Source organism: Oncorhynchus masou, chromosome 6 (assembly GCF_036934945.1).
Source record: "Oncorhynchus masou masou isolate Uvic2021 chromosome 6, UVic_Omas_1.1, whole genome shotgun sequence".
In the NCBI taxonomy this organism is placed as follows: Eukaryota; Metazoa; Chordata; class Actinopteri; order Salmoniformes; family Salmonidae; genus Oncorhynchus; species Oncorhynchus masou.
This window is the reverse complement of record NC_088217.1, coordinates 27,416,767-27,554,277: the sequence shown is the minus strand read 5'-3', so window position 1 is coordinate 27,554,277 and position 137,511 is coordinate 27,416,767. Positions and strand designations below refer to the sequence as shown.

At 43.2% G+C, this 137,511-nt stretch overlaps 3 protein-coding genes and 1 pseudogene across 6 annotated transcripts; 2 read left to right on the top strand and 2 right to left on the bottom strand.

Annotated features, from left to right (window-relative positions):
* Positions 1 to 27,775: 27,775 nt before the first annotated feature.
* Positions 27,776 to 34,820, top strand: LOC135541790 (TBC1 domain family member 20-like). 2 transcript variants are annotated; one of them, XM_064968168.1, is made up of 8 exons: positions 27,776 to 28,013; positions 28,781 to 28,966; positions 29,094 to 29,174; positions 31,456 to 31,642; positions 31,800 to 31,901; positions 32,011 to 32,152; positions 32,622 to 32,806; positions 33,314 to 34,820. In XM_064968168.1, the coding sequence occupies exons 1-8, from the start codon at positions 27,956 to 27,958 to the stop codon at positions 33,579 to 33,581; spliced, it is 1,209 nt and encodes a 402-aa protein (XP_064824240.1). In that variant the 5' UTR covers positions 27,776 to 27,955; the 3' UTR covers positions 33,582 to 34,820. The 2 variants fall into 2 exon arrangements, with proteins under 2 accessions (XP_064824240.1, XP_064824241.1); XM_064968169.1 differs by having other exon boundaries at positions 28,734 to 28,966.
* A 5,747-nt stretch (positions 34,821 to 40,567) lies between these two features.
* LOC135541538 (ranBP-type and C3HC4-type zinc finger-containing protein 1-like) lies at positions 40,568 to 53,288 on the bottom strand (annotated as a pseudogene).
* On the top strand, positions 48,323 to 61,162 carry LOC135541789 (repressor of RNA polymerase III transcription MAF1 homolog). Of its 3 annotated transcripts, none has more exons than XM_064968166.1 (7): positions 48,323 to 48,411; positions 56,477 to 56,605; positions 57,113 to 57,275; positions 57,679 to 57,800; positions 58,089 to 58,208; positions 58,976 to 59,065; positions 59,246 to 61,162. In XM_064968166.1, exons 2-7 carry the CDS (start codon positions 56,499 to 56,501, stop codon positions 59,271 to 59,273), a joined length of 630 nt encoding a protein of 209 aa, XP_064824238.1. In that variant the 5' UTR covers positions 48,323 to 48,411; positions 56,477 to 56,498; the 3' UTR covers positions 59,274 to 61,162. The 3 variants fall into 3 exon arrangements, with proteins under 3 accessions (XP_064824238.1, XP_064824237.1, XP_064824236.1); XM_064968165.1 differs by lacking the exon at positions 48,323 to 48,411 and adding an exon at positions 55,377 to 56,268 and having other exon boundaries at positions 59,249 to 61,162; XM_064968164.1 differs by lacking the exon at positions 48,323 to 48,411 and adding an exon at positions 55,378 to 56,268.
* A 404-nt stretch (positions 61,163 to 61,566) lies between these two features.
* On the bottom strand, positions 61,567 to 71,514 carry LOC135541788 (tribbles homolog 2-like). Its single transcript, XM_064968163.1, has 5 exons — positions 71,287 to 71,514; positions 70,703 to 71,175; positions 69,302 to 69,598; positions 64,878 to 65,170; positions 61,567 to 64,165 (listed from the first exon to the last, which is right to left on the bottom strand). The coding sequence occupies exons 3-5, from the start codon at positions 69,596 to 69,598 to the stop codon at positions 63,694 to 63,696; spliced, it is 1,062 nt and encodes a 353-aa protein (XP_064824235.1). The 5' UTR covers positions 70,703 to 71,175; positions 71,287 to 71,514; the 3' UTR covers positions 61,567 to 63,693.
* Positions 71,515 to 137,511: the final 65,997 nt, after the last annotated feature.

Genomic DNA, 137,511 nt, shown 5'->3' with positions numbered 1-137,511 from the left:
AGACCATATGCTGGTGCGGATGGCCCTGGGTTCCTCCTAATGCAAGATAATGCTAGACCTCATATGGCTGAAGTGTGTCAGCAGTTCCTGTAAGAGGAAGGCATTGATGCTATGGACTGGCCCGCCCGTTCCCCAGACCTGAATCCAATTGAGCACATCTGGGACATCATGTCTCGCTCCATCCACCAACGCCACGTTGCACCACAGACTGTCCAGGAGTTGGCGGATGCTTTAGTCCAGATCTGGGAGGAGATCCCTCAGGAGACCATCCGCCACCTCATCAGGAGCATGCCCAGGCGTTGTAGGGAGGTCATACAGGCACGTGGAGGCCACCCACACTACTGAGCCTCATTTTAAGGACATTACGTCAAAGTTGGATCAGCCTGTAGTGTGGTTTTCCACTTTAATTTTGAGTGACTCCAAATCCAGACCTTCATGGGTTGATAAATTTGATTTCCATTGATAATTTTTGTGTGATTTTGTTGTCAGCACATTCAACTATGTAAAGAAGAAAGTATTTAATAAAAGTATTTCATTCATTCAGATCGAGGATGTGTTATTTTAGTGTTCCCTTTATTTTTTCGAGCAGTGTATGTTAGTACAGACGTTTTAGGCTTGGTACACGGGTAACAAACGTTTCCAGAACTTTAGAGAACGTTCCGTTAAGAGTCTCATTAGGTCGTTAATGTTTTCATAGGTATGTTTCCTGATGTGCATGGAATGTTTCCTCGAGACTATTCCCTTAATGTCAAATATCAAAATATACCCAGAACGTGGTTACCATGTTCTTATAATTTAAGATATGAATGTTCTAGACACGTTTCATGGGAATGTTGCAAGAACATTGTGTCCGGTTTTCGGTGGGTTCTGAGAATATTCCATCAACGTCCTCATAACCACTGTCCTAATAAGGGATAGCTCTCGGGCATGGGCTTACTGGGCCAGTAGTTATGCTCTGTCCCGTCTAGAAGAAACCCTAACCTCTACTCCGTAGGCACATGTGTAGATCTGAAACAAAACTAATCTAATTTTATTTGTCACATGCGCCGAATACCTTAACGTGAAATGCTTACTTACAAGGCCTTAACCAGCAATGCAGTTTTAAGAAAAATATTTACTAAATAAACTAAAGTAAAAAATAAAAGAGCATCAATAAAATAACGAGGCTATATACATGGGGTACCGGTACAGCGTCAGTGTGTGGGGGTACAGGTTAGTCGAGGTAAATGAGGTAATATGTACATGTATATTGATAATAGATAATAAACAGTGAGTAGCAGCAGCCTGAAAAAAAAGGGGGGGGGTCAATGCAAAGGGGGGGGGGGGGTCAGCAGTCTTATGGCTTGGGGTAGAAGCTGTTAAGAAACATTTTGGACCTACACTTAGAGCTCCGGTACCTCTTGCCGTGTGTTAGCAGAGAGAACAGCCTATGACTAGGGTGGCTGGAGTCTTTGGCAATTTTAGGGCCTCCTCTGACACCGAGTGGTATATAGGTCCTGGATGGCAGGAAGCTTGGCACCAGTGATGTACTGGGCCATACGCACTACCCTCTGTAGCGCCTTGCCGTCGGAACCCGAGCAGTTGCCATACCAAGCGGTGATGCAACCAGTCAGGATGCTCTCGATGGTGCAGCTGTATAACTTTTTGAGGATCTGCGGACCCATGTCAAATCTTTTTGGTCTCCTGAGGGGGAATAGACGTTGTCGTGCCATCTTCACGACTGTATTGGTGTGTTTGGAACATGTTAGTTTGTTGATGATATGGACACCAAGAATCTTGAAGCTCTCAACCTGCTCCGGTACAGCCCCATCGATGTGAATGGAGGCATGCTCAGCCCTCCTTTTCATGTAGTCCACGATTATCTCCTTTGTCTTGATCACGTTGAGGGAAAGGTTTGTGTCCTGGCACCACACTTCCAGGTCTCTGACCTCATCCCAATAGTCTGTCAAATCGTTGTCGGTGATCAGACCTACCACCGTTGTGTCGTAGGCTAACTGAATGATTTTGTTGAAGTCGTGCTTGGCCACACAGTTATGGGTGAACAGGGAGTACAGGGGGGACTTAGCATGCACCCCCACGGGGCCTGTGTTGAGGATCAGCGTGGCAGATGTGTTGTTGTGTAAGGCTGTAAGCAAAGACTGTAAGCAAAAAGGCTGTAAGCAAATGCACTTCTAAGTAAATCTTTATTAAAAGTACACTCAATGTTTGTTTTTATTGATAATAGTGATTCAGGAGTATCATCAAAACATGTTCCACCAACATTAGACAACCCGTAGTTGGGGTAAGGGGTGAAGGACTCCAGGGTTTTTGAGGTCAACTCTGACTCCTGTGGTTGAAATCGAAGGAGCTAGCTCTTGCTCGACTCTGCGCACATGTACACACCACCTCATTATTGCGGAGTCCTGCTAGGAAAACTAATATTGCGTTCTAGAGAGGACTGGCATGTTTATTTTTTTTATTTTTTTTATTTCACCTTTATTTAACCAGGTAGGCTAGTTGAGAACAAGTTCTCATTTGCAACTGCGACCTGGCCAAGATAAAGCATAGCAGTGTGAACAGACAACACAGAGTTACACATGGAGTAAACAATAAACATGTCAATAACATAGTAGAAAAAAAGGGGAGTCTATATACACTGTGTGCAAAAGGCATGAGGAGGTAGGCGAATAATTACAATATTGCAGATTAACACTGGAGTGATAAATGATCAGATGATCATGTACAGGTAGAGATATTGGTGTGCAAAAGAGCAGAAAAGTAAATAAATAAAAACTGTGGGGATGAGGTAGGTGAAAATGGGTGGGCTATTTACCAATAGATTATGTACAGCTGCAGCGATCGGTTAGCTGCTCAGATAGCTGATGTTTGAAGTTGGTGAGGGAGATAAAAGTCTCCAACTTCAGCGATTTTTGCAATTCGTTCCAGTCACAGGCAGCAGAGTACTGGAACGAAAGGCAGCCGAATGAGGTGTTGGCTTTAGGGATGATCAGTGAGATACACCTGCTGGAGCGCGTGCTACGGATGGGTGTTGCCATCGTGACCAGTGAACTGAGATAAGGCGGAGCTTTAACTAGCATGGCCTTGTAGATGACCTGGAGCCAGTGGGTCTGGCGACGAATATGTAGCGAGGGCCAGCCGACTAGAGCATACAAGTTGCAGTGGTGGGTAGTATAAGGTGCTTTAGTGACAAAACGGATGGCACTGTGATAAACTGCATCCAGTTTGCTGAGTAGAGCGTTTGAAGCAATTTTGTAGATGACATCGCCGAAGTCGAGGATCGGTAGGATAGTCAGTTTTACTAGGGTAAGCTTGGCAGCGTGAGTGAAGGAGGCTTTGTTGCGGAATAGAAAGCCGACTCTTGATTTGATTGGATTCGATTGGAGATGTTTGATATGGGTCTGGAAGGAGAGTTTGCAGTCTAGCCAGACACCTAGGTACTTATAAGTGTCCACATATTCAAGGTCGGAACCATCCAGTGTGGTGATGCTAGTCAGGCATGCGGGTGCAGGCAGCGATCGGTTGAAAAGCATGCATTTGGTTTTACTAGCGTTTAAGAGCAGTTGGAGGCCACGGAAGGAGTGTTGTATGGCATTGAAGCTCGTTTGGAGGTTAGATAGCACAGTGTCCAATGACGGGCCGAAAGTATATAGAATGGTGTCGTCTGCGTAGAGGTGGATCAGGGAATCGCCCGCAGCAAGAGCAACATCATTGATATATACAGAGAAAAGAGTCGGCCCGAGAATTGAACCCTGTGGCACCCCCATAGAGACTGCCAGAGGACCGGACAGCATGCCCTCCGATTTGACACACTGAACTCTGTCTGCAAAGTAATTGGTGAACCAGGCAAGGCAGTCATCAGTAAAACCGAGGCTACTGAGTCTGCCGATAAGAATATGGTGATTGACAGAGTCGAAAGCCTTGGCAAGGTCGATGAAGACGGCTGCACAGTACTGTCTTTTATCGATGGCGGTTATGATGTCGTTTAGTACCTTGAGTGTGGCTGAGGTGCACCCGTGACCGGCTCGGAAACCAGATTGCATAGCGGAGAAGGTACGGTGGGATTTGAGATGGTCAGTGACCTGTTTGTTGACTTGGCTTTCGAAGACCTTAGATAGGCAGGGCAGAATGGATATAGGTCTGTAACAGTTTGGGTCCAGGGTGTCTCCCCCTTTGAAAGAGGGGGATGACTGCGGCAGCTTTCCAATCCTTGGGGATCTCAGACGATATGAAAGAGAGGTTGAACAGGCTGGTAATAGGGGTTGCGACAATGGCGGCGGATAGTTTCAGAAATAGAGGGTCCAGACTGTCAAGCCCAGCTGATTTATACAGGTCCAGGTTTTGCAGCTCTTTCAGAACATCTGCTATCTGGATTTGGGTAAAGGAGAACCTGGAGAGGCTTGGGCGAGGAGCTGCGGGGGGGGCGGAGCTGTTGGCCGAGGTAGGGGTAGCCAGGCGGAAGGCATGGCCAGCCGTTGAGAAATGCTTGTTGAAGTTTTCGATAATCATGGATTTGTCGGTGGTGACCGTGTTCCCTAGCCTCAGTGCAGTGGGCAGCTGGGAGGAGGTGCTCTTGTTCTCCATGGACTTCACAGTGTCCCAGAACTTTTGGAGTTGGAGCTACAGGATGCAAACTTCTGCCTGAAGAAGCTGGCCTTAGCTTTCCTGACTGACTGCGTGTATTGGTTCCTGACTTCCCTGAACAGTTGCATATCGCGGGGACTGTTCGATGCTATTGCAGTCCGCCACAGGATGTTTTTGTGCTGGTCGAGGGCAGTCAGGTCTGGAGTGAACCAAGGGCTGTATCTGTTCTTAGTTCTGCATTTTTTGAACGGAGCATGCTTATCTAAAATGGTGAGGAAGTTACTTTTAAAGAATGACCAGGCATCCTCAACTGATGGGATGAGGTCAATGTCCTTCCAGGATACCCGGGCCAGGTCGATTAGAAAGGCCTGCTCACAGAAGTGTGTTAGGGAGCGTTTGACAGTGATGAGGGGTGGTCGTTTGACTGCGGCACCGTAGCGGATACAGGCAATGAGGCAGTGGTCGCTGAGATCCTGGTTGAAGACAGCGGAGGTGTATTTGGAGGGCCAGTTGGTCAGGATGACGTCTATGAGGGTGCCCTTGCTTACAGAGTTAGGGTTGTACCTGGTGGGTTCCTTGATGATTTGTGTGAGATTGAGGGCATCTAGCTTAGATTGTAGGACTGCCGGGGTGTTAAGCATATCCCAGTTTAGGTCACCTAACAGAACAAACTCTGAAGCTAGATGGGGGCAATCAATTCACAAATGGTGTCCAGGGCACAGCTGGGAGCTGAGGGGGTCGGTAGAAGGCGGCAACAGTGAGAGACTTATTTCTGGAGAGAGTAATTTTCAGAATTAGTAGTTCGAACTGTTTGGGTATGGACCTGGAAAGTATGACATTACTTTGCAGGCTATCTCTGCAGTAGACTGCAACTCCTCCCCCTTTGGTAGTTCTATCTTGACGGAAGATGTTATAGTTGGGTATGGAAATCTCTGAATTTTTGGTGGCCTTCCTGAGCTAGGATTCAGACACGGCAAGGACATCAGGGTTAGCAGAGTGTGCTAAAGCAGTGAGTAAAACAAACTTAGGGAGGAGGCTTCTGATGTTGACATGCATGAAACCAAGGCTTTTTCGATCACAGAAGTCAACAAATGAGGGTGCCTGGGGACATGCAGGGCCTGGGTTTGCCTCCACATCACCCGCGGAACAGAGAAGGAGTAGTATGAGGGTGCGGCTAAAGGCTATCAAAACTGGTCGCCTAGAGCGTTGGGGACAGAGAATAAGAGGAGCAGGTTTCTGGGCATGGTAGAAAATATTCAGGGCATAATGCGCAGACAGGGGTATGGTGGGGTGCGGGTACGGCGGAGGTAAGCCCAGGCACTGGGTGATGATGAGAGAGGTTTTATCTCTGGACATGCTGGTTGTAATGGGTGAGGTCACCGCATATGTGGGAGGTGGAACAAAGGAGGTATCAGGGGTATGAGGAGTGAGACTAGGGGCTCCATTGTGAACTAAAACAATGATAACTAACCTGAGCAACAGTATACAAGGCATATTGACATTTGAGAGAGACATACAGCGAGGCATACAGTAATCACAGGTGTTGAATTGGGAAAGCTAGCTAAAACAGTGGGTGAGACAACAGCTGATCAACTAGCATAACAACAGCAGGTAAAATGGCATTGACTAGGCAACGGGGCCGACAGATAAAACAAACAAGCAGAATGGAGTACCGTGATTAATGGACAGTCCAGCGTGCATCAGCTATGTAGCCAAGTGATCAGAGTCCAGGGGCAGCGGTGGATGGGGCAGGGGGGCTGGACTGGCGAGTGTTATCCAGGTTAAAAAACAAACAATGACTAAATAGCTTGTAGCTAGTTAGCTGGTTAGCTTCTGGAGGTTCTTGAGTGTGTTCTGGGCTAAACAAGCTAGCAGTTAGCATGCCGATTTAGCAAGCAAGGAGATAGCGAGGGCTAGAGAGTTAGCCTTTGGGGGACGTCGCGATGGGGTGAGTCTGTTTATTCCTCTTCATGCGGTGACATCGATAGACCGGTCGTGGGTCCGGGTATTGTAGCCCTGGAGTATGCTACGGTGGCAGCACAGGAGCTCTGGCCGGGCTAGCTACAAGCTACGTGGGTGGAAACGCTAGCCAGGAGTAATCAACCAGAGTTGCAGTTTAGCTCGATAGCTAGTTGTGAAGATCCAGCAGAAAAATGTAAGCGAGAGCTTTCCGAGCTAAAGGTTAGCTGATGACCGGTTAGCTGAAAACCGCTAGCATAGCTGGTGGTTAGCTGGCTAGCTTCAGTTGAGGAGTTCCGGTTCCGAAGTAAATATAAATACTTTAGGAAAAGTAGCTACATTGGGTGAGGCGGGTTGCAGGAGAGTATTTGGAAGCTTAGGTTTAGCAAAATGTTTTTAATAAAGATATGCGAAGAAAAAGATCTAAAACGAAAAAGAGACGATAATAAAGATATGCGAAGAAAAAGATCTAAAACGAAAAAGAGACGATATATACAGAGAGACGATACGACAGGACGACTTACTGCTACGCCATCTTGGATTCAGATGCAAGATGTACATGAAGCTTTGCATTTGCTCATTAACTTAAGACAATAAAAGGAAGGTGATGTGTAGGAACTAGAATATTTCAGTGATATTCCTGCTGTGCACTGCCTTGACACTTCCCATGGGATGACATGCTGCATTCTATGCTGATAAGCCTTTTCTTTGCCGTGTTATATAATTATTTTCTAAGTATGTGTGTTATTCCAGAGGACGATTCACACAGGATTAGTTTTTCCCCCCAAAATGTATTTATTTAATTGACTCTTTTAATGGAAACCTGGAGTTTTTTAAAGTGTAACCAATGTGAAATGGTTAGCTAGTTAGTGGGGTGCGCGCTAATAGCGTTTCAATCGGTGACGTCACTCGCTTTGAGGCCTTGAGGTAGTTGTTCCCCTTGCTCGGCAAGGGCTGCGGCTTTTGTGGGGCGATGGATAACGATGCTTCGAGGGTGGCTGTTGTTGACGTGTGCAGAGGGTTCCTGGTTCGAGCCCAGTTAGGGGCGAAGCGAGGTAAGGAAGCTATACTGTATGTTAGGGAGCCACTAAACCTACTGGAGCCATTCATGTTTGAGCCGATCGCTGTCCCCCAGATCAAAGAGTTCGTTCTCGTAGCAGTAACAATACAGATATGCCGCCTGAAACACCTCAGATTGAGGGTCGGTGTGGGCAAACACAAACTGGTGTGAGTGGGGATGCTGCCAGGTATTGACTAGTGTGTGTTGTAGAGAGATGGTAGCGATACAGCACAAAATCCCAGCGGATGATTTGCTGTTTACATCCAGTCAGAGGTTCCAGTCAGTCTGTGGATGGTGATGTATTTATTGAACGTGTCACTAATCCTATGAGGTTACTCGACCAGTCAGCAGCCGATATACCATCATTTGTGAAATTTTGTTTGATTATAAATTATATAAGGTTAATATCAGTAGTACGTAGGTGCTCAATATATATAATCAGTATCCTATAACAATGTTTATCATCAGCTCTGTTTGGCACGTTGGTAACACAATTACATTTAGATTAGACGTCCGGAGTTCGAATCGCAGAGGGCATCATGATTCATGAAATCTCATTCTAACCAATAATGGTGCTTGGGGAAGCTCATGGGAGACGGTGTGGCCACATTACCATAACGCTGTTTATATAATAGCCTCAGATATGAGGTTTACATCTAATTGTTGTATAAAATGAATGAGTAAGTATGATACTGTTTGTAAAATTGTGTAATATTATTTTGGACTGTTTAATGAAGGAAAATACAATTCCCTTTTGATTTGAACTAAATCAGAGGACCACCCCTGAGCCCAGTTAGGGTCAGGCATCCTGGGACAGCCCATTTTCTGCAATTGCGAATAAAACCCAACTTTGAGAAATTATCACCAGACCATGTTTTTCTCCATTAGGAGAGGACTAAGGTTGTAAGACCATTGCTGAATCTTTTAACCATACCACGTGGTAAAACTCTTAGACTATCGATACCGACAGAATAAGAACAAATCTTTGATATGAATTACTTGTCTGCAGCTAGGAATTCGGTATCATTGAACGCGAAGAACGACAACCGCCGAAGCATCCATTCTATAACAAATGAATGAATGTCACTCTGAACTATCTCCTCTAACGAAGACAGAGAGAGAGAGAGAGAGAGAGAGAGAGAGAGAGAGAGAGAGAGAGAGAGAGAGAGAGGACGAAACTCTCCAATAGAAACAAACTTTTCACCAGCGATCAAGACTACACACTGAGCATAAAAATATGTATTGATTGGAATTGTTCCCGAATGACTGAGCGTTCATGTGCAAAGGATTAGCATTTCAATTGTTATAATTAATAATTATCACTCTGTAGTGACTTCTTAGTCGACCCCCACTTCCACTTTTGTCTAACAAGCCGCCATGCCTGTTTAGCCCACTAGGGCACATTCTCCTATAATTTCTTGTAACCATATTTACTGTTTGTTTATGTATTTCTGTGAATTACTTAGTAATAAATAAATTATTTAAGACAATTGATGTATGGATGACTCATAGTGAATACTGGGTTCATGCAGATAACCAAAATTTACGATGTTTGGAATGAGATTAACGTGAGGGAAAGTAAATAATTCATTAATTCGAAGACTAATTGATCAGATAAAATATCTGAAAAGTTATTTTGTAATCTAAATATTTTTCCTTGGTGCCCTGACTTCCTAGTTAATTACAGTTACATGATTAATCAGTTGATCGCGTAATACTAATTACAGAGAATCTTTGATAAAAACTATAAGTCTTCAATTTAACGATAGTAAAGACACGACAATGATCAGTCCCTGCATCTATAGCTCTGTTATGAATTTGTGTGGTTACATTTCTCCAGGCCCATCCCTCAGCTTTTTACCGAAAGAGGAACAGGGAAACACTTTGTTATTGTTTCTACTGCTGATTGCCACATTAAGAAGTTAAGATGCAGAATAAATACACACCAAAATATGTTACAGATACTATAAAAAGGACCCATCACTCAGACAGTTAGTACACAGCATCCAGCACAGCGAACAATCAATCAAATCAAAGTTTATTTGTCACGTGCGCAGAATACAACAGGTGTAGACCTTACAGTGAAATGCTTACTTACAGGCTCTAACCACCAGTGCAAAAAAGGTATTAAGTGAACAATAGGTAAGTAAAAAAATAAAAACAACAGTAAAAAGACAGTGAAAAATAACAGTAGCGTAAAATCAAAAGTAAAATCAAATGTATTTTACAAAAGCCCTTTTTACATTAAAATAATAACCACAGTGGTTATAGACTAGAGGGTGCAACAGTTCCACACCTCAGGAGCAAATGTCAGTTGGCTTTACATAGCTGAGCATTCATAGGTTGAGAGAGAGTCGAAACAGCAGAACCGAGACAAGGTAGCACATCCATTGAAACAGGTAAAAATTCCACTCCGATTCCCTTTATGGATGGGTGTATCTTTGAATTCGCTGTTGAATGGCCTGCTCCTTCTCCACTTTCGGAACACCATCCCACTCCCCCAAAGTGGTCGATAGTACATCTTGGCTCGCACTGTGATGATTGTGATTCTGAGCTCTCAGGTTCATACAGCGAGTTTGGGTCTTCACTGATCTCACTCTCCGTCAGCTCCATCTGGGGCGTATAGGGGCAGGCCTCGGTTGCATGATGATGGTCGTGAGGGCAACCTAACTGGGCCCCATCTCTTTAGTGATGGTCCCAGTGGACCTCTTTTCCACCGCAGGACAGGAACACTCTGGCACCCAGGGGTCCGTTTAGCATGCTGTACTAACCGTTCTTTCCTGTAGGTTGAAAACAATTAAGGCATCTATTAGGCTATAGTTATATTCAAGAATCACTGCATATACTTAAAATAAACAATAGTCTTAGAAATAACATGGATTTGAATGTTATTGCCTCCTGCACAGTCTCCTCAAGGATGAAAACATTTTCAGGGATGAAGATGTCACCCTGAAAACAAACAAAGGTTTTGTTAAGACAACTGAACCCAAATATATCTGTTGGCATTAACAAGTTACCTGTTTTGTATGCTTTGTCAACACACACAAACACACCCACACAGCAAGTACAGGGACATTTATTTTTCAGCAAACATTAGCTATGTCAACTTCAGTCTAGCTAAATGAGGTGGAGCTAACAGAACATTACAAAAACGAATATGTCAACAAAATGTATTACAATACTTGTCTATCTGAGCTGGAAGCTAGCTACAATAACTAATGGTACCTAATAACAGGGGTACACGAATAAACTGTGTTGCAAATTTAGTTGCGGTTGAGTAGCTTGCTAACATTATTTGCTGGGAAGGTGTTACACAAACCGTAAGGCTCTCCAGAGGGTAGTGAGGTCTGCACAACGCATCACCGGGGGCAAACTACCTCCCCTCCAGGACACCTACACCACCCGATGTTACAGGAAGGCCATAAAGATCATCAAGGACAACACCCACCTGAGCCACTGCCTGTTCACCCCGCTATCATCCAGAAGGCGAGGTCAGTACAGGTGCATCAAAGCTGGGACCGAGAGACTGAAAAACAGCTTCTATCTCAAGTCCATCAGACTGTTAAACAGCAACCACTAACATTGAGTGGCTGCTGCCAACACACTGACTCAACTCCAGCCACTTTAATAATGGGAATTGATGGGAAATGATGTAAAATATATCACTAGCCACTTTAAACAATGCTACCTGATATAATGTTTACATACCCTACATTATTCATCTCATATGTATACGTATATACTGTACTCTATATCATCTACTGCATCTTTATGTAATACATGTATCACTAGCCACTTTAACTATGCCACTTTGTTTACATACTCATCTCATATGTATATACTGTACTCGATACCATCTACTGTATCTTGCCTATGCTGCTCTGTACCATCACTCATTCATATATCTTTATGTACATATTCTTTATCCCCTTACACTGTATATAAGAAATTAGTTTTGGAATTGTTAGTTAGATTACTTGTTGGTTATTACTGTATTGTCGGAACTAGAAGCACAAGCATTTCGCTACACTCGCATTAACATCTGCTAACCATGTGTATGTGACAAATACATTTGATTTGATTTGATTTCAGACGACCTACACAATTTATGTCTGGATCCAAAAATAATTGCTTCCGTTTTCCCTAAGTGCAGAGATAGCTTATTATCTCCAAGCCATTTGCTAATGTTAGTAAGCTCTGTGCTACGTATGCTCTCCAACATAGTTTTGATTTTGTGAGACACCAGAAGTGTAGAGTCATAAAGAAAAAGACGGCAAAAACAAGCATCTTTCATATCGTTAATATACAATATAAACAACAGAGGCCCAAGCACGCTCCCATGCGGAATGCCACAACTCATTGGTTTTGCCTGAGACAGTGAACCATTAACTTCTACTACTTGCTCCCTTCCTGATAAATAGGACTTCACCCAGCCTAGAGGGACACTGCTTAACTTCTTGATGCTACCCATCCCTGTCGCAGTCAAATAATATTTCAAAAAATATTCATATTCATGAAATCACAAGTGCAATATTGCAAAATACAGCTTAGCCTTTTGTTAATCCACCTATCGTCTCAGATTTTGAAATTATGCTTTACAGCGAAAACAATCCAAGCATTTGTGTAAGTTTATCGATAGCCTAGCATAGCATTATGAACACTTAGCATCAGGAAGCTTGGTAACGAAAATCAGAAAAGCAATCAAATTAATTGTTTACCTTTGATGATCTTCGGATGTTTTCACTCACGAGACTCCCAGTTACACAACAAATGTTCCTTTTGTTCCATAAAGATGATTTTTATACCCAAAATACTGACGTTTGTTTGTCGCATTATGTTCAGAAATCCACAGGAAAGAGCGGTCACAACAACACAGACGGAAATTCCAAACAGTCTTCATAATGTCCACAGAAACATGTCAAACGTTTTTTATAATCATTCCTCAGGTAGTTTTTAAAATATATATTCGATAATATATCAACCGAGTGTGTAGGTTTTTCAATAACAGTGGGAGGAACAATGGCGGCTTTACTCTGTAGAGCAAAAACTCACTCTGAGAGCCCTCACCTATCCACTTACTGTTGAATTTATTATGAATAAATGAATAAACAATATCCCCATTTTAAATAGAATTGTAACTAGGTAAACATATACTTTGTTTTATAAGTGATTGACAATATGAGTTCATAAGAAGGGATTGTGTGACACGGACAAGGAGTAATAAAAAGTTAATGAACACCATTCCAACTAGGCAGAAACAAATGGGTTGTGGACTGTGTAAACACAGAAGGTCGTTAGCCTATGGTTGACCCTACTGAAACTTAGCTCTGGGGTTTTTAGATAAGGCAGTGAGTGCATTCCTAGGTTTTCTGTTAATTAAAACTGTCAGTTCAGTGGTGATCGATAATGTTGAGGGGTCAAAAGTTATCTGGGAGTGTGTTAGTAAGTCAGAATGAACTTTTCACCTTACTTTGTCCCGGTCGAGAGGAGGGGATTCTGTTAAAGCAGTGAAATGACGTCATGATCTGTATATAAACTGCTGCACATGATTAAGTGGGAGCGCGCTCCGAGAATAAATTCTATTACCTATTATTGAAAGACTGGTCTGTGTCTATTTTATGCAAACAAGAAATCTTACAAATTCTCATAAAATAGATTAAAGGGCTTTCAATTGATGAAAGACAATTGGCATAATTAAATTAGAGTAAAACTTACGCAATGTGATCTTTCACACTCATTTTTCTGAATAAAAGCCTGAAACTACGTCTAAAGACTGTTGACACCTTAGGGAAGCCAGAGAAAAAGGAATATGGTTGATATCCCTTTAAATGGAGGATAGGCATGCATAGGAACAGAAGGGTTTCAAAATAAGAGGCACTTCCTGATTAGATTTTCCTCAGGGTTTCGCCTGCAATATCAGTTTTGTTATACTCACAGACAATATTTTGACCGTTTTGGAAACTTTAGAGTGTTTTCTATCCTAATCTGTCAATTATATGCATATTCTAGCATCTGGTCCTGAGAAATAGGCCGTTTACTTTGTGAACGTTATTTTTCCAAACATAAAAATAGTGCCCCCTAGCTTCAAGAGGTTATTAACCCCAGTGCCTCCAGTTTGGAGATTAGGAGACCGTGGTTAACTGTATGAAAGGCCTTCTGTAGGTCAAGCAGTACCATTCCACAGAGATTTCCCTCATCAATCTCTTTCCTGATGAAGTCAGTCAAGTAAAGTAGACAAGAATCAGTGGAGTATGTTTTTCTAAAACCCGACTGAAAATCATACATTAGACCCTGTTTGTTAACATATTCATACATTTGCTCATGTACAATTCTCTCCAGGATCTTTGATGTTACACAGAGGATAGATACAGGCCTATAATTCTGTTACTGTAATTTAATTATACCAATGCGTTTTCATTAATTGAATTCCCTTAATCTATTTTATGAGAATTTGTAAGATTCTTGTTTGCATAAAATAGACGGAGACCAGTCTTATCAATAATAGATAACAGACTTTTTTCTCGGAGCGCGCTGCCATGTTACCACGAGCAACAGTTTATATACAATAACATGACGTAATTTCATTGCTTCTAGAATGAATCCCCTCCTCCCGACCTAGAATCAAGTGAGTTCAAAAGTTCATTCCAACTCACTAACACACTCACAGGTCACACAACCTAACTGAATTAACTTTAGACCCCTCACCATTATCAATCACCACTTAGCTGACAGTTCTAATTTACAGAAAACCTAGGAATGCACTCACTGCCTTATCACCCCAGAGCTCAGTTTCGTCGGTTCAACCATAGGTTAACTACCTTATCTGCTTACTTAATCCACAAACCATTCCTTTCTTCCTAGTTGGAATGGTGTTCATTAACTTTAATTACTCCTTGTCCGTGTCACACAATCCCTTCTTATGAACTCATATTGTTAATCAGATATAATAAAACAGAGTATAAGTTTACTTAGTTACAGTTTCATTTAAAATAAGACTATTGTTCAGTCATTATATCATAATTTTCCTAACAAATTCCCAGGGTCATACTTTATCTCTTTCTTTATCTTGTTTCATGTCCCTGGGAAAGGTGCATTGTTCAAGAAAAAGATTAACGATATGCGCAAACAAGGGCCAATTTGCTCAGCAGAATCTATTAGAAACCTTGCATGAATATTATCCAGGCCTGTGGCTTTGGAGCATTTAAGCTCTGCCAGCATACTGACTATTTTGGCTGTTGCTACCTTTGCAAAAGAAAAATAGTTTGGCTGAACCCCTAACTCTACATAATACTTCTTGACTTTGTTGCTTCCATACAAACCAGAACTGGTGGGCAGCTTGCTAACCACCTTGCTGGCAACAGAAGTAAAAAAAAAGAAAGTTGAATTAATTGGCAACCTCTGCTTTTTCATATACCATCTCCCCTTTGATGTTCAGTCCAATACTGTTTAGTTTGTTTTTGGTAGTACTACTACAGCCTAGGTAAGGAACCTTAAATGATTTCCAAAGCTTTTTAGGGCACTTTTTGTTTTCAATGATTTTCTCAGCAAAGTAATCCCTCTTAGCTTCATCCATCCTCCTCTGTGCTCCATTTCTGTGATGTTTATATTGGACAAAATCATGCTGCTCTTGAGAGTTCTTAAACATTTTAAAGGCCTTATTCCTTGCTTGGATAGATTCTAGAATCTCATGATTAAACCAAGGGCTAGATCTCTGCTTTACCCTGACCCGTCTAATGGGAACCATCACATTCACCACATCAATGAATCTACATTTAAAGGCTTCGCAGGCATTGTCTACCCCTACACTATCTAGCACAGGTGACCAGTCAATTTTACCTTCTTCCTCCCCAAACCTTTCAACACAGTATTTTTTGAGTCCTCTGATTCTAATGGTTTTGTGATACTTAAATATATCTTTAAAAATCCTCCTTGTGCAAATTGTAATAAAATGATCACTGATTCCATAGACTATTACTCCACTCTGCAATATTTTAGATTTATCAGACACCAATATTAAGTTAATTGTACTTTGCATTGTTTCACATATCCTGGTGGGATGTTTTATAATTTGGGTCCGAGCAAGTGATCTACAAAAGTGCATAAATACATTGTGGGATGGGCTATTCTTTTTGCAGACATCAGTATTGAAATCCCCTAACAAAATGATTTCCTTCAACAGGGAATCATTACAGTTTAACAACACAATTTCGGGACCTTCATAAAATGCATTCTGCTTGGGCGGCCTATAACACACCCCCAACAAAATCGGTTGGCCGGTAACTCCTACATCATAACCCCCAATTTAAAAAGGAGGCGCAAGCAGAGGGCTTGGGTTTATGACTCATTTCAATTCTGAAACTCCCGTTTGTCGCATCGAAAGGGACCTTCATCGCGAAGTCTGCCTCTGCAAAATACTGTCTGCAGATCCTGCTAGCTCGAGCTGGCACATCCTTCCTCTTCAGGACATGGAGCCACTTCTTCAAAAGTTGTGTGTCCTTGGGCAGCCGATGGTAGTTTACCGAGGGATTTTTTTTAGCCAATTCATAGAGCCTGGCGCTATACACTTCATATTTGAATTACTACTACATCTTCGTTGTCCACCCCTAACCTCACTCTCTTCGATTCACTCTCCGCACGAAAACTCCATACCACAGACAATTTGCTGATTCCTGCCAGTGACGCACTGGCGTCAGTCGTTACTATGGCAATTTAAAATGGCGCTAACCATAGCTCAAATTAACCTTGTCGACAATCGAAATACTGAATATAGAGATGTTTTTATGTTAAATGCACATGTTTAGTGTTAGTGGATTGAATACATCAATTTGCTTACATTTACTTCCTAAAGTGTTTCCATGGCCCTTTAAGACTGCAGAACTGGCAGTGTACAAGCTTAACCTTTATTAACAGAGTACAACATGATACATGAACTGGCATGAAACTTTCACCCACAGCTGTCCAAACATAGTTAACCCAAGGCTGCACCTCCAGATCCTCTAATAGGTTGGCGGAGCTACATTTCCCCCACATAAGGGGTAAGTATTCCCCGACAAACATTATGGGATGACTGACATCATCCTGTGAAAGAACGGCACCAATGCCCACATTTCTGGCATCTGTGTCCACAATGAATAGGTGCTGGAGGTTGGGGTATGCCAGGACTGAAGCCTTGATAAGTGCCTGGTGTCGTTCAGCGAACGCTGCCATGTAGTAATCATCCCAGTCGAACCGCTGGTCCTTGTTTGTAAGGCAGTGTAGAGGGCTGGCTACTGTTTTTTCAAACTTTTTTTTTAATTTCACCTTTATTTAACCAGGTAGGCCAGTTGAGAACAAGTTCTCATTTACAATTGCGACCTGGCCAAGATAAAGCAAAGCAGTGCGACAAAAACAACAACACAGAGTTACACATAAACAAACATAGAGTCAATAACACAATAGAAAAATCAACTAAAATTTATTTTTATAGCCCTTCGTACATCAGCTGATATCTCAAAGTGCTGTACAGAAACCCAGTTTAAAACCCCAAACAGCAAGCAATGCAGGTGTAGAAGCATGGTGGCTAGGAACAACTCCCTAGAAAGGCCAAAACCTAGGAAGAAACCTAGAGAGGAACCAGGCTATGAGGGGTGGCCAATCCTCTTCTGGCTGTGCCGGGTGAAGATTATAACAGAACTGGCCAAGATGTTCAAATGTTCATAAATAACCAGCATGGTCAAATAATAATAATCACAGGCAGAACAGTTGAAACTGGAGCAGCAGCACTGCCAGGTGTACTGGGGACAGCAAGGAGTCATCATGCCAGGTAGTCCTGAGGCATGGTCCTAGGGCTCAGGTCCTCCGAGAGAGAGAAAGAGAGAATTAGAGAGAGCATACTGAAATTCACACAGGACACTGGATAAGACAGGAGAAGTACTCCAGATATAACAAACTGACCCTAGCCCCCCAACACATAAACTACTGCAGCATAAATACTGGAGGCTGAGACAGGAGGAGTCTGGAGACACTGTGGCCCCATCCGATGACACCCCCCCGGACAGGGCCAAACAGGAAGGATATAACCCCACCCACTTTTCCAAAGTACAGCCCCCACACCACTAGAGGGATATCTTCAACCACCAACTTACCATCCTGAGACAAGGCCGAGTATAGCCCACAATGATCTCCGCCACGGCACAACCCAAGGGGGGGCACCAACGCAGACAGGAAGATCACATCAGTGACTCAACCCACTCAAGTGACACACCCCTCCTAGGAACAGCATGATAGAGCACCAGTAAGCCAGTGAATCAGCCCCTGTAATAGGGTTAGAGGCAGAGAATCCCAGTGGAAAGAGAGGAACCGGCCAGGCAGAGACAGCAAGGGCGGTTCGTTGCTCCAGAGCCTTTCCGTTCACCTTCACACTCCTGGGCCAGACTATACTCAATCACATGACCCACTGAAGAGATGAGTCTTCAGTAAAGGTTGAGACCGAGTTTGCGTCTCTCACATGGGTAGGCAGACCATTCCATAAAAATTGAGCTCTATAGGAGAAAGCCCTGCCTCCAGCTGTTTGCTTAGGAATTCTATGGACAATTAGGAGGCCTGCGTCTTGTGACTGTAGCGTACGTGTAGGTATGTACGGCAGGACCAAATCAGAGAGATAGGTAGGAGCAAGCCCATGTAATGCTTTGTAGGTTAGCAGTAAAACCTTGAAATCAACCCTTGTCTTGACAGGAAACCAGTGTAGGGAGGCTAGCACTGGAGTAATATGATCACATTTTTTGGTTCTAGTCAGGATTCTAGCAGCCGTATTTAGCACTAACTGAAGTTTATTTAGTGCTTTATCTGGGTAGCCAGATAGTAGAGCATTGCAGTAGTCTACCCTAGAAGTAACAAAAGCATGGATACATTTTTCTGCATAATTTTTGGACAGAAAGTTTCTGATCTTTGCAATGTTACGTAGATGGAAAAAAGCTGTCCTTGAAACAGTCTTGATATGTTCGTCAAAAGAGAGATCAGGGTCCAGAGTAACGCTGAGGTCCTTCACAGTTGTATTTGAGACGACTGTACAACCATTAAGATTAATTGTCAGATTCAACAGAAGATCTCTTTGTTTCTTGGGACCTAGAACAAGCATCTCTGTTTTGTCCGAGTTTAAAAGTGGAAAGTTTGCAGCCATCCACTTCCTTATGTCTGAAACACAGGCTTCTAGCGAGGGCAATTTTGGGGCTTCACCATGTTTCATTGATATGTTCAGCTGTGTGTCATCCACATAGCAGTGAAAGTTAACATTATGTTTTCAAATGACATCCCCAAGAGGTAAAATATATAGTGAAAACAATAGTGGTCCTAAAACGGAACCTTGAGGAACACCGAAATGTACAGTTGATTTGTCAGAGGACAAACAATTCACAGAGACAAACTGTATGCTCTAGTCGGCTGGCCCTTGCTACATATTCGTCGCCAGACCGACTGGCTCCAGGTCATCTACAAGTCCATGCTAGGTTAAGCTCCGCCTTATCTCAGTTCACTGGTCACAATGGCAACACCCACCCGTAGCACACGCTCCAGGAGGTCTCACTGATCATCCCTAAAGCCAACACCTCATTTGGCTGCCTTTCCTTCCAGTTCGTTGCTGCCTGTGACTGGAACGAATTGCAAAAATCGCTGAAGTTGGAGACTTTTATCTCCCTCACCAACTTCAAACATCTGCTATCTGAGCAGCTAACCGATCGCTGCAGCTGTACATAGTCCATCAGTAAATAGCCCACCCAATTTACCTACCTCATCCCCATACTGTTTTTATTTATTTACTTTTCTGCTCTACCTGCACATGACCATCTGATCATTTATCACTCCTGTGTTAATCTGCTAAAATTGTAATTATTCGCCTACCTTCTCATGCCTTTTGCACACAATGTATATCGACTCCTTTTTTCTTTTTTTCTACTGTGTTATTGACTTGTTTATTGTTTACTCCATGTGTAACTCTGTGTTGCTGTCTGTTCACACTACTATGCTTTATCTTGGCCAGGTCACAGTTGTAAATGAGAACTTGTTCTCAACTAGCCTACCTGGTTAAATAAATAAAGGTGAAATAAAATAAATAAAATAAAAATATCTTTCCAACAGATAAGATCTAAACCTGGCCAGAACTTGTCCGTGTAGACCAATTTGGGTTTCCAATCTCTCCAAAAAATGTGGTGATCGATGGAATCAAAATCAGCACTAAGGTTTAGGAGCACGAGGACAGATGCAAAGCCTCGGTCTGATGCCATTAAAAGATAATTTACCACCTTCACAAGTACAGTCTCAGTGCTATGATGGGGTCTAAAACCAGACTGAAACATTTCGTATACATTGTTTGTCTTCAGGAAGGCAGTGAGTTGCTGCGCATCAGCCTTTTCTAAAATGTTTGAGAGGAATGGAAGATTCGATATAGGCCGATAGTTTTTTATATCCGCCATCTCCCGGATCTTCTGCTCCTCTACCTCTCTCTTCTCCAGTGGCACGCGATGGGGCCGCAAACGGATAGGTGATGCGTCACCAGTATCGATAGAGTGCTGGTTCTCTGGCAGTATTCGTCTCGTGCTGCAAAGACATCCACAAACTCTGCAAGCAGTGGTTCCAAGTTATCCCACTGCTCAGTCTCCAACGTTTCCAAACATCTCTGCCCTAGTTCCCGCACAGTTAGCCGGGTAGCTTCCGAAGGTACGTCTACTGTGCCTCTGGTCACCTGCTGGGGCACAGTCACCCCTTTGGGGGGCTTTACCTGCTCCTTCTCATCTGAGGGAAGAATCTTTGTGTTGCTGTCTGTCTCCAATTCCATCCAAAACACCTGGGGCTCCCTTCCACTGCTCCAAAGTTCCATCACAGAGTCTTTCATCTGGAGTTTCCGCGTTTCAGCATTTAACCATGCTCCTATTTGACTGAGGAAATCCAACCCTAGTCATCTTGGATATCGGCCAACCAGAATTCGTGCTCCAAAAATACATTGCCGACTCTCACTGATAAGGACCCTTCATGTCTGCAACCTCCCATCACAGTGAGAAGCCATACCGAGGTAGGGGTGCAACCCAGAGGGGAAAGGCCCACTATGTCTTTAAGAATACCAGGCCGAACAAAGAATATCGTGGAACCGGTGTCAATCAACACCTTGCAGGCCTCACTGCTGATGCTGCATGGAAGGTAGAGGCCCTGCATCTGGACCAAACAACCAACTTGAAGTTCCGGCTCAAAGAGGGGGTCAGGAGACTGGGATGATGTTCCCCTCACTTCATCATCCCCCTGGCTTTTCCCATCGACTCAGGGGTGGGCAAGGGGTGAGATTGGGATTCACAGTGACAAGAGTTGTGATCTTTCTGGCCACAGAGGAAACAGATTATCTCAGGCCGGCGTTGACCTCTCGAAGTGGACCGTCGTGGAGTCCACTGCAGGTGTGCCACCTTGGCTTGACAGACCACCTCATCTGAGTCACTCTCAAATCAAATCAAATTTTATTTGTCACATACACATGGTTAGCAGATGTTAATGCGAGTGTAGCGAAATGCTTGTCTCCACTCTTAGTCTCCACCTCCGTTTCTACCCGCCATGTCCTTGGATAACCTGACTCTCTGGGCCCAAGATGTTTTCCAGTCTTTCCGCTTCATCCAGGGCCTTAGACAGGGTGGCAGGGGTGACCAGGGGCACCTGCTATTGGAGCCTCTCAGGTGTCAAGGCCCGGAGGAAGACATGTAGAGACAGTTAATCTTGATCAGCCATAGCAAACTTGGGGTACGCTTGTCTGCAGCCAGGGCACCAAGGCTCTCACCTCCATTTCTCTTGCAACCTGCTAACTTCACCCACATGCTCTTGCTGTCGTCTCTACTGCCAAACCTCTGCCTGAAGCTGGTAGTTAGGGCAGTATAGTACCTCCGCTGATCAGAGCTGAGTTCTAGTGAGCCTGTAATGCACGCCTCTCCAGGACCAGCTGCATAGCCATTTTCTCTTCAGCCCATTTATTTTGCCACACAGCTAGTTGAAACTGGGCTAGGTAGAGTTCCCAGGGCTCCACTTCCCCATAGTGGGTAACCTTCACTGTCTGGTTGGGCACCTCATTCCTTTGACCACCATCACCACCACCGGTCCAGGTTCATCTACATGCCGCTGATGCAATGCCCAGATGTGATGAGAGCTAAATGCTACATAGAATCTGAGCGATCACACCTTTTTATCTTGACTAGCTAGGTGTCAGTGTCAAACCAATGCAATCATATTCCTTTTATTGGCTTGCTATATGAGCTGCTTTTCCTGAAAATGTATATTTGGTATAGCTAATTATATGTTGTTGTTATTCTAGTTTCCGTTAAATGTTACAGCTACAACATCATGATCATTTAGTCATGCATCTGCAGACCAGCGAGGAAGAGAAAAGCCTGCTTTGGGTGAGCTAGCTATCTGAAGATAGATTGCCCCCCATCTATCTTCAGAGCCTGTGCTGCTAGACCCAAACTGCTACAGACCTATATCTATTCTACCCTGCCTTTCTTTTTTTTCTTTTTTGTTGTTGAATTTTACCCCTTTTTCTCCCCAATTTCGTGGTATCCAATTGTTTTAGTCACTACTATCTTGTCTCATCGCTACAACTCCCATATGGGCTCGGGAGAGACAAAGGTTGAAAGTCATGCGTCCTCCGCTACACAACCCAACCAAGCCGCACTGCTTCTTAACACAGCTCGCATCCAACCCGGAAGTCAGCCGCACCAATGTGTCGGAGGAAACACAGTGCACCTGGCAACCTTGGTTAGCGCGCACTGCGCCCGGCCCGCCACAGGAGTCGCTGGTGTGCGATGAGACAAGGACATCACTACCGGCCAAGCCCTCCCTAACCCGGACGACGCTAGGCCAATTGTGCGTCGCCCCACGGACCTCCCGGTCGCGGCCGGTTACGACACAGCCTGGGCGCGAACCCAGAGTCTCTGATGGCACAGCTTGCGCTGCAGTACAGCGCACTTAACCACTGTGCCACCCGGGAGGCCTACCCTGCCTTTCTAAGGTCTTCGAAAGCCAAGTTAACGAACAGATTACCGACAATTTTGAATCCCACCGGACCTTCTCCGTTATGCAATCTGATTTCAGAGCTGGTCATGGGTGCACCTCAGCCACGCTCAAGGTCATAAACGATATCATATCCGCCATCGTTAAGAGGCATTACTGTGCAGCCGTCTTCATCGACATGGCTAAGGCTTTCGACTCTGTCAATCAAAACATTCTTATTGGCAGACTCAACAGCCTTGTTTTCTCAAATGATTGCCTCACCTGGTTCACCAACTACTTCTCTGATAGAGTTCAGTTTGTCAAATCGGAGAGCCTGTTGTCCGGACCTCTGGCATTCTCTATGGGGGTGCCACAGGGTTCAATTCTCGGACCGACTCTCTTCTCTGTATACATCAATGATGTCGCTCTTGCTGCTGGTGATTCTTTGATCCACCTCTCCACAGATGACACCATTCTCCATACCTCTGGCCCTTCTTTGGACACGGTGTTAACTATCCTCCAGATGAGATTCAATGCCATACAACTCTCCTTCCGTGACCTACAACTGCTCTTAAATGCTAGTAAAACTAAATGAATGCTCTTCAACCGATTGCTGCCGGCAACCTGCCCGCCCATCCAGCATCACTACTCTGGACAGTTCTGACTTAGAATATGTGGACAACTACAAATACCTAGGTGTCTGGTTAGACTGTAAACTGTCCTTCCAGACTCACATTAAACATCTCCAATCCAAAATTAAATCTAGAATCTGCTTCCTTTTTCGCAACAAAGCATCCTTCACTGATGCTGCCAAGCATACCCTCGTAAAACTGACCATCCTACCAATCCTCGACTTTGGCGATGTCATTTACAAAATAGCCTCCAACACTCTACTCAACAAATTGGATGCAGTCTACCACAGTGCCATCCGTTTTGTCACCAAAGCCCCATATACTACACACCATTGAGACCTGTACGCTCTCGTTGGCTGGCCCTCGCATCATACTCGTCGCCAAACCCACTGGCTCCAGGTCATCTGCAAGTCTCTGCTAGGTAAAGCCCCGCCTGATCTCAGCTCACTGGTCACCAGAGCAGCACCCACCCGTAGCACGCGCTCCAGCAGGTATATCTCACTGGTCACCCCCAAAGCTAATTCTTCCTTCAGCCGCCTCTCCTTCCAGCTCTCTGCTGCCAATGACTGGAACGAACTGCAAAAATCACTAAAGCTGGAGACTCTTACCTCCCTCACTAGCTTTAAGCACCAGCTGTCAGAGCAGCTCACAGATCACTGCACCTGTACATAGCTCATCTGTAAATAGCCCATCCAATCTACCTCATCCCCATACTGCATTTATTAATTAATTTATTATGCTCCTTTTCACCTCAGTATCTCTTTTTGCACATTCATCTTCTGCACATTCTACCATTCCAGTGTTTAATTGCTATATTGTAATTACTTCACCACCATGGCCTATTTATTGCCTTACCTCTCTTATCCTACATCATTTGCACATGCAGTATATAGATTTTTCTACTGTATTATTGATTGTATGTTTGTTTATTCCATGTGTAACTGTGGTGTTGTATGTGTCGAACTGCTCTGCTTTATCTTGGCCAGGTCGCAGTTGCAAATGAGAACTTGTTCTCAACTAGCCCACCTGGTTAAATAAAGGTGAAATAAAAAATAAAAAAACAACATCTACTAGCTAGCTATAATATCAGATAACATTTTCAGGAAAAGCATGGAAAGAGAAACCACCACATGCACATCATCTGTATCTGTGTTACATTCCATATGATGTTTTAATATATTTGTACTGTAATGCTATCTGTCTCAAGTTGTACAAATCATCAGCATGAAGAATTCTGAATTCTGTTGAATTGTCAAGTGGACTGAATTCTCATTAAAATAATGTTGGGCTTTTCTTTCAGATCTGCTAAGCACACCTCTGGTAGCCACACAATCACTGCCTCAGAGTGGGTAAGCTCCTTCCTGGCTGGCACTGTCCAGGGGTGACATTGGTGACCGTGTCTCCCATCCCCCTGTCTCAGTCCCCAGTAATTATTCTGCAATAGCTTATGTGCCGGGGGGGCTAGGGTCAACTTGTTTTATCTGGACCCATATTCACAAAGCTTCTTAGAGTAGGAGTGCTGATCTAGGATCAGTTTGTACTTTTAGATCATAATGAATCAAATTATATTAACTTGTGGGACCTAACCCTAGATCAGCACTTCTACTCTTCTAGCGCATTTCCATATGCAAATTACCCCAGTGTTTTAACCAAAAGGCTCAGAATTTTCTGTTTCCATCTACGTGGTCCGGCACCCATGTCTCACTGGGCCATGGCTCCTGCGGACCTGCTCTCACTTGGGACCAAAGCCAGGCCACTGGCACTTTTCAGATGGCATTTACATAACAATGGCTAACACCTTCTCACAAAGCAACTGTTTTGATTATGCAGAGGCTGTTGATTCTGCTCTTCACAAGTCCTCACTGTCAGCCCAACTATAACACAAGGGTGTATACACTACACCCTTTTTTAGAAACGAAAACTTCATTATTGAAAGTAAAATGGTCCATGAAAATGTGCATATAAAGATAATCAGAGGCGTTTTTAGAAGTGGGGGGTCATTATTATTATGATTAATTTTTTATCCTGTCGGATAACACTCCAAACAGCCTACCCAACAGCTCAGAGGCGGTCCTCATTCTTAAAATGTATTTTATTTCACCTTTATTTAACCAGGTAGGCAAGTTGAGAACAAGTTCTCATTTACAATTGCGACCTGGCCAGGATAAAGCAAAGCAGTTCGACACATACAACGACACAGAGTTACACATGGAGTAAAACAAACATACAGTCAATAATACAGTATAAACAAGTCTATATATGATGTGAGCAAATGAGGTGAGAGAAGGGAGGTAAAGGCAAAAAGGCCATGGTGGCAAAGTAAATACAATATAGCAAGTAAAACACTGGAATGGTAGATTTGCAATGGAAGAATGTGCAAAAATAATGAGGTGCAAAGGAGCAAAATAAATAAATAAATTAAATACAGTAGGGAAAGAGGTAGTTGTTTGGGCTAAAATATAGGTGGGCTATGTATGTGCAGTAATGTGTGAGCTGCTCTGACAGTTGGTGCTTAAAGTGAAAGAGATAAGTGTTTCCACTTTCAGAGATTTTTGTAGTTCGTTCCAGTCATTGGCAGCAGAGAACTCGAAGGAGAGGCGGCCAAAGAAAGAATTGGTTTTGGGGGTGACCAGAGAGATATACCTGCTGGAGCGTGTGCTACAGGTGGGAGATGCTATGGTGACCAGCGAGCTGAGATAACGGGGGACTTTACCTAGCAGGGTCTTGTAGATGACATGGAGCCAGTGGGTTTGGCGACGAGTATGAAGCGATGGCCATCCAACGAGAGCGTACAGGTCGCAATGGTGGGCAGTATATGGGGCTTTGGTGACAAAACAGATTGCACTGTGATAGACTGCATCCAATTTGTTGAGTAGGGTATTGGAGGCTATTTTGTAAATGACATCGCCAAAGTCGAGGATTGGTAGGATGGTCAGTTTTACAAGGGTATGTTTGGCAGCATGAGTGAAGGATGCTTTGTTGCGAAATAGGAAGCCAATTCTAGATTTAACTTTGGATTGGAGATATTTGATATGGGTCTGGAAGGAGAGTTTACAGTCTAACCAGACACCTAAGTATTTGTAGTTGTCCACGAATTCCAAGTCAGAGCCGTCCAGAGTAGTGATGTTGGACGGGCGGGCAGGTGCGGGCAGCGATCGGTTGAAGAGCATGCATTTAGTTTTACTTGTATTTAAGAGCAATTGGAGGCCACGGAAGGAGAGTTGTATGGCATTAAAGCTTGCCTGGAGGGTTGTTAACACCGTGTCCAAAGAAGGGCCAGAAGTATACAGAATGGTGTCGTCTGCGTAGAGGTGGATCAGAGACTCACCAGCAGCAAGAGCGACCTCATTGATGTGCAGCCGTGTTCAATGTAATGTTTCTTATCGATGGCGGTTAAGATATCGTTTAGGACCTTGAGCGTGGCTGAGGTGCACCCATGACCAGCTCTGAAACCAGATTGCATAGCAGAGAAGGTATGGTGAGATTCGAAATGGTCGGTAATCTGTTTGTTGACTTGGCTTTCGAAGACCTTAGAAAGGCATGGTAGGATAGATATAGGTCTGTAGCAGTTTGGGCCAAGAGTGTCCCCCCCCTTTGAAGAGGGGGATGACCGCAGCTGCTTTCCAATCTTTGGGAATCTCAGATGACACGAAAGAGAGGTTGAACAGGCTAGTAATAGGGGTGGCAACAATTTCGGCAGATAATTTTAGAAAGAAAGGGTCCAGATTGTCTAGCCCGGCTGATTTGTAGGGGTCCAGATTTTGCAGCTCTTTCAGAACATCAGCTGAATGGATTTGGGAGAAGGAGAAATGCGGAAGGCTTGGGCGAGTTGCTGTGGGGGGTGCAGTGCCGTTGACCGGGGTAGGAGTATCCAGGTGGAAAGCATGGCCAGCCGTAGAAAAATGCTTATTCAAATTCTCAATTATGGTGGACTTATCAGTGGTGACAGTGTTTCCTATCTTCAGTGCAGTGGGCAGCTGGGAGGAGGTGTTCTTATTCTCCATGGACTTTACAGTGTCCCAGAACTTTTTTGAGTTAGTGTTGCAGGAAGCAAATTCCTGCTTGAAAAAGCTAGCCTTGGCTTTTCTAACTGCCTGTGTATAATGGTTTCTAGCTTCCCTGAACAGCTGCATATCACGGGGGCTGTTCGATGCTAATGCAGAATGCCATAGGATGTTTTTGTGTTGGTTAAGGGCAGTCAGGTCTGGGGAGAACCAAGGGCTATATCTGTTCCTGGTTCTAAATTTCTTGAATGGGGCATGTTTATTTAAGATGGTGGACCCTCATGGTCCTAATATTTTGTGAACTGTATTACTTAGATAAGGAGAGATTGTGTGAAAAGGTTGGAGAGGCTGGACAGGGTTGCGGTGGTGTAGTGTGGGGGAAAAAAGTGGAGACTAGGGCTCTCGTTAACTTAGAGAAACACATGAAGATAATTTAATGTACTGTTGGAAGGCCTTGACCTTCCACACACTCCAGTACAGTAGGTGGCGGTGTAAACACCTTAAATGTTGCCTGCGATCCGACAACCCAAACCCAAAGAAGAAGGAAGCAGCAGCTCCCTTGTGCAGGCAATAATGATATGGCCTATTTCACTGGACCAGTTTGGCAACTGGCTATCTCTCTAGCTAGTAGGAGTAACCATTTGTAATGTATAATCAATTTGGTGGTGGAAGAAAATTATATCGATCGAGTAATCTACGATGACAATAGGACTATCGTGGAAACCATGAAAAGATCTAGAAGTGTTGGTGCGTCTTCACCTTTGAATGGGATAGGAAAACAAGGTATGTATTGCTAGTTGGCGTAATGGACATTCGTTTAAAAATGTGTGTGTATATATATATATATATATGTATATGTGTTTTTAGTTAACGTTAGCTAGCTAACTAGTTACCTGAATTAGTCGGAAGGTGTCTCTGTCTAACTAGTTAGATATTTGTCATGTTTGCACGTAATTCGTGTTAGATTAACTAGCTAGCGAATGTCACGAGCTGGAAAAATGTAGCTAGCTAATTGCATTAACGTTCGCTAAAGTTAGCTAAAAACATATAATTGACTGGTAAGGTTACCCGTTGATTTGGAGACATGGTCTCCTAAGTCTTTCATCAAACATAAGGACAACAATAAATACTACTAGTACTTACTGGGTTCCTTGAAAGACATTTTAGGTACCTAAATAACTGACATTTCTTCATACTGTAAGCACACAATTATTCCCATTGTGTGGCATAGTGGCATCACTTTCAAGCAAAGTGCAGGGGGACTGTCTTACAAATCCAGGCATAAGGTCATGAAGTGGGCTCACTACTACATTACATGATGGCTGGCAACTCTGAGAATGTGGTTCTTTTACTGGAGTGCTCCCTCACATTAGCGAGCTGGGAGTCTGCAGTTCAGTTTTGTGAGTGATGTACTTGGTTGTCTGTTGGCCGTTTGGCCTCTCCACTTCCGAGTATAGCTATCTCAGGAGGATGTTCTGGCTAATGGCCACTGTGTTACTGTAGCTGCTGTGGGTTGAGGGACCTCAGCTGAACCATTGTCATGTGGACAGATGGCGACTCCCGGAGGAAGAGGAAGGTGGCAGAGATCTCTCAGGCCCTGAATGTGACGCCGGTGGATGTGGCGGCACTAAGGAGGATGGCCATCAGTGAGGGGGGGCTGCTCACAGACGAGATCCGCTGTAAAGTGTGGCCCCGGCTGCTGAACGTGCCTACCGACACCCTGCCTGAGAAACCAGGTAAGCTGCCTGGGCAGTGGGCACTGCTACTGACAGACCATAGATGCCACTGAGGCTACAAAGGATACTAGACCACAATTAAGTGCAGGGGCACATATTCACCCTTTTCTCATTGTCTTTTCTCCAGAGGAAATAGAGAGGGAGAATAATAAGGACTATAACCAGGTGCTGTTGGATGTCCAGCGTTCCCTTAAAAGGTTCCCTCCTGGTGAGTGACACACATTTGTATTTATTAGGGATCCCCATTAGCCAAGGCAGCAGATACTCTTCCTGGGGTCCAAACACATTAAGGCACTCACATTTGTATTTTTAATTTAACCTTTATTTAACTAGGCAAGTCAGTTAAGAACAAATTCTTATATACAATAACGGCCTACCAGGGAACAGTGGGTTAACTGCCTTGTTCAGGGGCAGAATTACTTTTTTTTTTTTTTTTAACCTTGTCAGCTCTGGGATTCAATCCAGCACTCTAACTACTAGGCTTACCTGCCTCCCCACATTACACACAATGTGGGGAGGCAGATAAAACACTACATCATATAACATTGTTACACCACTACATATCTACAACACAAAATGTATAGTACCACCATACAACAATATTACAATGTGCATGTGTGTGTAGAGTGCATTTGCTAGCGCCTGTATGCGTGTGTCTGTACCTGTGTCTTATCAGTCCCTGCTGTTCCTTAAGGTGTATTTTTTTCTTTTTTTTGTTATCAGATTCTACTGCTTGCATCAGTTACCTGATGTGGAATAGAGTTCCATGTAGTCATGGCTCTATGTAGTACTGTCACCTCCCATAGTCTGTTCTGGACTTGGGGATTGTGAAGAGACCTCCTGTGGCATGTCTTGTGGGGTATGCATGCACACCTCAGACTGTTCTTAGAATAGCACTGAATCATGTCAGGTTGTGTTTTGTCATTGTCTGTTTTGGCTGTCCCTCTTGAATTTGACTTGTGTGATGCAGATGTACAGGTACGCAACCCTGTCATTTTGTATTTGTTTCTTTTGGAGGGTGTTCTGTGTCACTACTTTCTTTATTAAAGCAGCAGCAATCCTAGCAGTTGGAGCATTGGCCCAGTAACCTAAAGGTTGGTAGTTTGAATCCCCTAGCCGATAAGGTGCAAATCTGCCGGTGTGCAGTTTGACGGTGTGTGCAACTCTGAAGAAGTGTTGTAGTTTCAGCGTGCTTAGTTTATATATTTTAAAGTTTGATCGTCTTTATCGCGCTACCGCTGATGCGTTTGAACCGTTCAAGCCTCTGATCACATGGATTACTAGCAACATTGTTGCAAGCTTTTGTCAAACAACCAACGATTGTGTCAGATGGACGAATGCACGTTCAAGCCTGGATGCAACAGCTAAGCTCATCTCTTTCTATCTCCTTCAGTTCTTTACACTGAAATAATTTATCTCTTTGTGCTGCATTCTCTTTTATTTTCAGTACCTTTGGTGAACTACTAATTAACTTTTTGACTTTTTAGTTAAAGGGAGGTTGTGTGAGTTTGTTTTATTGAACTGTTGATTTTGTGTGGTACTATTGACATTTGGCCAAGAAGCTTTTTGGACATTAAGGCCTTCTGTTTTGTCTATGGACACATTCATACACACATTCATACCCCCTCACTCCTCCACTGGGAGGTAATACAGTATATTGCAAATTCTCTAAGGTGTATGACTGAGTTCCTGTTGACATCAGTGCATAAAGGCCAAGTTCTACATTTATTTCACCTTTATTAAACCAGGTAGGCCAGTTGAGAACAAGTTCTCATTTACAACTGCGACCTGGCCAAGATAAAGCAAAGCAGTGCGACACAAACAACACAGTTACACAGACTTGTAGATGACCTGGAGCCAGTGGGCTTGGCGACGAATATTTAGTGAGGACCAGCCAACGAGAGCATACAGGTCGCAGTGGTGGGTAGTATATGGGGCTTTGGTGACAGAACTGATGGCACTGTGATCGACTGCATCCAATTTGCTGAGTAGAGTGTTGGAGGCTATTTTGTAAATGACATCGTCGAGGATCGGTAGGACAGTCAGTTTTACGAGGGTATGTTTGGCAGCATGAGTGAAGGAGGCTTTGTTGCAAAATAGGAAGCCGATTTAATTTTGGATTGGAGATACTTAATGAGTTTGGAAGGAGAGTTTACAATCTAGCCAGACACCTAGGTATTTATAGTTGTCCACATATTCTAAGTCAGAGCCGTCCAGAGTAGTGATGCTGGGCGGGCGGGTGCGGTCAGCGATTGGTTGAAGAGCATGCATTTTGTTTTACTAGCATTTTTAAGAGCAGTTGGAGGCCACGGAAGGAGTGTTGTATCGCGTTGAAGCTCGTCTGGAGGTTTGTTAACAGTGTCCAAAGAAGGACCATATGGATACGGAATGGTGTCGTCTGTGTAGAGTTGGATCAAAGAATCACCCGCAGAAAGAGCGACATCGTTGATATATAGAGAGAAGTGTCTTTGACCCCTCTCCCTGTGTAGGCATGCCAGACAAGCAGCGTGAGGGCCTCCAGGAGGAGCTGATTGACATCATCCTGCGGGTGCTGGGAAGGAACACCCAGCTGCACTACTACCAGGGCTACCACGACATCGTGGTCACCTTCCTACTTGTGCTGGACGAACGTCTGGCCACTGCTCTGGTAGAGAAACTCTCTACGCACCACCTCAGGTGGGTCTTTGTCTGTTTTGGTGTTCCATTCACACAGGAGCTTGGCTTTAAAATGGGGGTTAAGTAGAAGGGGAATCCATTTTGAAAAGAGAACGTAGCCAGCCTAATCCTGGTTCAATTTGTCACATTGTGGTCCTGTGCTGTTCCTTTACTGCAGGGACTTTATGGACCCAACCATGGACAACACTAAACACATCCTTAACTATCTGATGCCAATCATCGAGAGGATCAACCCAGAGGTGCATGACTTCATGCAGCAGTAAGCATCTCTTCTCTTGTTCTGTTAGTACAATCAGTAATTAGTCAAATAATCAATGAGCACAACTCATGAAGATACAATACTAATGTTCCACTGAATGTGTCTCCAGGGCAGAGGTGGGCACCATCTTTGCCCTTAGCTGGCTCATCACCTGGTTTGGCCACGTCCTATCAGATTTCCGCCACGTTGTACGGTTGTATGACTTCTTCCTGGCCTGCCATCCTCTGATGCCAATCTACTTTGCTGCTGTGGTGAGTGTCCTCTAAAGTGGAGCCCAACATAACCCTCTCCTTTTTTCCTTTGGTCAGGGGCTAGATCATTCTTAGAGTTCAAATGTGCCTCAAATCAAGTGTTTGCTTATGAAAAACATATTTTTATTTTTGCAGCAGAGCTTAGCTGACCACTTATGCTGTGGTCTTCCCTTTGGACAATAGCTTCTAAATTGCCCCTGAGGAGTTTGATAAAACTGCATTGAATTCAATAGATTCATAGACCAGTGTTTCCCAAAATTTTTGCCCTAGCACTAAACATCTGATTCAAATAATCAAACCTTGATGAGTTGGTTATTTGAATCTGCTGTGTAGTGGTAGGATAAAAACCAAAACGTACACTGTGGGGTCCCAATACAGAGTTTGGGAAACCTTAGCATAGGCCATAGACCGCATGCTGTTAACGAGTTGTTGTATTGTGTGTGCACTGTTTGGTCGGTGTCTATTCCAGATTGTGCTGTACCGAGAGGACGAGGTGTTGGACTGTGAGTGTGACATGGCGTCGGTGCACCACCTCCTGTCCCAGATCCCCCAGGACCTGCCCTACGAGACACTCATCAGCCGTGCAGGAGACCTCTTTGTCCAGTTCCCCCCCTCCGAGCTGGCCAGGGAGGCTGCCCAACAGTACAGTCAACAGTAAGATTGTCTACCTACTTTCTCGCTTGTCTCTTTTTGCCACAGTCCCCATGGATCCCCCCCTACAGATCCTCTACCTCCTATCTCATGTCTGTCTTTTGCTCTCTTTCGCACCCTCCCTCTGCTACCTGCTGTTTAGTCACAGCCCCTCAACCCGCTCGGGTGAGATGGTGTGAACTGTCGCTTTAATAACCTGATACTAAGAGAATTCTGTTCCGTCCTTCTCATTAGCCTGTATGACTGTTACTATCATGTACTTATTCTCAGCATATTTAAACAATAACACATGAATTTTAACTTATACATACCCCAAGCTAAGGTACTGTATATTTAGGAAAATACATGTCTGTCCTTCTGAGGTTTGCTCTCCTATACCATTAGTAGTATAGTTGAACTATAGAACTAGTTTGTTGTAGAAGTAACAAGTTTTGCCCCAAACAGCTGTGAATTCCCCTGCGTTGTCCCAACAATAGCTGGCTGGCGTTAATGTTTTCCTTGGTCTCTCAGGACAGCAGCTTCCACCTTTAAAGACTTTGACCTGGTCTCAGAGCAGCAGCGGCCTGACTCAGTCCTGCGACGGCGGCTGAGGGAGAAGCAGGCGCTGGAAGGAGCAGCTGCAGGTGCCATGGTGGCGATGGCACAACCCACTGTGGCCCGACGCTTCGTACGACTGGCCGTCATGGGGCTCACTGTGGCCCTGGGGGCAGCTGCCCTCACCCTGGTCAATACAGCCCTGGAGTGGGTGCCCAAACTGGACTTGCATCTCTTTCCCTGAGCGAGGGGGGGACTTGGAGGGAACAAATGGGGGCTGACGTACAGACTTAAACAGGGCAGCTATTACAGCAGAAGACGTACACGAGAGGGAAAGAGAATATGGAGTTCTGTTCCCTATCATGAAGGATGAGAATGGAACAGAGACTTGACTGTTAACTTTGTCTTTAATTTATATTTGTAAATAAAATAACTGGATACTGATAAATGTCGTGCACAGAGGGATTAAGCTATTTATGTGATGGAAAGCGGCAACTATTAAGGCTTTGGGTTACTAGTTGAAGAGCAGTCACTGGGGTCGAAACTGCTGCCAATGAAGAGTGTGTGTGATTGTGTCCGAGATGGCACACTTGTCCCTATGTAGTGTACTGTATAGGGTGCCATTTCAGATGCTGTGTGTGCATGCTATTCGGTTCAAGGGTGAGTTAAATGACCCTCTGAGCCTCACATGGGCCATGTTGGCACAAGGACAGAGTTCTCGCAACCCCCCCCCCGCTGTTCAAGTCAAATTGCCTGCCCTAAAACACAACCTTCTTTTCATTACTGTACCAAGACCAAATACACAACTCCCATCTTTGTATGTTTAGCACTTAATTGTGTCATTTTCTAAAGCATTAAGTTATAGGAAATATCATTTTTGCACAAACACACCACCCATATTTATCATGGATGACAATTTGCATAAGTTATGAGTAATAGGTTAGCTTTGTGATCTCGGACAAAGCACCGATGGCACTGCCAGATATCCCATAAGCCCTGACTGGATCCCATGCTTTTATTGCACAATTATTAAATCCTATTTAGTTAGTTCCACAAGTCTTCACATTTCAGCAGAACTCATTATACTCACCAAATGGCTTGGTTGAAGAAAGGACAAGGTTTTTGCACATTTCATTTTTAGCAATGTCACTTGAGCTTGTTGACAGAGTTAAAAAAAAAATGTGATTCATTGGACCTGCTCATTTGTTCAACAGAAATACATGTGTATAATCATGTGTAGTCGACTTGATTGCGACACAGATACTCAAGTGTGCCTATTTTGGATATCAAACAATACAGCTCCATCAGTCTTATTTGCAATAGGTGGATTTTGTTGCACAGAAATTGCCTCATTCTGTATCATTGCACTAAATGTTTTTTTTTCTGCCTTTTATGTTGATTTCTGTTATATTTGTCATGAGAACAATTAAAACATTTACAAGATCAAAGCAAATAAACTACCTAGGTTGAGTGGACAATTGTATCTGTTTAGTTCCCTGTGTGCTTTATACAGTATTTCTTTAGGGTCAATGCAGTCTATTTATGGTTCATACAGTCTCTGCTTACACTAAGGGCTAAAAATGAATCTTCCAAGCAGTAAAAGTAGAAAATCTATTTTTTGGATCATTCATCAAGAAAAGTTTTTCATTCCCAAAGTAAATAATGCTTTACATTCGTCAAACATTTTATTGTAGACATTGTGCTCTGCAATGGTATTATCCTTTAAAAAAAGTACCTCATGAACACATGACTTGCAGTGTTAAAAATGGTCTACGCTGAACAGATTGGCTGTAGTCATCAATGACAAAAATGTATGGCTTCTGCTTGGAGTGTTCAAACAAACACTTCCAAGATCAGGCTGGAGGAATGGTCAAACCATACTACAGAAGAAATTTGATTGTTCATTACCACCTTTTGATAACAACTTATAAAATCTAACAGAACAAATTAATGTTAAATACTCCATTAGAGTTGTACATGCTCCGTCAAAAGTCAAATTATTCTGCTTGACTTGTTGCTGTGTATAGTTATCCCCGTTATATGTATCTTTTACATTGTCGAGTATTGATGAATTAAGGTCCTGACGAGCACTTTATGGAGACCCATCTCAGTTTACTACTTAAGTTAAACAATTAGCCAACATGACATTTATTTTCTACATCAAAGACAATATTCAATATTCTTCCAGGGTCGGAGACTTGCCATTCAACAAAAACATAAAGAAAACAAGCTTCTTGAATTTATATCACAACCCTGTTTTGTTCAAATGGAGTGTCCCCTGTCAGATAAAGGTGGTGATATGACAATTTACAAATTATTTTGCATTTACAGTGCAAAATAATATCAATCTCCCAAATAGGTAATACAATTAGTGATATAGCAATGTCCTTTGAACTCTCAATTAAACACCAGGATAATGTTATTCCGTTATGTTATTCTCATATCGGGAATCATCAGACAATCAATGGTGTTCAAAGTTCCAACATGAAATGAATATAAAGTTCCTTTGGAAGTAAGACCAGCCAGTGTCTTCACAAAGAACTGAACAGAATCCTAACAAGTTATGTGCCCAACTTTACACAAATCATCCCTTGACATCAGTGCATGAGTTTTTCAAAATCCAGGTTAGGATTGAACCCTTACTGAACAGGGCCAAATGGGCATGCTGGGCACATGCCCTGGATTGACACGGGAACAGCACTCCCGCAGGATTCCTGTAGGAATGAGAGTGAAACTCCAGAGTTAAGTTCTGGACAGGCCGGGACATGATCAACAGTCCACATGAAGTACAGGAATCACATTTTTATTATATAAGCTGTTTTAGAAGGCCATATTGTTTAGAATTTTTTGGCCCCTGTCACTCCCAACAGTAACACGCGTTCTTCAGTCTTCAATCACTACCTTTATCAGCAGGCAGGCATAAAACAGTAGCTAGCTAAAGGTTCTCTCATCTTGTGAGCACTGAGCATGCAATTAAAATGAGCAAGGGACAGGAGTGATTTGTATCGGGACAAGACAAGAAAGTAATAGAACTGTTACACATTATATAATTGTTGCGGCATCAGTACAGTACTGGACAAAATTGACAGGATAAGACGGACAAGAATGAATTCTCACTCCCGTGTCAACCTCTAGTCCCCCCCCCCCCCCAGAAAGCATATGAACACATCAGTTGGGAGCCCTCTGGAGGTTGGCGCCCCCAGATAGCATATGAACAAGTCGGTTATGGGCCCCCAGGTGTTCAAGGCCCCCCAAGAGAGTATATGAACTCGTTGGTTATGGGCCCCCTGGAGGTCACTGAAACCCCAGATAGTATATGAACTCGTTGGTTATGGGCCCCCTGGAGGTCACTGAAACCCCAGATAGTATATGAACACGTTGGTTATGGGCCCCCTGGAGGTCACTGAAACCCCAGATAGTATATGAACTCGTTGGTTATGGGCCCCCTGGAGGTCACTGAAACCCCAGATAGCATATGAACTCGTCGGTTATGGGCCCCCTGGAGGTCACTGAAACCCCAGATAGTATATGAACTAGTTTGTTATGGGCCCCCCGGAGGTCACTGAAACCCCAGATAGCATATGAACTCGTTGGTTATGGGCCCCCTGGAGGTCACTGAAACCCCAGATAGCATATGAACATGTCATAAGCCATGTCAAAATGTGTAGAATTGCAGGAAATTAACTTTAAAGAGCGACAGCCCCTAAAATGCTACTTCTCGTTTTGAAAACTGCCTATGTGGCATCGATATGAGTCATAAACATTTATTCTTGTGTCAAAATTGACTACAGTGTAAAATATAATAATTTTGGTAATAAAGTCAGTCTTGTCCAAAACTGAGATATGTAAGATGTTGGTAAAAATTGGTGTCACGGAATGAAGGGTACGCTAACAGTTTTCCTTGGGTTGGGTTTATTTCAATGCTGCCAACAGCTGGCAGCACCCAAGTAATCATCAATTTGGGGAGCAGTTGCACAGACCCGATCGTAACACCCATAGTCAATTTGTTAGGGACCATCAGTAAATTACAAAATATACATGGGACAATATTTTTTAAATGTCAATAGTTTCACATTTCAACGACTTAACCTCAAACCAACTATAAAGTTCCCACAGCCTGGGGGGTGTGTTACAGCCTGAATTTAAATGGATTACATTTAGATTTTGTGTCAATGGCCTACACATAATACCCAATAATGTCAAAGTGGAATTATGTTTTTGGAAATGTTTACAAATTCATTAAAAAATGACAAGCTGAAATGTATTGAGTCAGTAAGTATTCAAAAAAATATATAAAATAATAACTTTGTTATGACAAGCCTAAATAAGTTCAGGAGTCAGAATTGGCTTAACAAGTCACATAATAAGTTGCATGGACTTTAATTTCTTCTCTATACCCCACACCTACAATTATCTGTATGGTCCCTCAGTCGAGCAGTGAATTTCAAACATATATTCAACCACAAAGACCAGAGAGGTTTTTCCAATGCCTCGCAAAGAAGCGCACCTGTAGTTAGATGGATAATAAAATTAAAAGCAGACATTGAATATCCCTTTCAGCAAGGTGAAGTTATTAATTACACTTTGGATGGTGTATCAATACACCCAGTCACTGTAAAGATACAGGCGTCCTTCCTAACTCAGTTGCCGGAGAGGAAGGAAACCGCTCAGGGATTTCACCATGAGGCCAATGGTGACTTTAAAACATTTGAGTTTAATGGTTGTGATAGGAGAAAACTGAGGATGGATAAACAACATTGTAGTTACCCCACAATACTAACCTAAATGACAGAGTGAGAAGAAGGAAGCATGTACATAATACAAATATTCCAAAACATCCATCCTGTTTGCAATAAAGCACCAAAGTGAAACTGCAAAATGTGGCAAAGAAATTAACTTTTTGTCCTGAATACAAAGCGTTATATTTGGGGCAAATCCAACACAACACATCACTGAGGACCACATTTCATATTTTCGAGCATGGTGGTGGCTGCATTATGTTATGGGTATGCTTGTTTTTTAGGATAAAATAACCTAAAACACAAGTCTAAAACACAATAACCTAAAACACAAGTCTGGCATAAGGCATACACTGGAGTTGCTTACCAAGACGACATGAGTGGCCTAGTTAGAGTTTTGTCTTAAATCGTCTTGAAAATCTATGGCAAGACTTAAAAATGGCTGTCTAGCAATGATCAACAACCAACTTGACTTAAATAATTGTTTTAATAATAATGTGCAATTATTGTACAATTCAACTGTGCAAAGCTCTTAGAGACTTACCCAGAAAAACTCACAGCTGTAATTGCTGCCAAAGGTGATTCTAACATTTATTGACTCAGGGGTGAATACTTATGTAAATGAGATATTTCTGTATTTAATTTTCAATACATTTGCAAACATTTAAAAAAAATATATGTTTTCACTGTCATTATGGGGTATTGTCTGTAGATGGGTGAGAAAAAAATAATATTTAATCCATTTTGAATTCAAGCTGTAACACAACAAATGTGAAACAAGTCAAGGGGTATGAATACTTTCTCAAGGCACTGTAATTGTATAAATTCATATAAAATACTTAAAGCATTTAATGAGACAACTAAAAGATGTGCAACATGAAAATATAGTTCCATTTATATTGTGTAATTTATTGACGGTCCCTAACTGCCAACTGGAGTGTGTTGTCTGAACAGGTATAAAGCCAAGGTTGGCGATTTACTGCCACCTGCAGTTATGGAATGTTTGCGCACAAGCATAATTCATTGGCTGGTTCCTCCTGATGACCTGGATGGAATTATGTAATCCTTCCTTAACCCATAAGAAGTCCCACCAGTTGACTACTTCAAAATGATGAAAGTCCTCAATGGCGCAGCTCATGCTAAAACAGGCTTTTGGGGACTCGGGTCCTCTATGATTCTTAATGCTGTGTCCCCATATGGACTTCCCACACAGCATTACATTGAGATGGAGTGGGGCCCCTCAGTGGTAGTTCTGGCATTTAGGTTGGCAACGCACCCCATTGACTCAACATCCACAGCTTCCTGAGTTGTCCCTGAGTTGTAGCTCGTAAAAAAAATCGAGTTTGCAACACGTCAGCACAATAACGTGATCTTCATGAAATGGGTTTCCATGTAGCAGCAGAACTAAGCCACCGGAAGCAGCTCGCTGTCATTGAACTCTGGAGCAGTGGAAACATGTTCTCTGGAGTGATGAATCACGCTTCCCCATCTGGCAGTGCAACGGACAAATCTGGGTTTGGTGAATGCCAGGAGAACGCAACCTGCCTGAGTGCATAGTGCCAACTGTAAAGTTCAGTGGAGGAGGAATAATGGTCTGGGGCTGTTTTTCATGGTTCAGGCTAGCCCCCTTAGTTCCAGTTATTGGAAATCTTATCTTATCTTAGCCCTACAGCATACATGACATTCTAGACGATTCTAAGCTTCCAACTTTGCAGGAACAGTTTGGGGAAGGACATTTCCTGTTTCAGCATGACAATGCCCCCGTGCACAAAGCAAGGTCCATACAAAAATGGTTTGTCGAGTCCGATGTGAAAGAACTTGACTGGCCTGCACAGAGCCCTGACCTCAACTCCATTGAACATCTTTGGGATGAATTGGAACGCCGACTGCGAACCAGGCCAAATTGCCAGTGCTTGACCTCAACACCAGTGCTCGACCTCACTAATGATTTTGTCTCCGCAGCAATCTAGCGGAAAGACTTCCCAGAAGAGTTGAGGCTGTTAGAGCATCAAAGGGGTGACCAACTCCATATTAATGCCCATGATTTTGGAATGAGATGTTTGACGAGCAGCTGTCCACATACTTTTGGTAATGTTGTGTATTTTAGGTTATCACTGGGAAGTGTTTACCTACTTAGATGTAAAATGAGAAATCAGATGGATTCTATCTGATCTAAGATATCGGAATGCCTTAATAAAGAGTATAGCAGTCAAACTGGGCATGGTAAGTTTATCTTAGCTCAAATTTGGTGACCATAGTGATATGTTTGAAATGGAGCCATAGGGTAGGTCTAAGAAGAATAGTCTAGCATGGTGAGGTATTAGAGTGGGGAGGCAGAGTAGCTGTAACTGTAAGAGTACAGTTTGGAGTAAGTGTATTTATAAGAGTAACTGTAACTGAAGAGTAATTGTCTTATGTTCAGAGTAGCTGTAAATGTCAGAATAACTGTAACTGAAGAGTAATTGTTTTATCTTCAGAGTAGCTGTAAACGTCAGAATAACTGTAACTGTCGGATTAACAGTAACTGTAAGAGAAACTGTCTTATGTTTGGTCCCCAGCGAGTCGGCCTGGTGACCCAGCAGATCTCAGTCTTACACATCAGTCAGAAGATCCAGTCACAGCCATCCTGCTTCTGAATTACTACTTTGGACAGTGCATGGCCTCCCCGTTCTGCAGTAAGGACTATCGAAGACGACAACAGAAGCTCACGGTTAGGTTTACCCATAGATATCATCTCACAGTTCAATAGTGTAGTAAGCCAATTGTAGGTTTAATCAAGGTCAGGTTCACCTTTAGACTTCTCATAATAGTTCAGTAGTGTAATAGGCGGATAGTATGTTTCATCAAAACTCGCTATAGGCTTCATATTGCAGTTCAGTAGTGTAATAGGCCGATAGTATCTCATGTTCAATCAAAAACAGGTTTGGTGGAAATCCACTGGGATTCTATGCCTCAAACCATATTACAGGGGCTGAGTCACTGGCTTACTGGTGCTCTTTTATTACTGACGTGATCTTCCAGTCCGGGTTAGCGCTCCCCTTTGGGTTTGTGCCGTGGGCGACATCTTCGTGAGCTATACTCGGCCTTGTCTCAGGATAGTAAGTTGGTGGTTGAAGATATCCCTCTAGTGGTGCTTTGGCAAAGTGGGTGGGGTTATATCCTGCCTGTTTGGCCCTGTCCGGGGGTATCGTCGGATGGGGCCACACTGTCTCCCAACCACTCCTGTCTCAGCCTCCAGTTTTTATGCTGCAATAGTTTATGTGTCGGGGGGCTAGGGTCAGTCTGTTATATCTAGAGTATTTCTCCTGTCTTATCCGGTGTCCTGTGTGAATTTAAGTATTCTCTCTCTCCCCCTCTCTCTCTCTCTCTCTCTCTACCTCTACCTCTACCTGATCTCTAGGACCATGCCTCAGGACTCCTGGCCTGATGACTCCTTGCTGTCCCCAGTCCACCTGGCCGTGCTGCTGCTCCAGTTTCAACTGTTCTGTCTGCGGCTATGGAACCCTGACCTGTTCACCGGACGTGCTACCTTGTCCCAGACCTGCTGTTTTCAACTCTCTAGAGACAGCAGGAGCGGTAGAGATTAAAAAATACTTTGAATGGTCGGCTATGTAAAGCCAACTGACATTTACTCCTGAGGTGCTGACCTGTTGCACCCTCTACAACTACTGTGATTATTATTATTTGACTCTGCTGGTCATCTATGAACATTTGAACATCTTGGCCATGTTCTGTTATAATCTCCACCCGCACAGCCAGAAGAGGACTGGCCACCCCTCATAGCCTGGTTCTTCTCTAGGCTTCTTCCTAGGTTCCGGCCTTTCTAGGGAGTTTTTCCTAGCCACGTGCTTCTACACCTGCATTGCTTGCTGTTTGGGGTTTTCGGCTGGGTTTCTGTACAGCACTTTGTGACATCAGCTGATTGATTGAAATGGTGAGCAGAAACAGGGCTCTACCACTTAGAGGGAAATAACTATCTGTCTATTACCACATTACCTCCAGCATCTGTGTGGTCTGTTTTGCAGCCATGTCTTTCTCAGCTCTGATCCGGAGATCGTCTTGAAACTCCTTGCAGTTCCTGTCTTTGTGGATGGCCTTAAAAGGAAGTAGACAAAAAGGTTGTTGTCCAGGCACCCATCTTTATCTTCATAATTTATTTTAGCATTCAAGGGGGGACCAGGGAGGAGGAGTGAGAGAGAAAGTTGACATACCTTGCAGAGGAGACAGTTGTTCTCTACAGAGCTCACACATAAACTCTTTCACAAAAACATCTTTGGGTCTATTAAAGCACCCTTCATAAATTATACAAGGTAATGTCATCACTTGATACAGATAACCATTGTGAGATAGCCTGGGTACAGGTTGTTTTTTTCCTTAGCCAACAAAGCATAAACAGACTGGCTGTCAGGCTAAGAGTGAGAGCACCAGCAGGACTCACAGATTTGATCTCCCGGTCATGCAGCTTGCTATCACAGCTGTAGTTTTCGTCCTCATAAGGGGAGGTCACCTCTGCATACATGTTGTTCACTATGGTTCCTTTAAGACACTACCAGCTTAGAAAACACACCCAAATAAGAAGGTCTTTAACCTGTACACATCTCTAATTACTTTATTATTTAGATGGCAGTTTTTTTGTTTTTTATTACAGATGAAACATTCACAGAAACATATTTAATATTGATACAAGGTGAGTAAGACAACAATCCTATTAGATTTCCATTTATTTCAGATTAAACATACATTAGTATTTCATGTCTATATTATTAATAGCAGTAGAGCGACAGTGATCTACTCAAGAGATTACCAGCCAGGGCTTTGTCTCAATAGTTGTAGCTTTATTTCTTTGTGCACAGACAATGGAACCCAGTAGTCAAGATGAGTCATACCTGCAGAAAACACGCAGGCACTACCGCAGTGTGGCTCCCTCCACTGGCGGAAGGGAGCAGTAGCAGATAGAACAGTCCAGCTCGTCCGTGTTGGAGACGAGGACGCGGTGTCCGTTTCCACCACTCAAGACATTCTTCTCCCGCTCTTCCTCCAATGACTTTATCATCTCACTTACTTAAGTATATTTTAGCAATTACATTTACTTTTGAGACTTAAGTACATTGTAAACCAAATACTTTTAGACTTTTACTCAAATAGTATTTTACTGGGTGACTCACTTTTACTTGAGTCATTTTCTATTGAGGTATCTTTACTCTTACTGAAGTATGGGTACTTTCTCCACAACAGCAAATGTGTTTAAATCCCTGTTAATGAGCCTTTCTTCTTTGCCAAGATAATCCATCCACCTGACAGGTATGGCATATGAAGAAGCTGATTAAACAGCATGATCATTACGTAGGTGCACCTTGTGCTGGGGGACAATAAAAGGCCACTTTAAAATGTGCAGTTTTGTCACACAACACAAAGCCACAGATGTCTGAAGATTTGAGGGAGCGTGCAATTGGCATGCTGACTGCAGGAATGTCCACCAGAACTGTTGCCAGATAATTTATTGTTAATTTCTCTACCATAAGCTGCCTCCAACGTAATTTTAGAGAATTTAGCAGTACATCCAACCGGCCTCACAACCGCAGACCGCATGTAACCACACCAGCCCAGGACCTCCACATCCGGCTTCTTCACCTGTGTGATTGTCTGAGGGTGGGTGGGGGTGCTGAGGAGTGTTTATGTCTGTAATAAAGCCCTTTTGTGGGGGTTAAACTCATTCTGATTGGCTGGGCCTGGCTCACCAGTGGGTGGGACAGGCTGCCAAGTGTTTTCTTTTTTTTTTTGTATTTAACCTTTAGTTAACAAGGCAAGTCAGTTAAGAACAAATTCTTATTTACAATGACGGCCTACCAAAAGGCCTCCTGCGGGGACGGGGGCTGGGATTAAATACAAAAAATAAAATACAAACACACATCACGACAAGAGAGACACCACACCAATACATAGAGATATCTATAGTAAGACAACAACATAGCATGACAGCAACACATCAAGACACAACATGACATCAACATGGTTGCAACATGACAACAACATGGTTGCAACACAACATGGCAGCAGCACAACATGGTGGCAGCACAAAACATGTTACAAACATTATAGACAGCAGCAGCACAAAGGGAAAGAAGGTAAAGACAACAATACATCACGCGAAGCAGCTACAACTGTCAGTAAGCTCAAGACTGAGTCTTTGAATGAAGAGATGAAGATAAAATGGTCTAGTTTGAGTGGTTTTTGCAGCTCTATCCAGTCGCTATGCCCTCCCAAGCCCACCCATGGCTGTACCCCTGCCCAGTCATGTGAAATTCATAGATCCGGCCTATTTATTTATTTCAATTGACTGATGTCCTTACATGAACTATAACTTAGTCAAATCTTTGAAATTGTTGCATGTTGCATATTTTTGCTCAGTATAGTGGTGGAATAAGAAAAACCCACACAAGTCTCTATTTAGCTATATTTAACGATGACATGATCTTATATCTTGCATCCAGCTTTTTACAGTAAAAAGCATTCACCTGCTGGTACTGTAAAGGGGCCATCTTCTCTAGCTGGAGTCTCTGGACCTCCTGCTTATCAGGCTGGTAAACCTTGGGTACTTTATAACCTGCTGGTCTCTCAGACCCACACGCCCGGCCGCATTGGCTTGTTAGCATAGGTGTACACAGGGCATGACCAGCCCACCTGGTTGTCACACACACACACACACACACACACACACACACACACACACACACACACACACACACACACACACACACACACACACGCATGCAAGCACCCACCCACACACGCACGCACAAACATTAATGTAGAAACAAATGGTTATTGTATATACAGTGGGGAAATTTTGGGGAAATTATATTATTTTAAACTAATACAATTGCTCAGAGAAATATATTTTGTTTATGGCAATTCCACAGTAACCGAGTGATGCGATTTTTCACTTTAAAATGTATGCCAAACAAAAACGAATGATTGCAAAAAGTTTGATAACAGCATGACAGAATGACGGTTTGTGCTGTTTGTGCCGTCATTCTGTTACCAAACTTTGCAATATACAAGTTGGAAGTTTACATACACTTAGGTTGGAGTCACCAGCTATCAGTAGCTAAGGGAAGAAATCTGTGGGCATGCGCAGAGAGTGAACCATAGGCGTGAACAACAGCGGCAGCAAAAGGTAAAGCCCTGTATGGGATTGTTTTGAGTACATTGCTGGAAAGGACAAAAGAACATGTATTGTAGTGTCAGAAGATGGTAGCGTGTGTGGAACAGAGATAAAAGGGAAACCCAACCTACCTCAAGTTCATCTATACAGCGCCCACAAAGAATCATACAAACAGTTTCAGAATAAAGACAAGGTGAGACAGTCAACAGCTATTCGTAGCTGCACATCAGGACAACCAACTTGAACAGTTTGCATGTAAAGAGCAGAAACATGGCAACCTCATTCAAATGAGTTTACAAAAATGAAAGCAATAGTTAGTTCATTCATCCAGTCTGGCAAGACTGTGCGGTGGGACAGCATTCAGAAAATTCAACCAAACACTTGATCCCAAATGTAAAAGTCCTGGCACGGGTTGATTGCTTTGCAAATGGATACAGCAACCCTTAAAGTTAAGGAGATTCTGAAAGAGGCATGAAAAACAACCCTGTGTGTTTACGGATGGAGCAAGAAAGGACTGACTGCTTCTTTTATGTGCGTATCAGTCTGCTTCTATCACCCCTCCTCCAACAAGGCACTGCATAGACAAGGCACAACAGATCACCGACCATTTCGAATCCCACCGTACCTATACTCCTCTATGCAATCTGGTTTCCGAGCTGGTCATGGGTGCACCCCAGCCACGCTCAAGATCCGAAAGGATATCATAATCGCCATCGACAAAAGACTACACTGTGCAGCCGCATTGATCAACCTGGCCAAGGCTTTCGACTCTGTCAATCACAGCATTCTTATCAGCAGACTCAACTGACTTGGGTTCTCAAATGTCTGCCTCGCCTGGTTCACCAACTACTTCTCAGACAGAGTTCAGTGTGTCAAATCGGAGGGCCTGTTGTCCGGACCTCTGGCAGTCTCTATGGGGGTTCCACAGGGTTCAATTCTTGGGCCGACTCTTTTCTCTGTATACATCAATGATGTCGCTCTTGCGGCTGGTGAATCTCTGATCCACCTCCTCGCAGATGACATCATTCTGTATACTTCTGGCCCTTCTTTGGACACTGTGTTAACTAACCTCCAGATAAGCTTCAATGCCATACAACTCTCCTTCCGTGACCTCCAACTGCTCTTAAATGCAAGTAGAACTAAATGCATGCTCTTCAACTGATCGCTGCCCGCACCTGCCCGCCCGCCTAGCACCACTACTCTGGACGGTTCTCACTTAGAATATGTGGACAACTACAAATGGTTAGACTATAAACATCCATTCCAGAACCATATTAAGCATCTCCAATCCAAAATTAAATCTAGAATTGTGCAACAAAGCATCCTTCACTCATGCTGCCAAACATACCCTCGTAAAGCTGACTATCCTACCGATCCTTGACTTCGGCAATGTCATTTACAAAATAGCCTCCAACACTCTACTCAGAAAATTGGATGCAGTCTATTATTGTGCCATCTGTTTTGCCACCAAAGCCCCATATACTACCCACCACTGTGACCTGTATGCTCTCGTTGGCTGGCCCTCGCTTCATATTCGTTGCCAAACCCACTGGCTCCGGGTCATCTATAAGTACTTGCTAGGTAAAGCCCCACCTTATCTCAGATCACTGGTCACCAAAGCAGCACCCACCCATAGCATGTGCGCCAGCAGGTATATTTCACTGGTCACCCCCAAAGCCAATTCCTCCTTTGGCCCCCTTTCCTTCCAGTTCTCTGCTGCCAATGACTGGAACAAATTGGCTTTGGGGGTAACTGAAAAAATGATTTCCCCAAAAAATACAACTTGTAATATATACGCAGGGAGTTAGGAAGCAGGTGCAGAAGGTGAGTTTAATACTAAGAAACATGAAGATAATCAAAACAGGAGTAATGTACAGAACGTAAACAAAACTAATACTGCCTAAAGATTGAGGCTACTGAAGGCTAAATAAAGGGAGTGTAATCAGGGTGATAATGAAGTCCAGGTGTGCGTAACAAAGGGTAGAAGGTGTGTGCAATAATGGCTGCTAGCTGTGTATAATGTGGGTTGTCTGGACCGGTGGTTAGTAGACCTGGTGTGAGAGAGCGGTAGTAGGTGTGACATAACTATAGGCCTACAGCACATAAATGGCTCCTAGCCTCCCATGCATAAGGCTACACTAAAACTGAAACTTGATAATATAATCACAAAATATAAATAATTGTATGAACTCAAAATCAATAAAAACTAGTCAACCAAGTCTGAAATCTAACTGAAACTAAACTGAATTTCAAATATAAATATAAAAACTATAATAAAACTACAATAACCTTGGTGGAAACTATTTGTTTTAGTTTTATTTGAAGTTATACATTTGAAGGTATTTCTGTTGGAGTTTACACAGATAGAATATGCTGGCTTGCCGGGTCTTCCATATTATGTCACATCCTGCAAAAACAATTCTGACTTCAGCATTCTTCGGAATTGTGATCAGTTTTATTAAATAACTCAAAAGATGTAAAAGGAAGGTGTAACCTTTCATTGGAACTTTTGATGCATATACTAATGCAAATCCATATAATACATGTGGTTACATTTAGGCTACCTATCCTTTAAGTGTGCATGTGTGTGTTACAAGCTGATATACTGACAAGCTGTGGGCCTTGCTCAGTATAATAGGTTATTTTTGGAAGACCAAATGGTGCTGTAGGGTGGAGTGTCCTTACGGTCTAGCCGATGGTGCTCATCCTGGTTCAGTTGATCCCAGCTGAGGTTGACAGCATGGGCAGACTTGATGTACAAGTAGGCCTGGTCTTCATTATTCCTCAACCAATGGCTGAGCGTTAGTCCTCAGCCAGACGCTTCCCGATCACCCAGCTCTGCAGAGATAGATTCAATTCATGGTTAGTATTGATCTGTGGAGAGATTCAAGAATACATGGGAGCTCTGTCTCTACTTGTTTTCATACAAATATGTGTATTAAAGACACTGAATAAATATCAGAGAAAAAATATATGACATTTAAAAAATAAATATGATATTGTTTAATTGCTGTTGGTGAAAATGGAGTTGCATCAATAATTTGTTTTACCTTCTCTTTCAGATCTGAAATGGTCATGTCGAGTGTTACCAACAAGGAAACAGGAACATAGTTATCTGAATGTGCATCCCCGACTCCCAACTTCAAACTGCAGCAAAGTAACCATAAAAGGTAACTGGGTCTGAATTACTATGCACTTAAACACATTTACAAAGGCTTTACTATTCATTCAGTTTTTCAAGAGAAAGGTGGGAGCTAAAGTGTAAAGTAAGTAATCCACAATCCCTTGTACCTCGTGGTTACATGCCGATTATTCCACTTGTGTTTGCTCTCATATACAGTATAGGCCAATCCTATGTAATGTTAAGTATGACCAACAGAACACTACTAAATTATTCCACATACCGAATAGAGTCCTTATCTGGACTTGTCCAGTGACTGCTAAGAAAGATCAGCTGACAACAGGGGAAAGTCCTTGTGGCGGCACGGAGAGATGGCTGACAGGAGGGAATAGACCCCACTGGGACAGTCATGGGGTAGCTTCCCATTTCTGTAGTTTCCCATGCTTCGCAGTATGTTGGAAACACCCGCTTTAGCTACAGAAAGTCAACATACGAGAATACCCCTAGAGTCTGCGAGAGCGGGGGCGGAAGATGACTCATTGGCTGACAACATGATAACGACTGGACTGGAAACGACTACGAGTAATGAGAGCTCAGCACAAGAGAACACCACAGCAACTGTCACAAGTTCTGCTGCAACAGTGGGCCACAAACAGATGCAGGTATGTGTCTGTGGTTGGAGGAAAGTTACATCACACTATGGGCTGAGGATCCACCAGGGGAAGAAGGGGTGTTTGGGTAAAGAGAGACAGAGAACTCGCATTGATTACTTTCTGCGAAAGCGATCAAATCAGTCGAATGAAGCACAGCAACTGGACGCAAACCATAGTTTGCAGTGCATCAGTACCACTGTCATGGAGGACATAAACTCAAGCACCGAAGTAGCAACTGAGGTGGAACCAACAACAGGAGTGGAACTCACCCAGCCTCCCAGACCTGCAGTCGAGAGGAGACTACCAGGGCACAGACCGTATGTGAAGTGGCCTGGCGCCAGTGACAAGAAGTTGTTGGAAACAGTGAATACTGACCTTACCTTGACCCTCGAGAGACTTCGAGGCACAGTGGAGAAGAAGTTGGAGAGGATGGGGAACATCATCTATGAGTACGGGACAGAAAGATTTGGAGTGGAAGAGGCAAAAGGCGGGAGAAAGGTTCCAACTCCACCAGTTTCCAGGAGGCAACAAGAAATCAAGCACCTCGTTCAAGAAAGGCGGCAGCTTAAGAAACAGTGGTAGAAGGCCTCGGAAGTGGAAAAGGAGGGCATAGAGGCACTTCAGGCTGACATCAAAACCCGATTGGCATCCCTCCGTAGAGCAGAGAACCTACAGAAGCGCAGAAGGAAGAAAGAACAAACTAGAACTCGATTCTACAAAGATCCCTTCAAGTTCCTTAAAAGTCTCTTCACAAAGGAAAAAAGTGGAGCTCTAAAAACAACAAAGAAAGACCCAGAGGAGCACCTGAGAACAACAAACTTTGACTCAAAGCGACATGAACATCTGGCCATCCCATCAGATATCCCACCCATTGAACCCCCGGAACATCATATTGAGATCAGCCCTCCGACATGGAAAGAGGTGGAAAACACAGTTTGACGGGCAAGAACAGCATCAGCCCCGGGGCCAAATGGAGTCCCGTACAAAGTGTATAAGAACGCGCCAGACGTCCTGAGGTTCCTCTGGAGGCTTATGAGAACAGCTTGGCAGAAGAAGATAATACCCAAAGTGTGGCGTAGGGCAGGCGGGGTCCTGATCCCTAAGGAGAAGGATGCAGTGAACATCAGCCAATTCCGCCCAAACTCCTTACTGAATGTCGAGGGTAAAATCTTCTTTAGGGTCATTGCCCAGAAGATGGCCGAGTACCTGCAAAGGAATGCGTACGTCGATACATCTGTACAGAAGGCAGGAATATCAGGGTTCTCTGGCTGCTTGGAACATTCCAGCATGATCTGGCACCAGATCCAAATGGCCAAGGTGGAGAAAAGGGACCTCCATTTAGTCTTCCTCGACCTCGCCAATGCATTTGGCTCTGTGCCCCATGAACTCCTGTGGTCTGCCTTCAGATTTTTCCACATACCGGACACCATCACAAACCTGGTGAAGTCGTACTTCCAGGATCTGCAGTTCTGCTTCACCACCTCAGAGTTCACCACCTCATGGCAGTGCCTGAATGTAGGTATAATGGCGGGATGTACCATTTCTCCGTTGGCATTCACAATGGCAATGGAGGTTATCATCAGATCCTCAAAATGAGTTGCTGGTGGACAGCGAGTCGACTCTGGTTTCCGCCTCCCTCCACTCAGAGCCTACATGGACGACATTACAACATTGGCCACCACTGTCCCATGCACCAGGAGACTGCTCAGAAAACTCGAAGAGAACATCAGCTGGGCCCATATGAAGATTAAACCATCCAAGTCACGCAGCATCTCGATTGTTAAGGGAGTACTCTCTGACCTGAAATTCTTCATCGGAGATGACCAAATCCCAACAGTGTCTGAGCAGCCGGTAAAAAAGCCTTGGAAGGTGGTATGATGCAAGCCTGAAGGACAAAGACCAGGTGCAACAGCTGCGCAAAGACATCAGTAGTAGCCTACAGTCCATCGACAACACCCAGCTACCTGGAAAGTTAAAGGCCTGGTGTCTGCAGTTTGGCCTCCTACCCCGGGTGTTGTGGCCCTTAGCACTGTATGAGGTTCCAATCTCAACAGTGGAGAAGATGGAAAGAGGAGTCACAGGCTACTTAAAGAAGTGTCTCGGAGTTCCACGATGCCTTACCACCATAGGTCTCTATGGAGATGGTGTCCTCAAGCTGCCCCTCACCAGTCTAACAGAGGAATTCAAGTGTGCAAAAACCAGGCTCCAGATGACACTGAATGAATCTCGAGACCCAGTGGTGAGCAACAACGCGCCAACTTTGGCAACTGGGCGCAAATGGAGGCCAGGAAAAGCAGTCCAGGAGGCAACAGCAGCCCTCAGACATGCTGACATTGTGGGTCATGTTCAGCAAGGGAGAGGAGGCCTTGGTCTAACTAGCCGTGCTGCTTGGAGTAAGGCCACTGCACCAGAGCGGCGGAAGATGGTAGTGCAGGAAGTACGCCATCAGGAGGAGGCTGCAAGGAGGGCCAAGGCAGTCTCTCTTGCCAAACAGGGACAGTGGACTCGATGGGACAGTGTGGAGAAGAGGAAGATCAGCTGGAAGGATCTGTGGGCCATGGAAGCGAGGCGGTTGAGCTTTTCAATCAGAGCAACATATGACGTCCTTCCAACACCAGTTAATCTTCACCAATGGTATGGTGAAGATCCGGACTGTGCCCTCTGTTCCATGCCAGCCAACCTCAGGCACATTCTCACAGGGTGTAAAACAAGCCTCACCCAAGGACGCTACACTTGGCGTCACAACCAAGTCCTAAAAACTTGCGTCCGCCCTGGAGGACAAGCGAGCTGCCACCAACTCCCTACCACCCACAGCAGCATCACACTCCTTACGGACAAACTTTGTCCGCGAAGGGGTTAAACCACCGAAGAGCGGCTCTACACCATTAGAGCGAGACCAGCTGCGCTTGGCCGCGACTGGAAAATGCTAGCTGACATTGGCCGGCAACTTGTGTTTCCTCCGGAGATCGCAACCACCACCCTAAGACCTGACATGGTGCTCTGGTCCCGTTCACTCAATAAGGTCTTCATCATTGAGCTCACAGTACCCTGGGAAAACTCAGTAGATGAGGCTTATGAGCGAAAACATCTGCGCTATGCTGATCTAGCTGCCGAAGCACGGCATCATGGCTGGAACACAGAAGTCCGACCAGTGGAGGTGGGCTGCAGAGGTTTTGTGGCAACATCTACAACCAGACTGCTTAGAGACCTGGGAATTAAGGGCCAGAGCCAGCGTTCGGCAATCAAAGCTGTATCAGAGGCGGCAGAAGGCAGCAGTCAGTGGCTCTGGATGAAGAGGAAAGACCCCAGCTGGGCCCCGAAGTGAGAGGGCCAGGAGGTATGCGGTCAACAATGCTTGACTCAGGGAGGAGGACGCCCCTGCCATGCATAGTCCCATGGGATGTTGGCTATCAACAACAAGGCAACTCCTATGACTAATTGGGAATGGGACGCAAGCGTAGGATTGATCACCCTGTCGCTGGCCGCCTTTGGGGAGGGTGTATAGTGTGAAAGGCCGAAACACCCTAGGAACCAAAGGTACACTACTGACGATGCGCTCCCCAAATTTCACCACGCTCACTGTTCATTAACTCTTGGAAGTGCTTGCACAAAGGATAGTAACATCTCATCCTGTGTTCTTGGAATCTGGGAGTAAGCCTTGTGGGAGATCCTGGCAGACATTGGTACACACAACTCTGCCAGCTGCTCCAAACACCTCTTGGCTTCCTCTTTGTCACCACAGCTGATGGCCTCACTCAACAACTGGGCTAGCTCCTCCACTGCAGTAGAAAAATAAGCTTCTCATCAATGCATAGAACAATGCTAATTTTAACTTGGTCAGAGACCAGATATTGCATGTGCTGATTTTCACATATTACAGTATGTCATATTATGTGTCACTATCATTGCTCTTTGGCCCTTTATTGACCTGCCTATAAAGACATTATCAGGAAATCAGAAATGAGAACCACACAAACATAGGCTATGCCTAACTTTATTATGAATAACCTTTATTCTTGCCGGGGCAGCAGGGTAGCCTAGTGATTAGAGCATTGGACTAGTAACCGAAAGGCTGCAAGTTTGAATCCCCGGGCTGACAAGGTACAAATCTGTCGTTCTGCTCCTGAACAGGCAGTTAACCCACTGTTCCTAGGCTGTCATTGAAAATAAGAATTTGTTCTTAACTGACTTGCCTAGTAAAATAAAGGAAAAAAATAGAAAACCCTCCTTTTAATCTTAAATTGCTTGTGAACGTCACCTCATGAGAAGACATAGTTTGACCGATTTTATGAAATTACAAGCAAAAGAAAATCATGATACAGAAGAATAACACAAAGTGAAAAACACCATTATGCAAAATGGAAACGTTCACTTTGACAGCACACTAAGGGCAATATTTATATTGTATTGTAAACTAAATAACATGATATTTTAGCCATAAGTATACTTTAGCTATAAAAGTGCAAAGGGGTGCAAAGGGGATTCTCAGCTGATCAGCTTTCAGTTACGTAATATGGCTATCAGACTTCTTCATACAGTTTCCACAACTGTTTACAATAGAAAACCTTTCCTTTGCCTCAACATTTGAATGTAATTATAGAACTTGAACCTTCTCTTTACGTGTGTAGCTATTATCAAGGTCAGAAGCAGTAGCGGTGAGTGGGTAAAATCACTGGTGAAGCCAACCTCTGTCCAGTGAAGTCCACAAAGCATATTGCATGTACTGTACAGTAACAGACAGTTACATGACCTACATCATGGTCAAGCAAGCTAATGTTTCTGACATTTTCAGACCATTAAACAACTATTGTTTTAGAACCACAGAGAGTTACCGCAAGTCGTAAAGAAAACAGGAGGTGCCTCCACTATTCCAGCACCATTTCACGTTTAAACGTTCAACATCATCAAATCACCTCTGCTTAGTCTAATACTGTTATGAATTTTACTAAATGATGTATACATTTAATGTAGAACTATAACTAACAGAATTCTACCCTGTCTCTGTATAATTATAAATAATGTTTGTCCATAAGAAATAGGGAATGTTAGCAGGCAAGGAACTGTGGCAGACAACTTGTGACCACTGTGAAACTGATAACAAGGAAGGAAGTCTCCCCACCTAGGAAGGGGAGAAACCTTGGACTTGCAGTAGATTGTGTAACATGTTGTAGGATGTGATAAGCAATGTATGAAGACTTATAAACTATATTGTCATTGTCTGAGAGGAGGAGGGACATTTATGATGAAATGAGGGGTATATAAACCAATGTAAATGTAACGATGGGCAGAGTTCTCTTAAATAGACATTGCTGACTATTGTAGACTGGCCTCTGTCTGTTTCATTTTAACAAGAACCTTACAAATTCTTGGTAACAGACCGAGTAGTTTAATTGAAGTTCAGTTTATGAACATTGAAAACATAATTCTCTTAACAAATACAGTGACAATTAAAAGATACACCCATTTTAGTCCAATCAACGTAAGCTAAATATGATGTGGCTGTCCATGATTCTGATTTCTGTGTGCGTGTGCGCATTTGTGCAAGTAGAAAACATGTTGACTTAATTTAGGAAAGGGACAATTGTAGCTAGATGGCTAGCCAGCCACCGGAGGACAACAACACAATGAGATGCAACAATTACATTTTTTCAATAAATGAGGTATGATAGGAGTGAGGCCAAATCCAAGCTGGCTTCCCTTGACATCTTTTATTTGTAACGCCAGGACCATTCACATTTGTGCTCGCTCAGTTTATCTCAACGCTGATTGGCTCATTTTTGTATACTTTTTTTTGTCAAGGGAGACCGGATGCTTCCTGGCTTCCGTGGGCTTTAATGCTTTGGGCGGCAGCAATGTCATACTCGTTTGGACCAGACAGCATCAGATAGATGGCTTACACGTAGAGAGACAGAGGGGCGCTGTTTTGCTCGCCGGATGCTTTCTCGTGTGAGACACAGACAGACGAAATATACATTATTTTATTTTAGTATTGGTTCATTTTTTGGGGGGGGAAGCCTTCCCTTTGCATCAATGAATACACGCCACTGATCAGAAGTCTAAATGAAAAGCGAAACGAAACTTCAGGAAATACGTTTTAAAGGAGCCATTTGCACATTCCAATTTATGACAGATCAGTACTGTACATATATAGTGATGACATACTGCCGTTTAATGACATCAATATAGACCAATACATATTTTAATAATTAAAATATATTTGTGTATGTGTTTTAACTAACTAACGCAAGTGAAAGTCTGTAGCTGGACGATGAGCAAGGGGGTGTTATAATTACTAGCTACGTCATTGCATGTTTATCTGGCCCCCATGGCGCCCTCTCGAGGAAAAATCCGGTAAAAGAGGAACTGGCCTTGGAGAGAAGAAGGAAGTGCAGTTACATTGAGGAGGGATCAAAACATCAAAACTGGGTTGCCGTTTTTACAGACAAATTCAGGTGCATAGCGAAGGCGAAAGGCTTCGAGAAGCCTGGGATTTCTCTTCAAATTCTGATACAAAAGCTGGGATGAAGAACTGTCTATCTAATTTCAGTTTATTTAATGGCAGATATTGGAAATTTCACAGTAAAAAGGAAGACATTTTTATCAGACATATAAGTGCCATAAGCCCTCGACAAAGATCTTTACATCATCCGTAAATGAATCATGCAATATTGAATTTAAAGTTTGTGATTGAATTTGATTACTTTGGTATTGCATTGAGTGAGCGCAAGATACAACAGACCATTTTGTGCGCGGGAGCTGAGGATCTCCACGACCAGTTAGCTCTGTTGTCGGAGGTATTTAAATTCAAGGCAATCATTGTTATTGCACGAAATGTTTCCAGCTGGATACAGTAAGGCCTGAAAAGTTTGTGTGTTCGCTGTTTTTGAACGACACATTTGACCGAGTTTATTTGATGTGGGCCAGTGCATAGTTAATTGTTAGGTTAGTTATTCGTACAACCATTGTTGCATATCTACCTAACGTGTAAGACAGAGGATTGCGAAAAAGACAAGTGTCATTTTGTTTATCACAATTGGCTACATGACCTCCTGTTGGTGGCAGATTGTAGCCTTTTACGGTCGTCTCTAAGCCTAGGGGCTAGATCGGGAATGAGTATACGCATTTTAAACACTTAATATTTTGCGTGATAAAAATAAATAAACTGTCAAGATGAAACTCCTGGAGAATTCTAGTTTTGAAGCCATAAACACCAGACTCACCATTGAAACGGGGGACTGTCAGATAATAGGAAGGTAAGTTATCAACAGGTAGATGGTGCCAATAGCCCATTTGCTATGTAGACCTACAAATGAACAACATTTGCACAGAATTGGCCAACACTTCAATGCCTCGCTATGAAGATCTAACGTAACTGAACTGCTACACAGGAAATAGATTTTCAGAAACCACATAGTTTAAGTGTATGCATGATGTGATGAACCATGCTCTGCCTTTTCTCAGGATCGAGAGCTACTCTTGCAAGATGGCAGGCGAGGACAAGCAGATGTTCAAGCAGTTCTGTCAGGAGGGACTGCCTCATGTCCTGGAAGCTCTGTCCCCTCCACAGTCCTTAGGAATAAGCCCCAACAAGTAAGACTTTCAGTCCACACTACACCACCACCATAGGAACTCAGAGGTCTATTCAGTAATGGGGGAAAATGGTCAGTGTTTTGTAGATAAATGTAGCTAATGAATGTAGAGCACACACTAAAATAGATGTATAACATAGTGATAGAAGTCTAATGCCTATTCAATTCACTATCTGTATTATGTAATGCCCATGGCCTGGGCATTAGACTTCTATCTGTACTATGTAATGCCCATGGCCTGGGCATTAGACTTCTATCTGTACTATGTAATGCCCATGGCCTGGGCATTAGACTTCTATCTGTATTATGTAATGCCCATGGCCTGGTCATTAGACTTCTATCTGTATTATGTAATGCCCATGGCCTGGGCATTAGACTTCTATCTGTATTATGTAATGCCCATGGCCTGGTCACATGAAGAGTCCTGAAGTTCCTGTCAAGCACAGTTCAAATGACATGTTCATAACACTAACAAGTGTGTGTCTGTGGTTTTGTGCTGTGGTTGCAGGTTGAGCCAGAGTGGAGACGAGGGGGAAGGGCCTCTCTCTGACAAGTGCAGCAGGAAGACCCTCTTTTACCTGATCGCCACCCTCAACGAATCCTTCCGCCCCGACTATGACTTCAGCCGCACCAAGAGCCATGACTTTAGCAGAGAGCCCAGCGTTAACTGGGTGAGGATCTATTTAACATCTCATACCTACACAACAGTACCTGTACATGTCTCGCATTGCTGTTATGAATTGCTTACACCTGAACCAGCATATTCTGCTGGTTTTGCATCGTGGCTTTCACTACACAGCAGCATGAGTTGATTGGGCTTGATGTGCCGAGGCAGCTTGTACACAACCCAAAGCCTGTCTGGTCTTATATGGAATGAGACTGTAATCCATTACCTGGAGGACAAAAGGCTACAGAAGGGGACTAACATATTAACTCAAAAATGTAAAGTATAGCACACAGTGCTTGAAACTATATGTCTAGTCATGGACAGTCTTGGCTGAATTCTTACCTGGCTGGATATACACGGAAGTTATGCATTTTGTATGCCATTATTAACATAGTGTGTGACCTCAGGTGTTCAACGCAGTGAACAGTAGTCTGTCGGCGGCGGCCGGGGAGGATTATAGTCTGCTTCAGCCCCAGCTGTGGGAGGCCATCGACGCTGAGATCTGCCTGTCCGAGTGTGACATCTACAGGTGAGCAACGCAAATTTTTCTTAACGATAGAGAGGGTATTTTTGGTCCGGAGTTGGCAGAACTATTACTAGAAACTCTGGCACAAGCATCAGAGCGCTAGGTGGAGCCACTACCATATTGCTTACACCCATTCAATCCTTTCAGATATATGACAAGTGTCTTGGGGAGTGGTACTGTTTTCACAGAGCAATAATCAATTTTCTGTGTTATTTTGTTTTCCCTTGAGGGGAGGCATGCATGCCATTTGTAAACCAGAATGTAAAGGCTGTATTGTTTTGGACGTTGCAGCTACAACCCAGACCTGGACTCTGACCCGTACGGAGAGGAGGGCAACATGTGGTCCTTCAACTACTTCTTCTACAACACAAGGCTGAAGAGGATCGTCTTCTTCACGTGCCGCTCGGTCAGGTAAGACTGAAGACTGAAACACATCACCACCGTTTTTTCCTCTGTACTGAAAGTGCTCCACCTTGAAAAGTTGACTGCTGACTACAAGATTATTTGGGATTGTATTAACAGTTTACATAGGAACAAAATAAAACATTACGTTTTTGAGTGAACTATAATGTCCATTTGTCGGTTATCTGGGTATGGTATTCTTTTATCTGAGTGGAAATCATCTGTTTATAATCTGTACATGGTTGGTCATAGACAATATAACTGCATACTGACAATATATTTTTACATTTAATTGTACCTTTATTTAACTAGGCAAGTCAGTTAAGAACAAATTCCTATTTACAATGATGGCCTACCCCGGCCAAACTCATAACCCGAACGATGCTGGGCCAATTGTGCTCCGCTCTGAAACTCCCATTCACGGCCGGTTGTGATACAGCCTGGAATCAAACCAGGGTCAGTAGTGATGCCTCTAGCACTGAGATGCAGTGCCTTAGACCACCGCAATAAATACTTTGCTCAATTCTAAATGGATACATGTATAAGTGTCCTAGGCAGTCATTCAAAATAGTCAAAGAATCAGGGAAGGGATAGATATTAAGCTATCCCCGTGCTAGTACTTTTCATTCTGGGCCAGTAGAAAATGAGCCAGACCAGTGACATCTGAATGATTACTGGCCAATGTCCAAAATATTTATATGCCATCCCTGAAATAATTGCTTATACAATGAAGTGGTCTACAGTGAGCAACATTTGCTTTTGTCCTCGTGTGTTAGTTTATTCATGGCCCCACGGGACTCTGGCATTGGCAACGAACTGGACCTGGAGCTGGATGAAGATTGTTATGAGAACATGGATGAAGAGAGGTGAGGAGGATACACAGCCTGGATTCTTCATAGAAAACTCTAAAATATGATAAAGCATGAAACTGTTTTACTTTCTTTTAAGTGTCAAAGTTATTTTGTATGTTGAATTAGTACTGTTCATGGATGCATCATTTGGGTCTGGCTAATCCTTTAATCTAAACCATGTATTTTTTCGATCAGCAGGTATGGTGCCCTGTGTGCCCAGTGAAGTCCCAGTCTCATACAGGACCAGACGGTATACTGGATGTCTGTCTGTACCCACATCACCATTTCTTTTACAACTCATCTTAAACTCATCATATTTCGTGTTGGGATTATACTTTTTTTTCTGACTTTGTGTGGTGAACCTCGCTCTATTTCACTGCGGAAATCAGACTATGAGCTTGGAGATCTGTTACTCATGTTCAGATGAGGATTATTCCCATTTATTTGTGTTTATCATTTTAATTTTTCCATCGCTACGTTCTCCTTACCTTGATTATCAGAAAGAAAGGCTTTGTTTGTGTTTGACCTGGTATTAGAGCATGTCCTGGCACTCATTAATTTGCAACTTATTTTACATTCTCTTTGCTGGTTTTGATAATGCATTAATTAAGCAAAGTTTTAGATTTTATTATGTTTTTCAAGCTTTACCATTCCAAAGTGTGAGCTGTTCTCATACCAAATTGGCACTCAAGGTTTCGGTATATGACCATTCTCTGACTGCATGCTTGAGGGCATGTTTGAACACCAGGGGGCAGACTCAATTTAGGTTTCCTCCACTGTAGCTACATCCATAAAACTGCTGTTTGCAGTTGGCCAACCAATACTGTCACTTCAATCTCAGCTGATGGAAAAGTCATATAACAGCTTGAATCAGTCTGCCTCTTGGTAATGTTCTACCTTTCATACCAATACTACTCAAGCCTACAATTGTTTATTTGTTTTTATTTAGCGACAAGTGCAGTCTATAGTTTTTATGGGTCAAGCCAGCAAATAACGATTCTGCTGTATCTGTTCCAAAAGCACTTGAGAATCAAGACTAGATTCAGAATTCCATCGTGTGTTTTAAGGACTTATGTGACATGTGACTTCTCATATGTAGTACAAACTCTGCTTGTGGAGTATACTGTTTGAATTTACATATCTTGTATTTTAATATAACTTAAAGCCTTTTTTAGGTATTGCTTTAGTTGAAGCATTTTGTGTGTGTGTTTAGTTAGAGCAGTGCCCCCTGTGTGTGGCATTTTTAAATGTAATTTTAGACAGTCTCAAGACAAATCTAAAGTCTGATTTATAATTTCCACTGCAAAAACTCCCTGTAGAGAACAGTGATGCCTATGGTCCAACTTTCCTGATCAAATGAAGCATGTACTGAATATAAAATAATGCATTTGTGACTAATGGGTGGACTGAAGAGCAAGGATACCTATTTAGTAGTGAGTGGTTGGTTAGTCGTCTTCAATGGTCACAACTCCTGTATCAGTATTTTGTTTGTCCTATTGACTACCAGCTGGACAGTGTTACTGTATGTGGCATACATCTTGCTCTTGCACCTTTTTTGTATAAGTAAAATGTGAAAGACTCATATCCTTCGTACATTAGGTACAAAATGGTAGAATGATACAGTAGGTATTGTAAAATTTCATTTAGTCCCTTCTATGTAATGTATATCTATCTGCCTCTAGTGACGTTGAAATTACAAACCTATTCCTGAATTTGATTTCAAATGTCAACAACATCCTAAGTTATCAGCATATTGACTTTTGACAAACACTTTGTGCAGGTAGACATGTCTACAGTACACATTTTCTCGTTGATTATCTTTGTTGACAGAGCAGCTGTTTTAGACTTTCAACACTGATTTGTGTGAAAATAAGGTGGTTGTCATGGCAAGGACATGCAAGCTTATTGCCTCCGACTTCCGGGTGATATGGTCCAATTAAATACCAAGAAGCGAGATAATATTGTTGCGGAACTCTTGCAACATTGGCACATTTATTTTAGTCTTGTGCTAATGACTGGCAGCTTACAAGACCTCATACTTGTGGTTTTATTTCACTAAACCTAAATCCATTTGATTTGTCACCATGTATAATAAAGGTCTTGACTAAAATTGCCTCGCTTCCCTGTTTTTATTACACTGATTAAATAATGTAGATGTGTAATTCTTTTGACAAACTTGGGTGAGATTTTTTTTCCTTTCAATATTGGTGTAATCCAACCAGTACAGGGTTTGGGACTAGCTAGTAGATCAGTACTATAAATTGTGAATAGTAGCAATAATCCTATATTTAATATGAATTGGTCATAACCTATGTCCTTGTACGCTACTCTTGACAATATTCAGGTCGCCTGTACATCCTAGTATTAATCAAAGCTGAATCAAGCTCTGTGGGTTTGTAGTTTTAAATAATATTTATCTGACCCTGAAAACAGAACTAGAGCTAGGTAATGAACAAGTGAGTTACAATCTCCAATGACAAAGTTTGGTCTTATTACAAAAGAAATATTTATTGGCAAACCGTTTGAAGGATTTATTTTTACTGGAAAATGACAATACTTTTACATAATTACATCCACCAACCCTCCAACCTAAGAAAAACAAATGTAGTGTACATTCTTTTGCATCATATAAATATATATTTAAAAGTATTTAAAGTCTCACAAGATCTATGGCATAGTGAAGTAGGATCTGAGATCTATTTAGGGTTAGCGAACTGCATGCAGGCATCACGACTAACACCGTGATGCCCTTGTTCAGTTCAACAGATACTAAACAGTCTCACCATTATATGGGTGTTTAAAGTACACTACAGCACTGTATCCTTCAGGATCTAACCCACTGCACTATATACTATAGACATTAACTCACGCTTGAGGTCATGATGACTACACTTGTCTTGGGATCTAGGACATCACGCTGAACTATCACTGAATCACAGTTCACTAAACCTGGATCATCACACCATACATAATAAATGAGGGTAGCTTAATTCTTTGGTAAAGAAAAGCTTGGTGAACTTCTGATAGGGATATAAGAGAGGGGAGGGGGTCTAAATTGTGGTTATGAAAACAAGGCACTTTAATGGTTGAAACGATCCAGATTTGTCACTCAAATATGTAAACAACAGTACACACAAACAAAGGCACAAAACGTGCTTCAAGTATTCTAGGATTTTGTCAAGTTCAGAGGCATCAGGTATCAGTCCTGTCAGCTATATACTGAACAAAAATAAAAACACAACATGTAAAGAAGATCACATGTTTCATGTGCACAATTGGCCCAGCATCGTCCTGATTTGGCCGGGGTCGGCTGTCATTGTAAATAACAATTTGTTCTTAATTGACTTGCCTAGTTAAATAAAGGTTACAGTTCATGAGTTGAAATAAAAGATCCCAGACATTTTCCATAAGACAAAATGCTTTTCTCAAATCTTGTGCACAAATTTGTTTACATTCCTGTTGGTGAGCATTTCTCCTTTGTGTCATATCAAGAAACTGATTAAACAGCATGATGATAACACAGGTGCACCTGCTGCTAAGAACAATAAAATGTAGTTTTGTCACACAACGCCACAGATGTACAATTTGTATGCGGACTGCAGAAATGTCCAACAGAGCTGTTGCCAGAGATAAAATGTTCATTTCTCTATCATAAAACGCCTGCCACATCCGGCTTCTTCACCTGCGGAATCGTCTGAGGGGAGAGGGGGTGCTGAGGACTATTTCTGTCTGTAATTAAGCTCCTTTGTGGAGAAAACCTCATTCTGATTGGCTGGGCCTGGCTCCGCAGTGGGCTCCTCCTGCGCCCCTGCCCAGTCATGTGAAATCCATAGATTAGAGACAAATTAAATTATTTCAGTTGACTGATTTCCTTCTATGAACTGTAACTCAGTAAAATCTTTGAAATTGTTGTGTTTACATTTTTGTTCAGTATACATCTTCAATTTAGTGTTCCCAACAGAGTTGCTCACAATCAAAAATGGGTCAAATTACTGCTTCCAGCAAAAAGGGAATACTGCTAGACAGTCTGCTTCTATATGGGGCAAGGGATCCCGAGGACTGTTTTCACCTGTTATTCCCATTGAGTCAACAAAACAATGTCCATTGGTTAAAGCACAATAGTCGGGTAGCTTTTGAAAAGCGCTTTTCTTGAGGTTACACTGCAGTGTGGAAATAACTGCATTGGACCCTTGACAAGCAGATATACATCTAACTCGAAGGAGGCGTCTGTTACACGTTGCCAGGAGATCCAGTAGTTAGTAGTTAGTGCTTTGCGTAACCACAATGTTACTACCTAAACAAATACATGCTTCATGACACCGAACTATATAATACATTTGGTAACAATTTGGATTAAGGGCCCTGCATAACACGTTCACAACTTCTTCAAAAGCACAACTTCAACATCTATACATGCTAATGTCTAACAACAGATTAACAAAGCTTTGACTGCTTTGATACCAAACTGCAGTTAGACATTAGCATAAGAGGTTTACTTTGGAAATATGTAATGCCATATGACTATGTTATGTTTCTTAAGTGTCAGGTAGGTAGGAAAAAACCCTGCATTACCAGTAGTCCCTCTATGGAGATGATACTGCTCTACTTGCATCACTGGGACAGAGGACATTTTTATTTTTATTCTAGAAACAGCCTGTGTCCTTAGTATCTTCTGTGTAGTTGGGGACCACTTGGTCAGTGCAGTTCCTGGGGTTGAGGTGCATGTTGGGAGGTGTTGTGTTATTGGAACAGTTCAGCCACGGGTGGAGCAGCAATTCTGAGGCCTCCAGTCTCTCCAAGGGTGCTTTACGCAGCATGCAGCACACCAGCGACTTAGCCCGCACCGAGAGCGACTCTGGCACTGTGAAGGTCCCCCGGCGGATCTTACTAAAGAGAGCGGCAGGTTCCACATCCTGGAACGGGTAGCGACCCACCAGCATGGTGTACAGCACCACGCCCAGGCTCCAGACATCAGCAGCCTTCCCTGAGTACGAGTGGTGCGAGTTGAGGATCTCTGGGCCTACGTAGGCCGGGCAGCCGTGCTTGTCCGTAAGAGAATCGTCGTCCCCGTGGAGCAGACAGGAGTCTTCCAGGTTCTGAAGAACAAGTTTGGTCCTGAAAGGAAGGAAAACCAGAGAGAGATATAGAGTCATCATCATACCCCCATGGTGCGACATGTTTTCTGCTTTGTGTTATTCATCGATGGTGCACTGGGTCATATGCATAATACACCTTACATAACTCTGTCTGGAATGACACCTGTGTTACGGGGTGGGAGAAATATAGCCCTAGTCATATGACATAGCTGTTATGATGGTGTGATGAAGGCATCCTGAGGAACTTTAGTGCCATTTTGACAGTTTCTTAACTAAATGGCCTTCTTCAGCAGTGACATAATGCAACTGAACTTAGTCCACATATGCCTGGCAGATGTGTCTCAAGTAAACATTTAGATGACGAATTTGTGCCACGTCTCAGTCACTACTGTAAGTCAATCCAACCTGCAAACAGAACATCCAATGACCATGTTGCTCAGCTAAAATTAGGTTAAGTTAATTAAGTTAAGGGGCAACCAGATTCATTGGTTCCTGAAGAATATAACATCCCATCAGAACCCAAAATAATAGCCTGTTTTACTCCAATGATAGTAAACAAAGTCAATATAAACAAACACTGTATTGCCTCAAAATATGGTTAAAACTAGAATATTTATACAATATATGGTCAGTCGTTACATTTATTAATCCCTCAGCTTTTTACTGAAACGGGTGGGGAGGAGTTTTGTTATCGTTTCAACTGCTGATTGGCACTTTAATAAACTACTAACCTCTGCTGGTCTACGAAGACAAACTTGCGCAGCTTGAGGTCACGCAGGACCACCCCATGCTCGTGACAGTGTGCCACCGCCACCGCCATCTGGCGGAAGAGAAGCATCGCCTCCTCCTCCTGGAGCCGCTTGCATGTGCGCACGTACGAGTGCATGTCGCCGTAGTTGCGCTGAAAGAAGACAAAGACGCTGTGCTCGCCTGTTATCACCTCGGCGATGCGGCAAATGTTGTCGTGGGGCAGCAGGCGGACGTAGGGGGCGGTGAACTCCTGGTACCGCCTCATAGAGAACACCTGGTAGTGGAGATGGGGTAGAGTTAGGTTAGAGGTCATAGTTCATAAGGTCATGGTCAAATTACAAACTATATGAATGTCTTCTCCTGAGGGTAATGTACCCACTGAGGGTAATGTACCCACTGAGGGTTATGTACCCACTGAGGGTAATGTACCCACTGAGGGTAATGTACCCACTGAGGGTTATGTACCCACTCGAGTGAACTCGTGGTCAAACAAAGTCACACCAAAAGGATATGTGCATCGGTCAACCTCACTGTAAGCCAAGGTTTCCCAAACTTTGTCCTGGGGCCCCACCCGGGTGCACGTTTTGGTTTTCGGCAAAAGCCAAAAATGTGCACCCAGGGAGACCCCAGGACCAAGTTTGGGAAACCCTGCTATAAGCCAGTAGTGACAATTAAATGACTTGACTAAGCCAACACAGCATGCTCATTGCGCACGCCCACAAGGAAGGTCTGCCAACCCCCCTCCAAACACATAAGCCATGGGAAAAAATACATATTATTACAGAAAATTAACTGTAAAACTGCTCCATTTTCCCCTCAGCCTCATGGCAAAATGTGTAGAATATTATTAGATTAGCTATACAATTGCATATGTTTCTGTATGTCCATAGCAAAATGTGTAGAATTGCAAGAAGTTGGCTGTGACACCCCCCAAAAAAAACACAGATATATGGTGCATTCGATAAGTATTCAGACCCCTTGACTTTTTCCACATTTTGTTACGTTATAGCCTTATTCTAAAATGGATAATATTGTTTTTCCCCCTCATCAATTTACACACATTACTCCATAATGACAAAGCAAAAACAGGTTTAGACATTTTGCAAATGTATTTAAAATATCAAACTGAATTCACATTTACATAAGTAATCAAATCAAATTTTATTTGTCACATACACGGTTAGCAGATGTTAATGCGAGTGTATGAAATGCTTGTGCTTCTAGTTCCGACAATGCAGTAATAACCAACGAGTAATCTAACCTAACAATTCCAAAACTACTACCTTATACACACAAGTGTAAAGGGATAAAGAATATGTACATAAAGATATATGAACGAGTGATGGATCAGAACGGCATAGGCAAGATGCAGTAGATGGTATCGAGTACAGTATATACATATGAGATGAGTAATGTAGGTTATGTAAACAAAGTGGCATAGTTTAAAGTGGCTAGTGATACATGTATTACATAAAGATGCAGTAGATGATATAGGGTACAGTATATACATATACATATGAGATGAGTAATGTAGGGTATGTAAACATTATATTAAGTAGCATTGTTTAAAGTGGCTAGTGATATATTTTTACATAAATTTCCATGATTAAAGTGGCTGGAGTTGAGTCAGTGTGTTAGCAGCAGCCACTCAATGTTAGTGGTGGCTGTTTAAGTCTGATGGCCTTGAGATAGAAGCTGTTTTTCAGTCTCTCGGTCCCTGCTTTGATGCACCTGTACTGACCTCGCCTTCTGGATGATAGTGGGATGAACAGGCAGTGGCTCAGGTGGTTGTTGTCCTTGATGATCTTAATGGCCTTCCTGTGACATTGGGTGGTGTAGGTGTCCTGGATGGCAGGTAGTTTGCCCCCGGTGATGCGTCGTGCAGACCTCACTACCCTCTGGAGAGCCTTACGGTTGTGGGCGGAGCAGTTGCCGTACCAGGCGGTGATACAGCCCGACAGGATGCTCTCGATTGTGCATCTGTAGAAGTTTGTGAGTGCTTTTGGTGACAAGCCGAATTTCTTCAGCCTCCTGAGGTTGAAGAGGCGCTGCTGCGCCTTCTTCACGATGCTGTCTGTGTGAGAGGACCAATTCAGTTTGTCTGTGATGTGTACACCGAGGAACTTAAAACTTACTACCCTCTCCACTACTGTCCCGTCGATGTGGATAGGGGGTGCTCCCTCTGCTGTTTCCTGAAGTCCACAATCATCTCCTTTGTTTTGTTGACGTAGAGTGTGAGGTTATTTTCCTGACACCACACTCCGAGGGCCCTCACCTCCTCCCTGTAGGCCATCTCGTCGTTGTTGGTAATCAAGCCTACCACTGTAGTGTCGTCCGCAAACTTGATGATTGCATTGGAGGCGTGCATGGCCACGCAGTCGTGGGTGAACAGGGAGTACAGGAGAGGGCTCAGAACGCACCCTTGTGGGGCCCCAGTGTTGATGACCACCTGGGGGCGGCCCGTCAGGAAGTCCAGTACCCAGTTGCACAGGGCGGGGTCAGGGTCTCGAGCTTGATGACGACGAGTTTGGAGGGTACTATGGTGTTAAATGCTGAGCTGTAGTCGTTGAACAGCATTCAGACCCTTTACTGGGTACTTTGTTGAAGCACCTTTGGCAGTGATTGCAGCCTCGAGTTTTCTTGGGTATGGCGCTATAAGCTTGGCACACCTGTATTTGGGGAGTTTCTCCCATTCTTCTCTGCAGATCCTCTCAAGCTGTCAGGTTGGATCGGGAGAGTTTCTGCACAGTTATTTTCAAGTCTCTCCAGAGATCTTTGATAGGGTTCAAGTCCAGTGTATACACTGAACAAAAATATATAAATGCAACCATTTCAATTATTTTACTGAGTTACAGTTCATATAAGGAAATAAATTAATTAGGTCCTTATCTATGGTTTTCACATGACTGGGCAGGGGCGCAACCATGGGTGGGCCTGTGAGGGCATGGGCTAACCCACTTGGGAGCCAGGCCCACCAACTAGGGAGCCAGGCCCAGACAATCAGAATGAGGTTTTCCCCACAAAAGGGCTCTATTACAGACAAAAATACTCTTCGGTGTCATCAGCTGTCCGGGTGGCTGGTCTCAGACGATCCCGCAGGTGAAGAAGCCGGATGTGGAGGTCCTGGGCTGGCGTGGTTACACACGGTCTGCGGTTGTGAGGCCGGTTGAACCTACTGCCGAATTCTCCCAAAAGACATGGTAGAGAAATTAACATTAAATTCTCTGCCAACAGCTCTGGTGGACATTCCTGCAGTCAGCATCCCTCAAAACTTGAGACATCTGTGGAATTGTGTTGTGTGACAAAACTGCACATTTTAGAGTGGCCTTTTATAGTCCCCAGTTCAAGGTGAACCTGTAATGATCATGCTGTTTAACCAGTTTCTTGATATACCACACCTGTCAGGTGGATGGATTATCTTGGCAAAGGAGAAATGCTCACTAACAGAAATTTGTGCACAACATTTTAGAGAAAGAAGCTTTTTGTACATATGGAAAATTTCTGGGATCTTTAATTCAGCTTATGAAACACTTTATATATTGTGTTTATTTTTTTTGTTCAGAGCACACACACACACACACACACACACACACACACACACACACACACACAGTACAAAACATTAGGAACACCTTCCTAATATATAGTTGCACCACCTTTGCCCTCAAAACAGCATCAATTTGTTGGGGCATGGACTCTACAAGGGATCAAAAGCATTCCACAGAGATGCTGGCCTACAGTTGTGTCAATTGGCTGGATGTCATTTGGGTGGTGAGCCATTCTTTATACACATGGGAAACTGTTGAGCGTGAAAAACCCAGCAGCATTGCCGTTCTTGCCACACTCAAACCTTTGTGTCTGGCACCTACTACCATACCCCGTTCAAAGGCACCCTCTGAATGGCACACATACACATTCCATATCTCTATTGTCTCAAGGTTTAAAAATCTTTCTTTAACCTGTCTCCTCCCCTTCAACTACACTGATTGAAGTAGATTTAACAGGTGACATTAGTAAGATATCATATATTTTACCTGGTCAGGCTGTCATGGAAAGAGTTCCTCATGTTTTTTACACTCAGTGTGTTTTTGGGTGTTGGGGGCCCTAGCACAGACCTTGCAGGGGCCCCGTGAAACTGCAGTACACCACTGCACTCAATTTTTGTTATATTTAACCTTTAAATAGGCAAGTCAGTTAGCAAATTCTTATTTACAATGACGGCCAAACACGGACGATGCTGGGCCAATTATGCGCTGCCCTATGGGACTCCCAATCATGGCCGGATGTGATACAGCCTGGATTCAAACCAGGGACTATAGTGACACCTATCACACTGAGATGCAGTGCCTTAGACTGTTGCACCACTCGGGAGCCATACTGTGATGGAGCAGGCTATAATACATACCTTGCAGGTGTACTCCTGCTCCGTAACCCTGTGGAAGGCCCTGTAGGTCTCTGTCCCCTCTGTGGGTTCTAGCAGGACGTAGGGCCCAATGCAGGACACACAGTGCTGGTCTGAGTCTGGGCTGTGGCTCAGGGGCCTTAGGCAGGGGGCCAGGCCAGGGGACGAGGGTGGAAGGCTCAGTCGAGGACGCTTGCATTTCAGGGCTTCCGTGTCATCCTGAGGGTCGTCCAGCTCCAGCCGCTTCAGCCGCAGGGGACGAGTAGGCGCCGGGGCGGGCGAGGAGATGTTCACACTCATCTGAAAGTCACATAAGTTATTTTAGTATGTTTCATTGAGCTATGCCTAGGATGTGACTAAACCACAGATTGGATACACTGAAAATGCATGTTACATAAAGACAACATTTCAAATGCATAGTGACAGAACTAGCTAGAATAACTTGGTGTCTGCAAATCCCCTTTTTAGTGCACACACACACACACACACACACACACACACACATGCATCTGTGACAAGGGGAACTTGAATAGCAGACATGTGAATCATATCCACCATTAAACAGTGCCAAATAATAGGTTAAAAAGAGCTTGGATGACGGCCATGGAGTCTCGACTGATGAGCAGTGTTGCCTGTAATAGGTTATGCATTACTCAAATTACTGTCTGTCTCTTTCGAAATGTGGCTGTGACTCAGTGAGTCATTCACAGCCACCCAAATAAGATCATGGGCGAACGTCATGAAAGTGACGTCAGGTTTCCATTAGATTGCTCTAATGCCGCGTTCAAAACAACTGGGAACGCGGAAATATCCGACTTCCGAGCGTTCGAGACAACTGGGAACTCGAAAATAACGACCTCGCGACAGGGAAAATCTTTTGAATATTCACCCAACTCGGAATTCCAAGTCGGAATCTGAGGCATCTTTATAGAGCACCGACTTTCTGAAGATCTGTGGTCTTGAGTTGACCTAGTTTTTTCAGAGTTCAGTAGTTTTGAAAGCACCAAATAACGCCAGAGGTTCAGGTAAAAGATGATGATAAATTGGCATTAAAAACACGAGGTCACATGGGGGTCAAGTTATTAGTCAAAATAAATATTTGTTAAACCGGGTGAAAAGGGTCAGACAGTGCGCAATTCCGAGAAACAGTGTGCGCGAGGGGGATACAATGTTGCGATAGACATACTCCGGCTGCGAGGAGTGGTAGGTCGTGACTTGTAGGAAGAGTTGCACCATCACTTTCTAAAGTTTAACCTTGTTGTTTCACAACATAGGCCTGCCTACACGTTAAAAATCAATGAATTATCAATGCGAGTCGGGACTACAAGCAACCCCTTCAATTGTAGCCTAATGATAAAAACATGGATACTTTGAGGTTGGGCGAAAAATATGAACAACTGTTACCTTGGCCGTGGAAGACAAAGGGGTCCGCTCTTCAAAACAGAACAATGGTATGGTAACTCCAGCTTCGTGTGTAGTGCTTTGCTTGTCAAGAAACACGAAATGTGCAGTAAACTCAGCAAAAACACATGCGGCGTAGAGGAACCCAGAGGTTGGAGAGCTTCAGGCAAAAGTTATTCTTCCTTTATAAAATAAATAGCGTAGTGGTTCAAGGGAGTCTTTAACTTAAACAGTTACAAATTAGCTATGTATGTATAATAGTTCAAATTAGTTTTCGTTGGTTCTTGCTCAGGATGCCTGTTCACTTAGCCAAAGCAGAATATGTATGAAAGTCATTGACACATTTAACAGGTTATTTCGCTTTGAAGTGTGGCGGCAACACCGCCTGTGTTGTTGGTACAGATGCTTTTGTCCTTATTCCCGCTGTGTGGCAGCGTCTTGTGTATCCAACGTTTTTCCTTGCGATGACAGGTTTTCTAAAACGGAGGTTATTAGAAAACCTTATAAACTTTTTATAAACAGAGAAATCACAAACCTTTAAAGTTGTTTAAAGGCTCTTGCACAATAATGGAAAAATAAGAGCATACTCATCCAAAGTATGGAACCTCGTATAATAAATAATTATTGGTCAAAGTGTAGAGTAGGCTCCACGTTCCCTTATTTGGTCACTTGCGTAGTAATCCTTTAATGTGTCAATTGAGTCCCTAAAAAGTAGATTTCTAATCAGACGTGCCCCCACCGACTGCCCGTCTGATTGAGAATAGACCAGAGAGCGCAGTGGCTTCAAATATCCTTTCTGTTACAGCAGTGAAGTTGATAATGCGCAACTGAGCATGATTGCAACATCGTAGCTCCACCCCCTGGTTTGACGACATCGGCGGGTGAACCTCGCAATCGTCACTCGGGCAGTTTACATATGGAACAAAATGATCGTACAACAAGGTGTATTGCATATCATTGGCTATATAGTAATGCTTTGACAAAATCCAAATTTGCTCTGACCACACGTTTTCTAAACAATCGTGTCCACATGCCAGAGTTGGTACATGTAATTTAATTTGTCCAAAAGGACATTTGGGAATGTTATTTAATAACAGAAAACATGTCACTATAAACTCAGCTATATGTTGGACAGGGTTTGCCACACCCCTCCTATGACTCAGTAGCAGTAATGGTATTGCACCATTTCTCACAATGCATGCTCTCTGGATGGCATGCACATGGGATGGGTTATTATGGGTTATACAATTTCTGTTTGATGTTGCAACCATGGAAAAGGAGAGAAATGGATTTGAAAATTAGAAGAGCATTATCGTTAGCTACACATTGCAAGTATCAGGAAAAGATTGCCTAACGTTGATGACAAAGCTCCAAAAGGATGGAAATGAAGTGGGCAAGGCCTTTTGTTCAGCTATTGATATAACATCCCCCGGTATGCATCACTTACACACACACAGAGGAGCATTTCACATTATTCATGTCAATGTTCATTAGTTCTGCAGAGACAGATTTTAATGGCCTGAGCTTGTGCTTGAGTTGCACATGTGAAAAATAATTGATAAATGTTCCCTTCAAAGTCATGTCTTTGTGTGACCAAAGAGAGGATGTACTGCTTCGGTACTGGTGTGGAGTCAGATGGTGGTGTGTGTGTGTGCGTATGTGTGTAAGTGTGTGTAAGCATGTGGGTGAGGGCAGCTTCCTGTGCCTGTGCCATGGTGATTTCTAGACAGCCCTATGAGTGGGAGTCACCACCGCACACACAGTGCTGCATTACTGCTAGACATTGCCTGAGGCTACAGCTGTGAAATTGTCAGTCTTCGCAATGTAACTTGACAGCACTAAATATCCCTAAATATTCTCTGGGAGCATTTCTTCCCCTGCCTGCCTGCTGCCTCAATCTCCCTACATTAACTCTGCCCTCTGAGAGTCACAGTTTGATGTTGAATGAATCACCCTCTGTATCAACACTGACATGGAAGGATTATGAAACACCATCATTTGTGTTGGGAACATAGCAGTCTGTGAATAGTGCAATGATAAACCAACAACTGTCTTAGTCCAATACATAGCAGTTTGTGAATAGTGCAGTGGCGTGGCCTGATGTTGGAGTCATGTAGACATGGCTGTCTTGGTAACCTATGCTACAAAATGTCATGACGACTGGAGGCAATGGGGCTGCTTGTCAAGTGGGTATTCGCTCCAGCCATGTCTTTTAAAGAGATTGCTATCATAACTGATAGGGGGCCACCACTACTGGGTTTGGAGGTCACCTGCTGTCCATCCATGTCAGTCGCATAGGTGAGGGGGCTAGCTAGGAATTAGCCTAGTTTACAAAGAGGCTATAGTTTATATGTCTGTGGGTAATTGGATTAGCAGTGCTTCTAGGGGTTTCAGTGGCTCCTTTGGAGTTTGGCCCTTCAACTATCAGACCACAGAGAGCAGTACAGTGAAGTTCCTGGCATTCACAACAGACAGACGCTTCCAGAAATCAGGTCTGTTCCCACTACTGTAATCGTGATTCAGTCAGTGGAAAGAAAAGGGCGAGTTTGGGGTATTTCATCATCACGCAGCTTTTGTGGTGGATGGTTCTCTGTTAGGGAAAACATTGGCAGGACTTGTTAACTGCGGCCAGGAAAATAAATAACAGCAGAGCCAACCATAGTTGGCCTGGCCTCGCTCTGGCACGGCCAGAGCATTGCAGGAGATTACGAAAGCAGAAATTCCATTGTAGCGACAGGTCCTTTTTGCATAAACAAGTTAGACAGTGGTGTTCTTCTTAGGCAGGCAGTAACTGCTGCTCTGACTGTGCTCCTGTTTTCAGGCTACCCAAGGACAGTTGACAAAGCTTCTACTTTAGTTATAGCCCATTTATCTTAAAGACAATTAAATAGATGGACAGAGAGATAAAAAAAAAACAGAAAGAGCCAAAGAAAAAAGAAAATCCTAATTTAAACGAACAGAACAGTTGAAATAAAGCTTCATACTTTGATTCACTTATTCACCTAACCTGAAGATGCCATCTGGTTTGCTCTTTTATTAATCACGTTAAAGATTTGTCCCTTGAAGTAGGAGCAACAAAGTACCTGTCACCTTCCTCTAGCCTTTCAATGAAGAGGAGATTCAATTAGCTGGGTTCTGTCTAGATTGAATTATAATTAAGCAATAGCGCCTGAGGAGGTGTGGTATATGTCTAATATACCACGGCTATAGCAGAAAAATAAACGTTCTGTCATACCCATGGTATACGGTCTAATATACCATGGCCGTCAGCCAATCAGCATTCAGGACTCAAACCACTCAGTTTATAAGAGGCTGCCAATCTGCTGCTGTGCCTTATGCTCTTTCCTGAGGCCGCCCCCACCTCTCTGAGTGATCTCTTCATTTTTTAATATATTTTTTTACCTTTATTTAACTAGGCAAGTCAGTTAAGAACAAATGTTTATTTTCAATTACGGCCTAGGAACAGTGGGCTAACTGCCTGTTCAGGGGCAGAACGACAGATTTGTACCTTGTCAGCTCGGGGGTTGCAACCTTCCGGTTACTTCCGGTTACTAGTCCAACACTCTAACCACTACGCTACCCTGCCGCCCCTACCCAGCCCTGTTGACTGTAACTACCCGTGCTTTAACCTTCTCATTCGACACTGAGATCTAATGAGCTGGGAAAGATGGCACTGACAGACATGGCAGCTCAGCTTCTAGCTCCTAAGCAACTTTGCAGTATTTTTTATTTTTTTGTGTGTTATTTCTTACAATATTAGCCCAGAATGTTTTTTTGTGTTATTACAGCCGGAAATAACTTTTGGATATCAGAGTGGTGGAACTCACCAGCATTATGAACAGGAATACGACTTTCCCGAATTGGATCCTTTGTTCGCACCCCTCAGGGCAATTGAACTTATCACAGAGGCTGCTCCAAGACGCCACCACAAGCATTTCGCTACACCCACAATAACATCTGCTAAAATAATGCCACTTTAATAATGTTTACACATCTTACATTACTCATATCCTATATGTGTAGCTCTGTGTTGTCTGTTCACACTGCTATGCTTTATCTTGGCCAGGTCGCAGTTGCAAATGAGAACTTGTTCTCAACTAGCCTACCTGGTTAAATTAAGGTTAAATAAAAAAATAAAAAGTATTTTATACCATCTATTGCACCTTGCTGATCGGCCATCCATATATTTAAATGTACATATTTTCATTCACCCGTTTAGATTTGTGTGTATTAGGTAGTTTTTGGGAATTGTTAGATGACCTATTAGATATCACTGCACTGTCGGAACTATAAGCACAAGCATTTTGCTACACTCGCGTTAACATCTGCTAACCATGTGTATGTGACCAATAAAATTTGATTTGCTTTGAGATCTAATCTCTTTACAGATCAGAAGTCGTAGGTGTCGGGTTACATTATGACTGTCCTTTAAGACTTCTTACTGCTGACTGTGGTACAGTGGAGCAGCTCCACAAAACATAGCAGGGCCGTTGGTGTTTGTATATTGTGTAGGGAGGCACAGTTTGTGTATTTCAGTTTGTTTCTAATGGGTCATTAATGTCTAATCAGGAAGGAGAGGCCCTGCCCTTTGAGGAAGCTGTAAATCCCCAAGGCCTTCCCTCATCACCGGTCCCTATTGATTTCTTTATTCTAGCTCAGTGACGAGAGAGTTGTGATTTCAGTCCTTTGTGCCTACTGTATTACCTGCACATTACATTTAATGGCAGTTCAAACCATTTCTAAAGAGGGACACATTCTTAAATGCTGTCGTGTAAACACAGTCTCAAGTCAGAGCCTATACCGTTTTAAATAGATTTCATGAACCTTACACAACCCATCTTTATATATTGTCCCCTAAACAAATCGTCAGAGACATTTGATCGTTTTAAACCTACGCCCTCGTGTAGTTTTGGCTAACAGCTGTTCTGGGTATTGACAGAATTGAATGCTTCTGTCTGGTGGGAGCTTAGTGTCTGCTAACACTTGAAGGAAGGAGGAAGGCTTAAGGGCACTGCCACCTCTGGCTAATCCACAATCCATTATATATTGTAGTGTGCTGCTGCCCGTGGAGCTACTAGGTCAGTCATATCAATGTCAAACACCAGTCAGTGCTAGCAACCAGAGCCTCCGCTAACAGCCATCCATTGTATGGACTGTGTTTCACTAGGAATGGTCATGCTTCTCTTGACCTGTTCTTTTTTGAATAGGTTAACATCTATGCAATGCTAGTGCACACAACCAATACAATAGTAAACCCAATCTCAAGGCCACTCAGAGGTTACCATATTACACAGGATCCTGTCTCATCTGTGGCCCCGGAAGCGTCCCAGACTGCTAAGACCGTTGCACAGTTGGTGTGCACTCTACTCTGTGGAGCAATCCTCTGAAAGGATCAGGTTGGTTGGCAGTTTGACATGTGGCGTAGTCGGATGCTGTGTGTGTGTGTGTGTGTGTGTGTGTGTGTGTGTGTGTGTGTGTGTGTGTATAAAGGGAATTGGACCCCTTTATCGACCAGGGCTTCCCAGTGCCTACTGGCCCAGTTGCTTAGATTCTCTCTCCCTCCAGTGTCTTCTGGAATTTACTGCAAATCCTAGAAGCCTGCCTCAACACTCAACATTCTGCCTCTGTGTAGCCTGTGAATGTCAATATGAGGGAAACAGAAGATGGTCAAGGGTTTTAACGATTTAACGACAGTTTTAACGTCAAGGGTTTTAACGACAGTTTTAACGATTTTAGCTACAGGTGGTGTAGCATAGCTTAATTTAAAGGATTGCGAAAGCACTCTATAGAGTGTGTACTACATAATGAAATATTGAAGAAAAACCCAAGCGAGTTCAACTCAATCACTCACATTGGTAGCATAGCTATTACAGGGACTTCCCTATTCCTTCCCATGATTTGTTTATTTCAGAAGAAATGTGAGGGATTACTTAACTCACAAACAAAGTGGAAAATGCTGAGTTGAGTGGTTCTTGTGATAGATTTCTCAATAAGATGTCACATCCCTAACAATGCAATAAATATTCTGAAGTGATGACCATGAAGGAAACTGAAAGTCAGAAAGGTTTGCTTCAGTCTCTCCAAGCTATTGGCAAGTTTCTTGGCTTAGCTGGGTATTTTAGCCTGGTATTTTAGCTGGGTATTTCTTGGTTAATAATGACTAACTTGCTTAGAATGGCCCTGGAGGGAATAATGCCTGTTTTAATGGCTCCAGACCAATTGTGGTATTTTGTGTATTTTCTTTTGCACTGAACTTTTTTTGTACATAAAGTTTCTTCCATCTGTGACCGAAAAGAGCTTCTGGACATCAGAACAGCCATCACTAACCTCGATTTGGACGAGGACTTCAACTTCAATGAGTTGGAATTGAATGACATATTGATTATCTCGGACCAGGCCCAAATCCCAACACTCAAAGAAGGAGGAGACGGCCCTATAGATGCCGGCGTGCGGGATGTCTGACGAGACCATGTCAGAGAGTGGATATTCCACCTCTACATTCCATTCTATTGGCGTACGTGCAATCACTGGAGAATTAACTGGATGACTATCCTATCAATGTGTTCTGAAGCTGAAGGCTGAACAAGGACCTGGTAAATATAAATCTAGCTGTTTTTCTATCCATCGGCAGGACAGAGCAGCGGTGTCGGGAAGCTCAGGGGAGAGTGTGTGTGTGTCTCTTTGTTAATCACAGCTGGTGTCTGATCTCTAATATTGAGGAAGTCTCGAGGTTCTGCTCGCTTGAGTTAGAATACCTCATGATAAGCTGTAGACCATTCTATTTATCAAGAGACTTTTCATCTATATTTTTCGTAGCTGTCTATTTACCACCACAAACTGAGGCTGGTGCTAAGATTGTAGTCAACGAGCTATATAGGGCCATAAGTAAACAAGAAAATACAGAGGCGACACTCCTGGTGGCGAGTGACGTTAATGCAGGAAAACTGAAATCCGTTTAATCAAATTTGTATCAGCATGTCACCTGTGCAACTAGAGGTGAAAAAAACTCTAGATCATCTTTACTCCACACACCGGGATGCATACAAAGCACTGTCTCGCCCTCCATTTGGCAAATCTGACCATAACTCTATCATCCTGATTCCTGCTTACAAATCTCAAACGGGAAGTACCAGTGACATGCTCAATACCAAAGTGGTCTGATGAAGCGACAACATCCGCTCTGCGCTAAAAGCTTGGACTGCCACTTTCAATGAGCGGAACACTAATCCGGACACTTAGAAATCCCACTATGGCCTCCAACGAACCATCCAACAGGCAAAGCGTCAATACAGGACCAAGATCGAATTCTACTACACCGGCTCTGACGCTCGTTGGATGTGGCAGGGCATGTGCAAACTATCACGGATAACAAAGGGAAACCCAGCCCCAAGCTGTCCAGAGACGCAAGCCTACCAGACAAGCTAAATACCTACTATGCTCGTGTCGAGGCTAGCAACACTCAACCATGCATGAGAGCACCAGCTGTTCCAGATGACTGTGTGATCACGCACGCCATAGCCGATGTGAGTAAGACAGGTTAACATTCACAAGGCCGCAAAGCCAGACGGATTAACGGAGTGCATCCTCAGAGCATGCCTCTGGCAAGGGTTTTTACTATTTTCAACCTCTCCCTGACCCAGTATGTAATACCTACATGTTTCAAGCAGACCACCATAGTCCCTGTGCCCAAGAACACCAAGGTAACCTGTCTAAATGACTAGTCACTTTATCCCTACCTACATGTGCATATCTAACTCAATTACCTTGTAGCCCTGCACATCGACTCGGTACTGGTACCACGTGTATATAGCCAAGTTGTCGTTACTCATTGTGTATTTATTATTATTAATGTTTTTATTATTTCTCTTTTTTTGTCACTGCATTGTTGGAAAGGGTCTGTAAGTACTGTAAGCATTTCACTGTTAGTCTACACATGTTGTTTACGAAGCGTGTGACAAATACACATTTCTTTTATATATTATTAGACTTTCTTTTTTCTCATGTAACATTTTTTGGTACCATCGAAAGAAAGAAGAAAAGTCTATGAACTTTGAACAACTGCTTGAACCTTTTAATTCTCCTGCTGCAGGCTATTGCTTAACTTTAGCCAATGGAAAGGTACAGACAATCTGTTTTTGATACCCTAGTACTGTCTTTTGCCCTTTTCTATCAAAACAATAAACCCCTGTCTTCACAAAGAACTCCTGCCTACGTGGTTATGTGAGTCATGTCCAACACATGTCTTCGAGTCTTGTGTAAACATAGCATGAGGCCTCTGAAACTGAAATGACCTTTCGCAAGCGAGCAGAGCCGGTAGTCGAGGGCAACAGATACAATCTCAATGAGAGCCTTATGACTGTAATAAAATCATAATGTGGGCTAAATTAAATCAGACTAAACTGGCATAGAAGCCAAGGAGTCTGGGTGTACTAGAAGAGAGCCAGTGGATGCCCAGGTCAATGGCGAATTAACTAAGGCCCAGTGAAATACTGAGAAAGGTATTTTGGTTCTGGCTGATAAGGCCACACATTTCCCTCTAGACTGCTCTATTTGTGTTTCTACCATTACGGCAAACCACAAATAAGTACACAAGATTTACACATGACACATCAGCAATTCCCTATTTTCAACAGAACACAAAATTAATATGGAATTTTCACTGGTACTGTAGTACAAGGCAGGATTGGGGTCAACCAAATGAAATGTATTTGTTGCCGTGGCTCACTAACCTTCAGTCCAAGCTAGAGTTCACCCACTATGGCTGTAGGTGTCTGATCAAAAGTAGTGCATAATATAGAGAATAGGGTGCCAATTGGGACTCAATAGATGTACATTATAAACGGCCCCCAAGCTACTATTTCATAGCTGCTGGCTGGTGCAACGGCGCTATCTCTATATTGAGAGTGACATTTCAAATGCATTTCCACACCCAGACACGAAGGTGGCCTTGAGTCGGCTGCGTTTTCTCTCTGAATCACATGCCTTTCATAACAAAATGTGATGAAATCAGGTGCCAAGTTTTCTGACTCAATGGTGGTCTGCCATTAATGCTGGGCTATACCAAGAGACAGAGCAACAGCTTGGTGTGGATACACTCACCACTCATACATACAGCATGGACCAAAACAGCAGGGTGCTTTTGGCTTGTTGTTTAGCTCAGTTTTACCATACAAGATGAAGGTCTGATCATTAAAACAGAGGTATTTGGGGGATTTTTACAGGCCTTTCTCTCTCACTCATTCTTTCTGACAGATTCCTTAGGCTTGTGGTCAAATCAGTATAGTTCCCAAAATATCTAGCTATTGGATTCAATAGATTCTCAGATCCAATAGTCTTTAAAACTGGGTTTTCCTTTTCTTTGATTTGAAAGAGTTTACATTTACTGGCTAGTATTGAGCCACTCTGACTTAACAGATGTTGGTCAGTGGCTGTTGAAGACTACAGAAAGGTGTCAGTGTGTGGAATGATGTAACGATATACACTCAGTGGTCAGTTTATTAGGTACATGTTGACACCATGCAGGATGGGGCCTTGGACTCATATGCTGCTTATGCCAAATCCTGACTCTGCCAACAGCATGATGCAACAGAAACCGGGATTCATCAGACCAGGCAATGTCTTTCCACTCCTCAATTGTCCAGTGTTGGTGATCGTGTGCCCAATAGAGCCACTTCTTCTTGTTTTTAGCTGATAGTAGTGAAACCCAGTGTGGTGGTCTGCTGCAATAGCCCATCCATGACAAGGATCAATGAGTTGTGCGTTCTGAGATGCCATTTCCGTGAACAGGTTGGTGTACCTAATAAACTGTAAATGACGATGTCTTTCTGTAACTGCGGTACAGATTAAAAGGTCTCTAGTGTGGTAGTAGGGTTTGGTGTTGACTCCATATTGACTATATATGTGTTTTAGATGAGCTCGGCAGTAGGTGTGGGTCCTCTTGCTGGGTAGGCATGTCACGGTCTGTGGGATTCCCCAATGAGGATGTTGCTTTAAAGTATACAGTTCTGTGGGTTTTACAGATACTTTTACACCTGGCACCTTTCCCTCTATCTGTCATACTCATATTGCTAATACTTCATAAGAGATAGTTGCTAATTGGGTGCATTCCAAGCTGTATTTAGGAGAAGATGACTATTTTGGCTTAATTGTTCTCTGTGATTCAGATAAGCTGACATTAGTGGGTATCTAGATGTAGATTTAAAGTGGCTCAACATGATTGATTCTCCCCCACAGGTCATCTGTGGTCAGGGGATGTCACTAAGGACCCTGGAGACAGGGCAGGGACAATAGTCAGGAATCAGGATGCAATTATCTGGGACACTTCCCATCTGAATCTCTGTGAGGATTTCCCTCCTCAGCCCCCCTCACAGTCTCACAGTCTCACTGGCAACCACAAGGCCCTGCCTGCAGGAAAGGGGGGCTACTGGAGTGGAGTGGTGGGGCTGAGGTCTGTGGTTTAGCCAGCGTTTCTACTCCCTGCTCATATGATTGGCTGTGAGTAACCAGGCCACCGAGATCAAGCAGCGGCGGATAGAACAGGCCCCAGAACTGCATGTGGAGTATGAGTACTATGCAATGAGGGCTGTACAATCCATGCCGAAAACAAAAGCAAAAGTAAGAAAGACTATTCAGAGACACTTTACTTGACTAGCACTTTGACACATTTGACAGATTGATATGAGTCTAGCACTTTGAGATCAGTCAAAAGTCCATTTGATATCTCATGACAAGGTCATTCAAATGTTGTATAATAACTAACTGCGATGGTAACTTTACATGAAGTAACGTAGTGGGGCTTGCTTTTGGTCTTTAAAATGAGTTTTGTGGTAGTGTAAAAAGTTGTAAAAGTTTTATTTGACTATTTAAAGCAAAGACTTTACATATAGTCAAGTAAAATAACTGTTCTAATTACTTTGATATACTACTATATCAACCTTATTACTTTGGATTGTGGTGCAGTTAGATCCCACATTTAATCAGAAATAGCTACACTCGGACCACTACACCTTTATACACTCTCCTACCAAAATACCACAGTATATGACTGTCATAACTGTCATAATAGAGCACAGAAGACAATGAGGACTTAAATAAAATACATATTACAACATATTTGGATGATAGCGGGATGTTCATGAAGTCCTCTCTGGGCTGGAGGGGGATCAGTGGGAAGAGGGACCCACTGGCCGGAAAGGCGTTACCCCTTCCCTCGGAGCACCTCTGTCCCCCGGGGCGGGGGGGACATAAATGAACTGAGCATAACATATTGTGGCAAAGAAGGGGGTCGAGTGGTAAATGGCAGATATGTGAGAGCAGAACTAATAAACGGGCTCTGCCCGATCACTAAAATGGCTACCCCTGTCAGAACTACAGATCACAAAATGGCCGACCACCAAAACTACAAGTCTCAGAAGCAAGGGGAACCCTCAGAAGGTGGAGCCAACCCACAGATAAAGGGTCAAGAAAAACCAGGAAGAGGAGAAGAGAGTGCTGGAAGGATCTATGAACAATAGAGAAAGAGACAATAGAGATTGGCTGGATTTACCATGTATGAGCTGGACTGTTTTGGACTTACCTGTTGGCGTTTGGACCTGGACCTACCGAGAACCCGATTCGTGTACCGAACCCTGCTATCCTTGACCTCGCCTACGGCCTGGGTGGACCAGGACGAAGAAACAAACACACAGGTACTGTCCTGTTCGAAAGAACTCTCATTCTTGGGTGATTTGGTGACAGTTTACCACTTACTTTGTGACAAACGCTCCTAACCTTGAAGAGGTTTGCCACACGTGGTGGAGGATGCGGACAACGGACTAACCATATCACTGGTTAGGTAGAAGAAAAAGAAAAATGTTCAGTTAGCACTCCAAAGGGGAGTCAGGTTTTTTTTTGTGGCTTTGTTTGTTTAGGACAGTTTCTCAGGAAAATGAGTATGGAGGGAGCCATACAGGCCCTGTTACAAGCGGCGGCCGCCCAACAAGAGGCAACTAGAGCTCAACAAATAGCTCATCAGGATGCAATGCGAATGTATCAGGACACGTTACAGGTTCAGCACCGCACCAACCAGCTGCTCAGAGAAGAGCAAGAGAGAAACACCTGGGAGTTAAGAGAAGGCCTAAAGGGTCTAGCGGACCAAATTGGGGCTCAATTACCAGCTGCAAATACCCAGAGGAGGGCCAATCATTTTCTTCCAAAAATGACAGCGCAGGATGATGTGGAAGCATATCTTACCACCTTCGAAAGGACGGCAGAGAGGGAGAAGTGGCCAAAAGAAGAATGGGCAGGGCTTCTGGCACCATACCTGGCAGGGGACGCTCAAAAGCGTATTTCGACCTGGAGTTGAAAGATGCACAGGATTACGATAAACTAAAGGGAGAGATCCTGACTAGACTGGGAGTGACCAATACCGTGAGGGCACACCACTTCCACCAGTGGTCCTACCGACCGGGACAACCCCCACGAACACAGATGTTCGACTTGATTCACCTGGCACGGAAATGGTTGCGACCAGAGACCCGGTCATCCGCCGAGATCGTCGAGACCATCGTACTCAACCAGTTTCAGCGAGGTCTACCCCAAGAAGTGAGACGATGGGTTGGCCAGAACGAGGTACTTTCCGCCGACCATCTCGTGGGCCTGGTTGAACGGTATTGTATGGCAGGAACAGTTGAGCAGACACAGGAGGAAAGATTCCCGTTCCCCAGGCATGGGCAAACCAGCGGGGGAAGAGAGCAGCGTGGGGCCATGAGGAAAGAATCAGAATCAGGCCGAGACACTAAGGGAAAAAACGGAAACCGGGACTGGGTGTCGAGGGGGTCTCCCCCCCGAACCCCTATTATCTGTTACAATTGTAATCAACCAGGACATATTGCAGCCTACTGCCCTATTAAAGAAGAGCCAATGCAATGTAACCTCAGTGAAAATGAAGATGATATACGGTATGCATGTCCTGTTGTAACCACTGTACTTGAAAGATCAAGAAACAAACATATGTGCAGGGTGAAGGTTGAAGGGAAAAAGGTTGAAGCACTGCTGGATTCCGGCAGTATGCTAACCCTGGTCGTTGCAAGCCTAGTGCCGAATCATAAACTGGATACAAGACAGGATATCAGTGTTACATGCATTCATGGGGATACCCGTCTGTACCCCACGGCCTTAGTGAGCATACAAACAGAGTACGGTCTGCTGGATTCTGAGGTCGGTGTGGACCCAAAGATGCCATATGATGTAATATTGGGTAGAGACTTTCCTAACTTTGCGAAGTTAGGCCACAAGAATGGCATATTTGAGAAGCCAACAACCCTGACCAAGCAGGAAGAAGCATGGGGCCTTCAACCAAAGCCAGGAAAAGAGGTCTCCCAGGGGACAACATCACAAGTGCTAGTAGGGGAAGAGGAGGATGAAGTGGCAAACCTCGCTGATAACGAACAGCCCGGTACTAGTGGGGCTGGGGTCGGTCTGAATCCAGAGGACGACGATCTAGAACCCGCAGACCTGGCAGGTTCCTTGACTAATTTTGGGACGGCCCAAAACCAGGATCCAACCCTGCAGCAAGCCAGAGCAGATGTGCAGGTCGTAGATGGTACTCCCATAAATGTTGGTATGATGCCTAATAGTTTTCCCCACTTCATCATGAAAAAGGGTTTGGTGTACAGAGTCTCGAAAATAGGGGTTGATGTGGTGGAAAAGTTGTTGGTTCCCACTCGGTACCGGAGGACAGTACTGGATCTAGCTCATGGGCACATTCTGGGTGGACACCTTGGTATCGATAAAACCCGAGACCGGATTGTAAGGAGGTTTTACTGGCCAGGAATTCAAGCTGAAGTGGCTCGGCATTGTGGAGAGTGCCCGGAGTGCCAGTTAACAGCTCCCCGACCAGCTGTTAGAAGCCCGTTAGTGCCACTCCCCATAATCGAAACACCATTTGAGAGGATAGCGATGGATTTAGTGGGCCCACTACCCAAATCCGCCAGAGGGCACCAATACATTCTGGTCATTCTAGATTATGCCACTCTTTACCCAGAAGCCATTCCCCTTCGGACGATGGCTTCCAAGAATATTGCAAAGGAATTAGTGCTCTTGTTCACCAGGGTAGGGGTTCCAAAGGAGATCCTTACCGACCAGGGGACCCCCTTTATGTCCCGAATTATGGCGGACCTTTGTAAACTGTGGCAGGTGAAACAGTTGAGGACATCGGTTTACCATCCTCAGACGGACGGGCTGGTCGAGAGATTCAACCGGACCCTGAAGTCAATGCTCAGGAAGGTAATCGATAAGGATGGGAAGAACTGGGATTGCATGTTGCCGTATCTGATGTTTGCCATTAGAGAGGTTCCTCAAGCCTCGCTGGGGTTTTCTCCCTTTGAGCTGGTATATGGGAGGCATCCCCGGGGAGTCTTAGACATCGCCCGGGAAACCCGGGAGCACCAATCCACCCCGTATATTAGTGTCATAGAGCACGTCACGGCAATGCAAGACAGGATAGCCACAGTCATGCCCATCGTCAGAGAGCACATGAGACAAGCACAGGAGCACCAGCGGCACACTTATAACCGGCAGGCTACCCTGAGGGAATTTCAACCGGGAGATAAGGTGTTAGTGCTGATCCCCACGGTAGAGTGTAAACTACTGGCCACATGGAAAGGACCATATGAAGTACTGGAGAGAATAGGAGAAGTCAATTATTGGATCCGACAGCCAGGTCGACGGCCCCAGGAACAGATTTATCACATAAATCTGTTAAAATCATGGAGAGAGAGAGAAACACTAATGGTCACATACCCCACACACACTCAGGAGACAGCCGAAGTAAATATCTCACCCACTCTGTCCCCAGCACAAGTACAGGAAGTAAAGACCCTGATCCAGAAGAACAGAGATGTGTTTTCAGAGGTACCTGGCCGAACTGAGGTTACGGCTCATGATATCGTTTCCCTACCAGGGAGAAAAGTGAGTATGAGGCCATATCGGGTACCCGAGGCTCGACGGGCCGCGATTAGAGCAGAGGCGGAGAAAATGTTGACAGCTGGAGTGATCGAAGAGTCACATAGTGAGTGGTCTAGCCCAATTGTGATGGTCTCCAAGCCCGATGGGTCTTTGCGGTTCTGTAACGACTTTCGGAAGGTAAATGAAATCTCCAAGTTTGATGCCTACCCCATGCCCCGAGTAGATGAACTACTGGAGAAAATTGGTAATGCTCGGTACATTACGACTCTTGATCTGACAAAAGGGTACTGGCAAATTCCTCTGACCCCCAGGGCCAAAGAAAAGACAGCCTTTGCAACACCTGACGGTTTGTTTCAATACACCGTCATGCCATTCGGCTTACACGGGGCCCCAGCCACCTTTCAACGGCTCATGGACAAAGTCCTAAAACCGCACAAAGCATATGCCGCAACTTATTTAGATGACGTGGGGATCTACAGCCCAGATTGGGAATCCTACTTACCCCGGGTACAGGCAGTGTTAGACGCCCTTAGAAAGGCAGGGCTCACGGCAAACCCTGCCAAGTGTTATGTGGGGTTAGAGGAAACAGAGTATCTGGGATACACTGTGGGAAGAGGGTTAAAAACCTCTTGATACTACCCATCCCGGATCCGGGATCGTGAATACAGCCTCAGGCTCATTAGCATAACGCAACGTTAACGATTTCTGAAAATCGCAAATGAAATGAAAATAATATGCCTGCTCTCAAGCTTAGCCTTTTCTTAACAACACTGTCATCTCAGCTTTTCAAAATATGCTTTTGAACCATAGCAAATCAAGCATTTGTGTAAGAGTATTGCAAGCTAGCTTAGCATTTAGCACGCAACATTTTCACAAAAACCAGATAACCAAATAAATAAAATCATTTACCTTTGAAGAGCTTCGGATGTTTTCAATGAGGAGACTCTCAGTTACATAGCAAATGTTCAGTTTTTCCTGAAAGAATCTTTGTGTAGGAGAAATCGCTCCGTTTTGTACATCACATTTGGCTACCGAAACGAACCGAATATTAAGTCACCAAAACGTCAAACTTTTTCCGAATTAACTCCATAATATCGACCGAAACATGGCAAACGTTGTTTATAATCAATCCTCAAGGGGTTTTTTCACATATCTCTTCATTGATATGTCGTTTGTGGAAGCCTGCTTTCCCCTCAGAATCCCATGGAAAAATACCAGCAGCTGAAAATGACGCACCAATTTCGACGGAGGACACCGGGCGGACACCTGGAAAATGTAGTCTCTTATGGTCAATCTTCCAATGATATGTCTACAAATACGTCACAATGCTGCAGACACCTTGGGGAAACGATAGATAGGGCAGGCTCATTCCTGTCACATTCACAGCCATATAAGGAGACAATGGAAAACAGAGCCTCAAAAATCCTGCTCATTTCCTGGTTGCCGTTTCATCTTGGTTTTGCCTGTAGCTCCTGTTCTAGGGCACCCACAGACAATATCTTTGCAGTTCTGGAAAATTCAGAGTGTTTTCTTTCCAAGGCTATCAATTATATGCATAGTCGAGCATCTTTTTGTGACAAAATATCTTGTTTAAAACGGGAACGTTTTTCATCCAAAAATGAAATTGCACCCCCAGAGTTTCAAGAGGTTAATCAAACCCCAACATAAGAAGGTGAAGGCAATTAGGGAATGGCCGAAACCAGTAAATAAGAAGCAGGTTCGAGCCTTCCTAGGGCTGACGGGTTACTACCAGAAGTTCATCCCAATTTATGCCACAGTGGCCGCCCCACTTACCGACATGACTAGAGCCAGAGGGCCAAACATGGTCAAATGGGATGAAAGGGCCACCAAAGCATTTAGGACATTACAGGAGGCTCTCTGCTGTAATCCAGTGCTGGTGGTACCAGACTTTGAGAGAGAGTTTATGGTTCAGACGGATGCCTCAGAGGTCGGCTTGGGAGCAGTGCTATCCCAAGAGGTAGAAGGGGTGGAACACCCCATCCTGTTTTTAAGCAGGAAGCTGGAAGCACGGGAAACCAACTACTCAGTCGTTGAGAAAGAGGCGCTGGCAGTAAAGTGGGCTCTAGAAAGCCTGAAATACTACCTGCTGGGGCGCCACTTCACCCTCATCAGTGACCATGCCCCACTCACCTGGATGCATAGGGCTAAAGAGAAGAACGCTCGGGTGATGCGGTGGTTTTTGAGTCTCCAAATGTTTTATTTTGACTTGAAACACAGAGCAGGGAAGGAAATGGGAAACGTGGATGGGTTATCCCGCATGCACGCATGGGGTCGGATCTAGGGGGAGAGATGTGTGGCAAAGAAGGGGGTTGAGTGGTAAATGGCAGATATGTGAGAGCAGAACTAATAAACGGGCTCTGCCCGATCACTAAAATGGCTACCCCTGTCAGAACTACAGATCACAAAATGGCCGACCACCAAAACTACAAGTCCCAGAAGCAAGGGGAACCCTCAGAAGGTGGAGCCAACCCACAGATAAAGGGTCAAGAAAAACCAGGAAGAGGAGAAGAGAGTGCTGGAAGGATCTATGAACAATAGAGAAAGAGACAATAGAGATTGGCTGGATTTACCATGTATGAGCTGGACTGTTTTGGACTTACCTGTTGGCATTTGGACCTGGACCTACCGAGAACCCGATTCGTGTACCGAACCCTGCTATCCTTGACCTCGCCTACGGCCTGGGTGGACCAGGACGAAGAAACAAACACACAGGTACTGTCCTGTTCGAAAGAACTCTCATTCTTGGGTGATTTGGTGACAGTTTACCACTTAGTTTGTGACAAACACTCCTAACCTTGAAGAGGTTTGCCACAATATACACACCTGATTCAATTTTCTCGGTTTAATTTTTCCAGGTTTCCGTTTGTTCAAGTAAAAAAAAGAAATTGCTCTCAAAATCACACCTTTTTAAATAAAAACACATTGGATGTTCGAAGTCTACAAGAATGCTTTAAACCACATCAGGAGACCTTTTTTTTAGGTCTGGGAAAAAATAAAACAAATTTAGATTTTTGGGTGTAGTTACCCTTTAATCCAAGAGAGCAATGTTTCTGTTGTGCTCATATGATTGTTTGCAAACAAATTGCTTTGCAAACAAATGACCATTGGATTGATGCAAATAATCATGATATCATTATATCAGCAGCATAGGCTTGAGAAGGTTTTGGCAAAGCGTTTCCATCATAAGTATCATTGCTAAATGCTACACAAAGTTTAGACACACACACACACAGGCATTCCTGTGTCATTTCAGAAAGTTGCAAGAAAATATTAATCACTGATGCTGACTGAACTGAATAGGCTACACAACTCTTATTCAAATTAATATGTCTAAACTCCAGTTGTTGCATGTGAAAACTGAAAGAAGTTATCACATGCAAAAAACAACAACCCTGAAAGAAGTTTTCCCCCTTTAGCCTACATATCAGATGAATCCAAAGTGATGTTATTTGGGGTGTGACAACCTGGCTATACTCATAATCGTATCTGTAAATTGACAGTTGATACTCATGTATAATTATGCCTAAGTAGATGTTGGCAAAGAACTCCCTGCAGGTTTATAGACCAAAAAAGCAGCAGATTAGGAGCAGCATGCAGAGGCGTGTGCGTGTTTGTGTGTGACTGTATCTTCCCTGTATCTGCAGGGACAAGTTTCTTCTTTGTTAGATATTATGGACATTGATAGCTTGCTAGAAAACGTCCTTGCCTATTGATGTATCATTGTAGCAGGCTTCAGGAGGCAGCAGCAATCTAAATGATCAGACCGAAACATACAAGGAGAAGTGACCGGATGAAGCGAGTGAAAGGAGACATCTATCCAATCAAAGCAGCAGGATCAACTATCCACCGCCCTTCTCTTTACAGACAGGCACATTTTTGTCACTCTAAACTCTGACAAATAGCTTAACTTTTTGATTGGTAGTAGATCATTCTGTTCTGATTCCAGATTTGAATAGCAGAGAAGTAGACCAAGATGTCGTACCTTTCGTCTTAAGCGCTGCAAAGTTTTAGCTGTTTGGAAAAAGTTGGGGAAAACTGTTTAAATGTGGTTACTAAAACAGCTGTATATTTAGATTGGTACCTGATATATCTTTTTTGATTCCAGATTTGTATAGCAGAGAGGTTGAGGAAGATTCCATACACTCTAACTTTTTTTTCTAACATTCTTGGGAAAGTCGTCAACATTTTAGTTGTTTATAAAAAGTTAGAGGAAATGTAATTGATGTACTTTGTAAAACAGCTATATCTTTTGATCGGTAGAAGGTATTTTTCTTCCGATTTTAGATTTGAAAAGCAATTAAACACTGGAGTGGTAGATGTGCAGAAGATGAATGTGGAAGTAGAGATACTGGGGTGCAAAGGAGCAAAATAAATAAATAAATACAGTATAGGGTTGAGGTAGTTGGATGGGCTATTTACAGGTGCAATGATCTGTGAGCTGCTCTGACATCTGGTGCTTGAGGTTAATGAGGGAAATAAGTCTCCAGCTTCAGCGATTTTTGCAGTTCGTTACAGTCATTGGCAGCAGAGAACTAGAAGGATATGCAGCCAAAGGAAGAATTGACTTTGGGGGTGACCAGTAAAATATACCTGCTAGAGCGCGTGCTGTGGGTGGGTGCTGCTATGGTGACCAGTGAATTGAGATAAGGTGGGGCTTTACCGAGCAAAGTCTTGTAGATGACCTGGATCCAGTGGGTTTGGCGACGAGTATGAAGTGAGGGCCAGCCAACGAGAGCATACAGGTCGCAGTCGTGGGTAGTATATGGGGCTTTGGTGACAAAACGGATGGCACTGTGATAGACTGCATCCAATTTGTTGAGTAGAGTGTTGGAGGTTATTTTGTAAATGACATCGCCGGAGTCAAGGAACGGTAGGAGAGTCAGTTTTACGAGGGTATGTTTGGCAGCATGAGTGAAGGAGACTTTGTTACGAAATAGGAAGCCGATTCTAGATTTAATTTTGGATTGGAGATGCTTAGTGTGGGTCTGGAAGGAGAGTTTACAGTCTAACCAGACACCTAGGCATTTGTAATTGTCCACATATTCTAGGTCAGAACTGTCCAGAGTAGTGATGCTGAACGGGCGGGCAGGTGCGGGCAGCAATCGGTTGAAGAGCATGCATTTAGTTTTACTTGCGTTTAAGAGCAGTTGGAGGCCACGGAAGGAGAGATGTATGGCATTGAAGCTCGTCTAGAGGTTAGTTAGCACAGTGTCCAAAGAAGGTCCAGAAGTATACAAAATGGTGTCGTCTGCGTAGAGGTGGATCAGAGAATCACCAGCAGCAAGAGCGACTTCATTGATGAATACAGAGAAGAGAGTCGGCCCGAGAATTGAACCCTGTGGCACCCCCATAGAGACAACAGGCCCTCCGATTTGACACACTGAACTCTATCAGAGAAGTAGTTGGTGAACCAGGCGAGGCAGTCATTTGAGAAACCAAGGCTGTTGAGTCTGCCGATAAGAATATGGTGATTGACAGAGTCGAAAGCCTTGGCCAGGTCAATGAATACGGCAGCACAGTATTGTCTCTTATCGATGGCAGTAAAGATATCGTTTAGGACCTTTAGCGTGGCTGAGGTGTAGCCATGACCAGCTCGGAAGCCAGATTGCATAGCAGAGAAGTTACGGAGGGATTCGAAATGGTCAGTGATTTGTTTGTTAACTTGGCTTTCGAAGACTTTAGAAAGGCAGGGTAGGATAGATTTAGGTCTGTAGCAGTTTGGGTCTAGAGTGTCTCCCCCTTTGAAGAGGGGGATGACCACGGCAGCTTTCCAATCTTTGGGGATCTCAGACGACACGAAAGAGGGGTTGAACAGGCTAATAACGGGTTGCAAAAATTTTGGCAGATCATTTTAGAAAGAGAGGGTCCAGATTGTCTAGCCCAGCTGATTTGAAGGGGTCCACATTTTGCATCTCTTTCAGAACATTTGTAAGAGGTGCGTAACTGGCTGCAGGGAAATCAGGCGCAGGAGAGCAGAAATGTGTAACAATCGGAGCGGTTTAATGCAGCCAAACAAACTTCACCCAGAAAGACAAAATACTTGTTGAAATAACCCGTCGCAAACCAGTCTGAAGTGCACATACACTTTACAACAAACACTTCCTCACACAGACATGGGGGGAACAGATGGTTAAATGCACGTCAAGTAATGTAAACAAAACAAATGGAAAATGAAAGGTGGATCGGCGATGGCTAGAAGACCGGTGACGTCGACCGCCGAACGCCACCCAACCATTGAGAGGAACCAACTTCAGCGGAATTCTGGATTTAGGTGAAGGAGAAATGGGGAGGCTTGGGCGAGTTGCTGTGGGGGGTGCAGGGCAGTTGAGCGGGGTAGGGGTAGCCAGGTGGAAAGCATGGCCAGCCATAGAAAAATGCTTATTGAAATTCTCAATTATCGTGGATTTATAGGTGGAGACAGTGTTGCCTATTTCCTGTTTCCTTATCAATAAAATGTCACAATACAGTGCAGAGTGCTCGACAAGGAGACCCCAGCTCCGCTAAAACCATTGACAACTACGTGCCATTTTTAAGAAATTGTTAAATAAAAGTTATGACTATACTGAATAAAATCATAAACGCAACATGCAACAATTTCAAAGATTTTAGTGAGTTACAGTCAATTTAAATAAATTCATTAAGCCCTAATCTGTAAATTTCACCTGACTGGGAAAACAGATTCATCTGTAGGTCACAGATACCTTTTAAAAAAAGGATCAGAAAACCAGACAATATCTGGTCTGTCCACCATTTGCCTCATGCAGTGCGACACATCTCCTTCGGATAGAGTTGATCAGGCTGTTGATTGTGGCCTGTGGAATGTTTTCCCACACCTCTTCAATGGCTGTGAGAAGTTGCTGGATATTGGCGGGAACCTGAACACGGTCCAAAGCATCCCAAACATGTTCAACGTGTGACATGTCTGGTAAGTATGTAGGCCATGGAAGAACCGGATCATTTTCAGCTTCCAGGAATTGTGTACAGATCCTTGCGACATGGGACCATTCATTATCATGCTGAAACATGAGATGATAGCGGCTAATGAATGGCACAACAATGGGCCTCCGAATCTTTTCAATATCTCTATGCATTCAAATTGCCATCGATAAAATGCAATTGTGTTCGTTGTCCGTAGCTTATGCCCGCCCATACCATAACCCCACCACCACCACGGGGCATTCTGTTCACAATGTCGATTTCAACAAACCGCTCGCCCACACAGTGCCATACATTGGGTCTGCGGGTGTGAGGCCGGTTGGATGTACTGCCAAATTCTCTAAAATGATGTTGGAGGTAGCTTATGGTAGAGAAATGAACATTGCATTCTCTGGCAACAACTCTGGTGGACATTCCTGCAGTCAGCATGCCAATTGCATGTTCCCCCAAAACTTGAGACATCTGTGGCATTGTGTTGTGTGACAACACTGCACATTTTAGAGTGCCACTTTATTGTCCCCAGCACAAGGTGCACCTGTGTTATGATCATGCTGTTTAATCAGGTTCTTCTTGATATGCCACACCTGTCAGGTGGAAGGATTATCTTGGTGAAGGAGAAATGTGCGCACAATTTGAGTTAAATGTGTGTATGGAACATTTCAGGGATATTTTATTTCAGCTCATGAAACATGGGACCAACACTTAACATGTTGCCTTTTATATTTGTGTTCAGTGTATTTGGTTTTAATGTCATCACCTCTTAAAACACTCAGTCAGAACTACATATTTCCTATTTTTTCATATTTAGCTCTATCAGATTTATACAGAAAATATCTGCATGCTTTTTATGATCAGTAAACATCAATTTATCATGTATTTTCATATAGGTGAGGGTAGCCTATCCATTTGGCATGTAGCCAGCTAGCTAAGCAAACAGCGTGTTATTTAGCTTGCTTCATCAGAGATTAGGCTTTTGGAAAGAGCTTGACATTGGCAAAGTTGTCAGTCAGACTACTGTCATCACCACTGTAGACGGCAAACAAATATTGCCATCTCGTTCATCCCCTGAAAGATGGCTTGTTCACTAGCCATATTGACGTGATATGTTATTAGCTAGCTAGCGAATTTGAAGTGATCCATTAATCAATGTAGCCGTGATTAAACACTCTTAAAAGCAATGTTGAAAAAGGAATAATGTTAGCTAACTTTGCTAGGTAGGCCTAGTTTTGTTGGAGAAAAAAGTATATTAGGTCTATTTACCACTGTGTTCAGCCAACTGTACAAAGTTTCTACCAGTAAGGGAAAGGGAAAGGGGGGATACCTAGTCAGTTGTACAACTGAATGCCTTCAACTGAAATGTGCCTTCTACATTTAACTAAACCCCTCGGAAGCTTGCAAAGTAAACATCGTCAGCTAATAGTATATCGGCAAATGCGCCCTTCTGCTGCTTGACAGGCAGAGCCCACAAAGGATGGGAAATGAAACATTCACTGTCTTCTCGGTAAGCAACTCCAGTGTAGATTTGGCCTTGTGTTTTATGTTACTGGAACATTGTAGTGGCTGGGTGTCCTTAATGTTTTTTTTTATTTCACCTTTATTTAACCAGGTAGGCTAGTTGAGAACAAGTTCTCATTTACAACTGCGACCTGGCCAAGATAAAGCATAGCAGTGTAAACAGACAACAACACAGAGTTACACATGGAGTAAACAATAAACAAGTCAATAACACAGTAGAAAAAAAGAGTCTACATTGTGTGCAAAATGCATGAGGAGGTAGGCGAATAATTACAAATTTTGCAGATTAACACTAGAGTGATAAATGATCAGATGGTCATGTGCTGGTAGAGATACTGGTGTGCAAAAGAGCAGAAAAGTAAATAAATAAAAACAGTATGGGGATGAGGTAGGTAAATTGGGTGGGCTATTTACAGATGGACTATGTACAGCTGCAGCGATCGGTTAGCTGCTCAGATAGCAGATGTTTGAAGTTGGTGAGGGAGATAAAAGTCTCCAACTTCAGCGAGTTTTGCAATTAGTTCCGGTCACAGGCAGCAGAGAACTGGAAGGAAAGGCGGCCAAATGAGGTGTTGGCTTTAGGGATGATCAGTGAGATACACCTGCTGGAGCGCATGCTACGGGTGGGTGTTGCCATCGTGACCAGTGAACTAAGATAAGGCGGAGCTTTATGGACTTGTAGATGACCTGGAGCCAGTGGGTCTGGCGACGAATATGTAGCGAGGGCCAGCCGACTTGAGCATACAGGTCGCAGTGGTGGGTGGTATAAGGTGCTTTAGTAACAAAACGGATGGCACTGATAAACTGCATCCAGTTTGCTGAGTAGAGTATTGGAAGCTATTTTGTAGATGACATCGTCGAGGATCGGTAGTATAGTCAGTTTTACTAGGGTAAGTTTGGCGGTGTGAGTGAAGGAGGCTTTGTTAAGGAATAGAAAGCCGACTCTAGATTTGATTTTGGATTGGAGAAGTTTGATATGAGTCTGGAAGGAGAGTTTACAGTCTAACCAGACACCTAGGTACTTGTCCACATATTCTAGGTCGGAACCATCCAGGTTGGTGATGCTTGTCGGCGTGCGGGTGCAGGCAGCGAGGAAGGAGTGTTGTATGGCATTGAAGCTCGTTTGGAGGTTAGGTAGCACAGTGTCCAAGGAAGGTCCAGAAGTATACAGAATGGGTCCATACAGAAAGGCCTGCTCGCAGAAGTGTTTTAGTGAGCGTTTGACAGTGATGAGGGGTGGTCGTTTGACTGCGGACCCGTAGCGGATACAGGCAATGAGGCAGTGATCGCTGAGATCCTGGTTGAAGACAGCAGAGGTGTATTTGGAGGGCCAGTTGGTCAGGATAACGTCTATGAGGGTGCCCTTGTTTACAGATTTAGGGTTGTACCTGGTGGGTTCCTTGATGATTTGTGTGAGATTGAGGGCATCTAGCTTAGATCATAGGACTGCCGGGGTGTTAAGCATATCCCAGTTTAGGTCACCTAACAGAACAAACTCTGAAGCTAGATGGGGGGCGATCAATTCACAAATGGTGTCCAGGGCACAGCTGGGAGTTGAGGGTGTCCATTCACAGGCGGCAACAGTGAGAGACTTATTTCTGGAAAAAGACATTTTTAAAATTAGTAGTTCGAACTGTTTGGGTATGGACCTGGACAGTATGACCTTACTTTGCAGGCTATCTCTTCAGTAGACTGCAACTCCTCCCCCTTTGGCAGTTCTATCTTGATGGAAGATGTTATAGTTGGTTATGGAAATCTCAGAATTTTTGGTGGCCTTCCTAAGCCAGGATTCAGACACGGCAAGGACATCAGGGTTGGCAGAGTGTGCTAAAGCAGTGAGTAAAACAAACTTAGGGAGGAGGCTTCTGATGTTGACATGTATGAAACCAAGGCTTTTTCGATCACAGAAGTCAACAAATGAGGTTGCCTGGGAACATGCAGGGCCTGGGTTTACCTCCACATCACCCGCGGAACAGAGGCAGAGTAGTATGAGGGTGCGGCTAAAGGCTATCAAAACTGGTCGCCTAGAGCGTTGGTGACAAAGAATAAAATTTGCAGATTTCTGGGCATGGTAGAATTTATTCAAGGAATAATGCGCAGACAGGGGTATGGTGGGGTGCGGTTACAGCGGATGTAAGCCCAGGCACTGGGTGATGATAAGAGAGGTTGTATCTCTGGACATGCTGGTTGTAATGGGTGAGGTCACCGCATGTGTGGGAGGTGGGACAAAGGAGGTATGAAGAGTGGAACTAGGGGCTCCATTGTAAACTAAAACAATGATAACTAACCTGAACAACAGTATACAAGGCATATTGACATTTGAGAGAGACATACAGCCACTACGTTAGCAGGCGACAAGGCGTTTTAAAGTTAGTAGCCCTCCGACGGAGGGCGGTTGAAGGCACAGCGGATGGAGTATTCATCGGCAGACCAGTCGTGGTGGTGCCACGGTGAGCTAGCTAGCTGCAAGCTATGAGCTAGCTAGCTGCAAGCTAGCTGTGAAGATCAGAAGTAGTGGTCCAGGGATTACGGCAGGAATCCGGCGTTGTTGTGGAGAGACAGTCCGATACTAGTAGACTGGCGAGTATTATCCAGGCTATGAACAGGGCTGGTATCTGTGTAGAAGGTAAAAGCCACTTGCAGAGGCTAACAATGACTATTTAGCTGTGGTTAGCTTCTGGAGGTTCTTGAATGTGTTCTAAAATTAAAAATAATAGCGATACCGTGTCACATTGGGTGAGGCAGGTTACCGGAAGGTATAAAAAGAGATTGAAAATAAAATTGAAATATATACAGTGCCTTGCGAAAGTATTCGGTCCCCTTGAACTTTGCGACCTTACTTTCGCAAGGCACTGTATATACAAAAAATACAAAAATACAAAAAATACGCCATCTTGGGCGCAAAGTTATTATATTTAATAACTTTGCAAAAATGTAACTTGTTTTTGTTTTGTCATTATGGGGCATTGTGTGTAGATATTGATACAACATCCAAAATGTAACTAATAACTTCATCATGCACAAAGGTATATTCAATGTCTGCTTTTTTTCTTATTTTCATCTATGTATAGGTGCCCTTCTTTGTTTAAAATTCACTGCTCGAGGGACTGTACAGATAATAGCTAGAAGCCTACAATTCTACACATTTTGTTATGGGGCTGAGAGAAATTGCAGGTTTAAAGCAAATCTTCTGGGATTCTACACATTTTGCCATGGCTTATGCCGTGTTCTTATGCTAACTGGGTCAAACAATGTACCAAAATCAATGGGGGCTGAATAACGAGAAGTCTGAAGTATTTTCAAGCCCCACTATTAATGCTGTTCATTAGAAAATAACTATCAGTCATCTCATCTCAGTGCTGGGAGCTTCATCCTGCTAGCAGCAGGAAATCCATATAACTATATGTGCTTTATCTGAGCTTTGATTCATTTCCTCATCTCTTCCTTCCTCCTAGCTCCTTCCCCTCGGTTGCCACAGCATCGGACTCCCTGTTGCCCATGAAGCTGGGTCGCAAACCAGGAAGGAAAAGGAAGCAAACACTTTGTCCGCATAGCTGGGTGGGTACAGACAGATACATGAGAAATGTCCTGGAACTGAAGGAGTTCATCCAGTGTACAACTTTAATAATGACTAGTCAGCTTGGTTGTACAGCATTAATTCCCAGTTGAGAATTAAAGATTGATTGATGGAAGCAATATCCACTAGATACTAATAAATGCACTGATATGAATAGGTTATGATATACTTCAGAGATTACAGTTGATAAAATAGAGCTGTACTGTTACTGTAGTTCCCATATACAATAATTAACTTATAAAGTGTCCACTTTTTGCACACCGCCTCCTCTCCTCCCCCAACCCCATTCTCCATATTACTTCAGGCTTATATCACCCTCATTCCTTATACAATAATTAACTCCCCTTGCCCAGATGACTGCTATGGTAGTGGCAGCCATTTCAGTACACTCAGGCTTGGGAATGGAACTCTGATGAAACACTCTGTAATGCAGGATGTCAATTCAATAGAGGGTCATACACCAGGGTCAAAAATAATCTTCCTCTACCATCGGCACTCTGTTTGATTCAAATTGCAGGCCTTGTTCGCTTTTGACAGTTGAATAAAAGTCTCTTTATTGTCTTGTTGGGAATTGTCTTGTTAGTAAAGCACCGCATGATGTAACTCCAACATAATCACATACACTTAATGAAAATGACACTAGTGTTTAGCGAACTGTGGAGAAGTAGGATTCTGAAAGGTGATGGTTCTGTCATTAGTTGAAGCCTGTGATAATTTGAGCCTTTGTTTTTCCTGATGAATTAAATAGAAGTTTTAGCAATCAGAGGTAGAAGTGAATTCTGTGGAACATCCCTATTCTGAGGAAACATCCTGTTCTGAGGAAGAACTCAGCAACCTGCTATTACCTCACCACATAGTTTCACTGAACTTCTGGGTTTAAACAAATAAGCAAGGTGTAATTGTGTTAATGTCACTGATGTGGTATTCACTTTACCTCCTGGATGGTCTTCTTCTTTGTTCAAGCCTCCTTGTGTAGAACACTTCCAGACGAGTAACAACAGAGTAGGATCAGATGGGTTTGGGTGTCCTCAAGGGGCCTACACAGACCACTGTCGTGATACGTTCTTGTAACTCAGTGGGACTTTCCTGAAATGTCTGTGAGGACATGGTTGGATGGTTGTAATAGGCTAGAGGATGATGGTGATGATGAGTATTTATCACACCAGACACACTCAGATTGTCCATACAGATACCCCACAAGCCAGCACAGACAGTGAATCCTGTATATTATTAACTACAGTAACATGCCTCGGGCTAGTCTGCTAGTGCAGCAACCTCTCAATGATTAGTTTTGGGAAGAGAGGGAGGAGGGCCCCATTTAAATATTGAATTGCTGGTTACATGTGTTGATAGTTACTATAGTGACTTATTTGCTCTGGCTTTTGTTTTCTCTCCCGGTGTGTCGACACAGTTCCTGTTGGCGTTGAGGGAGAGGTTGAGCAATCCCCCAGGCCATTGCGTAAGCTGCCCCCCTTCACTTTCAGGTGCAAGCGAGTGAGTCTGTCTGTGTGGCTGAACGTCAACTCTCTTCTAGGAATGTGATACGTGTCAGAGGAGTGGGACTGAGGTAATGCCATGCAAATACTGCTCCAGCCCCACTGGCTACACAGACACACAGACAGGCAGTCAAATTAATGTGGAAAAAAAACAAATTAAAGGCAATAAGGATAAAGAAAAACAAAAACGATCTACAGCAATCCTTTAAGTGAACCACAAAAAATATGAAATACTTAGGATGCTTAATAAGTGAAAACAAACACCAAATATATAAGGATGACTTTATTCCATTACTGAAAAATATGAAAGCAGATCTAATTAGATGGAATAATCTTCACATAAATCTTACAGGTAGAATAAACTTCTTTGGTTTGCCATGGCTGCCAAAGTTTTTGTATTTATTTTCGGTAATACCAATTACCTCACCGAAGACATTCTTTATAAAAGTATACTCTGTCATAACAGACTTTATATGGGCAAATACAATTCATAGAGTAAAAAGGAAAGTTTTACATCTTATGTCTGAGGGTGATTTTAACCTTCCAGACTTGGAATTGTATCAACTCACTACCCAAGGCTTTTACTTGCGACATACAGTTGAAGTCAGAAGTTTACATACACCTGAGCCAAATACATTTTGAACTTTTACAATTCCTGACATTTAATCCTAGTAAAAATTCCCTGTCTTAGGTCAGTTAGGATCACCACTTTACTTGAAGAATGTGAAATGTCAGAATAATAGTAGAGTGATTTATTTCAGCTTTTATTTCTTTCATCTCACATTCCCAGTGGGTCAGAAGTTTACATACACTCAATTAGTATTTGGTAGCATTGCCTTTAAATTGTTTAACTTTGGTCAAATGTTTCAGGTAGCTTTGCACAAGCTTCCCATAATAAGTTGGGGGAATTTTGACCCATTCCTCCTGACAGAGCTGGTGTAACTGAGTCAGGTTTTTAGGCCTCCTTGCTCACACATTCTTTTTCAGTTCTGCCCACACATTTTCTATAGGACCGAGGTCAGGACTTTGTGATGGCCACTCCAATACCTTGACTTTGTTGTCCTTAAGCCATTTTGCGACAACTTTGGAAGTATGCTTGGGGTCATTGTACATTTGGAAGACCCATTTGCGACCAAGCTTTAACTTCCTGACTGGTGTCTTGAGATGTTGCTTCAATATATCCATACATTTTTCCATTCTAATGATGCCATCTATTTTGTGAAGTGCACCAGTCCTTCCTGCAGAAAAGCACCCCCACAACATGATGCTGCTACCCGTGTGCTTCATGGTTGTGATGGTGTTCTTCGGATTGCAAGCTTCCCCCTTTTTCCTCCAAACATAACGATGGTCATTATGGCCAAACAGTTCTATTTTTGTTTCATCAGACCAGAGGCCATTTCTCCAAAAAGTGCAATATTTGTCCCCATGTGCAGTTGCAAACTGTCGTCTGGCTTTTTTTATGATGGTTTTGGAGCAGTGGCTTCTTCCTTGCTGAGCGGCCTTTCAGTTTATGTCGATAGGACTCGTTTTACTGTGGATATAAATCAAATTGATTTGTCACATACACATGGTTAGCAGATGTTAATGTGAGTGTAGCGAAATGCTTGTGCTTCTAGTTCCGACAATGCAGTAATAACCAACGAGTAATCTAACCTAACAATTCCAAAACTGCTACCTTATACACACAAGTGTAAAGGGATAAAGATGGTACAGAACGGCATAGGTAAGATGCAGTAGATGGTATCGAGTACAGTATATACATATAAGATGAGTAATGTAGGGTATGTAAAGAAAGTGGCATAGTTTAAAGTGGCTAGTGATACATGTATTACATAAAGATGCAGTAGATGATAGAGTACAGTATATACATATACATGTGAGATGAATAATGTAGGGTATGTAAACATTATATTAAGTAGCATTGTCTAGTGATATATGTTACATCAATTTCCATCAATTCCCATTATTAAAGTGGCTGGAGTTGAGTCAGTGTGTTGGCAGCAGCCACTCAATGTTAGTGGTGGCTGTTTAACAGTCTGATGGCCTTGAGATAGAAGCTGTTTTTCAGTCTCTTGGTCCCTGCTTTGATGCACCTGTACTGACCTCGCCTTCTGGATGATAGTAGAGTGAACAGGCAGTGGCTCGGGTGGTTGTTGTCCTTGATGATCTTTATGGCCTTCCTGTGACATCGGATGGTGTAGGTGTCCTGGAGGGCAGGTAGTTTGCCCCCGGTGATGCGTTGTGCAGACCTCACTACCCTCTGGAGAGCCTTACGGTTCTTACGGTTGTGGGCGGAGCAGTTGCCGTACCAGGCGGTGATACAGCCCGACAAGATGCTCTTGATTGTGCATCTGTAGAAATTTGTGAGTGCTTTTGGTGACAAGCTAAATTTCTTCAGCCTCCTGAGGTTGAAGAGGCGCTGCTGCGCCTTCTTCATGATGCTGTCTGTGTGGGTGGACCAATTCAGTTTGTCTGTAATGTGTACGCCGAGGAACTTAAAACTTACTACCCTCTCCACTACTGTCCCACAAATGTGGATAGGGGGGTGCTCCCTCTGCTGTTTCCTGAAGTCCAAAACCATCTCCTTTGTTTTGTTGACGTTGAGTGTGAGGTTATTTTCCTGACACCACACTCCAAGGGCCCTCACCTCCTCCCTGTAGGCCGTCTCGTCATTGTTGGTAATCAAGCATACCACTGTAGTGTCGTCCGCAAACTTGATGATTGAGTTGGAGGCGTGCATGGCCACGCAGTCGTGGGTGAACAGGGAGTACAGGAGAGGGCTCAGAACGCACCCTTGTGGGGCCCCAGTGTTGAGGATCAGCGGGGTGGAGATGTTGTTGCCTACCCTCACCACCTGGGGGCGGCCCGTCAGGAAGTCCAGTACCCAGTTGCACAGGGCGGGGTGCGAGACCCAGGGTCTCGAGCTTGATGACGAGTTTGGAGGGTACTATGGTGTTAAATGCTGAGCTGTAGTCGATGAACTGCATTCTCACGTAGGTATTCCTCTTGTCCAGATGAGTTAGGGCAGTGTGGTTGAGATTGCATTGTCTGTGGACCTATTTGGGCGGTAAGCAAATTGGAGTGGGTCTAGGGCAGGGGTGTCAAAGTCAAATGGACGGAGGGCCAAATAAAAAATTTAGCTACAAGCCGAGGGCCGGACTGTTCGAATGTTCATTGAAAATTTTTTAAATGACGCATATAGTCTAGTGAACCTAATTGAACCTACTGAAAACCTAACAAATATATTCCAATATGATCAGATAAATAAAGCAATATTTTCTTATGGCTCTGTCAGTAATCTTTAATTTTCAACAGACACAAAAGACAAATTTCCTTTATATAAAAATCCCCATAACATGAACATTAAATGAAAGAAACCGGTATTCAAGGCACCATCAGTAGCCTATATTTTCTATTTTAGCAAAAGTGGGCTAAATTTACTTCAAAGAAAAAAACAATAATAGCAATTTTCTATCATCCACTCAACTGAAATATTTTTAAAATATAATTGGATTGAAATACAATAAAATAAAGTGCAAAAATCTATTAATCAAAAACAACACTTTGTTTAAGGAGAAGTAACATGCAGTGAAAACAAATATTAAACTTTAACTTTTAAACTTGAACTGAGTAAAAACTCTAAATATGTGATTGCACAGTAATGTTCACTTGTTTGAGGTTGAGGGTGATACTTGGTGGTGTCCCATCTTTTCCACAAGTTCATCAATGTTCGGGGTAAGGCTCTGAGCTGAGGAAATCCTCAGAATTGAGTGGAGGTGTTCAGCAGTAAGTCGACTTCTGTGTGATGTTTTGTTCAGGTTCATCAAAGAAAAAAGTTGTTCACACAGGTATGTGCTGCCAAACATAGACAACGTTTGAGCAGCCTGGATGCGCAGCTGGGGCATTGTGTCGGGGAGGAAACGGGCGAACTCCGCAGCACCCACTGCCGCATATTTTGCCCTCAGTGCATCATTGCATTGGAGGTCAATCAACTCCATTTGGAGGTTTGGTGGTGAGCTTTCCACGTCAACAGCAAATGGGTTACCGAGCAGTTCCAACCTGCTTTTTTGTGCTTCAAAGTCAGCAAATCGGCGTCGAAAGTCAGCGGCAAGCATACCTATTTTATCAGCCAACTGTGCGCTCGGGAACGCACTGGTAGAGAGCTTCTCTTTCATGGTCTGGCAGCTGGGAAAGTGGCTCAAATTTTCTTGCCGCATCTGCGTCTCCCACAGAGTCAGTTTGGTTTTAAATGCCTTCACTGTACTGTACATATCAGAGATGACATGATCCCGACCCTGCAGCTGCAAGTTCATTGCATTCAGATGACTCGTAATGTCACACAGAAAAGCCATTTCACACAGAAACATTTCGTCTCGGAGTTGTGTTGTGTCTTTCCCTTTGCTGTCCAAGAACAGACAAATCTCCTCACGAAGCTCGAAACATCTTTGAAGCACCTTTCCCTGGCTTAGCCATCGCACCTCTGTGTGATAAGGCAAATCACCATGCTCCGTTTCTAACTCCGTCAGAAATGCCTTGAACTGGCGGTGATTCAAACCTTTGGCTCTGATAAAGTTAACTGTGTGCGTGATGATGCTCATTACATGCTCCATTTTCAAGGCTTTACCGCACAACGCTTCCTGGTGTATGATACAATGATAAGCTGTCAGCTCACCTGTCGCGTTTTCCTCTTGCATCTTTTCCCGTATCTTCGCCACCAGTCCGCTCCTGTGTCCACACATCGCAGGTGCTCCGTCGGTTGTCAAACCCACGAGTTTTTCCCAAGGCAGCTCCATCTCATTTACACATCTTGACACCTCTTCATACAAATCATGCCCCGTAGTTGTGCCATGCATAGGACGTAAAGCCAAAAACTCCTCTGTCACGCTTAGGCTGGAGTCCACTCCGCGGATGAAAATTGACAACTGGGCAATGTCAGAAATGTCGGTGCTCTCATCCACAGCCAAGGAATATGCAATGAAATCTTTTCCCTTTTTCACAAGCTGCTCTTTTAGATTGATGGACAACTGGTCTACTCTCTCGGCAATGGTGTTTCTGCTCAGACTCACATTTAAAAAGAGTTGCCTTTTTCTGGGCAAACTTCGTCACAAACTTTAATCATGCAGTTTTTGATGAAATCCCCTCCGTAAATGGCCGGGCTGATTTAGCGATCTCTTCTGCCAAAATAAAACTGGCCTTGACAGCAGCCTGGCCTTGTGATTTGGCTTTTTTGAACAGAGCCTGTCGAGATTTGAGGCCTCGTTTTAATTCCTCTGCCTTTTGTAGCCTTTGTTCCATGTCCATATTCTTGTTTTTGTCCGCGTGTTTCGTTTCATAATGTCGTCTCAGATTATACTCTTTCAGTACCGCCACACTTTCTCCACACAGAAGACACACAGGTTTTCCAGCTACCTCCGTGAACATATACTCCGACTCCCACCTTGTTTGAAACCCCCGGTTCTCAGTGTCCACCTTCCGTTTTGCCATTTTTGATGGGTATCTGAAAGTTAATTTTACTGTGATGCTGACGACTGCTGTGCCAATAAATATTGAAATGAAGCAGCCTACTGCTCGGTGCGTCACCGTTGCATTGTGGGAAATGTAGTATTGGTGCGTGTAAAAGATCTGCGGGCTGCCGGCTTGCTGCGGTCTGCGGGCCGGTTCTAATAATAAATCAAGATCATCCCAGGGGCCGTAAAAAACCTTCTCGCGGGCCGGATGTGGCCCGCGGGCCTTGACTCTGACATATGTGGTCTAGGGTGTCAGGTAGGGTGGAGGTGATATGGTCCTTGACTCTCAAAGCACTTCCTGATGACGGAAGTGAGTGCTACGGGGTGGTAGTCGTTTAGCTCAGTTACCTTAGCTTTCTTGGGAACAGGAACAATGGTGGCCCTCTTGAAATATGTCCGTAAACACACCAGCCAGCTGGTCTGCTCATGCTCTGAGGGCGTGGCTGGGGATGCCATCTGGGCCTGCAGCCTTGTGAGGGTTAACATGTTTAAATGTTTTACTCACGTCGGCTGCAGTGAAGAAGAGTCCGCATGTTTTGGTTGCGGGCCGCGTCAGTGGCACTGTATTGTCCTCAAAGTGGCCAAAAAAGTTATTTAGTCTGCCTGGGAGCAAGACCATCCTGGTCCGTGTCGGGGCTGGTTTTCTTTTTGTAATCCGTGATTGACTGTAGACCCTGCCACATACTTCTTGTGTCTGAGCCGTTGAATTGTGACTCTACTTTGTCTCTATACTGACGCTTAGCTTGTTTGATTGCCTTGCGGAGGGAATAGCTACACTGTTTGTATTCGGTCATGTTTCCAGTCACCTTGCCCGGTTAAAAGCAGTGGTTCGCGCTTTCAGTTTCACGCGAATGCTGCCATCAATCCACGGTTTCTGGTTTGGGAATGTTTTAATTGTTGCTATGGAAACGACATCTTCAATGCACTTTCTAATGAACTCGCTCACCGAATCAGCGTATTCGCCAATGTTGTGGTTGGACGCAGTGCGGAACCTATCCCAGTCCACGTGATGGAAGCAGTCTTGGAGCGTGGAATCAGATTGGTCGGACCAGCGTTGAACAGACCTGAGCGTGGGAGCTTCTTGTTTTAGCTTCTGTCTGTAGGCAGGGAGCCACAAAATGGAGTCGTGGTCACCTTTTCCGAAAGGAGGGCGGGGGAGGGCCTGATATGCGTTGCGGATGTTAGAATAGCAATGGTCCAAGGTTTTACCAGCCCTGGTTGCGCAATCGATATGCTGATACAATTTAGGGAGTCTTGTTTTCAGATTACCCTTGTTAAAATCCCCAGCTACAATGAATGCAGCCTCAGGATATGTGGTTTCCAGTTTACATAGAGTAAAATAAAGTTTGTTCAGAGCCATCTGTGTCTGCTTGGGGGGGAATATATACGGCTGTGATTATAATCAAAGAGAATTCCCTTGGTAGATAATGCGGTCGACATTTGATTGTGAGGAATTCTAAATCAGGTGAACAGAACGCCTTGAGTTCCTGTATGTCATTGTGACCACACCATGTCTCGTTAACCATAAGGCATACGCCCCCACCCCTCTTCTTACCAGAAAGATGTTTGTTTCTGTCGGTGCGATGCGTGAAGAAACCAGCTGGCTGCACCGATTCCGTTAGCGTCTCTCGAGTGAGCCATGTTTCCGTGAATCGAAGAACGTTACAGTCTCTGAGTCCCTCTGGAATGCTACCCTTGCTCGGATTTCATCAACCTTGTTGTCAAGAGACTGGACATTGGCGAGAAGTATGCTAGGGAGTGGTGCGCGATGTGCCCGTCTCCGGAGCCTGACCAGAAGATCGCTTCGTTTCCCTCTTTTACGACGTCTTTGTTTTGGGTCGCAGGCTGGGATCCATTCTGTTGTCCTGGGTGAAAGGCAGAACACAGGATCCGCTTCGGGAAAGTCATATTCCTTGTCGTACTGATGGTGTGTTGACGTTGCTCTTATATTCAGTAGTTCTTCTCGACTGTATGTAATGAAACCTAAGATTACCTGGGGTACCAATGTAAGAAATAACACGTAAAAAAACTGCATAGTTTCCTAGGAACGCGAAGCGAGGCGGCCATCTCTGTCGGCGCCGGAAGTCGAGATACTTTTGTACCTGTTTCCTCCAGCATCTTCACAAGGTCCTTTGCTGCTGTTCTGGGATTGATTTGCACTTTTCGCACCAAAGTACATTCATCTCTAGGAGACAGAACGTGTCTCCTTCCTGAGTGGCGTGACGGCTGTGTGGTCCCATGGTGTTTATACTTGTGTACTATTGTTTGTACAGATGAACGTGGTACCTTCAGGCGTTTGGAAATTGCTCCCAAGGATGAACCAGACTTGTGGAAGTCTACATTTTTTTCTGAGGTCTTGGCTGAATTCTTTTGATTTTCCCATGATGTCAAGCAAAGAGGCACTGAGTTTGAAGGTAGGTCTTGAAATACATCCACAGGTATATCTCCAATTGTCTCAAATTATGTCAATTAGCCTATCACAAGCTTCTAAATCCATGACATCATTTTCGGGAATTTTCCAAGCTGTTGAAAGGCACAGTCAATTTAGTGTATGTAAACTTCTGACCCACTGGAATTGTGATACAGTGAATTATGAGTGAAATAATGTGTCTGTAAACAATTGTTGGGAAAATGACTTCTGTCATGCACCAAGTAGATGTCCTAACCGACTTGCCAAAACTATAGTTCGTTAACAAGAAATTGTGGAGTGGTTGAAAAACAAGTTTTAATGACTCCAACCTAAGTGTATGTAAACTTCCGACTTCAACTGTATGTAAATTCTGAAGTTGGACAGGTTTGATTGGGTGCCAACCATACAGTAAAACTCACAGGAAGAAAAATAAACTAAACAACAACCCCCCCAAAAAATGTCACCCCAAGCGAAAGGGAAGTGCCTTGTTGGTGACTTTGTGGTTTCCACGAAAAGGAAATGCTGAGAGGCAAATCTGGGTTTCTCTGCTCTTTCTGTAAAGAGAGTGTCTGATAACATCGGTATTCCCCTACACACACACACGCACACACACACGCACACACATGTACACAATGCACAAACACACACTCTGACAGAGCTAATTGTGGAAGGGAAATGGCTTTGCAAGTTCCTCTTGCTGGAAAAAGTGACAGGCTGGGAAAGGGGGCGTACGAACGGCTGAGAGCGGATCAGAAAGCATTAGCCACTCTTTCCCAGAAACACAATGTCATATTGGGTGAACAGATTACCCAGCTTTTGTCCCTCTTCAGGACATTTCCATGTATTTTGCTGATCTTTAAAACAAAAAATAGTTTCATTTATACGTAGACAAAATACATGATATTGGTGTACTTTAAGAGATATTTCAATCTTCTCTTTGCATAAAGTCATCATATACTATAATTGCTATCTGCATCCAGAGGTATTTCAATGCCAACAACATCAAGTAACTTTGGTTGCTCTTGTTTTGATTCCAAGCCTTTGTTCGAGTGGTTGTGCTCTTCTGTGGTTGATTCTTAAGATGTTTGTGCATGTGTGGGTGTGTGTGTGCATTTATGCATGCATGCATGCATGTGTGAGTGTGTGTGCACGTATGTGTGTGTGTGTGTGTGTGTTTGCTTGCTTGTGTGTGTGTGTGTGTGTGTGTGCATACTTTACAGGATACGCGTGAGTCATACAGAAAGCCTGTGGAGGGACCTGGCTGTAGTCACTACGGTGTAAAGCTGGCAGCAGAGGCCCATGGTTGTGTTGAATTGTACACAGCCACGCCCTCAACGTTAAATTCCAGTCACAAGTTTACTAGATAATATTCTTCACCCACAATAGGGTTGCTTCTAACAATGTTGCATAGGAATTATCTCTAATGTTGCAGAGAAATCGTGTGTGTGTATATTCTATCTGCTCTCTTTCTTTCTGTTCCTATTGGAGAAGCTGTGGATGCACTTGAGACACATTAAACTGAGGTTTTTGGTTGTTTTCTATTTCTAGAACTCTCCATGCATGTAGCAAATACTCAGATTCATTTTGACCAAAGTGGTGCCATCCTTTTCTTCACAGAGTGAAACCGTTTATATACAATCAAAGGTAAGAGACTATATTTTTATTGAAGAAAAAACCTCTAGTTGATTTATTCATATGTATTACTGTACATGAATATATAGCTACCTATTTCTAAAACATGTGTTACTACAGTAGAGATGTGATTCTGAATACAATTAATCTCTCAGCCCATTCATGGGAACCGATTTCTGAGGCCTGCAGTCATGTGATATATCCAGATACCCTTTCAGCTCTTCCTGAATGCTCAGTTGAGAGTGGTCTCACTGATTTTCAATCAGAGCGGGAGAGTGAGAGAGACATTGTTGAATGTGATACCCCATAGCCATGCAGCGTGAATTGGCATGACACCCTTTAGGCCTACTCATGTAGAATGAGAGTGGTGCTCAGTTTGACGGCCTGTGTGTTCATATAGATCCAGAGACTGTGTTACTGAGACCATTATAAGTGTGATACTCAGTGTAAAGCCTTATAGACTGTGTTCCAAATGGCACCCTTCCACTACCTTTGACCCTACGGAACCTGGTCAAATGTAATGCACTGTATAGGAAATAGGGTGCCATTTGCCTTACATATTGACAGACAGTGTTTGATACCTCTAATTTCATAGCCATCTGTGGGACTTCTCACTGAACCCTACAGTGTGACATGTGGATTGACGTACATTTTTACTCCCGTTTGTACTGAGGAAGCCAGTGTTTACACATTCTTGGCCCGGGACTTTGTGTTTCCCATGGAGTAGAAAGCTGTAGCTCAGCAGTGTTTGTGTGTTATTGTGTGTGTGCGCATGTTTTTACGCACATTCTAGTGAGAGTGTGTGTGTGTCACTTTAGGGCGTGTTGACCTCTCACCTCCTGACACATCTGACTTCCAAGTGAAGCCATTCCCAGAGCAGAGCATGTCAAAGACTTCCCGGATGAGCTGGGGTCAACATGTTATTCTAGCTAGGTCTGTGATCCCGTAACTATCGATCCCTGAGCTCACATAACAACAAACAACAACAGAGATGTTCTGAGAGGCCTGCTATTCTATGTGGGCTTGAGGTAATGTTCTGGTGTTATTGACATTGGTTGTTTAATTTCCCCCTTCGTTCAGAAAATGGAGAATAGTCCATGATGAGAGGGTGGGGATGGGGTTGGAGTGGGGGGGGGGGGGGGGGTTCTACCCTTCTGCTTTGTAACATGAGGACAATCCCATTCCCAGTAGGCCACACCACAGAGCCTCCAACATCCTCCCAATGACACACAATGCAGCTTCTTCATTGTCACAAAAGCATCTTTGTCACATGCTATTGGTTAGCGCTCGCCTAAGATATATTCCTTCCATTTGCGTCTTATCCCCAACAGTTAGTGCAATACAAAGAGAGAGCCTGAAAAAGCGAGAAAAAAAAGAACCTGTCTGAAAAACATAGTGTCACATTTCCCTGTTCCAGCCCTGTGGTAGTGTAGTGTGCTCGGACAAGACACTTCCCACTGGACACAGACATCAATTCAACATCTATTCGATGTTGGTTCAACGTAATTTCATTGAGATTACATGGAAAAAATGTTGATTCAACCACTGTGTGCCCAGTGGGATAACATAGCCTCTAGCAAGTTTGAACAAGTTTGGGTTTCTGTCCTTATTCTGGTACTAGCATAGAACCCAGCCGTTGATGTCAGCTAGGTTCTGATGTTGAAAGACAACTGGTACATTTTGTTCTCTTCCATACAAATGAACGAGTGTACACTCAGCTTCTCATGAATGATAAATGCCAAGGCTTGGGACTGTTTCCAGTGTAAACCGAAGCATGCGTATCCAGAGTAATGAACAAACATGCACTTATCCAGTGTTGACTGTACATAGAAATTACACATGATCAACAGCTAAACAATAAGGAACCACAGTAGAGTCGTTTCAGGCATCAGAATGTTAAAGCAATACACACTCTCTAAACGCTGGCTGTGTTTCCAGACACACTAGACTGTGTTTCATATCCCCCAGGCGAAGTAGACCTGCTGCTTTTTATTTGAAGGACTACATATTAATATCTCCACATCTAAGCACAACAGAAGCCTGGGTTACGTTAGTTAGACTGGGAGTAGAGAGAGATTCTCAAAGGATGATGTCATTCTTTGTAATTGACACCTCAGTGTGGGTCATGGACTAGCATTATGCTTCTGCGGCTGCATGCACACTCACAGAAAAACACACGCACGCATGCACACACACACACACACACACACAGGTCTGCTGTTAATGGACCATTGTCTCTCAGAGGCCAGAATGCCTGGATAACCTGCACAGTCACAGACTGACACACTAGCAGACCTAGAGCTAGATGGAGAAGGATCAGAGTGATGTCATAGGCCTCCAGATTCTTCTGAAGGTAGAACTACACTAGAAGCCAGATGGAACTCTCAGTGAATGGAAATGGAAGATTGGAATGGTTAGCTTACCAACTGTAATTCCTGGTCTTATTTTAATTTCTGTCGTACTTGCCTGAATTATATTATTAGGCTGTACACTTGTATTGTCGTTAAATTAACACGAGAAAGTGTGGAAGTGCACACTTCAGGAAAAAGATGGAGAATCGAGATGCAGCCTGACTCCTATCTGTCTGACCGGCCGCTTAGGCCTGTGCCCGTTGATCAACATCCTCCCTCCCGGGTCATGTGAAAAGAGTGAGAGGCAGCATCACACAGGATGTGCAGTCTTGGAGCCTGCAGACAGTGCAAATGACTCCCTGCTTCCTTCCCGCTCTTCTTCCCCTCTGGCCCACTCATTCCCTCCTTTCCTGCCTTCCTCAAAGTCCTCTGAGCCAGCTTGAAATAATAGGGATGAGAGTGTATGGGTTAGTGTGTGTGAAAGACCACATATTCTGTGTTGCAGAGAATGCATTCTGGTAAATGTGTGTGTATGGATTTGAGTGATGTAGTGCATCCATACTGTAATGTTTATTCACATGTGGGTGTGTGAGTTTTGTATGTCCTTTTATTAATTTAATTGTTTATTTGAGTAAGGACAGAAGTAATTAAAACTTTGACACGTTTGTATTTGTATTTTAGTATGAATCCCCATATGCTGCTACCAAGGCAGCAGCTATTCTTTCTGGGGTCCATATAAGATTAAAGCAATTATATACAAATAGAACTACATCACATAACGCATTATTGCACACTACTGTACCACAATACATATAATAGAGAATCCATTATTCAACAATATAACAATATTACAATGAACGTGTGTAGAGTGTGTGTGTGTTAGCATGTGTGTGCTTGTGTGTGTGTGTCTCTTCACAGTCCATGCTGTTCCATAAGGTGTAGTTTTACCGGGTTTTTAAATTTGATTTTACTGCTTTCATGAGTTAATTGATGTGGTATAGAGTTCCATTTAATCATGGCTCTATATAGTACTGTGTGATTCCCATAGTCTGTTCTGAACTTGGGGACAGTGAACAATCCTCTGGTGGCATGTCTTGTGGGGTATGTCTGAACTCTGTGATGCAGTCAATCTCTCCTCTACTTTGAGCCAGGAGAGATTGACATGCATGTTGTTGATGTTATCTCTCCGTTTACATTTAAGGGCCAGCCATTCTGGGCTAACCGTAATTTGCCTATGTCCATCTTTGCGGCACTTGACCATATGACTGGGCAGTAGTCCAGGTGTGATAAATCTTGGGCATGTAGGACTTGTTTTGTTGATAGCGATGTCAAGAAAGCAGAGCAGCGCTTTATTACGGCAGGCCTCTCCCCATCTTACCTACAGTTTTATCAATATGTTTTGACCATGACAGTCTCCTCAACTTGCTCAATTTCCACATGATTGATTACAAGATTTAGTTGAGTTTTAGGGCTTAGTGAATGATTTGTCCCAAATACAATGATTTTAGTTTTAGAAATATTATATGACTAGCATATTTTTTGCAATCCTTTCTAAAACAGACTGCAGCTAAATGTTGCAGTGATTTCACTTGCTGTGGTAGCTGACTTGTATATTGTTTAGTCATCAGCACACATAGACACACAGGTTTTACTCAGTCCCAGTGGCAGGTCATTAGTAAATACTGAAAAAAGTAAGGGGCCTAGAAAGCTGCCCTGGGGAATGCCTGACTCAACCTGGATTATGTTGGAGAGACTTACATAAAAAAACACCCTCTGTGTTCTGTTAGACAGGTAACGCTCGATCCACAATATAGCAGGGGATGTGAAGTCATAACACATATGTTTTTCCAGCAGCAGATTATGATCGTTAATGTCAAAAGCTGCACTGAAGTCTAATAAAACAGCTCCCATAATCTTCTTATTACCAATTTCTCTTAGCCAATCATCAGTAATTTGTGTAAGTGTTGTTGATTGCCCTTCCATATATAGTAAGTGTGCTGAAAGTCTGTTGTTAATTTGTTTACTGTGAAATAACATTGTATCTGGTCAAATTTTTTTTATCCAAAAGTTCATTAAGGGTTGGTAAGAGGCTGATTGGTTGGCTGTTTGATCCAGTATAGGGTGCTTTGCTATTCTTGGGTAGTGGAATGACTTCTGCTTCCCTCCAGGCCTGAGGGGATACACTTTCCCGTAGGCTTAGATTGAAGAGATGGCAAATAAGAGTGTCAATATAGTCCGCTACCATCCTCAGTCATTTTCCATCCAAATTGTAAGACACAGGTGGCTTGTCATTGTTGATAGACATTAGACTACAATCATTTTGTCACCTCTTCCACACTGACTTTACAGAATTCAAAATTACAATGCTTGTCTTTCATAATTTGGTCAGTTATGCATGGATATAAAGGATGTGTAGGTTTAGAATTTGTTGTTGGCATGTCGTGCATAAATTTGCTAATCTTGCCAATGAAAATATAATTTAAAAAGCAGGCAATGTCAGTGAGTTTTTTTTTTTTGATGAATGAGCCATCTGATTCAATGAATGATGGAGCTGAGTTCGCCTTTTTGTCCTAAATTTCATTTAAGGTGCTCCGAAGCCTTTTAATATAATCCTTTATATAATTGATCTTTGTTTCATAGTACAGTTTCTTCTTCTTTTTGCTTAGTTTAGTCACATGATTTCTCAATTTACAGTATGCTTGACAATTGGCTGTGCAGCCAGACTTATTTGCCATTCCCTTTGCTTCATCAATCATACAATTTTTAAATTCCTCATCAATCCACGGGGATTTAACCAGTAATTTTCTTAATGGGTGCCTGCTTATTAGTAACTAGAATAAGCAATTTCAAAAATGCGTGAAGTGCAGCGTCTGGGTGCTCCTCATTACACACCACAGACCAGCAAATATTATTTACATCTTCAACATAGGAATCATTACAAAACCTCTTGTATGATCTCTTATACACTATATTATACTGAGCCTTTGGAACTATATTATGATCACTACAGTACATCCAATGGATGTGGATACTGCTTTAGAGCAGATTTCTGCACACATTGAATTAACATTAAACAGATTCATTGCACCGTCGTCACACTTTATCTTGCACTACTTTCCAGTGTTTGTCCCCAAGTGTGCTCATTTAAATGCATAGCGCCTACGCCCAAGGCATATCTCACATGACCGGTGTGCTCATGACCACTCCTAGGCAATAAGGTACTCTTTATGTCTGTGAAAATATTTGTACATCATTGCAAATGCATTACCAAGATTGTTTTTGGCATCCACCCGCTCAACCCATGACCATCTGCTATAGTGCAAACATTTGGTGTATCATCGCTCGTCACTCCGTGACTTTCCCTTGATGAAAGTACTGTATTCATACAATTCACACCAGATGACTGACTGGCAGCAATTGAATCAGTCAATGGCATCATGCACCCACTTTTTTTAAGTGGGCACTGATGGCCTAATTCAATATATTTTAATTAATTCTGTGTATACATTGTGGGCTGTATTATTATCTTAAAAACATGTACTTTTTTTGTTGGGCACTGATGGCCTTATTCAATATCTTTGCATAACTTCGGGGTATACGTTGAAGGCTATCTATATTTTTTAAGATATCAAATTGTGGCGACATCTGCCACCTCAGTTTCAATAAGCATGACATGATGAAACCACACAAATCAAATGCATTGCTTCCTAAAATGTATCCACTTCCTGTAAATCAAGACTGGCAACTCAACTTAAATTCAACCCCCATTCAAATTCCCCTGATCACGACAGAGGCTCATCTTAGACATCCATCTTTATCCAATGAATTTCCTCAAATCACTAGCATGATTTATTTTCGTGAGAGGGGCTCTTCAGACCAGGAAGTGCGGATGTGAGAGGGTAAGAGGAGGAAAGGGGGAAGGAGGTGGGAGGAGATGAGAGGATATGGGCTTAGCATTCACATGGGAAGTCTGTCCGGGGAATTGGTTTTCACCAGTTCAGCTCAATATTGACCTGACAATTAATCACTTTATTTCCCTTTTCCTGCTAACCATGCTAATGCAACCACCCACTTGCTCGGCCTCTTCTAGTCTACACTCATCTCATCTGTCACCGACTCATTACAGAATTGCATTTCAACACATTTTGCCATGGTGCAGAGAGAGAAAAGTGTGCAGTTTTATAATGCTAGAGCCTGGTATCGGCCTGGTATCGTCTCTAAGTTTCTTCCTAGGTTCCTGCCTTTCTTGGGAGTTTTTCCGAGCCACTGTGCTTCTACATCTGCATTGCTTGCTGTTTGGGGTTTTAGGCTGGGTTTCTATACAGCACTTTGACATTGGCTGATCTAAAAAGGGCTTTATAAATACATTTGATTTATTGATTGATAAATGTTGTAGTTTTAAATCTAATTTCCTGCAATTCTACACTTTTTGCCATGGGGCAGAAAACAATCTGTATTGTTTTACTGTTCTCATGCCTTTATTCACATTTTGCCATGTGGCTGAGAGAAAAGATTGCAGCTTTAAAGCAAATTTCCTGCAATTATGTGTAATACAGTAATGTGTTATTTTTAGGATAGAAAAGGATCATAACAAGAATTTGCCTTTTTCATTTGGGCATGGGATTGGGCATGGGGAGAGCTCAGCAGTAGATTAAGGCAGCGTATATTAGGAGAGTGGTTGGTTGAGATTCTGCCAGTTGATTTATCTGTGGAAATTAGAAAAGGTCTGGCAGCAGTAGCACTGGTGGTGAGGAAAGGGTTAGGACTGAATCAGGACTGTATCTCCATCACCACTGTCACTACACTAGAGTTACTGCATCCTGATCCATAAACTGACCTATGCTGCCATGCCATGGTGAAATAATGCAACTACAGCAAGTTAATTATTACGCTCACTGAGGCCCCCTAGGGGTCACAACCCCATGGTTGACTATCACTATCCTGTACCTTTTCCACAGACCATTTCTAACAATTATGTATACAAATAGTAGATGCATTTTAGGGAGCTCCGCTTCATCATAATCATTCCTCAATATAACACACCAGAAATAACTTGGCACATATAGTAGACGGTAGCTATTTAAGACCAATCATCATAATTTTAAATTTGTTTGTATGGCACATTTGCGATGAGTGATTTTTTTTTCTTCCATGATCTTATATTTTCCCACTTAAATTTTTTTTTATGTCTGATGAGAAAACCTGTCTATTTATGTGCACGCATACTGTACTAGGTGGGGTTTCTCACCTTACTACTTGTGGTGTTCAAAAGGCTTGTATTGACACATAAACCAAGGCTTTCTCTCTCTCATGGAGTGGGATAATGATTCTTGTCAATAGAAGCTGCTAGCTTCCTGCTGCAGTGTCAGATTTCCTTCCAGCATATCTGTCAGGAAGGCCTTCTCACTATTCCCCATAGTGATGTCACCCCCACTCACACTTACAGGAGATCTCATTGAGCAACTGCAACACTGAGTTGAGTCAACATCTGCCTGCCAAATGGCACCCTATTCCAGAGGATCCTGGTCACAACTAGTGCATTTTAAAGGGAATAGGCTGCCATTTGAGATGCATCTAAGGTCTGAGATCACTCAGTGGTGTTGTTCAACATATGTTTGCATAATCACTTCATTCAGTGGTGTTATAGATGGTTTAAAAAAATCTATTTATTTCAGATTTATTTGACCTGATAACCTATTTCCTTTGCAATACCAACCTGAATTTCTAAAGCTCTACATGATAAAGTTAAATCAGTACCACACTCTCTCCATGTTAAGCTAGTCGTGGTCTAATAAGGTGATTTTAGGATGGGGGTCGGATAAGCTCTCTTCAAACACCCTTAGAGATACAATCCAGATTAGACTGATCTCTTCTTATTCACATCATGTACTGTTATTGTGGTGCGTTACACATTTTGACTGTTTATGATGCCTACTTATGTTCTGTATAATAATGTGTGTACGCAAATGTTCTAGTATGTCAGTACCACAACAATGTTCTTAGTACAATTAATGTCTGTCCTGTGTTAGTGTTGGAAACACGCACACGCACACACACACACACACACAGTTTTTAATAGCATATTTTGTTCAGTCCCAGGCTCTCACCAGCACCCCAAGCAGTACTCATTTAGGAGAGTGCTTCAGACGTGAAGTAATACCTTTAAATAATGTATCATGTTTTTCACATGGAGATCCAAAGAAAGCTTTTCAGCTCCCTGGCTCATTAAAGCTTCAACCAAATGGGGATATCCACCAGGGTATCAAAAATGTGTCAGAGGAATCAAACAGACTCTTCCACATCTCATCTCCCGTAGGCTCTCTGGGAGCAAATGTCTTGAAATGAGCCCCCACGCCACAAAAAGGTTCACCATATTCCAGAATCATACAAATTAGAGTTATTTTTATTGATCTTGGTCTAAAGAATGTTTCTTTGTAGGCTACAACCCCATTAGAAATGATTTAATAACAGAGTAACTTACAACTAACAACACTGATGTTTTGACATGGTTCTGTGATTTCTGATGAAGGCTAAAGATAACATTGTAGTTTGAGGTTGGTGGAGGAGCAACTCACACAGATACAAATGTACCTCTATAATTTATAGCTAGAAGGCCTATTTCCTTTATTACACTAGCTTACAAACCAAGCCAAACATGGAATATAGAACTGCAACAATTCTATTTCTATGTCTGTCATCACCTCTGATATTATGACCCACTGTTCCTTAGGCATTGCACGCCAAGTAACTGGAGCTAAATGACGAGCTGCCAACTGACCAGGGGCCACATAACAACACACACACACACACACACATTTTAGAACACCTAATCATCTGAGTTTTTCTTTATTTTTACTATTTTATACATTGTAGAATAATAGTGACGACATCAGAACTATGAACAAACACATATGGAATCATGTAGTAACCAAAAACGTTTTAAACAAATCAAAATGTATTTTATATTTGAGATTCTTCAAATAGCCACCATTTGCCTTTCAAATAGCCACCCTTTGCATTTCAAATAACATGTGTGCCTTCTTAAAAGTTACTTAGTGGGATTTCTTTCCTTAATGCGTTTGAGCCAATCAGTTTTGCTGTCAAAAGTTTGGGTGGGTGGGGGGGCGGGGGGTATACAAAAGATAGCCCTATTTGGTAAAATACCAAGTCCATATTATGGCAAGAACAGCTCAAATAAGCAAAGAGAAATGACAGTCAATATGGAACATTTCAAGATCTTGAAAGTTTCTTCAGGTGCAGTCGCAAAAACCATTAAGCGCTATGATGAAACTGGCTCTCACGAGGACCGCCACAGGAAAGGAAGGCCCAGAGTTACCTTTGTGGCAGAGGATACGTTCATTAGAGTTACCAGCCTCAGAAATTGCAGCCCAAGAAAAATGCTTCACAGAGTTCAAGTAACAGACACATCTCAACATCATCTGTTTAGAGGAGACTGTGTGAATTGCTGCAAAGAAACCCCCATTAAAGGACACCAATAAGAAAAAGAGACACAAGCAATTTGCATTAGACCGGTGGAAATTTGTCCTTTGGTCTGGAGTCCAAATCGGAGATTTTTGGTTCCAAACGATGTGTTTTTGTGAGATGTGGTGTGGTTGAACAGATGACCTCTGCATGTGTATTTCCCACTGTAAAGCATGGAGAAGGAGGTGTTATGGTGTGGGGGTGCTTTGCTTGTGACACTCTGATTTATTTAGACCAGCATGGCTACCACAGCATTCTGCAGCGATATCATCTCATCTGGTTTGCACTTAGTGGGATTATCATTTATTTTTCAACAGGACAATAACCCAATACACCTCCAGGTTGTGTAAGGGCTATTTGACCAAGAAGGAGAGTGATGGAGTGCTGCATCAGATGACCTGGCCTCCACAATCCCCAGACCTCAACCAAATTGCGATGGTTTGGGATGAGTCGGACTGCATATTGAAGGAAAAGCAGCCAACAAGTTCTCAGCATGTGTGGGAACTCCTTCAAGACTGTTGGATAAGCATTCCAGGTGAAGCTGGTTGAGAGAATGCCAAGAGTGTGCAAAGCATCATCAAGGCAAAGGGTGGCTTTTTTAAGAATCTCAAATATTAAATATATTTTTATTTGTTTAACACTTTTTTGGTTACTACATGATTCCATATGTGTTATTTCATAGTTTTGATGTCTTCACTATTGTTATACAATGTAGAAAATAGTAAAAAATAAAGAAAAACAATTTGGACCAGTAGTGTACACGTGCACGCACCCTCAAGAAGCTCAAGCAGTCCTTCATAACAAGACTGAGCTTAGTGAGTTATAGAGAGAAGGAGTAGAAGTTTTAGGCCAGGAGCTATGCCAGGAGCTATGCCATTATAAGTCGTTCTTTTTTTTGCTATTGAAAGTCTAGACAATAATAATAATAATTTGTATAGCGCTTTTCAATAACAAATTCCCATCATAAAATAATACAATAAAAGTACCAACAAAGACAGGAGGAAGGAGAATGAACAAAGATAGCTAACATGTAACATTGTGGTGACTCGCAGTTGACATGGTTTCTCTGGGATCCTTCTTGTTCAGCTTGTTAGTAGAGCTCTGGTCAAATGTAGAGCACTATATAGGGAATAGGGCGCTATTTGGGACACATACTGTGTAGTAACAACAGCGAGAGCAGCGAGTAGTAGTATCTGTTCTTAGATAGTTGTTATGTACAGTGGAGAGGCTTCAATGAGACATGGTGTTGTCCTGATGGGGGGTAAAATATGGAGCACCACAGGCAGATGGGCACCAGAGTGGAAACACTATGGGAAAGGGAAAGGGGGATACCTAGTCAGTTATGGAAGGCAAGTCTAAGTCAGGGACAGGATCTTGTACTGTAGGAAGCCAAGGCCTACAGTATCTGGATCAGGGGCGGCTATAGCAGGCAGAAACAGGAGAATGGTCCTCCTTGAATGTAAACTTGGATGTATAATAATTCAAAGACAAATCATTATTATCAATGTCACTGAAATCACAAATACCACAAACCATATAGATTTACCCTTTAAAGTACTCTTATATCGTATCATTCTCTGTTTAAAGAGAAATTACTGTAATAGGCTATTCCGTGTACAAACATTTCCAATTTTCCTCACCAACAATCTCCATAAATTTAACATGTTCCCATCCCTACCTCCACATCTTCCCAGACTACCACCTCCTCCTCCTTACCCCCCGCCCACCCATCCTCAGCCAGTCATGCACACAGATTGCAGCCTAAGCCTGGTGAGGCCATGAAGGCAGGAACATGAAGCCTTGCCTGGAAGCCTCGCTGCTCACTTGTCTGGTTGTTATGGCAACCCCGAGTGACCTTGACCAATTACTTCTGTCAGACTACACATTCGGGGGGGATGAGGTCAATGCCTAATCAAAGAGAATCAGGCTGTGATCGTAGCCCTGAGACACACAGAGAGAGAGAGAGAGAGGGATGAGAGAGAGTTGGGGAGGCAGTAGAGAGAGGGGGTGAAAACGAGTCAGTCTGATCACTGGTGACATAAGATAAGACCCAGAGGAGAGCAGACGTCTCGCTGCTGTCAACTTCAGGTCAGTACCGACCATAGGAAGAAAGCGACACTGCACACAGGATTAGTCCTATCATAACCACGGCTGCAATCATTAGTTAGGAATCCATACATATATTAATTCCGAGACATTTGTTTTGTAGTGGTTGCTGGTGCAAGAAATTATTTAGAATTAGAGGTAAGCCTAATTGTAAACGTCATTTTTAGCATTTTTAGCCCATAGGCAACTGTGAAGCAACATTGTACTGTATGCTGGCCATCAAATGAACCTTAAACCAACGTCGAACCTTGGTTCAAATGAACCCTCAACCAATGTCGAAATAATAAATTACAACGTTTCAAAAAAAGGTTTGGCAGATACAAAATAGCACCCAGGCTATATGGAGTGTACCATCTGTAAGAAGCCATCACTATGCCAACTGACAGAAGCCATCACTATGCCAACTGACAGAAGCCATCACTATGCCAGCTGACAGAAGCCATCACTATGCCAACTGACAGAAGCCATCACTATGCCAGCTGACAGAAGCCATCACTATGCCAGCTGACAGAAGCCATCACTATGCCAGCTGACAGAAGCCATCACTATGCCAACTGACAGAAGCCATCACTATGCCAACTGACTAAAAGCCCAGCGCGGCGTTTATTTCTTAGTGTATACAAATCAAATCAAATCAAATTTATTTATAAAGCCCTTCGTACATCAGCTGATATCTCAAAGTGCTGTACAGAAACCAGGTCTAAAACCCCAAACAGCAAGCAATGCAGGTGTAGAAGAACGATGGTACAGTCAGTGGTGAGTCGCCCTGTCCCCATTCTGCAGGGAGTTCACTGGGCTGTTCAGTCTCAAGATTCAGTCTGTGTCCCAAATGGCAACGTATTCCCTTTATAGTGCACTACTTTGGACCAGGGCCCATAGGGCTCCGTTCAAAAGTAGTGCACTGGGTCGTTCCACCAATTCAGTGCATTTTGAGAAGTATAACTTAATTATTTTTTTTATGTTTAAAAAAACTCTATTTTTTGCTCGCCTGCGATAGAATACCACATGATACGCTGCAGACCATAGTATTTCCCAAGGGAGTTATCATCTACTGTGTCTTCGGAAAGTATTCATACCCCTTGACTTATTCCACATTTTGTTGTGTTACAGCCTGAATTCAAAGTGTACTCTTAGAAAAAAAGGGTTCTTCGGCCTGTCCCCATAGGAGAACCCTTTGAAGAACCCTTTTTGGTTCCAGGTAGAACACTTTTGGGTTCCATGTAGGGTTCTACGTGGAAAAGGGTTAAATGTGGAACCAAAAAGGGTTCTCCTATGGGGACAGCCAAAGAACCCTTTTGGAACCCATTTTTCTAAGAGTGTGGATTCAATTTATGTTTCTCACCCATCTACACACAATATCCCATAATGACAAAGTGAAAACATGTTTTTAGAAATGTTCACTTATGTATTGAAATGAAATACATAAATATCTAATTTACATAAGTATTCACACATCTTTGCTATGACACCAAATTGAGCTCTGGTGCATATAATTCCTTTGATCATCCGTGAGATGTCACTACAACTTGTGGCCAGTTTAATTGTTGGACATGATTTAGAAAGAAGCACCCCTGTCTATATAGTTGACAGTCCATGTCAGAGCACAAACTATACCATGAATTTCAAGGAACTGTCCGATAGATCTCCGAGATAGAATTGTGATGAGGCATAGATCTTAGGAAGGGTATAAAACCATTTCTAGAGTGTTGAACATTTTCAAGAGCACAGTGGTCTCCATCATTGGGAAATTGAAAAAATATGGAACTACTCAGACTCTACCAAAAGCTGGCCATCCTATCAAACTGAGAAACCGGGTAAGAAGGACCTTGGTCAGGGATGTGATCAAGAACCCAACTCTGATAGAACTACAAAGTTTTTTGGCAGAGATGGGAGAACCTTCCAGAAGGACAACAGTCTCTACAGCACTTCACCAACCTGGGCATTATGGGATAGTGGCCAGATGGAAGCTATTCTTGAGAAAAAGGCACTTGACAACATGCATTGAGTTTGTAAAAAGGCACGTGAAAGACTCAAAGCATAAGGCAAAACATTCTGTGGTCTGATGAGACAAAAATATTACTATTTGGCCTGATTGCAACGCACTATGTCTGGAGAAAAGCAAGCACAGCTCATCACCTGTCTAACACTTTCCCTACCGTCAAGCATGGTGGTGGCAGCATCATGTTATTGGGATGCTATTAAGAAAAAGGGACTGGGAGACTTATAAAGATAGAGGGAACAATGAATGGAAGCAAATACAGGCAAATCCTTGATCAGAACCGGCAAACAACTTTAGACTGGGGGGCAAAGATTTACGTTCAGACTAGACAATGATACCAATCATACAACCAAAGCATGCTGGAATGGCTTCAGAACAGTCATGTGAATGTCCTTGAGTGACCCAGCCAAGCCCAGACTTAAATCCCATTGAGAATCTTTGGAAAGATTTAACTTAACAGAGCTTGAGAAAATCTTCAAGGAAGAATGGGCGAAAATCCACAAATCCAGAAGAGCAAAGCTAACACAGACATACCCAACACGACTCAAAGCTGTAATCAGCACCAAAGGTATTGACTCAGGGGTGTGACTACTTATAGAAATGAAATACATCTGCATTTTATTTTCAATAAATTTGCTAAAATGTATAAAAACATGTTTTCATTTTTTAATTATGGGGCATTGTGTGTGTATATGGGTGAGAAATTACATACATGTACAGTGCCTTGCGAAAGTATTCGGCCCCCTTGAACTTTGCGACCTTTTGCCATATTTCAGGCTTCAAACATAAAGATATAAAACTGTATTTTTTTGTGAAGAATCAACAACAAGTGGGACACAATCATGAAGTGGAACGACATTTATTGGATATTTCAAACTTTTTTAACAAATCAAAAACTGAAAAATTGGGCGTGCAAAATTATTCAGCCCCTTTACTTTCAGTGCAGCAAACTCTCTCCAGAAGTTCAGTGAGGATCTCTGAATGATCCAATGTTGACCTAAATGACTAATGATGATAAATACAATCCACATGTGTGTAATCAAGTCTCCGTATAAATGCACGTGTAGAGGGGAAAATACAATTTAATCCATTTTAGAATAAGGCTGTAATGCAAACAGAGGCAGAAAAAGACAAGGGGTCTATATCCCGAATACACTGTATATAAAAAAATATTTATTGAATTCTCCATGTGGTCTTGTCACGTTCTGACCTTAGTTCCTCTGTTATGTCTTTGTTTTAGTATGGTCAGGGTGTGAGTTGGGGTGGGTAGTCTGTTCTTTTTTCTATGTTATGTTTATGTGTTTGGCCTGGTATGGTTCTCAATCAGAGGCAGTTGTCGTTCGTTGTCTCTGATTGAGAATCATACTTAGGTAGCCTTTTCCCACCTGTGTTTTGTGTGTGATTTATTTTCTGTTTAGTGTTTTTTCATCACCTTACAGAACTGTTTCGGTTTCGTTTCATTCTCTTTGTTATTTTGTTTAGTGTTCTGAGTTTAAATAAATATGATCATGAACACTTACCACCCTGCGCTTTGGTCCTCCTCTCCTTCCACCGAAGACAACCATTACAGGTCTATATTAACCTCTTGGAACTCCCCATCCCGGATCCGGGATCGTGACTAAAGCCTCAGGCTCATTAGCATAACGCAACGTTAACGATTTCTGAAAATCGCAAATAAAATGAAAATAATGCGTCTGCTCTCAAGCTTAGCCTTTTCTTAACAACACTGTCATCTCAGATTTTCAAAATATGCTTTTGAACCATAGAAATTGACTAATTTGTGTAAGAGTATGCAAAGCTAGCATAGCATTTTGAGTAGCATTTAGCACGCAACATTTTCACAAAAACCAGATAACCAAATAAATAAAATCATTTACCTTTGAAGAGCTTCTGATGTTTTCAATGAGGAGACTCTCAGTTACATACCAAATGCGCAGTTTTTCCTGAAAGCGTCTGTGTGTAGGAGAAATCGTTCCGTTTTCTACATTGCGTCTGGCTACCGAAACGAACCGAAAATTCAGTCACCTACAACGTAAAACCTTTTCCGAATTAACTACATAATATCGACCGAAACATGGCAAACGTTGTTTGGAATCAATCCTCAAGGTGTTTTTTCACATATCTCTTCATTGATATGCAGTTCGTGGAAGCTTGCTTTCCTCTCTGTATCCCATGGAAAAATACTGGCAGCTGCCTTTTGCGCACCAATTTCGGCGCAGGACACCGTGCGGACACCTGGTAAATGTGGTCTCTTATGGTCAATCTTCCAATGATCTGCCTACAAATACGTCACAATGCTGCAGACACCTTGGGGAAACGACAGAAAGGGCAGGCTCATTCCTCTCGCATTCACAGCCATATAAGGAGACAATGGAAAACAGAGCCTCAAAAATCCTGCTCATTTCCTGGATGCCGTCTCATCTTGGTTTTGCCTGAAGCTCACGTTCTAGGGCACGCACAGAAAATATCTTGGTAGTTCTGGACACGTCAGAGTGTTTTCTTTCGAAAGCTATCAATTATATGCATAGTCGAGCATCTTTTTGTGACAAAATATCTTGTTTAAAACGGGAACGTTTTTCATCCAAAAATGAAATAGCGCCCCCAGAGCATCAATAGGCTAATCGTCCAGCTGACCAATTATGACATGAGTCCTGGGTTAACTTAGAATACAGTCCTCTTGATCTCTCCTCTGGCCCAGTGTGCTTTAGTGTTGCATTGTGGTCATGAAAAGAGCCCAGAGACAGGTATTCCTTCCTATACCACAGAAGGATAGTAAACCGGATGGTGAAGACGGTTAGGACCCCCCCCCATACCTTAAACCACTCAACACGGTGCTTCCTGGAAAGATCACGTCAATGTTTAACAATACATACAGCTAGATTGGCTCAGGACAGGAGAGGACGCTGATGTCCTCTCAGTAAATAAAAGACACAAAGGAGGGAGGGAGGGAGGGAGGGAGGGAGAGAGAGAGAGAGAGAGAGAGAGAGAGAAAGAGGGAAATAACAGCGTGTCTGTCAGGAAGTAAAGGAGAATAGATGTTGGGAGGGAAGGATGGAATAGAGGGTGAGAAGGAAGGAGAGAAGAAGGGATGGAGGGAGGGAGATAGGGGAGAGGGATGGACGGAGGAGGGGATGATGGAATGGAGGGATAGAGTGGTATGGAGGAAGGAGAGAGGGAAGGAGAGACGGAGGGAGAGAGGGATGGATGGAGGAAGGGATGATGGAATGGAGGGATAGAGTGGTATGGAGGAAGGAGAGAGGGAGGAAGATAGGGAAGGAGTGGTATGGAGGAAGGAGAGAGGGAGGGAGATAGGGAAGGAGTGGTATGGAGGAAGGAGAGAGGGAGGGAGATAGGGAAGGAGAGAGGGATGGACGGAGGAAGGGATGATGGAATGGAGGGATAGAGTATAGTATGGAGGAAGAGATGATGGAATGGAGGGATAGAGTGCAGTACGGAGGGATGGATGAGGGAATGGAGGGATAGAGTGTAGTATGGAGGAAGGGATGATGGAATGGAGGGATAGAGTATAGTATGGAGGAAGGAGAGAGAGAGGAGAGTCTTTAAAGTGTACTACTTACCGTCTCATCAATAGGTAATGAGAGAAGAAGACTTCTGCAAGGTAATGTCAGGGAATGTATGACTTCAGGGTCACATAGTGTCACATAGGTCACTCCAACACTATAGTTCTCCTCTCTGCCTGGAAAGATGTGAAGGTGGGGTCCGACCCCCATCCTCTACACATAGACTCTATTGAGCATCCTGGTCCTACCCCCATCCTCAACACATAGACTCTATTGAGCATCCTGGTCCTACCCCCATCCTCAACACATAGACTCTATTGAGCATCCTGGTCCTACCCCCATCCTCTACACATAGACTATTGAACATCCTGGTCCTACCCCCATCCTCTACACATAGACTCTATTGAACATCCTGGTCCTACCCCCATCCTCTACACATAGACTCTATTGAGCATCCTGGTCCTACCCCCATCCTCTACACATAGACTCTATTGAACATCCTGGGCCGACCCCCATCCTCAACACATAGACTCTAGGCTTTACCCAGGCCTTACCCAGGCTTTACCCAGGTCTTACCCAGGCTTTACCCAGGCTTTACCCAGGTCTTACCCAGGCTTTACCCAGGCTTTACCCAGGCTTTACCCAGGCCTTACCCAGGTCTTACCCAGGCTTTACCCAGGCTTTACCCAGGCCTCACCATCTCACAGGAATTCACTTGTTTTTCACAACCTTTTTACCGCAACTGGAATATCAATATTATGGTTTCACCAAGCTGCTTGGACCCCTAACTATTTACCAATATTCTGGTTTCACCAAGCTGCTTGGACCCCTAACTATTTACCAATATTCTGGTTTCACCAAGCTGCTTGGACCCCTAACTATTTACCAATATTATGGTTTCACCAAGCTGCTTGGACTCCTAACTATTTAACAATATTATGGTTTCACCAAGCTGCCCGAACCCCTAACTATTTACCAATATTATGGTTTCACCAAGCTGCTTGGACCCCTAACTATTTACCAATATTATGGTTTCACCAAGCTGCTTGGACCCCTAACTATTTACCAATATTATGGTTTCACCAAGCTGCCCCGACCCCTGACTATTTACCAATATTATGGTTCCACCAAGCTGCTTGGACCCCTAACTATTTACCAATATTATGGTTTCACCAAGCTGCTTGGACCCCTAACTATTTACGAATATTATGGTTTCACCAAGCTGCTTGGACCCCTAACTATTTACCAGTATTATGGTTTCACCAAGCTGCCCGGACCCCTAACTATTTACCAATATTATGGTTCCACCAAGCTGCTTGGACCCCTAACTATTTACCAATATTATGGTTTCACCAAGCTGCTTGGACCCCTAACTATTGACCAATATTATGGTTTCACCAAGCTGCCCGGACCCCTAACTATTTACCAATATTATGGTTTCACCAAGCTGCCCGGCACCCCTAACTATTTACCAATATTATGGTTTCATTAAGCTGCTTGGAACCTTACTTTTTACCAATATTACGGTTTCACCAAGCTGTCCGTACCCCTAAGTATTTACCAATATTATGGTGTCACCAAGCTGCTTGGACCCCTAACTATTTACCAATATTATGGCATCCAATATTATGGCTTCACCAAGCTGCCCGAACCCTAACTATTTACCAATATTATGGTATCCAATATTATGGTTTCACCAAGCTGCCCTGACCCCTAACTATTTACCAATATTATGGTTTCACCAAGCTGCTTGGACGCCTAACTATTTACCAATATTATGGTTTCACCAAGCTGCCCGAACCCCTAACTATTTACCAATATTATGGTTTCACGAAGCTGCATGGACCCCTAACTATTTACCAATATTAAGGTTTCACCAAGCTGCTTGGAGCCCTAACTATTTACCAATATTATGGTTTCACCAAGCTGCTTGGACCCCTAACTATTTACCAGTATTATGGTTTCACCAAGCTGCTTGGACCCCTAACTATTTACCAATATTATGGTTTCACCAAGCTGCCCGGGCCCCTAACTATTTACCAATATTATGGTTTCACTAAGCTGCTTGGACCCTTACTATTACCAATATTATGGTTTCACCAAGCTGCCCGGCACTCCTAACTATTTACCCATATTATGGTTTCACCAAGCTGCCCGGACCCCTAACTATTTTCCAGTATTATGGTTTCACCAAGCTGCTTGGACCCCTAACTATTTACCAATATTATGGTTTCACCAAGCTGCCCGAACCCCTAACTATTTACCAATATTATGGTTTCACCAAGCTGCTTGGACGCTTAACTATTTATCAATATTATGGTTTCACCAAGCTGCCCGGACCCCTAACTATTTACCAATATTATGGTATCCAATATTATGGTTTCACCAAGCTGCCCTGACCCCTAACTATTTACCAGTATTATGGTTTCACCAAGCTGCCCGGACCCCTAACTATTTACCAATATTATGGTTTCACCAAGCTGCTTGGACCCCTAACTATTTACCAATATTATGGTTTCACCAAGCTGCCCGGACCCCTAACTATTTACCAATATTATGGTTTCACTAAGCTGCTTGGACCCTTACTATTACCAATATTATGGTTTCACCAAGCTGCCCGGCACCCCTAACTATTTACCCATATTATGGTTTCACCAAGCTGCCCGGACCCCTAACTATTTTCCAGTATTATGGTTTCACCAAGCTGCTTGGACCCCTAACTATTTACCAATATTATGGTTTCACCAAGCTGCCCGGACCCCTAACTATTTACCAATATTATGGTTTCACCAAGCTGCTTGAACCCCTAACTATTTACCAATATTATGGTTTCACCAAGCTGCTTGGACCCCTAACTATTTACCAATATTATGGTTTCACCAAGCTGCCCGGACCCCTAACTATTTACCAATATTATGGCATCCAATATTATGGCTTCACCAAGCTGCCCGAACCCTAACTATTTACCAATATTATGGTATCCAATATTATGGTTTCACCAAGCTGCCCTGACCCCTAACTATTTACCAATATTATGGTTTCATCAAGCTGCATGAACCCCTAACTATTTACCAATATTATGGTTTCACCAAGCTGCCCGAACCCCTAACTATTTACCAATATTATGGTATCCAATATTATGGTTGCCCCAAGCTGCCCTGACCCCTAACTATTTACCAATATTATGGTTTCATCAAGCTGCATGAACCCCTAACTATTTACCAATATTATGGTTTCACGAAGCTGCATGGACCCCTAACTATTTACCAACATTAAGGTTTCACCAAGCTGCTTGGAGCCCTAACTATTTACCAATATTATGGTTTCACGAAGCTGCATGGACCCCTAACTATTTACCAACATTAAGGTTTCACCAAGCTGCATGAACCCCTAACTATTTACCCATATTATGGTTTCACCAAGCTGCCCGGACCCTAACTATTTTCCAGTATTATGGTTTCACCAAGCTGCTTGGACCCCTAACTATTTACCAATATTATGGTTTCACCAAGCTGCCCGAACCCCTAACTATTTACCAATATTATGGTTTCACCAAGCTGCCCGGACCCCTAACTATTTACCAATATTATGGTTTCACGAAGCTGCATGAACCCCTAACTATTTAACAATATTATGGTTTCACCAAGCTGCTTGGACGCCTAACTATTTATCAATATTATGGTTTCACCAAGCTGCCCGGACCCCTAACTATTTACCAATATTATGGTTTCACGAAGCTGCATGAACCCCTAACTATTTAACAATATTATGGTTTCACCAAGCTGCTTGGACCCCTAACTATTTACCAATATTATGGTTTCACGAAGCTGCATGAACCCCTAACTATTTACCAATATTATGGTTTCACCAAGCTGCTTGGACCCCTAACTATTTACCCATATTATGGTTTCACCAAGCTGCCCGGACCCCTAACTATTTTCCAGTATTATGGTTTCACCAAGCTGCTTGGACCCCTAACTATTTACCAATATTATGGTTTCACCAAGCTGCCCGAACCCCTAACTATTTACCAATATTATGGTTTCACGAAGCTGCATGGACCCCTAACTATTTACCAATATTAAGGTTTCACCAAGCTGCTTGGAGCCCTAACTATTTACCAATATTATGGTTTCACCAAGCTGCTTGGACCCCTAACTATTTACCAGTATTATGGTTTCACCAAGCTGCTTGGACCCCTAACTATTTACCAATATTATGGTTTCACCAAGCTGCCCGGCACCCCTAACTATTTACCAATATTAAGGTTTCACTAAGCTGCTTGAACCCTTACTATTACCAATATTATGGTTTCACCAAGCTGCCCGGCACTCCTAACTATTTACCCATATTATGGTTTCACCAAGCTGCCCGGACCCTAACTATTTTCCAGTATTATGGTTTCACCAAGCTGCTTGGACCCCTAACTATTTACCAATATTATGGTTTCACCAAGCTGCCCGAACCCCTAACTATTTACCAATATTATGGTTTCACCAAGCTGCTTGGACGCTTAACTATTTATCAATATTATGGTTTCACCAAGCTGCCCGGACCCCTAACTATTTACCAATATTATGGTATCCAATATTATGGTTTCACCAAGCTGCCCTGACCCCTAACTATTTACCAGTATTATGGTTTCACCAAGCTGCCCGAACCCCTAACTATTTACCAATATTATGGTTTCACCAAGCTGCCCTGACCCCTAACTATTTTCCAGTATTATGGTTTCACCAAGCTGCTTGGACCCCTAACTATTTACCAATATTATGGTTTCACCAAGCTGCCCGAACCCCTAACTATTTACCAATATTATGGTTCCACCAAGCTGCTTGGACCCCTAACTATTTACCAATATTATGGTTTCACCAAGCTGCTTGGACCCCTAACTATTTACCAATATTATGGTTTCACCAAGCTGCCCGAACCCTAACTATTTACCAATATTATGGTATCCAATATTATGGTTTCACCAAGCTGCCCTGACCCCTAACTATTTACCAATATTATGGTTTCATCAAGCTGCATGAACCCCTAACTATTTACCAATATTATGGTTTCACCAAGCTGCCCGAACCCCTAACTATTTACCAATATTATGGTATCCAATATTATGGTTGCCCCAAGCTGCCCTGACCCCTAACTATTTACCAATATTATGGTTTCATCAAGCTGCATGAACCCCTAACTATTTACCAATATTATGGTTTCACGAAGCTGCATGGACCCCTAACTATTTACCAACATTAAGGTTTCACCAAGCTGCTTGGAGCCCTAACTATTTACCAATATTATGGTTTCACGAAGCTGCATGGACCCCTAACTATTTACCAACATTAAGGTTTCACCAAGCTGCATGAACCCCTAACTATTTACCCATATTATGGTTTCACCAAGCTGCCCGGACCCCTAACTATTTTCCAGTATTATGGTTTCACCAAGCTGCTTGGACCCCTAACTATTTACCAATATTATGGTTTCACCAAGCTGCCCGAACCCCTAACTATTTACCAATATTATGGTTTCACCAAGCTGCCCGGACCCCTAACTATTTACCAATATTATGGTTTCACGAAGCTGCATGAACCCCTAACTATTTAACAATATTATGGTTTCACCAAGCTGCTTGGACGCCTAACTATTTATCAATATTATGGTTTCACCAAGCTGCCCGAACCCCTAACTATTTACCAATATTATGGTTTCACGAAGCTGCATGAACCCCTAACTATTTAACAATATTATGGTTTCACCAAGCTGCTTGGACCCCTAACTATTTACCAATATTATGGTTTCACGAAGCTGCATGAACCCCTAACTATTTACCAATATTATGGTTTCACCAAGCTGCTTGGACCCCTAACTATTTACCCATATTATGGTTTCACCAAGCTGCCCGGACCCCTAACTATTTTCCAGTATTATGGTTTCACCAAGCTGCTTGGACCCCTAACTATTTACCAATATTATGGTTTCACCAAGCTGCCCGAACCCCTAACTATTTACCAATATTATGGTTTCACCAAGCTGCTTGGACGCCTAACTATTTATCAATATTATGGTTTCACCAAGCTGCCCGGACCCCTAACTATTTACCAATATTATGGTTTCACGAAGCTGCATGAACCCCTAACTATTTAAAGGGCACTTCATTTAATATAACATGCTTTTAAAATTCAATACTGGTGCACAATTTAGACTTAAAATATCAAAGGGACTCAAAATGCACTCTTTTCGTGGAACGATCCCACTATATAGGGAATAGGTTTCCATTTGGGACGCAACCACAGTGTTAAAGCTATAGGCTACTTCTTAGTCTACAGTCGTGGACAAAAGTTTTGAGAATGACACAAATATTATTTTTCACAAAGTATGCTGCCTCAGTTTGTATGATGTCAATTTGCATATACTCCAGAATGTTATGAAGAGTGATCAGATGAATTGCAATTGATTGCAAAGTCCCTCTTTGCCATGCAAATGAACTGATTCCCCAAAAACATTTCCACTGCATTTCAGCCCTGCCACAAAAGGACCAGCTGACATGTCAGTGATTCTCTCGTTAACACAGGTGTGAGTGTTGATGAGGACAAGGCTGGAGATCACTCTGTCATGCTGATTGATTTCGAATAACAGACTGGAAGCTTCAAAAGGAGGGTGGTGCTTGGAATCATTGTTCTTCCTCTGTCAAACATGGTTACCTGCAAGGAAACACGTGCCGTCATCATTGCTTTGCACAAAAAGGGCTTCACAGGCAAGGATATTGCTGCCAGTAAGATTGCACCTAAATCAACAATTATCGGATCATCAAAAACTTCAAGGAGAGCGGTTGAATTGTTATGAAGAAGGCTTCAGGGCGCCCAAGAAAGTCCAGCAAGCGCCAGGACCGTCTCCTAAAGTTGATTCAGCTGCGGGATCGGGGCACCACCAGTACAGAGCTTGCTCAGGAATGGCAGCAGGCAGGTGTGAGTGCATCTGCACGCACAGTGAGGCGAAGACTTTTGGAGGATGGCTTGGTGTCAAAAAGGGCATCAAAGAAGCCACTTTTCTCCGGGAAAAACATCAGGGACAGACTGATATTCTGCAAAAGGTACAGGGATTGGACTGCTGAGGCCCGGGGTAAAGTCATTTTCTCTGATGAATCCCCTTTCCGATTGTTTGGGGCATCCATAAAAAAGCTTTTCCGGAGAAGACAAGGTGAGCTCTACCATCAGTCCTGTGTCATGCCAACAGTAAAGCATCCTGAGACCATTCATGTGTGGGGTTGCTTCTCAGCCAAGGGAGTGGGCACCACTCACAATTTTGCCTAAGAACATAGCCATGAATAAAGAATGGTACCAACACATCCTCCGAGAGCAACTTCTCCCAACCATCCAGGAACCGTTTGGTGACGAACAATGCCTTTTCCAGCATGATGGCGCACCTTGCCATAAGGCAAAAGTGATAACTAAGTGGCTCGGGGAACAAAACATTGATATTTTGGGTCCATGGCCAGGAAACTCCCCAGACCTTAATACCATTGAGAACTTGTGGTCAATCCTCAAGAGGCGGGTGGACGAACAAAAACCCACAAATTCTGACAAACTCCAAGCATTGATATGCAAGAATGGGCTGCCATCAGTCAGGATGTGGCCCAGAAGTTAATTGACAGCATGCCAGGGCGGATTGCATAGGTCTTGAATAAGAAGGATCAACACTGCAAATATTGACTCTGCAGCAACTTCATGTAACTTCATGTCAATAAAAGCCTTTGACACTTATGAAATGCTTGTAATTATACTTCAGTATTCCATAGTAACATCTGACAAAAAATATCTAAAGACACTGAAGCAGCAAACTTTGTGAACATTAAAATTTGTGTCATTCTCAAAACTTTTGGCCATGACTGTACACACAGTCTGGCTGCTAATTATATTAAAACATCTGTTGCTATGACTGAATTAGCAATAGCAAGTACTGAGTTAAACTCCTAGTTATGGTTTGGTAGATAAGTGTTTTTGTTGTGGGATTCCAAGAGTCTAGATAAAGACAACTCATTCAATGAATTGCCCAGTGCTGTACTAGTGAATTATGTGGGTGTATAATTCTGATGATTATACATGTATGTGACTTGGTTAAAACCCAGTTTTAGGGTTAACATCCTCCTCTACTCTCTCCCACTACAAATGTAATGAGCAACATCATGTACTCTTCTTGGTCTCTATTTGTTTGTTAGTTTGTACATCCATCTATTCATATCTGTGGCTATAATCTGTTATTTTAATACAAATACTCCAGGATTAGATCAGCAGCTAACCATACAGGAGTCCAAACAGAAAATGCAATATTCCCACCTTCAGGGTGCTTTGTTCTGGCTCATTCATCAGTAGATTCAGTACATTGTTTCAGTATTCCAATAGCAGCAGATAAAGCCTATCCAACACAGCAGATGACGAATTAGCCTCACCTACACATAGGACAAACAAACATAGCAGAGAACGTCATTTATACACACCACGGGGCGCCAAAGCCACCTCTGTGCCAGCAGTAGGTGACATAGCCATTCGTCAAAGTGACCTTAAACAATGCCTCTAAGACTCTGTGAAAGTGTCATACATCTCATTGGGACCCGTCCGGCAATTATAAAACCATCAAAAAGGAAGCACTCCAGATCCATGTCCATTATGGCAGTAGATGCAGTGCCAATGTTACCAGAACTGAGCAATCTGTTCCACATAAGAGAACCTATTAGGGGGCTCACTGGAGGTGTGGGGAGGAAATTGCCATGGCACTGAACTAAGAGGTATAGTGATAGCGGTTGGAAGATCTCCTAAAGCTTGAACAAAGGGAGAAGATGATGGGAGTCAAGCTGAAAGGTAATTAGTCAACCCATTTCACATTAACCTTTGACCGACCCATGTAAATACTTATGAGGGTTCACCCATGCAAATATTATTATGGTGTGATGAAATATCACACCCACGGTGGGAAATTGGGTTTAGGCATTTATTCAACAAGATTTGTTTTCAAGTTTTAGTTACAGGGCCATTGTATATACAGCTCTGATGATCAATTTATTGGTTAGATTTAGCTTTTCGTTGTCATTATATATTTGATATAATTTTATGCATAGTTTCTATCAACAACAAAAAAATCAGTTATTGAGTTATTCAAATTAAGTAATGCTAACATTATTATGATGCTATCATTCTAGAGATACCTATCAGTAGGGTCTATTGTATGCTCATATTCCTATTTGCATCAGATTTTTTTGCCAACCTGTAAACATTCAACAGCCCTTATTACCAAAATGAGATTGTATTCAACTTACTGTAGCGTTAAAGTGTCTTAGAATTGTCACATATTATTATTATTATTATTATTTTTTTTATATACGCCCTCTCTGGCGCTCGAGGTCGTCAGGCTGCTCACTATTACGCACACCTGTCACCATCGTAACATGTATCAGTGCCTCATCAGACTCACCTGGACTCAAATCACCTGCCTGATTACCTTCCCTATATATGTCACTCCCTTTGGTTCTTTCCCAAGGCGTTATTGTTTTTGTTCCGTTGTTTTGCTTTTCATGTTTCTTGTTTTGTTCCATGTTTGTTTATTTATTAAATTATTCACTCCCTGTACTTGCTTCCCAACTCCCAGTATACACGTTACAGAATAACGGCTCACCAAAGGAGAGCATCAGGTAGTGAATTATTTTTGTCTGGGATGCCTCAGCTGGCTCATCAGATTTACAAAACCCGGTTGTCCCGTCAAGTGTCCGTTGCCGAGTCTACCGTGGATGACTCAGCTAGCTCGTCAGGCTCCCATGCCTCAGCTGGTTTGTAAGGTTCACAAGACTCGATTGGCTCGGCAGGCTCCCGCACCTCGGCCGGCTTGTCGGGCTCCCGCGCCTCGGCCGGCTCGTCGGGTTCCCGCGCCTCGGCCGGCTCGTCGGGCTGCCGCGCCTCGGCCGGCTCGTCGGGCTCCCGGCTCGTTCCTGGTCCTCAGGATCGTCCCTCTGGTTATTGTCCTGTGGCTGGTGCCGCGCATCAGGGAGGGGGTACTTACATGTATACTCCCTCTCTGGCACTCGAGGTCGTCAAGCTGCTCCTTATTACGCACACCTGCCACCATCGCTACATAAATCCACTCCTCATCAGACTCACCTGGACTCAATCACGTGCCTGAATACCTTCCCTATATATATGTCACTCCCTTTGGTTCTTTCCCTAGGCGTCATTGACTCTGTTCATGTTTGTACACTTTTCGTGTTTCTTGTTTTGTTCCATGTTGGTTTATTTATGAAATTATTCACTCCCTGTACTTGCTTCCCGACTCCTAGCGTACACGTTACAAGAATAAGTTACTCTCCATGCATCCCAGATTGCCACCTATTCCCTACATAGTGCACGACTTTTGGGCGCATGGTCAAAGTACACTATATAGGAAATATGGTTCCATTTCTGACATAGCCCCTGAGATTCAGTGTGCCATGCCATGTATAATATTACTTCCTGTCTATAATCACCATCTAGCTGCTATCAGTTCCAGGCTGTGATGAAGCCAGTCCAGGAGTCTGATAAGATAGTCATACCCCTGTTTTCAGACTTCCTCTCATTTTCTCCTCTCATTTTCTTCCTCCCATCTCACTTCTTTGCATGGATCTGCTTTATGCTGTGATTACAAACCTACTCAGGGTTTTAGAGTGAATATCTTCTCCATACACACTAGTCATTATGAGTATATCACACTTTGAGGTACCTTCTATAAAGAAAAGGTTTATGAAGGTTTATAGTCAACGGTAAATATTTTGTTCATTAATCCTTTGTAAAGCTTTACAACTATGGCAATGTTTAATCAAATCACAAATCATTAATTATAAACCGGTAAATACGTTTGGAGTTGACAGATTTCTGTACTGTAATGTGATGACTTGTGATGACTTGATGATTTGTTTGAATATGTCTGAGACATGCTCTCTTCCTCTCCAATTGGTTTGAAGTACCTGTTCTTACCTTTAGCGGATGACGTTGCCATTGGCAGAGGGATGAGAGGGGATGTATGAATGTGACAGCCTCTCCCTCTACACACTTCCCTCAAATTCCTCCTCTCCCTCTCTTTTTATTCACTCTAAATGCATTGGTGAAATCAAATCAAATCAAATTGTATTTGTCACATGCGCCGATTACAACAGGTGTAACAGTGAAACACCTAACAGTGAAATGCTTACTTACAATACCTAACCAACACTGCAGTAAAAAAAAGAAGAAAAATAAAAAATACCAGCAGTAAAATAACAATAGCGAGGCTATATACAGGGGGTACTGGTACAGA

Coding starts and splice junctions, on each gene's coding strand:
- LOC135541788 (XM_064968163.1), bottom strand. CDS start 69,598: ATGAGTGTGAACATCTCCTCGCCCGCCCCGGCGCCTACTCGTCCCCTG. Junction 65,171..69,301: donor AGCAGGAGTACACCTGCAAG/GTATGTATTATA, acceptor CTCCACTACCAG/GTGTTCTCTATGAGGCGGTA. Junction 64,166..64,877: donor GTCTTCGTAGACCAGCAGAG/GTTAGTAGTTTA, acceptor CCTTCCTTTCAG/GACCAAACTTGTTCTTCAGA.
- LOC135541790 (XM_064968168.1), top strand. CDS start 27,956: ATGAAAAGATCTAGAAGTGTTGGTGCGTCTTCACCTTTGAATGGGATA. Junction 28,014..28,780: donor GAATGGGATAGGAAAACAAG/GTATGTATTGCT, acceptor TCATGTGGACAG/ATGGCGACTCCCGGAGGAAG. Junction 28,967..29,093: donor CACCCTGCCTGAGAAACCAG/GTAAGCTGCCTG, acceptor TCTTTTCTCCAG/AGGAAATAGAGAGGGAGAAT.
- LOC135541789 (XM_064968164.1), top strand. CDS start 56,186: ATGAAACTCCTGGAGAATTCTAGTTTTGAAGCCATAAACACCAGACTC. Junction 56,269..56,476: donor GACTGTCAGATAATAGGAAG/GTAAGTTATCAA, acceptor GCCTTTTCTCAG/GATCGAGAGCTACTCTTGCA. Junction 57,801..58,088: donor TCCGAGTGTGACATCTACAG/GTGAGCAACGCA, acceptor TGGACGTTGCAG/CTACAACCCAGACCTGGACT.